This window comes from Prunus persica, chromosome G8 (assembly GCF_000346465.2).
Source record: "Prunus persica cultivar Lovell chromosome G8, Prunus_persica_NCBIv2, whole genome shotgun sequence".
Taxonomy (NCBI): domain Eukaryota; kingdom Viridiplantae; phylum Streptophyta; class Magnoliopsida; order Rosales; family Rosaceae; genus Prunus; species Prunus persica.
Genome location: NC_034016.1, coordinates 1,163,758 through 1,286,468, shown reverse-complemented (window position 1 = coordinate 1,286,468; position 122,711 = coordinate 1,163,758). Strand labels below are relative to the sequence as shown.

The 122,711-nt window shown below is 39.7% G+C and overlaps 6 protein-coding genes and 3 long non-coding RNA genes across 19 annotated transcripts; 5 read left to right on the top strand and 4 right to left on the bottom strand.

Annotated features, from left to right (window-relative positions):
* Positions 21,680–24,192, top strand: LOC109950556. The gene is made up of 4 exons (XR_002272790.1): positions 21,680–21,793; positions 21,955–23,727; positions 23,843–23,900; positions 23,978–24,192. It is a non-coding gene; the product is annotated as an uncharacterized LOC109950556 (long non-coding RNA).
* On the bottom strand, positions 30,879–33,553 carry LOC109946309. Of its 2 annotated transcripts, none has more exons than XR_002269510.1 (2): positions 33,209–33,553; positions 30,879–31,959 (listed from the first exon to the last, which is right to left on the bottom strand). It is a non-coding gene; the product is annotated as an uncharacterized LOC109946309 (long non-coding RNA). The 2 variants fall into 2 exon arrangements; XR_002269511.1 differs by lacking the exon at positions 33,209–33,553 and adding an exon at positions 32,067–32,448.
* Positions 36,792–39,293, bottom strand: LOC18767157 (protein FAR-RED IMPAIRED RESPONSE 1). The gene is made up of 3 exons (XM_007199022.2): positions 37,110–39,293; positions 36,932–37,018; positions 36,792–36,839 (listed from the first exon to the last, which is right to left on the bottom strand). Exons 1-3 carry the CDS (start codon positions 39,291–39,293, stop codon positions 36,792–36,794), a joined length of 2,319 nt encoding a protein of 772 aa, XP_007199084.2.
* On the top strand, positions 46,945–52,401 carry LOC109950666. 10 transcript variants are annotated; one of them, XR_002272941.1, is made up of 7 exons: positions 46,945–47,198; positions 47,575–47,646; positions 47,730–47,742; positions 47,868–47,898; positions 48,353–48,404; positions 51,021–51,085; positions 52,071–52,401. XR_002272941.1 is itself a non-coding variant. In XM_020570464.1 (5 exons), the coding sequence occupies exons 2-5, from the start codon at positions 47,592–47,594 to the stop codon at positions 52,134–52,136; spliced, it is 243 nt and encodes an 80-aa protein (XP_020426053.1). In that variant the 5' UTR covers positions 46,945–47,198; positions 47,575–47,591; the 3' UTR covers positions 52,137–52,401. The 10 variants fall into 10 exon arrangements, 2 of the variants coding, with proteins under 2 accessions (XP_020426053.1, XP_020426052.1); XR_002272940.1 differs by having other exon boundaries at positions 48,343–48,404; positions 51,026–51,085; XR_002272936.1 differs by having other exon boundaries at positions 48,343–48,404.
* On the bottom strand, positions 53,069–56,157 carry LOC18768650. The gene is made up of 4 exons (XM_007199796.2): positions 55,552–56,157; positions 53,877–54,929; positions 53,562–53,755; positions 53,069–53,438 (listed from the first exon to the last, which is right to left on the bottom strand). Exons 1-3 carry the CDS (start codon positions 55,836–55,838, stop codon positions 53,686–53,688), a joined length of 1,410 nt encoding a protein of 469 aa, XP_007199858.2. The 5' UTR covers positions 55,839–56,157; the 3' UTR covers positions 53,069–53,438; positions 53,562–53,685.
* LOC109950766 lies at positions 56,829–58,403 on the top strand. Its single transcript, XM_020570853.1, has 3 exons — positions 56,829–57,230; positions 57,309–57,635; positions 57,748–58,403. The coding sequence occupies exons 2-3, from the start codon at positions 57,388–57,390 to the stop codon at positions 58,139–58,141; spliced, it is 642 nt and encodes a 213-aa protein (XP_020426442.1). The 5' UTR covers positions 56,829–57,230; positions 57,309–57,387; the 3' UTR covers positions 58,142–58,403.
* On the bottom strand, positions 61,860–63,357 carry LOC109950709. The gene is made up of 2 exons (XR_002273009.1): positions 63,175–63,357; positions 61,860–62,781 (listed from the first exon to the last, which is right to left on the bottom strand). It is a non-coding gene; the product is annotated as an uncharacterized LOC109950709 (long non-coding RNA).
* Positions 83,381–87,174, top strand: LOC109950617. Its single transcript, XM_020570175.1, has 2 exons — positions 83,381–83,410; positions 84,094–87,174. Exons 1-2 carry the CDS (start codon positions 83,381–83,383, stop codon positions 87,031–87,033), a joined length of 2,970 nt encoding a protein of 989 aa, XP_020425764.1. The 3' UTR covers positions 87,034–87,174.
* LOC18768183 (casparian strip membrane protein 1) lies at positions 106,863–108,016 on the top strand. Its single transcript, XM_007201557.2, has 3 exons — positions 106,863–107,152; positions 107,382–107,505; positions 107,643–108,016. Exons 1-3 carry the CDS (start codon positions 106,863–106,865, stop codon positions 107,856–107,858), a joined length of 630 nt encoding a protein of 209 aa, XP_007201619.1. The 3' UTR covers positions 107,859–108,016.

Here is a 122,711-nt window from a genome sequence, read left to right as displayed (position 1 = left end):
CCCTCTCTGTCTAAAATTCCAAATGAGAATGCAATGTGAACGTATTGACAAATAAACAAAAAAATAATCACATTGAAACTAATTCCTGGATTTAGATTGACTATGACTGTCATATGTAGGATGATGATCACACACTACGACTGGATTACAAAAATTATTTGGTTGGTGTCATATGTTTGGTTGGTGTCCTTCCTTTATTAATTATTATTTTAAAAAAAATCACAAATAATTTGAAATGTTTGATAATGAATGTACAAAAATTATAGCTCTGGGATGGGAGCTTCTAATTTTTACACTCCATAGCAAAAAATAAAAAAACAGAAAAAGAACCCGGTTAATTTAAGTGGAAATCAATGAAGTGCTTTATTTCACTAAGCCAAGCTTGATGGTGAAGAACTGATCAACACTAACATTTCTTTTGCAGGCTCTGAAAGAAAAAGTAAAGAGGAAAAATAAAACACTGCTTTTCTGCTTTTATTATTATTCGAACCAGTTAAAGTGGGGCTGCTCATAAGCGCTTTTATTATAAAAATGTTAAAATCTTTGTAAGAAATCCAAGTGCTTCCTGGTAAAATGGCAGAACAAATGGAAGGCGATTTTATATTTGAACAGACCTTGGGCAACTATATCTGTCGTTGCAGCTGTTGTTCTTCTCATACTCACTATCAAGCAGAAGAACCTCCACTTCCCTCACATTAAAGAATTATTTTTGTCCTTGTCTGGCCATGAGTAAGGAAGGGCTTGCTTGCAGTTGCAGTGCTTTGTGGAGCATACTTCAAAGTAATTTTCATAGGCACAAGCAACATCACTCTTTTTTTCTTTTTCTTTTTTTGACGAACAGGGGGGGAAAAACCCCAGAAAAACAAACCAACAGACTACCAGTCAATCACTCTTATTTAACTTTAGATAAACACGTACACGAGCAACAAGATCTGCAACCAGTAAACATGAAATTGAGGAAATAAAGAACCTACAGCTCCATTACGGAGCACACTGTTTGAATAAATGTGAGCACAGCTAGTATAGCGGCTACAATAATAGACAGGCTAGCCCATGGGGATTTGAAATAGTCTTGTTCCAAACTTGCCTTCCACTCGTGCCAGGGCTCTCCGTAGTGTTCATTCAGCTTGTCACAAAGATCGGTGAAATAGAATTTTCTGCTGAACAAAATAGGCCCCAAGTCAAGATTATTAATAAAATCCGCTGTTGCCTTGCTGTCCGGTAGCTTAGATTCAAGAACTCTACTCTTCGCAAGCAATTCCACATCCTTGGCACTATCGACCAGGCGGTCTATGAAGAAGACATAGTTGTTGATGTAATTATCACAGTGCTCACACTGCTCATAGGCAATAAGATTACGAAAGAAAATTTCTGTTGAACCCCGTATTCGCAGGCGTGGAATTTTAAGGATTCCATTCTCAAATTGTATGTCAAATAATTTTGTATTTTTTTTAGCCTTCTCAAACTTGACTCCCGCCTGGTGTAATTCTGTTGCATTTGGTACGTTTAAAGTTTTGAGTTTTTTTTTTTGGTTGGAAGATCAGAAGGTAAAGGTCGATGACATTGTAGCAGAAAGTCAACAAAATGGTGTATTTTAGTCGAAGGGCGAGAGAATTTCTGACAAATTTCATGAAATGGCCTTTTGTAAACCCTATTGCGGAATAACTTATGGGTTAGGCTAATGATGGAAAGCCCACTTTCGAGATCAATTATACTCGAGGATAAAGAATGGCACCTGATTTTCAAGCAACAACATACACTACTACATTTTACTCTTTGCGCGACGAATAACAAAACGTCGCGCAAAGTCTCATTTAGTCGCACTAATTTCAGCGCGACAAAAAATTCGTCGCGCATATTCCGTCGCGCGAAGATCGTGAAGAAAGCCTTTGCGCGACGAGGTACAACCCTTCGTCGCGCAAAACTGTGCGACGGGTAAACCATCGTTGCACCAACGGTATGAAGACGAAACAACTGTTCGTCGCATAAATATTTGCGCGACGATAAACTATTCGGTGCACATATATTTCCGCGACGACAGGAATAGCGCGACGAAACATAATTCGTCGCGCAAAACTTGTTCGGGAGACGTATATGTTTGTCGCAAAACCATTCGCGCGATGAGAAAGTTTTCGTCGCTCATATATTTGCGCGACGAAAATCTCTGTCGTCGCGCAGAAGAAGATGCGCGAAGAAACATTTCGTCGCGCCAAACGTGTTTGCGAGACGTATGTATTCGTCGCGCAAGAATTAAAAGTAATAAAAAAGTTGATTTTTTATTTTTTATTTGTTACATGTGGGTTTGCGCGACGAAATATTTTCCGTCGCGCAAAAATAATATTACAATTTTTTATTATTTTTTTATTTTTTTATTTTTTATTTTAAATAAAATTGGTTTTTTTTTATTGATTAAACAATGAAATTGCAATAAAAATAAATTAGAATAAAATTTTGTTATAAAATAAAATAAATGTATTACAAATAAAATAAATGTTTATGATGAAAATAAATACACTAATCAAATAATGAAGCAAAATCAACCGGGTCGTCGCCAGTATGCGGCTCGGAGGTCTGGGCGTCCACCGGGGCAGTGGTCTAGTGGGCATGCTCGGGGTGGACGGGCTGGGAGGTCGACGCACGAAACTGCGGGATCGGAAAGCCGCCCTGTGCGAGGGACTGTAGAATCACCAACATCTGACCCTGAAGCTCGGCCACCTGTGCTGTCAAAGCAGTCACCTGACTGTTTGACTGCGCCGATGAACGAGGTCTAGGTTCCCTCCGCCGGGCATTCCCCATCCCTCGACAATATGTCCCCGGCCTCCTCCCGAGAGTCTGATCCAACGTCTCCGTCAAGATCTGAAATCCAGCATCCTGTGGAGGAGCCACAGACTCGATCGGAGTCTCGGGAGGAAGCTGGGAGGTGGACTCCTGAAGAACCAACTGGCTCCTCTCCACCATCGTCGTCTGTTGAACATAACATAAAATATAAATTAAAACATGCATATAAATTGAATGCGTAACATAAGAATTAAAATTAAATAATACTTACATGAAGGGACTCGGCCAACTCATTCCCGGGTCGAACATAAACGTCACCAAAGACGTCGATCTCTGGGAACTTGGACCCCTCCTAAATTGAACAAGAGAAGAAAAATATTAGTATGAAAAAAATAAATTAATAAAAATGACATTAAAAATGAAATATAAATTATGTGATTATTACCCGTCGCCGTGCATCCATCCTATACGAAAAGGGCCTGGAGCCGGAATGGTGGAGAAGGGTCTTCTTCTTCCTATTACCCTTATTCACTTGGGCTTTATTCTGTTATACAAAAAATGAAACGTATTAGTTAAAATATAACAAATTAAATAATAATGAAATAAACATTAATAAGAAATAAGTAATAATTAAACAAATATTATTAAAAAAATACCATATATTCGGGCGCTTGAAAATGAGCGCAGAGCCACTCCCAACTATCCTCCCGCCCCTCAAGCTCCTTCGGGCAACCCTCCTGAAGAGCGACTTGCGGATCATCAAAGGCCTGAAAATGATGGTGCAAGTCGCTCTTCCACTGCTTGTACCTCTCAGCGAAGAGTCTGTTGACGTACGCCAACGACTCTTCGTCGAGATCCTCCAAGTTATAGTTCGTCTACAATCAATTAATTAGATACGTTAAGTAATAGAAATATACACAATTTTAAAGAAATATAATGAAAATGTAAGGTACATACCGACAACTGGCCGCGAACCTCTACTTTTATCTCGTCAGGAATGACCCTCCAAGACTTCCATTACATCGGGCAATGGGTCCGCACGACGTGGCCAATGTCGTGGGCCAAGGAGCTATGCAACTCCGCCGTGGGTGCAGCCCGATGGCGCTCGCCGTATCCGATGCTGATACGACTGTTGGTCACCCGGGTGACTTTCGCCATCTTCAGCTGACGACACGGCCCTCGGGTGTTCTTCTTCGCTGCAAAGAAATAAGATATTAATGTTAAATAAACAACATTGTCAAATTTCAATATAAAATTAACAATACAAAATGGTAGTTATACCTGGCTGTGATCCCGAGGCACCAGTACCGTCGGTCGATGTCGTCTCGGTGGTGTCGGCGGGCCGGTGCCGCCGCCTAGCACTAGCTGGCTGCGCGACGGATGACGCAGATGACGCTGGCGCCTGGGATGCCCCGGGACCAACCAGCACGTGCTCCATGAAAGCTGGAGCAGTGGCAGCAGATGCCGACTGAGCCGGGGGATCCGAACTCGGTGCAGTCGTCATCGACCTACCACGTCTAATCAAGTCTGACATCTGCACATATAATTTCATTAAGAATTTAAACTAATTATTTAAAAGCATAGCATGACCTAGGGTTTGGAATTTCGGAGTATCCGGGACTCCGATCAACAATCGGTCGAATCCTAAACGATCCTAGAAACACAAAGGTACAACTACGTGAGTTTGAGTTCGATCCAACGGTCCGAACATATCAAACCTGGAAATCGCACAATAGGCGAAATCCGATCAAGACTCAAACGGTATCCAAATTCAAATCCGAGCAAACCTACGCGCTCGTGACAAACAGGGGATTGCTCTGGGACACAATGCCCCACTGCCACAGCATCCCACGCGCCACCACACGCGCCGGCAGCGCGTGGGTGTCCAAAGCGATAACATTCGCCTGAAAATTCTAAAAACTAAGGGCCAAGGTTCCTACCCTAGGTTGAAAACATTAATTGGAGCCACTTTTGTTCTCGGACCTACCCCGAAAAATGGCCGGAAGTGGCGGGATTTGAAATTCCCAAACCGGCCAAAACCTAGGGTTTTAATTCCTATTTCCTATAGCGAAATTTCAAGAAATCCTAACCAACCATCAGCTAGAGCACAAAAAATAGTCGAGAAATCATACCTCAGGCGTCGGAAATGGTGGCCGGAGGAGAGAGAAATCGGCCGGCGAAGAATCGGGAAAAACCAACTATGTGCGACGGCAGGCTTGACGGCGACAGCAGGGGAGGCTACGGAACGAGCGGAGGTGGCTGAGGTGACGGCGGAGAGAGAGGGCTGAGGTGACGGCGGAGAGAGAGGGAGAACGGAGGAAAAACCAGAATCTGGGGAAGAAGGAGGCATCGGGTCGTTTCTGCAAATTTATTCGACTTTGCGCGACGAAGAACAGACTGCGTTGCGCAAAATGGTATTAATGAATTTTGCGCGACGAAAATTCCGTCGCGCAAGGTCTCCCACAACGCCAAATTTTGAATGGGGATTAGGGTCTGTGTCTTTTGCGCGACGAATTATCATCATTCGTCGCTCAAAACGCTGTCGTTCCGCCAAAATTTTGGGATTTAGGGTTTAGCGGGAGGCTGAAACTGAAGGGTTTGTGATTTTGCGCGACGAAGAGAGTGAACGTCGCGCAAGGAGAACTTTGCGCGACGGAAAATCTTATATTCGTCGCGCAAAACGATGTCGTTCCGCCAAAATTTTGGGACTTAGGGTTTAGCGGGAGGCTGAAACTGAAGGGTTTGTGCTTTTGCGCGACGAAGACAGTAAACGTCGCGCAAGGAGAACCTTGCGCGACGGAAAGTAATATGTTCGTCGCGCAAAACGCTGTCGTTCCGCCAAAATATTGGGAAAATTTTGGGTTTAGCGGGACACTGAAACTGAAGGGTCTGTGCCTTTTGCGCGACGAAGGGCTCCTTATCGTAGCGCAAAAATACCATATGCGACGCATATATATGCGTCGCGGAAACTATGCGCGACGAGGTGTATTCGTCGCGCAAACTTTACGCGCGATGATAAGGAGCCCTTCGTCGCGCAAGGATTTGGCGCCATAAATCCTCATTTAATTCAAATTGTGTATGCTTTGTATTTTTTGGAAAGGTTTTGTATTCATCATTTTTTATGCTTTGTATTTTTTGGAAAGGCTTTGTATTTCTTCATCAAAACCAAACTAAATTGATAATTAAGATTTGAATCGACCGATTTTATCGGTTTGACTAGATTGATGCCACTAATCATGAACCAAAGTGAAGAAAAATAAGTGGCACACAGATAATATTGGAGAAATAACTTCTATTTTTTTGTTTAAACATGAAGAAATAACTATATCTCAAAAGAAAAAAAATAATAATTGAAGAGTTAAAGACATGAATAAATAGATAAATAAAAACCAATCAACAAGCATGGGGTCGTAATAAGTACTGACTAAAGTATTGACTAAAGTATTGACATTCCAATGAAGTTTGTGATGAAATATGGAGAATGAATACACAACTACATATGGACAACTACATATATTCAAAGATTTGTATTACACAAAATGAATACACTAACATAATAAATTTACAAATAAATTCATCGTTCATCATCTGAACTATAATAACTTTCGTTATCGTAGCTATCATCACTCTCGGTCTCCCAATCTTCTTCCTCCTCCTCCTCTATAACTGCATCATCGGCGTTGCTAGGGCCCACTGCAACATCATATCAGGGAAGATCACCGAGGTCAATTGTAATTGACTGAATCGGTATTTCGACTGAAGACACTCCTTCTATTTGAAACGGTTCTTGTATAACATTTGTATCTCGAAGTGTTTCCGCATCATTTTCCATTGAAGATTCTAAACGTTGGTCAGCCACATTGTCGACGTCGTTGTCACTTGGGTCTAGTTCTGGTATATCATACACGTTCCTATGATCCATCTTCTGCACAACTTTCCACCTGTTCCCGGCTTTAGGGTCATCTAGATACACAATTTGAGACGCCATGTTTGCCAAATGTACGGGTCGTCATCATACCAAGTTCTGTTAATGTTCACAGACAGTACTCCATGGTCGATTTTAACACTTCCCGCCCTACTTGGGTTGGTATCGAACCATCGACACTTAAACATGATGACTTGGTATCGATCTTTGTAAAGCAATTGCACGACAGTTGTCAGTTTGCCATAGAAATCAATGTCCGTACTTTCGCCTCCACCTGGGACATGGACACCGCTGTTTTGCGTACACAACTTGTCATCTCGTGCGGCCCCCAAAAATTTGACGCCGTTAACATTACAACCCGAGAACAATTCAGCGCGAATTGGGCTGAACGCCAAGTTATATAACTCATCACTGTAAGTGGGGGAATTCGATGATTTCAATTTATTCACCTAATAGTATACAAAACCATTTACATGTTGGTCTGACAAAATTAAATACTACAATTTATATTTGTCAATTACAAAACACTTATAACTTACAGAATCCAAAAACCATTGTGGAAATAATTCACGGTGTTTCCGGGCAACCAAATGTGATGGATGTCTCGCTTCATCATCTGTTCATGCTCATCTAAGTAGGCCATTATCTCATCACAATTGTTCAGTACGAACCAATACGCTACCTCCATGTCATTTCTAGAAAACGACTCTCCTCGTCCAGGATCTCCAAATGGTCGTGCGCTTTGGGCAAAAACAGAAAGTTTTTCATTTCTCATACCTCCGTCATTATTGCGTTGAGGACGATTGAAAACCGTCTCCACATCTTTTAAATACATTCCACAGAAAGTAAGCGACTCATATTGAACCCAAGCCTCTATAATTGATCCTTCGGGCTTTGCCCTGTTGCGTACACTTTTTTTCAGCTCTCCGAGAAGCCTGCCAAAATAAAACGATATGATACAAATTAGCAAACTGTCGATAATGATGCATACACAAATGATAAAGATTATATACCTTTCTATTGGATACATCCAGCGATAGTTGACAGGACCAGCAAGCAATGCCTCTTCTGGCAAGTGAACCATCACGTGCATCATACTTGTAAAGAAAGCTGGAAGAAATATCATCTCAAACTTGCATAGGACTTGGACAATGTCATGGCGCAACTGAAACATGTCTGTCCTTCGCAATGTTTTTGCCGTCAGTTGGGAAAAAAATCTGGATAACAACATGATTGGCTTCACCACATCTTCCGGTAGTAGGTGTCGAATACCCACAGGAAGTAGGCGTTGCATAAACATATGGCAGTCATGGCTCTTAAGTCCAGTAAATTTACCCCCATCGACATTCACGCAACGTGCGATATTAGAAGCATACCCATCGGGAAATTTGACAGACGATACAAACTTTAGAAACTCTTTTTTGTCATTCGGTTTCATAGAAAGAATGCAAGATCCCTTCTAGCTTTATCACTGTCCCTATTCATCCATAAACCCCTTCGTATGCCCATTCTTTCCAAATCAAGACGAGCTTTGATCGTGTCCTTCGTCTTCCCCTCGATATCTAGAATCGTGCCCACCAATGTGTCGAATACATTTTTCTCAACATGCATTACATCTAGATTGTGCCTCAATTTCAGTTTCGACCAATATGGGAGCTCAAAAAACATAGGCTTGTGCGTCCAGTTCAAATGTGTAGAAGGTCTGGTCCGACTAACTGTTTTCCCGAACGGAGCAAAATCCAAACGGTTCAGCTGTTCCAAGATCTCATCACCGGACCATTCTCTAGGTCTGAGGCGACGCTCTGTGTTCCCGTCGAACTCTTTATCTTTTTCTCGCCACTCGTGGTCCCATGGCAACCATCTCCGATGACCAAGGTAACAAACTTTTCCCGCGTGCCAACCAGAAGTTACATCTTCCTTGCATACAGGACATGCCATATAACCCTTTGTGCTCCACCCAGAAATCATTGCATATGCTGGAAAATCATTCACAGTCCACATAACTGCTGCTCGCAAAGTGAACATCCTCCCAGTTGATTTATCGTACGTGCGAACACCGTTTGTCCATAAATCCTTCAGCTCATCAACCAGAGGCCTTAAGTACACATCAATTGACCTGCCAGGATCCTTAGTTATCAAAACAGTCATCATCATGTATTCTTTTTTCATGCATTTCCAAGGCGGCAAATTATATGGGAATGCGAAAATCGGCCAAGTGCTGTGGTGTTGGTTTAGAACCCCATACGGATTGAATTCGTCAGTGGCAAGTCCCAATCTAACATTTCGGGGATCAGCAGCAAACTCGGGGAACGTTCGATCGAACTTTTTCCATGCCTCCCCATCTGCAGGATGCCGCATCACATCATCGTCTACGCGTTTTTCCTTATGCCATCTCATGTCTGTGGCAGTATGCGTCAACATATACAATCGCTGCAACCTATGTTTAAGGGGCAGATAACGCATGACTTTTTATGGTATCTTAGTCGTTCTATTCTGGGATGTCATTTTGAACCTCGACTCATTGCATATAGGGCATGTATCCAACGTTTCATGCTCTTTGTAGAATAACATGCAATTGTTTTTGCAAGCGTGGATTTTTTCATAACCCAATCCAAGACCATGCAACACCTTCTGTGCATGTTTATGGTCTTTCGGCAAACAATTGTCCGTCGGAAGCATTCTCTTGAAAACCCCCAAAAAGTAATCGAAACACAAGTTCGACATACGATACTTTATTTTTCCGTGCATTAGCTCCACAATGGCAGTGAGAACGGAAAAGCTCTCGCACCCCGGGTATAACTCTTGGTTGGCATTTTTTAATAGTTTTTCATACTGTTCAAACTCCGCACTGTCTATTGGTGTAGGCACGTCATCTTCCCCTTCCTGATTGATGTTGGTCGATGCGAATGGAAAAGCATCCTGTATAATACCCATGACTTGATCATTAGGATCCACAATAGGTTCAACATTGTCCATTCTTGGGGCATTTGAAGACGAAGCATGGTCTACTTGTTCGCCGTGAAGGTTCCAAATGCTATATGTTTCAATCATTCCATTCCTTACTAAATGAAATCCAACATTTTCAATTGTCTCCCACAATGTGTTGTTACACCTCCTACAAGGACAACGGATTCTAGTTGCACCCGGGTTGTGTCTACGTGCAAACTCAATAAAATCCTCGATTCCATCCAAGTATTCGTTTGCGCATCTATTCGGGTTCTGTATCCACCTTCTGCTCATAATTCCTAAAACCACAATCACGACACAACAATCACAACAACTTCATACGAAGTTATAATGTCACCTTATGCCTCTGGTAAGGGCCCTATCCCATTCGGGAATGCATAGTCCTGTCACGTAACCTACGGCTACATGAGATTAGATTTCGACGTGGATTAATTTTGGCAGCATCTCGACACAGTTCTTGAAGTGGGCATAGGTATAAATACCTACGTACCACCCAAAGAACGTATCGAGATGACACCGAAATCTCCACAATCGAAACCTAATCCTGTAGCCGAAGATTATGTGACAACACTATGCATTACCAAACTGTCCAAATAATGGGACAATTCAAGAATTAATTGGACCGCAGTCATGCCTTACGCATCCATGCACGAAATCCAACTAATCTCGAATGGGAAACTACGTGTTACTAAACATAAAAATAAAAGTACGAAGTGAATTTCAATTAACTTCGTACATCACAACACATTGTGCTACGTCACGCACAATTTCACAACATTATACACATATAACTTCACACAAAAATTACAAACATAACAAACAAACTTTTACAATAACATACCTTCTCAATCGTTCTCCACCAATCACTAATCACAAATATCCCTAACGAGAACAAAATTAATAGCGTTAGTACGAATTTACATCAATACATTTAAACTAACGACAAAAAATACATACCCAATGAACGTACTGAATTCACAGCAGAGCAGCGGCAGGGGGAGTGAGAGAGAGGCAGAATGCAATTTTTGCATTCTGCCTATGCAATGGCAGATACTAATATGAAGAAGAAGGACTTTGCGCGACGAATAACTGAATTCGTCGCGCAAAATGCCGTCACGAAAACCCACTTTTCCGTCGCACAAAACAACATTTCCGTCGCGCAATTACGTGTCGACATCTGCTTTTTTGCGCGACGAATAATATCATTCGTCGCACAAACTTTCGTCGCGCAAATAATATTTTTCGTCGCGCAAGGTTTAAATTCCGTCGCGCAAGAATGCACGGGCATTAAACTTTACGCGACGAAGATATATCCGTCGCGCAAAACCAAAATTGATCCACCCTCCATTTTGGCGCCAAAAATAAGTATTCCTCGTTTTCTTACGCGACGGTACATTTTTTTGTTGCGCTAAGTTGTCTTTTGAGACGAAAACTCTCGTCGCGCAAACATTTTTACCTCCAAAAAAAGGAGCAAATTTTCTATCCATCTTTGCGCGACGAAAGCTTAGAATTGTCGCGCAATATTGTCATGCGCGACGATTTTTGTCGTCGCGCAAGATTTTGGCGGCAAAAAAAAAACCGGGTTTTTATCCACTACCTTTGCGCGACGAAATTAATTTAGGTCGCGCATAGATTGTTTGCGCGACGAATCTTTTTGTCGCGCTTGTTTTCTATTGTTGGCGCGACGGAATTTTTTTCCCGTCGCAATAGTGCTTTTTGCGCGACGAAAAAATGTTCGTCGCGCAAATAGTAAATCGTAGTAGTGATATCATATATAATGTCCCTTAGCATCCTTGGTTTTCCAAATATTCGGTCGTTTTCCCTTTGTAGTGATGGCAAAGAAACTCTGAGCATGACCTCAAAGGTAAAGGTGGCGTCGACCATAATTATTTTTACGAGCTCATGTTCATCAAATTTGACGGTTACTGCGTAAGAAGCACGAATTTGTGCTTGCCGTTCCATCATGTCTTTGAAAAGAACCTCCAGCTCTACCCCTGTTCGTTCAAGAAAGTCCTTCATGTACCGCATTTTATGCTCTTCCATGGCTTTTAGGCTTTCTCGACCATGGTGAAGGGGGCCAATTGAGACCACCTGAGGTGTATATATAGGCCTCGTTATTTACACCACGTAGTCGCTTTGGAACCTTGTAGATACAGCACTCAGAGGATAAGGGAGGCAGGTCGTTCAAATTATTTGTAAGTTCTTCCATATCTGTATCCCCACAGCCTGCAATCAAACATTGCATGGTCATGGTCAGATATACATATGTCGGATTATATGTTCTTTGCAATAAATAATAATATTTGGTGCAAAGGATTTAAATTAGATTATGTACAAGAAAGACTTACTAGAATCTCTGTTGCTTATTTACATGCAGCCAAATAAGAACAGGTTTCTTTATTCTTAGAACCCAAAGAAGAGTGATTACTTATTTCTGGAGCCGACCAAACCAGACATTATCTATTCCAGTTGAGTTTTATTCAGCCAATAAGAGTTAGTTGTAACTCTTATTTCAATAAAACTCAAATTCTTGTTTCTTCCTTTTACCCCTTTTAATCAGATTTTTCCAGTTTTATCCCTCTCTCTCTCTTTCTCCCGATTCTCTCTCTCCCGCGTCGTCCCTCCTCCTCCTTCGACTGCAAAACACACGGCCACCGTCACAGGCCACGGCCAGCTGCGAGACCGGACCCGAAACCTCCGACCAGACGTCGCCGACGTTACCCGACCCACCTCCAGCCGTCAGCCGCCGCCACGTCGTCGGGAAACACGAATTTCAGGCCGATTTTCGTCTGAAATTCCAGTCACTCGTTCTCTCTCCTCCGACCACTATTTCAGACAGGTGAGGTATGGTTTCTCATCCATTTTTCGAGTTCTAGCTGATGGTTCTATAGGTTTGGATTGATTTGCTGGGTAGGAATTGATTTTGAAAACCTAGGTTTTGGCCGGATTTCAAAATGAAATTCCGGCCAGTTGCCTCCCGAATTGGGCCTTCCCGTAGTTAAATGAAGTGATCCTGACCTTGAGTAGAAGCTAGGGTAGGAAGGGTGAGCTCGGGTGTGGAGTTTTTCCATTTCCGGAATTACTCTACACACCCACTCGCTGCCGGCGCGTGGGCGAGCCTGGTGAGGCGGCTATTTAACCCGATGAGATCCTTAGGTTGTCACGAGCGCATAGGAATTCGCGGATCTCAATTCGGATGTCGTTTGACTATCGAACGGATTTTCGCATATTGTGCGTTATCCGGGTTCGATAAGTTCCGACCGTTAGATCTTTCTCGAATTAAAATATGTTGTTCTAGGTATTCCTAGGACCGTATGGGACTTCACGAATTATGAATCGGAGCCCCGGATGTTCCAATTCAATAGTGCAAAGTTTGCGGGTTAGCGATAACCGTAAAATCGTGAACGATTCCTAAACCTGTAATCGGACCTTAGGATACCTTCTTCAACGTGCACGTATGGGGAATTTGGGGAATTAATCATTTAATTTGTGATTTCCACTTCGACGTAATTTTATATTAATTAACGGTTCGTATCTCGAAATAGTTGTTTCGACTGCGCGTACTCAGCAGGCAGGACCCTCACGTGGTCAAGCAGCGTGGGAATATCTGTGAGTGGACTTTGTTTTCAATCATATGCATGGTTTTTAATTGATGAAAGATTTTGCATAATGTTTTAATGGCTTTTTGAGTATATATTATATTCATGAGTTGATTATGGTGGTTGCATAGCGCTTGGCAATATATTGTGAGTTTGGCATTGTGGGTACTGAGAGTGCATTTTATATGGGTTGTGGGGAAGTATATTTATATATATTCTCTATAGACGAGATACTTGGATTGTTGAGAGAAGTTGTAGGATTACACTATGTAAGTACCTTCCCCAATTATCAGTCTCACTCGCGGCGTTGGATGTTCCGGCGTGTGAGACACTTTCCATATGCGGTGTTGGATGTTCCGGCATATGGAAAGACTTGTATAGAGTTTAGGATCATCACCATGGCGTTGGATGTTCCGGTGTGTGATGATCCAGTCTGCGAGCGTAGGACATAGTTTGGGAGCCACACATGGCGTTGGATGTTCCGGTGTGGGAGCTTTGGAGTTTCGTCCCCCGGTTGGACCGCTCATCCCTAGACGCAGGATAGCACCTGGAAATCCCGCGGACTAGTCAAACGATCCCCCAGTTGGATTGTTTCCCCGGTACCTAGGTGGTGTGATGAGTATAGCGTATAGCTATTTATAGTCATATTTATATATATGTATATTTATATGTATACGTATAGTTGAGGGAGTGAAGAATTAGAGTCTTGTGGTGGTTTGACAGGAGTTGTAAAATTGAGAGAATGGGATTCTTTTTGAAGGAGATAACTGGTGTTTTTTGAAAAGTTTTAATGAATCAAGTTTTGAGTAATTTAATTATTGAATTGTGAACCTGCATGACTTGAGCATTATTTTTACATGGTGGGGTTACTATATTGTTTTTAACTGCAAATCTGGTTTTTGTCCACTGACATATTTTCTGTTTTGCGCCCCCCAGACAGTAGTCGCTCCAGGAAGCGTGCAAGGGGTGTACGAGGCCCGAACTGTGAACCTTTCTAGTTAGGAACTGAGTAATTTCTTCTACTCAACTGTTCTTGTAATCTAAATTCAGTAGATGCTCTGTATCGCCCATGGTAGATTTTACTTGTGAGGCCGTAGGCCATTCTAGTATGACTTGTAGAATTGTGAAAGCATGCTGCTGGTTGGGATTTTCATTTTATGTTTGTTGCAGGTTGATTATTTTTGTTGGGATTGCCTAAATTACAGGGGAGACTCTGCCAAAATTTTGGCAGAAAGTCTCGAGTTTTTGGTAAGTGGGCCCGGCATCGGGAAGATGTCGGAACAAAGACGGGGTCCGCTTCGGTTTTCGAGAAATTCCGGGGCGGGTCCTGTCAGCTTGGTATCAGAGCATTAGGTTCATTTTCCTTCGACTATTGCACTTTTGTTGCATTGTTGATCTAATGATTTTGCGATTTCTTTGTGTAGAATCATGTCTGCTCGCAGAGCTAGAACAAGAGGTCGCGGTCAGAGATGGGGGCCGAATCCTCCACCTCCATCTCCGTCACCCCCTCCTTCACCACCAGTACCTTCGCCTCCACCATCCCCACCCGCTGGAGATAATGCTGTGGATATGAGGCATGTGCTCAGCCAGTTTACTCGCACAATGGCTACAGCCTTACGGGGAAGGCGCGGTACAGAAAGTTCTGAAATTAAGAGAGTTAAAGAACTTGGAGCAAAAGAATTCGTGGGTAGTACAGACCCAGCAGAAGCAGAATCATGGATTACTGATGTGGAAAGAATTTTTGAGGTTTTGGAATGCCCAGCTGAGGATAGAGTCCGCTTGGCTACCTTTCTACTCAAGGGCAATGCTTATCATTGGTGGAAGGCAGTAAAAAGAGGGTATGAAAATCCGGCTGCTATAAACTGGGAAGAATTTCAGCGAGTCTTTTCAGAACAGTTTTACCCACCTTCTTATAGACATGCAAAGAAGTCAGAGTTTCTTTACCTGAAACAGGGGTCTATGTCAGTAATGGAGTATGAACACAAGTTTAATGAGTTGTCCAGATTTGCTCCAGAGCTGGTTGCCACAGAGGAGGACAGATGTAGACGATTTGAGGAAGGTTTGTGGTGGGAAATTCAGGCAGTGATTACTGCTAACACTTATCCAAATATGAGGGCGTTGGCTCATGCAGTTGAAAGGGTGTCGAGGAAACTTGGTGGAAATGTGGGTAGGCGCCGTAGGGATACACCAGGAATTGGTGGGCCCAGTCAGGGTCCATCAAAGAGGGGAGGATCTAGTTCCAGTTCTGCTAGTGGTGGATGGTCAGAAGGACGGGGATCTAGTTCTAGTAGTGGGAGATCTGGTTCTCGTCCGGCTTGGACTCAGTATTCAGGCCACAGTCTACAGCTAGCACTGCCAGGGCTCCTTCCAGGCACACTGGGTTGACATGTTTTAATTGTGGACAGGTTGGGCACATTGCAAAGGATTGTCCCAGCTATACTCAGGGAGGTGGACCGAGTCAGAGTAATAGCCTGACATGCTACTTTTGTGGGCAAGTGGGGCATACTAAGAGAAGCTGCCCAATTATACTTCAGAATGACGCAGCAATTCAGGGAACTGGGGCCCAGCAGGGGCAAGGTATTATGGGTCAGAATCAGAATCAAGGTAGTGTCTCTTCCTCTGCAGCAGGGTCATCCAGTAGCAAGGCACCGTCATCTTCTAGAGGCAGAAGTGGTAGGCAATCAAGAGGTCAACCTGGGCGTTCCACTACTCAGGCCCGAGTGTTCTCTATGACTCAGCAAGAAGCATATGCTACCCCAGACGTGATTACTGGTATGATTCCGATTTTTGGTTATCTTGCACGTGTTCTAATTGACCCGGGGGCCACACACTCCTTTGTAGCACACAATTTCATACCGTATATCAGTATTAGACCCACACCTATAACAGGAAGTTTTAGTATTTCTCTACCTACGGGAGAAGTCTTGTATGCAGATCGGGTATTCAGAAATTGTTTTGTCCAAGTAGATGATGCATGGTTGGAAGCGAATTTAATTCCTTTAGATTTGGTGGATTTGGATATTATATTGGGGATGGATTGGCTAGAGAAACATCATGCATCAGTGGATTGTTTTCGGAAGGAAGTAACGCTTCGGAGTCCAGGACAACCTAAAGTTACTTTCCGTGGGGAGCGTAGAGTTCTCCCTACTTGTCTTATCTCTGCTATCACAGCCAAGAAGTTACTTAAAAAGGGTTATGAAGGGTACTTGGCGCATATTATCGATACTCGAGAGATCACCTTAAATTTGGAAGATATTCCTGTTGTTTGTGAATTCCCCAATATCTTTCCAGATGATCTCCCTGGTTTACCCCCTAAAAGGGAAATCGAGTTCACTATCGATTTTCTTCCGGGCACCAACCCTATTTATCAAACCCCCTATAGGATGGCGCCAGCTGAACTCCGGGAGTTGAAGATTCAATTACAGGAGTTAGTGGATCTTAGGTTTATCAGACCCAGTGTTTCACCGTGGGGTGCACCTGTGTTGTTCGTAAGGAAGCAAGATGGGACCATGAGGTTATGTATTGATTACCGGCAGTTGAATAAGGTGACGATACGTAACCGGTATCCGTTGCCTCGGATTGATGATTTGTTTGATCAGTTGAAGGGTGCTAAGTATTTTTCTAAGATCGATCTGAGATCAGGATACCACCAGTTGAGGATCAGGGAAGAGGATATTCCTAACACCGCGCTCAGAACACGGTATGGACATTATGAATTTCTGGTGATGCCGTTTGGACTGACGAATGCTCCAGCAGCATTTATGGATCTCATGAACAGAGTGTTCCGACCATACTTGGATCACTTTGTGATTGTGTTCATAGACGATATCTTGGTTTACTCCCAGACTTTGGAAGGGCATAAGAAGCATCTGAGGGTGGTATTGAGAACTTTGAGAAGGAAGCAACTTTATGCTAAATTTAGTAAGTGTCAGTTCTGGCTGGACATAGTGGTATTTCTAGGACATGTAATTTCAGCTGAAGGGATTTATGTGGATCCACAGAAAGTTGAAGCTATTGTGAATTGGGTACAATCCACCAGTGTGACAGAAATACGGAGTTTTCTGGGATTGGCAGGCTACTATCGTCGATTTGTGGAAGGGTTCTCTTCGATAGCAGCACCTCTCACACGGTTGACAAGGAAAGATATTGCATTTGAGTGGACAGAAGAATGTGAACAGAGTTTTCAGGAATTAAAGAAGCGATTAACCACCGCACCTGTTTTGGCTCTTCCGGATAATGCAGGAAACTTTGTGATCTACAGTGATGCATCTTTGCAAGGTTTGGGATGTGTTCTGATGCAACATGATCGGGTGATTGCTTATGCCTCGAGGCAACTCAAGAAGCATGAGCAGAATTATCCGGTTCATGATCTAGAACTTGCCGCAGTAGTGTTCGCTCTCAAGATTTGGCGGCATTATTTGTATGGTGAGACGTGTCAGATTTTCACTGATCATAAAAGCCTCAAGTATTTTTTCACTCAAAGGGAGCTTAATATGAGACAACGGCGTTGGTTGGAATTGATAAAGGATTATGACTGCACGATTGAGTATTATCCAGGCCGAGCTAATGTGGTTGCAGATGCATTGAGTAGAAAGACTACTGGAAGTTTGACTCATCTCAGGACAACATATCTTCCGTTATTAGTGGAACTGCGGAAGGATGGTGTGGAGCTGGAAATGACGCAACAGGGTGGAATACTTGCTAGTTTACATGTGAGACCCATTTTGGTGGAGCGGATAATTGTAGCCCAGTTGGGAGACCCGACACTTTGTAGAATAAGGGGAGAAGTAGAAAGTGGTTCACGGAAAGATTATGCAATAAGGGGAGATGGGGCGTTGGTAACGGGAACTCGCCTCCATGTACCAAAGAATGATTATCTGAAAAGAGAAATCCTGGAGGAAGCTCACTGTTCCACTTACACTATGCATCCAGGAAGTACCAAGATGTATCGAACCCTACGGGAATATTACTCATGGCCGCATATGAAGGGAGACATTGCCAAGTATGTAAGTAGATGCTTGATTTGTCAACAAGTGAAAGCTGAGCGACAGAAACCTTCAGGGCTTATGCAACCACTTCCAATTCCTGAATGGAAGTGGGAACGCATTACCATGGATTTTGTTTTCAAGCTTCCACGTACTTCCAAGGGACATGATGGAATTTGGGTGATAGTGGATAGACTCACCAAGTCAACCCATTTCCTACCCATTAAGGAAACTTATTCTCTGACGAAGTTGGCAAAACTTTTTGTGGATGAGATTGTGAGATTACATGGAGCACCTGTGTCCATTGTATCAGACAGGGATGCCCGATTCACTTCTCGATTCTGGAAGTGTTTGCAGGAAGCCATGGGTACTAGGTTGCAGTTCAGCACAGCTTTTCACCCACAGACTGATGGACAATCAGAAAGAACTATCCAGACTTTGGAGGATATGTTGAGGTCGTGTGTGCTGCAGATGAAAGATTCATGGGATACTCATCTTGCCTTGGTGGAATTTGCGTACAATAACAGTTATCATGCGAGTATAAAGATGGCTCCTTATGAGGCGTTATATGGGAGACAATGTAGGACTCCTATTTGTTGGAATGAAGTGGGAGATAAGAAGTTGGAAAAAGTGGATAGTATCCAAGCAACAACCGAGAAGGTGAAGATGATTAAAGAGAAGCTGAAGATCGCACAAGACCGACAGAAGAGTTATGCAGATAATAGGTCCAAGGATCTTGAATTTGCAGTTGGGGATTGGGTGTTTCTGAAGTTATCTCCTTGGAAGGGTGTGATGAGATTCGGGAAACGTGGGAAGTTAAGCCCTCGTTATATTGGACCCTATGAGATTACTGAACGCATCGGACCTGTTGCTTATAGACTTGCATTACCTGCAGAACTATCTCAAGTCCATGATGTATTTCATGTATCTATGCTTCGGAAATATATGTCAGACCCTTCTCATATTTTAGAATATCAACCGGTGGAGGTAGAAGAAGATTTGTCATATGAAGAGCAGCCTGTGCAAATCCTGGATAGGAAAGAGCAAATGTTGCGCTCCAGATTTATTCCAGTAGTGAAGGTTCTGTGGAGAAGCCAAACCGTGGAAGAAGCTACATGGGAGCCTGAAGCGCAAATGAGGGTCAAGTACCCTTATCTCTTCCATTCATAGGTACGTGAATTTCGGGGACGAAATTTTTATAAGGGGGGTAGATTGTAACACCCCGACTCCAAATTAAGTGTTTATTTTAATCGATTTAATTAAAATTACCAATTTACCCTTGGGGTAGGGGTAAATTGGTCACTTTCTTATCCGAAAGGATTTTGGGACCACGAATGATATTTCTGGGTAGGTGGTACTGAGACGAATTCGTAGACACGTGGTAGGCTTGTTTCGGAGTTGTAACGAAAAAGTTACGGGCAAAACAGTATCAGTGGCAAACTTGTAAATATTTCAAAAAGGGTTAGAGTAAAAAATCAGATTTTTCCAGTTTTATCCCTCTCTCTCTCTTTCTCCCGATTCTCTCTCTCCCGCGTCGTCCCTCCTCCTCCTTCGACTGCAAAAGGCACGGCCACCGTCACAGGCCACGGCCAGCCGCGAGACTGGACCCGAAACCTCCGGCCAGACGTCGCCGACGTTCCCCGACCCACCTCCCGCCGTCAGCCGCCGCCACGTCGTCGGGAAACACGAATTTCAGGCCGATTTTCGTCTGAAATTCCAGTCACTCGTTCTCTCTCCTCCGACCACTATTTCAGACGGGTGAGGTATGGTTTCTCATCCATTTTTCGAGTTCTAGCTGATGGTTCTATAGGTTTGGATTGATTTGCTGGGTAGGAATTGATTTTGAAAACCTAGGTTTTGGCCGGATTTCAAAATGAAATTCCGGCCAGTTGCCGCCCGAATTGGGCCTTCCTGTAGTTAAATGAAGTGATCCTGACCTTGAGTAGAAGCTAGGGTAGGAAGGGTGAGCTTGGGTGTGGAGTTTTCCCATTTCCGGAATTACTCTACACACCCACGCGCTGGCGGCGCGTGTGGCGACGCGTGGGCGAGCCTGGTGAGGCGTCTATTTAACCCGATGAGATCCTTAGGTTGTCACGAGTGCATAGGAATTCGCGGATCTCAATTCGGATGTCGTTTGACTATCGAACGGATTTTCGCATATTGTGCGTTATCCGGGTTCGATAGGTTCCGACCGTTAGATCTTTCTCGAATTAAAATATGTTGTTCTAGGTATTCCTAGGACCGTATGGGACTTCACGAATTATGAATCGGAGCCCCGGATGTTCCAATTCAATAGTGCAAAGTTTGCGGGTTAGCGATAACCGTAAAATCGTGAACGATTCCTAAACCTGGAATCGGAGCTTAGGATACCTTCTTCAACGTGCACGTATGGGGAATTTGGGGAATTAATCATTTAATTTGTGATTTCCACTTCGACGTAATTTTATATTAATTAATGGTTCGTATCTCGAAATAGGTGTTTCGACTGCGCGTACTCAGCAGGCAGGACCCTCACGTGGTCAGGCAGCGTGGGAATATCTGTGAGTGGACTTTGTTTTCAATCATATGCATGGTTTTTAATTGATGAAAGATTTTGCATAATGTTTTAATGGCTTTTTGAGTATATATTATATTCATGAGTTGATAATGGTGGTTGCATAGCGCTTGGCAATATATTGTGAGTTTGGCATTGTGGGTATTGAGAGTGCATTTTACATGGATTGTGGGGAAGTATATTTATATATATTCTCTATAGACGAGATACTTGGATTGTTTAGAGAAGTTGTAGGATTACACTATGTAAGTACCTTCCCCAATTATCAGTCTCACTCGCGGCGTTGGATGTTCCGGCGTGTGAGACACTTTCCATATGCGGCGTTGGATGTTCCGGCATATGGAAAGACTTGTATAGAGTTTAGGGTCATCACCATGGCGTTGGATGTTCCAGTGTGTGATGATCCAGTCTGCGCGCGTAGGACATAGTTTGGGAGCCACACATGGCGTTGGATGTTCCGGTGTGGGAGCTTTGGAGTTTCGTCCCCCGGTTGGACCGCTCATCCCTAGACGCAGGATAGCACCTGGAAATCCCGCGGACTAGTCAAACGATCCCCCAGTTGGATTGTTTCCCCGGTACCTAGGTGGTGTGATGAGTATAGCGTATAGCTATTTATAGTCATATTTATATATATGTATATTTATATGTATACGTATAGTTGAGGGAGTGAAGAATTAGAGTCTTGTGGTGGTTTGACAGGAGTTGTAAAATTGAGAGAATGGGATTCTTTTTGAAGGAGATAACTGGTGTTTTTTGAAAAGTTTTAATGAATCAAGTTTTGAGTAATTTAATTATTGAATTGTGAACCTGCATGACTTGAGCATTATTTTTACATGGTGGGGTTACTATATTGTTTTTAACTGCAAATCTGGTTTTTGTCCACTGACATATTTTCTGTTTTGCGCCCCCCAGCCAGTAGTCGCTCCAGGAAGCGTGCAAGGGGTGTACGAGGCCCGAACTGTGAACCTTTCTAGTTAGGAACTGAGTAATTTCTTCTACTCAACTGTTCTTGCAATCTAAATTCAGTAGATGCTCTGTATCGCCCATGGTAGATTTTACTTGTGAGGCCGTAGGCCATTCTAGTATGACTTGTAGAATTGCGAAAGCATGCTGCTGGTTGGGATTTTCATTTTATGTTTGTTGCAGGTTGATTATTTTTGTTGGGATTGCCTAAATTACAAGGGAGACTGTCAAAATTTTGGCAGAAAGTCTCGAGTTTTTGGTAAGTGGGCCCGGCATCGGGAAGATGTCGGAATAAAGACGGGGTCCGCTTCGGTTTCCTGTCAACATCAGCTGTACCGGTGCAGCCAGTAATCCAAAGGCCAGTATTGCATTTTAAAAATGAAGGGCTAAGATTGAATGACCGGAAGACTTGTTGTGCCTTTTGTTACTAAATATCACGTGACATACACGTGACTGAGAAAACAAGTAAAAAGCTTCAACAAAAGTGCGGAAGTCCTCACGTGCACTGGAGCTGCTTATCTCTGCGATCGATCTCTCTCTTGGAAATCCAATCCTCATCTGTGTCCCCAAATCAGAATCTGGGAGTCTCACCTCTGCCGACGCCGAGATGCAACAGTCATCGGACATCGCCGATTCCGGAATCACCATCCACGCAAGGTTTGCCTGCTTAGTTGTCTTCTTTTTCCATCGGTTCAATTCAGAAGATTACTCGGTTTTTGTCTTTGAAGAATCTTTATCAAGAAGCTTGGAAGCAATTGGGTTTTGGGGTTGATACATCTGGCAGATCACCACATGCTCTCCATTTGTTTGCTGAAATGTCACACTCATGTTGGGTATGCAATGGCGGTACTGCACTTCTTGATTTTGATCTTGGCTACCATATGGGCATTCGAGACGATGGTGGTGGTGAGTTTCTCACGAGTTGCTTCATTGGAGGGTTGATGGCAGAGAGCTTCGCCAGGACTTGTACTTGCTTCGTTTTGTTCCTGTTCAAGAAGCCTCTACGCCAAATCTAAAATTGCTCAAGGTTATACAGGGCTTTATCAAGAATTGTTCAGTTGTCATTTTCCTTGATTCTGGTAGTTCACGAAATTTCATTGGTTTGGCACTATTCAAATGGTTAGGGTCCAGGATTATGATTGTGTCCACACTGTTTTTACTCTTCCGTTGGGTAATTGCATTCTTGATTTTGATGTTGGCTACCTTCTGGGCATACGTGGCCAAGGTGGTGGATTTGAAGTTGATAATGGGCATACTGGAAAAGAAGAAAATTTCTGCAAGGTTTATGGCTATGAGCTTGAGTCATTGAGAGCTTTACTTCTTTCTCCCAGGGCTCATTCCAAAGGACTTGGAGCCATTGATGTGTTAGTGAGCTTTCCAATAATTGGGGAGTTTTATGTGGGTGGGCTGCCAATCCAGCAGCAGTGAGACCATGAGCATTGTTTGGTTCAGCATCTCTGTAATTGCATGCTCTGATGGTGGCCTTGTTCAAGCCAACCAATTAATATATTGCTACAACAATATGAGTTCAATGGCACACATCCATCACTGAAATGGCAGCAACTTGTTGGTTCGAATTCCAGAATTTCATCCTTGAGGACAAGGATTGTTTTTGTGGGGAGGGTAGATAGGAATCTCTATATAAGCTGGAACTAGCTTAGTTGTTAACCATTAGTTAGGCTATGCTTAGTTGACAGTTGGTTAGGTTAACTCTATATTAACTAAGTGAGTCTGTATTTGAGGGAGTTAGTTGAGAAATTGTATCTTTTTCTTTGTGAAAGAAATAATATCATTGCTCTTGAGATATTGAGTTAAAGTAGAAGGCAGGTACTATCAATTTATACAAGAACCGCTAAAACTCTAAACCTAAGATCGAAGTGGAGGATAACGCAGAGGCCAATGCACAATGATGGCTTCCTGCACACACTAGGCTTCACTTTCTCACCTGCTTCCCGTGTAATCTCTCTCTCTCTCTCTCTCTCTGAAATAATTGGGCAAAAATAAAACTAAATGCATACGAAACTCCAATTCTCAATTTGTGCTTTGATCCTTCTTATCTGTTTGGCTGCAGAGGGTGCAACTTGAGAGTGGAAAATTCAATGTTTTCCAACTCCTCCTTTAGGCCACAGGTTACAAATTGTTGTCATTTGTCAGTGTGTTTTTTTAGCTTCTTCCCAATTTGGTTTTAATTATAAACATTTTGCAGGTAACTTCCGGAATGCAAAAAATGGCAGCAGTTGGCGAATGTAGTGCCGAAGGAAATTGGTACGAAGGGGAAAACTCCAATTGACTGCTTGCGTAATCTTTCTTGTTAATAGTGTGAATTATATGACAAAACAAAGAAATTTAATTTGGGAACCCAATTTTAGAGTTTTCACATGTCTAAATTGAAATGTTTTTGTAAGTGAAAGCTCATCATGAAAAAGGTATGGAGTTATGTAAGTTATCGTAAACTCATGTTTTCATACTCTCTCTCTCCCTAAACCCAGGTTTTGGATGCACAGTTCTGTTTCTAATTTCTTTTTTGAGATCTTATTTCTTATTTATGTGACATGTAGTCTTGGTTAGAGAAAATAGATTATATGACATTTAATTTTCTATAGCTTTTAGGTAGTAGTAGATTATCCGTATTGTCATGCAAATGAACACACACAAAAAAGAGGCCCTCTAGCCAAAAAGAGGAAATTTGGTGATCTTTGCATACATTATAAGAGTGTGATCCAATGAGCCTTCTGGTAAAAACAACAAAGTTAAAAACCAAAAGAAGGGCGGAATGTGAAAATACCTGTAGGATATCTATATATGCCTGGAGAATGTTAAACAAGCTAATTCGAATTTTTGCAATAAATAATGATCAACCTTTGAAGCAGGATTGATATTAGTTATCAATCCTGAGATGTGCAAAGCTTAAAATAAAAGAACACGCAGAGAATTATTTTACGTGGTAAAACCCCACCTCTGGGGAAAATCCACGGGACTCCTCAGTCCAACTCAAATCCACTATAGAACGATGATTACAAGAAGTACTCACACACTTATCCTAGACTCATTCTAGATAATGTTTACCGACTTCTTCGTAACTCAACTTCTGTCACGGGATGATCTTCGACACTCCTTATGTTGAACGCAATACTGGCCACGATTGCTTCAAGCTCGCCGGAGGAAAACCGCCACCACGGTTTTGGTGCACTCAACCGTATGAGTCACCGACATGCATATGAATGCAATATGAATGATTAAAGTGTTTGATAAATCACCAAGTAAACATGGAACACTTGATGATTTATCTCAAATATGTGCACAACAGCTTTTGCTTAAGAATTCTATATGCTTAACCCAATATCAAAAACTATGAAAAACCAAAGAGATGCAAGCTGCTTTTATTCAAAGCTTCCTATACCTAGTCAGATGGCCGCACACGAGTACCAAACCCACTTCAATTATAACTGAGAACTTTTAGCTTAATTTGGACTCTTAAGAAGACCACAATTGGTTTTCCAACATGAATATTAGTTCAATATGGATTCTTATTGAAAAACGCCAACCAATCAATTTTTAATAGAAAAACAATATCTATTAAAACAAAAAAACTCAAACTAGGAATCCTATAATGAATGCATGATTATGTCATGATTTACCTGAAATCAAGTTTCTCATATCGGTCAAGTCAAGCCTCGGATGTATGGGGTTGAATGAGTTGTGCCAAAACGTCCAGTAACAATTCTTCACACACTAATTTTCAACCTATGCTAGAGTCTAGGAAATGACAATACAATTTGCATACTAACAGAATGCAATTGCATATTGTAAACTAAGAATTGCAAACAGACATTACGAAATTGCATACATATGTATGCAATTGCATATTGTAAAATGAGAATTGCACATAGATGCTACAAAATTGCATACAGGTTTATGCATATGCATATTATAAACTGAGAATTGCACACATGTGCTATCAAATATGCGATATATGCCCAAAAACCATTAAACATGGCTAAATTGTTGATCTAGTCCTTGAACTTGTACCCAATTTTCAATTTATCTCATGACATTTTTTTTTATAAAATTAAGGATATGAATTTGTCTTTATCGCCAATATCTTCCCTGCCGTTTAATTACCTAACATTTCATCCAATCTGTCATTAAATATGAGGGAAAATTGGTCATTTCATACGTTAAAAATAATTGAATTATGTAAAATAAGATAATATGAAAGGATGTTAAATATATGCCATAAAGCCAAACACGTGATGTTGCTTTCTTTTCTGGATATTTCACCATCATTTATGGGTAAAATCGTTGTTTTCAACTATGATATTTAGTCTAAAATCATAATAGCACAATAATACTTGGAATATGGTTCGTATCAGGGCTATGCAATGAGACTCGATATAAGAAGACTTCTCATACTTTCACTTCATGTCATAAACATTCATGATCATATATTATCAATTGGGCATTGATCATAATCGAAAGAGTCCAATTTTCTTTTTCATCAATTCAATGTGGCTTAATCTGTAATAACCCAAACCAAAATATCTAGAAAGAAAGAAAATATCTAAAAAGTAAGGTAGAATTATGTAGAAAAGTCCTTGAAACCTTGTGAACGTTAGAAATGCTCTGATATCTAGTTTTAGTGGAAAACTGGAATTGATGAATACTTGGGTATTCTGTCCTGGCAGTTGGTGTAGCTTTACTTGATTGTTTAACAGGTGGAAATTTTTTTGGGATTGGTCAAAATACAGGGGAGACTCTGCCGAAATTTCGGCAGAAGTCTAAGGAAAATCTGAAAAGGAATTTAAGACGAGAAGGGTAAAAAGGTCTTTTGTGCCCGACATTCGCCAGATGTCGGACACGCACAGGATTCGACTCGAATTCCAAAGCGGAAATTGGGTCGGGTCCTGTCATAATCAATCGATCATTAAGTAATAATTTTTGTTGAAAGTTTTTAAATTTATATTTGTATCAACAATCATATGTTTGATATTATATATTTTTTTCAATTAACAATGTTGTAATAATTGGAGACAATCAACAAAGTTCAATTTTATTCCCAATAGTTCATTGGGTTAAATTAGTAGTAAATCACGAAAGTTATATTGAGTAATTTATGCCAACAAACCTACCTAACGAAAGCTAAGTGACTCGTTCGTCGGGTAAATGATGTTGCCCGTTGACCACATTACCCAACGAACTCCATGATTTACTCAACAAACAAGGTATTTTACTTCGAGGAAGTAAGGGGTGCATTCGTTGATTAAAATTGGCCATTCCTCGTGAAATTGGACCCAACTAACTTACTTTTTCAAACAAATACTACTTGTTCACGCGAACGCAAGGGCTGCGTTCGTTGAGTGAAGTTGCCCGTTCTCCGTAAAAATGAGTCTAACTAACTTACTTTTTAAACAAACGGGCTATTTGTTCTTGCTTTTGTTGACTAAAGTTGCCTGTTCTTCGGAAAAATGGGCCTCACTAACTTCTTTTTCAAACAAACGGGCTATTTTGTTCACACGAACGCAATGGGTTTCATTTTTTGAGTAAAGTTGCCTATTCTTCGGAAAAATAGGCCCAACTAACTTATTTTTTCAAACAAACGGGCTATTTATTCATTCAAATGCATGGGTTGCGTTTGTTGAGTAAAGTTGCCCATTCTCTGGAAAAAAGGGCCCAACTAATTTACTTTTTCAAACAAACGGACTATTTATTCACACCAACGCAGAGGTTATGTTCGTTGAGTAAAGTTGTCCGTTCCCCGGAAAAATGGTCCAAACTAACTTACTTTTTCAAACAAACGAAGGCCAACAAAGTTACTTTTTTAAACCAACAGGGTATTTTTTCAAATGAACGCAATACGTGCGTTCTTGGAGACAAGTTACCCGTTCGCCGAAAACATGCCCCAACCACCTTACTTTTTTAAACAAACGAGATATTTTTTCACACCAACGCAATAGCTGCGTTCGTTGAGGAGAGTTTTCTGTTCGCCGAAAAAATATATCCAACCAACTCACTTTTTCAAACAAACGGGCTATTTGTTCACGTAAACGCAGGGGTTGCGTTCATGGAGTAAAGTTGCTCGTTCTTCTAAAAAATGGGCCAAACTAATTTACTTTTTCAAACAAACGGGCTATTTGTTCACGTAAACGCAGGACTTGTGTTCATTGAGTAAAGTTGCCCGTTCCCCCAAACAAAGGGGCAAAACTAACTTACTTTTTCAAACAAACGGGCTATTTGTTCATGTAAACGCAGGGGTTGCGTTCGTTGAGTAAAGTTGCTCCTTCTTCGGAAAAATTGGCCCAACTATCTTACTTTTTCAAACAAACTGGCTTTTTGTTCATGCGAACGCAATGGGTTGCGTTCGTTGAGTAAACTTGTCTGTTTCCTAAAAAATGGGCCCAACTAACTTACTTTTTCAAACAAATAGGCTATTTGTTCACGCGAACGTAGGAGTTGCATTTGTTAAGAAAAGTTGCCCGTTCCTCGGAAAAATGGGCCAAACTAACTTAATTTTTCAAATAAACGGGCTATTTGTTCACGTAAACGTAGATGTTGCGTTTATTGGGTAAAGTTGCCCATTTCCCTGAAAAATGGGCCCAACTAAATTACTTTTTCAAACAAACGGACTATTTGTTCACGTAAACGTAGAGGTTGCGTTTGTTGGGTAAAGTTGCCCATTCCCCTGAAAAATGGGCCCAACTAACTTACTGTTTCAAACAAACGGGTTATTTGTTCACGCGAACGCTGAGGTTGCGTTCGTTGAGTAAAGTTGCCCGTTCTCCGGAAAAATGGGCCAAATGAACTTACTTTTTCATACAAACGGGATATTTATTCATGCGAACGCAAGGAGTGTGTTCGTAGAGTAAAGTTATCCGTTCCTCGGGAAAATGGACCCCACTAACTTTCTTTTTCAAACAAACGCACTATTTTTTCACGCGAACGCAAGGGTTGTGTTCGTTGAGTATGTTGCGTTCATTTGATAAAGTTAAATGTTGGTATGTTCGGTAAGAAAAAATAAGAGTTCATGAGAAAGAAGAAGACATGATTTTTAATTTTTTATGTTGTTTTGTTTTGTTTTGAGTCGAAGAAATTATTATTATTATTTTTTAAAGAAAAAGCATATGGGTGTGATATATACTATTGTTAATTTAATTGGATTGTCCCCTTATATTTTTTCACGTGCTTCTTTTTAAAACTATTTAAAATTTTGTTCTTATAATAAAAAGAGAATAAAATTACAAATATATTCACATAACTAAGACTCAAACCTAGACCAACTCAAACCTAGACCTTGTACCAAAGGATATGCACTAGAAACCAAATCCACAAAATAAAATTTTGTGTCAATGTGCGGCACGTTGGAGTATATATACAGTTGTTATAATATTAATATATATTACATAAAGTAAAAGAAATTCGGAGGTCCTAAAAAATTAGGAGCCCTATGCAGTGGCACCACTTGCATCATGCCAAGGCCTCCCCTGCCTACTAGTTCGGTTAATCCTAATTTTTAATACAATCATTGATAATGTACATAACATTTATGAACATTTTACACCAAAATTACGTATTTCAATGCTTATATTTGTCATTTTTGTTGATTTTTTCCCGATACCTAAAACGATAACGATATATTCCTCGAAATTTCCATAAATTGGAGGCCCTATATTATCTGCACGGCCGATATTTCAATCCTTGACCTTACCTTTGTGAGGTGCAGAAATTAGACCCAGCAATATTGCACACGACCCGTTAACATGACACGAATTCGCATCAAATTATCAATATTTGGGTTGAACTTAATGGGTCGGGTTGAAAACGAGTGAACCCATTAAGCTAACGAGTCGTGTCGGGTCAATTTGCGAATATTGCATCCACCCGTTAAGGAGAGTAATTCTGTATTTTTTTTAAATATATATTTTTTAAATATCTCATATCCCCAACATCATGCCTTTTTAAAAAAAATAAAATAAAATTCTTTCTTATTTTCCTTCTCTCTCTCTCTCTCTCTCTCTCTCTCTAATATTATTTTTCCTTCATTCCACTTCCTCTCTTCGTCGACTTTCTCATCTCCCCCTCTCTTTTTTTCTCTTCTCTACATTCCTCAATCTCTCACTTTTTTCCTGTTCTTCTCCCCTTTCGGAAATTGTCCATCTCTCCCCTCCATTTTTTTTTCTTCTCTTCTTCTCTCCCTTTTTTTCTTCTTCTTCTTCTTATTCTCTCCATCTCTTTCTTTTCTCTCCATTTTTTTCTTCTCTTCTTCTCTCCCTCCCTTTATTTTTTTTTAATTATATATAAATAATCTAATCAACCAACATTTTGCTTCTCTTGTTTTATCATTATGCAAGACTAATCCTGAACTTGTAGATTTTTGGATGGTGTTTATGAAAGATGAAAATTGGGAGAAAAAGGGCAGAGATAGGGGGTTGCTAGCTTGTTTTGGGATATATATATATATATATATATATATTTCCTAGTTTATTCTTAATGGGTTGTGTTTGAGTATGGTATTTCTCACCTGTTAGCTTAACTGGTCGTGTCGTGTCAACCCATTAAATTAACGGGTTAACACGAACATGACCCCAAATCCATTTGCCAGGTCTAGCAGAAATTGGATTCATCACTATCCACGTTAAGGGTAATGATTAAAATATCGATCTCGAGTATAAGAACCTGAAAACCATTTGAGTTCCAAAAACCTGAAAAAGTTTCACTTGCTTATTAAATCTACACTAGTTTGTCTACTTACGAGAGTGAAATTTGTTTGTACAAATGATAATAATTGCATATATAGGGTCAACTATTGCATAAATGGTATGCAATTGCATATCCTGGTTTACAAAAGTCATTAAAAATGAATTTTATTCAAGTTTAGGCTTTAAAGAGACTGCGCAATTGCACGTCCCATGATACAAAAACTAGACAGCGGTGTACAATTACCCTTTCCTCCATCTGTTTTGTTTGTAATCAATCAACAACCAACATAACCAATGGGGCATTGGTTAATTTATGTTAATTCACTTCTGCAAAGCTTCATAACTCATTCAGTAGCAAAACCAAGCTAAACCTAATAATAAAATAAATATTAAAAAATAAATTGAAAATTGAAATTGCAAACTAATTAAAATAAATATAATTACATACAACCTGCAAATCTATCCATTGTAACATGATATTTAAATCACAATAAAAATTACATTTAAAACTAAAAATACTCAAAATGAACTAAGTTATCTAGCACTTAGAAGATCACGAGCAATTAGAAGATCACGAGCAATTAGAAGATCACGAGCAACACAGTATAAGAAAACCTTTATGGGAAATCCATCCTTACTATATGGCACTTTATGGGAACAACATATGGCGCATAACCATTTTCTCAAGTCCTCACTATATGGCACTTTATGGGAACAATGGTTGTTGTTCATTAAAAGCAGAAGACATCAGAGTAAGAAATAAATAAAACTTCACAATTGAAAATCACCCTCATGATGTTACTCTGACATTACTTAATTACAAGATGTAGATGAAGCGTTTGTGAATTGTTACATGAAAGAGTATCACTTGCGTACTTAAACCCTTTCCAAACATCCTATACATATCATGCATTTATCTGATACATCTCACATGGGAAAGCATGAACTCATTATAACACAATAGATTTCTACATGCCTATTCATGGAAACTATCCAACACCAATCCAGATTACCTGTTTATATACCACCTGTGATACAGTTTTTTGAAATCAAGAGCACACCAACATTACTTAATTGTCAACTCCAAATAAAAGAAAATCATAGAGCATTTCGGTACACGGTACACTATCCACTAGAAGATCTGTAGATTGATAAATTAACCGTCCACAAATGCCAAAACATCATGTAAGACCTAATATATTTTTAAAAAATAATTGAACCTGACATAAATAATTAAAAAGGTTTTACCAGTCACTTGTAGGTGCCAACATGGAAATTAAATTGAGAGCATGGAACTTAAGGCACTCAACAACTTGGGTTGTGTTTTAACTAGGCAACAACAGATGTTTGATACCACATTTGAAGAAAACTATGAGCTTTAAGAAGTGAGCAAGAGAAAAAATAGAAGTAGCCTTACACTGTCTTGAACCATATCCTGCCTTGCCCACCACAGAAAAGCACCCACACCAACAATTGCTACAAGCACTGCAAGGAGCTGGATGTGGAAAGGCATCAATTTCATTAGAGATATAATCCTACATGCTGATGTCAGAGTCAAAAATAAAAATGATTATATTAGAAACAAAAATAGTATAAAACTACCTGTTTTTTTTTTCAGAAATGTAAAGGAACTAAGATTTGTGAGAAGAACCCCAAATCAGTTGCTAAATGAAAGAGAGTACGCAAATGGAAACAATTGCATCCAAAATCCAACCAAGCTGCCTCTAGCAGTAGCTCCGTCATCTTTCCCACCACCACCTCCACCACCATTAAACCCAAACCCCTGATTGAACCTCACCACAACCTCTCTTTTCATCTTCTTCTTCTTCTTCTCTTTCTTCTTCTCTAACTGGTATCTCAATGCTCTATTTTCTTTGATGACTAAGATGAATGAATTTTTTTTACAATAAAATGAAATCTTACGCTACGATTAAAAAAATCTAATTTAATAGATTAGAGAACCTCATATTAATTTTTATTTTAAAAAAAGGACAAGGGAAAATTTGAAGGAAGAAAAATTTACAAAACCCAAACTTGTTGCTCTAAATAAATTAAAAAATAAGAGAGAAAAAACAAAGAAACAACAACGAAGAGAAGCCAGATGCGTGGGAACTAAAATCTCCCAGCCAGATGCATGTGAATTGAAATTGAATTTGAATGGTGATGGGGTATTGTCTTTGTCCCCAACGTTGATGGTCAAGCTTTGGCCTGAAATTTTGTTGTACCACGTGAAAGTGATGAGGAGCTGCTTCTGGGTGAGAGTTTGGCTCTGTCTACCCACTTTCCCTTTCTCTGTCTCTACAATTCTCACCAAGCAAGAGACCCTCAAAGAAGAATCCACAAAACAGCACACAATCTCTCATTTCAACATTACTTAAATTCACACACAGGCATGCACAGAGTTCTTTTTCTAAACATTTCTACTCAACTTGCGAACTATTTCAATAACAGAAAGCTGAAGATTTAGTAGATGAAACGCAGCAATTTATTTCCCAGAATTAGAAAACAATGCAATAAATCCATGAAAATGAAAAGTAATCTATAAATTAGTATAAAGGTCCCATTTGAGATGATGGATTCATATTTTCCTCAACATGAACACTCTAAATATTTCTCATAATTATCAAATTGACCAACTCACAATTCTCAAATTCCATTTGATTGCTTTATGAATTTCCAATCCCAATACCTTAAATTTATCACAAAAGCCAAAATGAACAAGCAATAGAGAGATAATAACATACGGGCAGTAGGAATTGGAGAAGACGGCAATCTTGTTGAGTAGATGACGTTTTGTACGAACGCCGAAGGCGAAGTTGAAGCCTCCACGACGATGACGTTTCCCAACAATATCAGCGCCGCTGCCGCTGCTGCCGTGAACGCAGCACCACCCAACAACTCTAACGCATCTTCACACGACGACACAACGATCGCAGGTCCGAAAGGCCGACGCAGCTCTGAGACGATTCAAGCGAGTCCGACCCGTCCTCTGCCACCGGTTTGCGCCGTCGAGACTATCCAGCTCCACAATACAGAGGAGTAGGACGAGCGACAGTTCAGAGCAAGCTGAAGAACGAGCGCGTGGTTTTGTTTTCCTTCTTTTAACCTGTTACCCAAAACAGCCGGTTCCTCTTGTTTTTAAAAAACATCACGTGCCTATCATGTGAGCGGCTGTACCTATACAGCTGATGCACCACAGAAGCAAGGACTTGGGTTGACCTGAATAAGACAAATCCATCACAGACCTTCCATTCTTACTTCTTTTTTTTTAATTTATTTATTTGTTCTCTTTTTGTTCTTCATCCAGTTGCATATTCCAAAGAAAGAAAACCACAGGCATGCAATGCAAGCTCTTTTCCCATGTTTTCCTCTGTTTTTATCCTATTTTTCTACTTTAAAAAAAAAAAAAGATATGTGGAAGTGATTAAAACATATATCTAAGCTTATTTTGCATTTGGTAGCCGACTGTAAAAGATCAATGCAGGCCCCAATCATTTAAAACGTGCGATGGTCTTTAATTTGGTGAAAGCTTCTATCTACCTACCCTGCTACATGAGCTATGCAATGGGGATAGTGTTACATGACGTCACAATGTCGTAGAGGTTCTTATTATAATGTTAATACATGCATAGCAAAGAGCTTATAGCTTCAGTAGTTAAGAGCAATTACTCATTCAATTCAGATTATGTGTTCAATCGAATCCCCTCTCCTCCAATATTACTTGTATAAATATATATATATATATATATAATAAAGACATTAATATTGTATTCTATAAAGTGTTGGACATGTTTTATATTGTTAGACAACCTACTTATACTTGCCTAGCATAGTCTAAAATATCAATAATATCGACGAAATACCGAGGATATTATCGTTTTTTCGAATCACAGATATCTCGAAAAGTATTCATGCACATATCGTATAAATATCGATAATATCGAAAAATATCGATGTCAATAATTTCGCTCATACTTCAGCAATATTTTGTTAAAATATCGCTAAAATATCAAAAATATCGATGTAATGGGAAAAAAAAAGAGAGGGGGGGGATGGAAAAAAATACAAAGGGGATTCAAACCCCTCCCATTTCACTCCTCCAACACCTTAACCACCATATCACTTATGTTTTTGTGATAATATGTTAAAGAGTAATGCTATTTAGACACACAATATTGACCACCTTAGCTGACCACCTTATGTGGCAGCTGAGGTGTCTTGTCATGTCAATTAATGAATATTGCCATGTGTATTCTATTTTTTCTTTTTCTTTTTTCAATAATCCTTAAAAAACAAAAACATTACAAATTAAAAATCAAATTAAAAAACCCTAACGTCCCTGGCAAGTGGCCTCACGCCGTTCTCAATTCTTCCTCGCGTCTCCACAGCACTCCCTTTCTCCATTGTTGCTGCACTTTGATAAGAGAATCACTAGAACGTGGCTGAGAGTTGGAGTCCCCCCGTATTCTCTACTTTGCTTCTCTCATTGCCTCCCTTCCTCCACTAAATTTACCCATCCCCATCCTCCACTGTTGTTGGTGAGAGTTAAGAGTTTTCTCAAAAAGAATGAAATTTGCAGTCCTGGGCGATTGGGTGGTTGAAGAATGGAGAGGTTCACTTGTCTATTCTTCTCCAAAAGCCTATCTGACAGAGAGGGTGAAGATTGAGGTACATACCCAATTTTTAGAGTAATTTTGTTGTAAAAATTGTTGTACATGTTCTTAGTTTTTGTTTCTTGAATCTGCAATTTGTTGTAAAAATTGATTAGTGTAATTAGTTGGGTCTTGCTAGCATGTAGTTCGTGGGTACTGGGTGGCTATAATGTCACTGAATGTGATAATATTTGAATTATAAAGATCATAACACTTGTGATTGAATGCAAATTGTGATAGTTTATATGTGGTCTTTTCTTTTTATTGGTGCTGGATTGTTGCAGGAACTTTTTGAGGGACATTATTTCTGTCAGGCACAAAGGGAGGACTTCTTTCAGCGAGCAAAGCCTTACAAAGATCATCCAACAATTCTTAGGTGAAAGCATTGGGCAATAGCTTTTCAATTTTGGTTTGATTTTCCTAGCTGTCCTCATCTTGGTTTCTGCATCGTGCTACTAACATACCAGGAGAACCTTTAGAAATAAAAATGGAGGAAAAAAAAATTAGGTTCTTAATTGACTTGGGAACACTTTTTTGGCAGTAATACTTATGTATTTTATTGCTTGCTCTGTAGGATGCAAAAACTTATGTATTTTTTTGGCAGTAATACTTATGTACTTTTTTGGGTGTGGTAATACCAGTTAGTTTCTTTGAAGAGGCAAATAATGCCCATTACAACTCAGTTAGTTTCTTTCAAGTTGCATAATGTTCCTCTTATTTGATCTCATCTTTTGATTATGATAAAAGCCACTATTTTTCTGCTGCAGGCTACCAGGAAAAGTTCTACTTCAATCCAGGTGACACTGGATTCTGTAGCAGTATATTTACACACAAGGGGTCGCTCAGGTGACACTGGATTCTGAAGCAGTATATTTACATTCTGTAATCTGAACGTTGCATAGCTTGGTCTACAATGACAAGGAAATTGAGTGATTTTACAAGTCCAAATTCTGCAACCCCAAGTTTTGTTTTTTTGTTTTTTTTCCTACAATTGCAGATAGGTTTCTCTGTCTTGATTGTAAATGCTCACTGATGAAGAAGTGGCTATACTCATATATTTTTGTAAGGAAATTCATTGAATTATATGTTTTGGTTCTTTGGATCAGTATTGGCGTTTCTTTGAATGTGGTTCTTTCTGACTGGATGATAACCATCCTACTCTTAGGCAACAATGCAGGGAGGCCCAAGTAACTCTTAATAGAAATGCTGGAAGTAATTAGACAACATTGATATTGGAAGAATAACTATAGAAATTAATAATGATATTTCCAATCCACGAATGGACATGATTAACAGTATCATGTAGATTAAATTGCTACAATAGTGATATATATGAATGAAAAGGAAAAAGAAAAAAAAAACTAATTTTGTGGTTGAGTACAAGATCAACTCCATTACTTCTGGACACCAAAATGGGACTTGAGCACTTCCTTATTTCATGTGTTCGTGAGGTTGTAGATAAACAACAGGAGGGTGTCGTGTGCTTTCTATCATATACTCTCCATTCAAGTGATGTGGACAATCTGTTTGAGCAAACCCCATAAACAAATCCAGTAACCAAATAATTTCAAATACATCACTAATTTAAAAATCAAACAATTAAATAAAAAAGTAATAGAACAACATCAGATGAATCTTTTCACAACTCACATTTTGAATGGGAAATGTAGGGGTATTAATCATCATCCATACCACCATGACTATCCTGTGCATTTTGAGAATCCTGAAGTACAAAAAAACCAAGTATCTCATTTTAAAAATACATATGTATCAAGGCCAAGATAAAGAATGGGAATCACAACTAAATATTCTTACAGTAAAAAGAATACTCTCTTGTGTTCCAACTATATCACAACTAATTTTGTCAGTGGGTGGAACATCACTTTCTACCATCTGGAACTCCTGAAAAATATACAAATACAACACATGTACAGCATGAATATTTTACTCACTTAACATAACAAAATAAGTAATAGCTATTTTATTTGCATACCTTCATTCCTTTTCTTTTATTAGTATTTTTTTCTTGAGATGTGCTCTTCTTTTCTCCTTCTTTTCTCTTTCTAACAATTTGTTCCATTTTAGATTGCTTCCTTTTAAATGGTGGTCGACCTTTGCTTCTGACTGCTAACGGGGTAAGTATCTTCTTCGAATTTGAAATTTCATTAACACAATTGTCAAAGCTCCTACCAGTTGGTGACTTGGGAATTGGTTGAGTACTCCCACAAACGTTGTCATGGTTAGACAATTGCTCCTTTAGTTTCTGCATCCAAGCCATCACAATCACACACTTTTCTTCAGAATCAGCTGCCAACTCCTTAATCTCATCAAAGGTCTTCTGCATCTTATCACACTGATGTGCTTCAAGTGTGGCATTTGACTCATTATAGCTAATTTTAATCTTTGTGTGACGTCTTGTCACATCTTTCCTCCATCTTCGCAAGATGTATTTATCTGGAATTAAATCCATCTTATGCTTAATCAAGAAATAAATGGCATGTCTCCATAGTATTCCCCTAAACTCAAACTTGGAACAATTGCACTTAACTTCGCTGTCAAATTCATGGAATATAACTGTAAAGTTTACACTCTTTTTTTTCCCCGCAATTATCATATCTTCAGATATCTGATACTTTAAAAACGCACCATCTTCCTTGGTATCAACTACCTCACAATACATTTTACTTGTTAATTCATTTTGGAACTCCTTGAATTTTGCAATAGTGTAAACACCTTGAGCTTGTTTCTCCATAAAGTAATGGGTGCTACATTGGATATCTGCAGAGGAAGACTTATAATCTGCTTGGTTCTCTTTTTCTACCTTAGTCATCAATGCATTTTCATATTGTTCCACAAATTGCTTCAAGGTAGTCTTAGAATTTACATGGTCATCAAAAAATGCATTCATACTCTCACTTCGTTGTGTGGTAGACATGCCCGCCCAAAAACTTCCTTTCACAAAGCTTGGCACCCAACGACGTCTTTCATCATATAGGCCTCGTAACCAATCATTACTCTGTAACTCATACTTCTCAATCATCTCTTTCCAACGATCTTCAAACTCAATATTGGTCAATGAATCATACACAATGTTCTCCAAGGCAAATTTAATAGATTCATAGTGTTTATAACTCTTAAGCTTTTCATGAAGCTTCTTCATTATATGCCATAAGCACCAACGATGCCTAGTGTTAGGAAAGACAATCTCAATAGCATTTTTCATGGCCCTGTCTTGATCAGTAATTATCCCACATGGAGCAAGCCCAGACATGCATGCCAGCCACACTTTAAATAGCCAAACAAATGTATCAGTATCTTCACTTGAAATCAGTCCACATCCAAGCAAAATTGAATGCCCGTGATGATTAACACCTACAAATGGAGCAAATGGCATGTCATACTTATTTGTCAAGTATGTCGTGTCAAATGTAATGGCATCACCAAATTCCTCATATGCTGCCCTACTCCTAGAATCTGCCCAAAACACATTTCGTAACCGACCACTTTCATCTAGATCAATTGCATAAAAGAAATTTGCATTTTGAGCTTGCATCTTCAAGAAATACTTTTGAATTGCAGTTGCATCTCCTTCCCCAAGTTGTAATCTTCTAACTTTGTTAATGTAATTTCTACAGTCCTTTTCCATGAATGACATATTCTCATGCCCTCCGGCTTCAACTACCATTGAATTATAATTCTTATTTACTCTTATTCCAGCTCTATCATTCACTTCAATCTTCCTTTTCATATACGAACTTATTGCACGATTCATTCTAAAATATCGAGCATTGTTTGGATTTAATCCGTGATTATGATCAAGTTTGACCGAGTTCACTTTCCACCTTCCATCCAAGCATATACCTGCCCTTAGTTGAGCCTTGCAATTGCATTTTATGCTTGGATATGGCTTCAAGACATTGCTTGCAGTACTTTGCGGGATCCCTGATCGAGAACATGATAAAGTCACATATTTCAACTCCCCAAAATCTCCTTTCTTCGATGATCTCTTCTTCATTGGGAAACCTACTCGATTTGCATATTTTTTATAAAAATCAAGCACCTCATCAACTGTGTTAAAAATCATATTTACCTTAGGTTCTTGTGTTGTTTCTTCCGGGCTCATTGTTTTTTCCAGTCCAGTCTCACCAATCTCAACCTCATCATTTTCTTCACTCATCTCCAAATTTGAACGGTTTCTTGAAGATTCCAAATATTAATATAAACTTCCTGTAATACATATGCAATAATACACATTCAGTTGACATTATAGTAACCAGTACCCGTGAACTACACGCTAGCTATACCCCAACAAATTGCAATAATACACATTCAGCAAACATACCTAGTAAGTGATTGTTCAGCAACAGTAATTTGCTATAGTACCTAAACTCAGTGACTCAAAATTTCATCAGATCATAGTGTCTTCTTTATGGTATCTAAATAATAACCAGAAAATAAAATACAGACTAAGAATAGCAAAACCTCATTCATTCACAAAGTATAAATACTTGTTCATTCCATGCATGTTTCTTCAACAGGAAAAAGGAAAATAAAGAAGACAAGCAAACATGAATTTTACTGTAGATGACAATTTTTAAGACAAAAAACTTGAGGTAGCTAAAATTCCTTGTTCGTAAGGTACCTGTAAATTCCTTGTCTTTTTGGCGTCTATAAGGCTGATTGTTCAAAGCATTATAGGCATCTGTTATTAATAACAGCAGGGCGCACAAAGTTAAGAACCTATACAACAATTTTTACAACAAAATTACACTAAACATTGGGTATGTACCTCAATCTTCAACCTCTCTGTCAGACAGGCTTTTGGAGAAGAATAGACCAGTGAACCTCTCCATTCCTCAACCCACCCCATTGCCTAGGACTGCAAATTTCATTCTTATTGAGAAAAGCAGAGTAGAGAATGAGAAGTAGAATGAGAGAAGCAGAGTAGAGAATATGGTAATTAAGGGGACTCCAACTCTCAGCCACGTTCTAGTGATTCTCTTATCAGAGTACAGCAACAATGGAGGAAGGGAGTGCTGTGGAAACGCGAGGAAGAATTGAGAACGGCGTGAGGCCACTTGCCAGGGACGTTAGGGTTTTTTAATTTGATTTTTAATTTGTAATGTTTTTGTTTTTTAAGGATTATTGAAAAAAGAAAAAGAAAAAATAGAATACACATGGCAATATTCATTAATTGACATGGCAAGACACCTCAGCTGCCACATAAGGTGGTCAGCTAAGGTGGTCAATATTGTGTGTCTAAATAGCATTACTCATATGTTAAAATATTTATATTTATATTGTTTTGTTTTGAATCTTTTTTTTCAAGAATAAAATTTTCATATGAGAATGAATCTTTGACCTTCCCTTTTCAAGTTTCAACTTTGGAACTATTCACCACGTGTTGAAGGAAAATGTGATCCTTCCCAACATAATTTTACCACCATTAATTAAATAATGGGGTTTTATTATTTTAGGTTCCACCCATTTGAAATTGGTACTTAGGTGACGAGTGGTAAATTTAAAAGATATTCAATCAAGAACGCAACAACCTTCACACACTCTAAACCTTGACCAAATACTCTTATGACTAGTCAACTGTTAGATATGAATTATACCAAACAAAAACATACACAGAGCATACCAAGATGTATCTGCAGGCCTAGAGAATTACTAGTGACAACCTATGCACTCAGAAGGACCCATCAATTTAGGCATCCCCTGTGCTAGCAACAATTATGGTGAAAGTGTGTGAAGACAACGTAATCAAGCAAACACCAAACAACATAAAAAGATGACTAGTCAACCGCACAAATTCAGATGACTAGTCAACTATTAAAAACACAAACCCAGAAAATTTACAGAGATGGAAACCAGAAATTGTTCACCCAGAAACCCACTATTGGGAAAAACTAGGGGTCATCAACCGACCAGGCAATCCACTAAGCAAAAAAGATTCTTACAAAGAACACTAGCAAGCTCAAGAAATTCCTAGGTCTATTTAGGAAGATGAGCTATACCTCCTTTGTGCAATCTTCTTCTCCAACTTAGCGAAGCTTGAAACTCAGTTCTTCATGGCAATGGCAGCTCATTCTCCAGCTCTTCCATCCCATGGCACTAGCTTGCAAGCTCTAACTCAGACAGAAATGAAATTTGGATTTATGGAGAAAATGACCAATTTCTTCAAGAAACCATACTCTTGAAGAAATCAAACTTGAATCTGACCTAGATGTATATGATAGAGTGTTTGATCTAGCAAGATGAAGTTTTCATATTTCAAATGCAGTTTTCAAAAAGAAACAATTTGGAAAGAAGAAGAAGGGAGAGTTTGCTATGAAACTTTCCAAAAATTGTCCCCAAAAGTGACGGCTGCCAAATGAGGAATTGCAAGGACTATACAGACCAAAAAATTCCCTTAGGTCAGAATCCCATGTAGCAGCAGAGAGAGAAAAAGGAATAGGACAAAAAAGTTGGTTATCAAGCTGGAGAGCAAGGATGACTAGTCATCCAAGGAACAGATGACTAGTCATCATTTTATGAAACCAGTATAATGCAATGTTATGCAATGCACAATTTACCTTTGCCAATTTGCATGAACCTCCATATGATAGTTGTTAGTTAAGAACACCTAGAGAAGCTATTCTTAATCTAAACTTGAGCTTGATAAATAACAATAGAAATCCTATTACAAAGTTGTCAAGGGAAGCCAAAAGGAAAACCCAAAATGCATACATTAACAATCTCCCCCTTTTTGGCTTTCCTTGACAACACTCTCTAACAACACTCAACCCAAAACCAAACCTATGGAGATGATGAAATGAAGTACCTGCAAAACAACAATCAAACTCCTAGGCACAAGACAAGCATATTATATCACAGAAATTTGAAGCAATATGCAATATATGCAATATGGGGTTGAGAGTGTTCTCCCCCTTGTTGATAAGGAAAGAGCAAAAAGGCAAATATAGAGAAACAGTAATCAAGTGAATTAAACACAAGTCACATAATCAGATTTGAACAATATGCACTTGACACGGTTTGATTACAAAGCAAAACAACATTTGCTCAAAACAATACAAGAAAACTCCCCCTATCAAGTTGCACAATGAGTTTACAAAAATATACCACCCAACCTGTCCAAAAATACTCCCCCTGAGTATCATATAACATAAAGGAATTAACCTTTGATGTACTAATCCAGCAAACTGTCCATAAATAGCCAACAAACACAAAAATGCATCAGACTAAAAAGAATAAGAAATGGAGCACAAGTTGCAAGGAATCATACCTAAAGCAATTAAAATCAAGTGGCTAGATTTAAATGCAATGTGTACACATTACACATAAAGAAATTCCCCTAAAAAGATAGAGTTTAAGAAATATATTTATCAAAACAAGGGACAACCAATGAATTTTTCTTCGAGACAAATTGAGAGTTCAAGAACGCTCAACTTGAGGGTGTATTAGCTATAAATATCTTACAATTACTTTTGCATCAGTTGTAGAATCTCCATGATCTCAACTGCTCCATATCCTAATTTATTTTGTAACCAATCACAACCCCTCTTGATATGTAATAGCTCAATTTTTGAGTATTTGTAACTGTACAATCGTGTATATAAATAGAGAAGAAAACCTCAACACAGTTGTGTGAGGAAACCTGAATCTTATATCCACACGTTCCAACTGTAAATGGATAACGACTACCTTTGTTCTCTAGGGTTTTTTTGTCTAGTCTATGGTTTTACCCAGTATATAAACTATTGTATTAATTCTTTGTAAAGCAAGGCAGAAGGCAGCCGTTTACATATTTTTATAAAAGATTTTTTTTTCTTTCTCCAACACTTTCTCTTTTCCTCTTACGTCTCTGAAATATTCCATTTTGAGTAATCTTTTCAGGTGACACTGCGAAATGAGCTTCCATTTTTGGTCTTAGGAAAATCTGCGGTCAAGAGCAAAATATACCTTGCCTTGTAATTGTTGGAAATCACAGTCATCACAGTCAACGCCAATCAAAGCTTGATTTGTGGATCGAATCTCAGTGAATAAATCAAATTGTAATTGCTGTAATTAGGTCCTAAAGTTTAGATGTTTGTCTGACAGTTTACCTCTTTTAGACTAGACGTACTCCTTTATAACCATGTATATGAGTTGTACAGAAATACAAGAAAATACAGAGAAACCTTTCTCATTCTTTTCTCCATTATCAGTTTCTTTATGGTATCTGAGCACCATCCTGGTGCCTGATATTGCTCACTTTGCTTCCGCCAATATCATTGACCACCATGACTAAAACTTTATCAGAGAAGAAGTTGACAGAGGTTTGATACAGTTTGACACAATTTTCATGTGTGGTATCTATCATGACATTTTGACACAGTTTTTTAAGGGCCTTAATATCACAACAGGGCATAAAAAATTCTTCACAACAAGCATTTCAAACATATTATGGTGCAGCAGCAGAACTACTTCAATCAGAGCATCCTGTAAGAGTTATGTGGCCTAGCTTAAGAAAGTTTTACTTTTCTATCTTTCTTTCTAGGTCTAGAGGGTTAGATGTGGATTTTACACCTTATATGTATGCTTTATCTATGTTGGACAGAGCTTCTAATTTATTTTCTTGCTAATGATGTTTGTTTCTTTATTTCAATAGTGGAATACTGGTTTTGATTGTAATTAATGCATTTTCGTGATACTTTTAGCCACTTTGCCAAATGGAGCATGAAAATGCCAAGCGAGCCACTTTGCCAAATTCCTTAATGCTAAAATGTCTCTTCATATGACAAAAAAGCCGAAATCTTATGAACAATTGCACTTTAATGTCTCATTGTAAGTTGCTTTACATTTTTGCTGCCATTTCTTTTCATTTTTTAATTCATGAGTTGGCGGTGCAGGTCAGATGGATCACATAGTTTGGTAAACAGTTGGTAAAAGAGTTGAAGTTGCAACCATAAGGATGATATGCTTGCTTTTGAAGGTTCCATCAGAAGAGCAGAAGCTTGCAATCAGTCAACTGTGGTGAATCTTATTTTTATGTTGTTGGATCAATTGACCTATCTAGGTTGGATTGTAGAGTCATCTAGGTTTGTTTTTTTAGAGAGAGTTGGATTTAAATTTGTTCAAATTTGGAATGTAATGATATTATTTTATACTATTTTTATATTTTTTCAAATGTGTTCAAATGTAGAGTCATCTAAGAATGTTGATATTTTTTTAATGCAATGAATTATTTTATACTATTTTTATGTTATCCAAATTGTTTCCACAGCACTACGTATGAAAAAGAATTAGATGTTATTTCATATATTGTTACACAACAACAAACAGGGAAAATAAGCCAATTAGTTATGAGTTTTCAAATACATTAGTGACCAAGTAGGTCAGTAATTTAGTCACATGACCCCCTTTTAGTGTCCAAAATATGTGTTTTAGTGATGAAATTGTAAGCCCTTTAGTGATTGAAGTTGCAGTCACTAATAGTTTTTTCGTTAGTGACCAAACAGAGGAAGACACTAATTCTGACCAATACTTGGACACTAACTGTATCTAGTGACCAAAAGCGATACTTTTTGTGACCAATTTTTGGCCACTAATAAACGTTTTTCTTGTAGTGATAATGGGGTTACTAAGTTTTTATTTCAATTGCACTGTCTCACCATCAAAACTGAGTTTACATTAAAAATTGAAGTGGCCACTGCATTAGTTAAGCTTATTCAGATCTTCGAGGAGATATTGCCGACTGTTTCAGGCTCTTCTTGGAGACAAGTTGTCATCGGCTCTTCAATTCAAATATACGTAGCCTGCCAATGTTCATAAGCCCAATCCTCAGCTCTTCTATTAAGAAAACAATGTTGCACAAGTTGATGCCATATTGTGTTCGAGTGCTGCAGCAGTTGCAAAAACAAATGGTGCCTTTTGCCAATTTCAAATCACATGTAACTGTGTAGATTGCAAGTTTATCCATATATAGCTAAAATGCTTTGCTTTTCTAGATTATCTCCTGACATTATTTAGGTAAGAGAACATGCCTTAAAACGTGTACTTAATTTGTTTTTCTTGACATTATTTACCCATTTCAGGTGGCTGCTAGCGTTGCTTTTCTAGATTATCTCCTGACATTATTTAGGTAAGAGAACATGCCTTAAAACGTGTACTTAATTTGTTTTTCTTGACATTATTTACCCATTTCAGGTGGCTGCTAGCGTTGCTTTTCTCATTGCTAGATATTTGTTCGTGACCGCATTCGTAAAGTGGTTGAGGGAAACAAAAAATTTCTTGCAATGGATAAGGCTATTGGAGAAAACGGATTTAGAGATGTCATTCTCCTTCGCTGGAGCCCCTTGCTTCCTTTTCTTTGGGGAACTATTTCATACGTGTTGGGGAGGTTTGCTGCCCTGCTTCTTGTTCTCTTAGTTAAAGTTCTTACTTCACAAGCTGGTTGTTCTTGAGATTGAGAGCTAGGGCTATCAGATACCTATTTGAGCTCAGGTCAATTTGTCAGGCTCTTGGGCTTTTTAATGAGACAAGTATTTTAACCCAAGCTTTAACCCTGTTGTTAAGTATGTGATTAGAGCCAATATATGAGCTAGTTCAAGGTCTTCATTTTTGCTACTGCTTTTTATCCTTTTTAGATTGAATAATCCCAACGTATGACAAAACAATATTGTCAGTTGAAGTAATAGAACTGAAAGTTATAGGGAAATTAATTGTTTTCTTACTATTTTCAGTTGCAGTTTCCACTAATTCTCATGATGTAAATACTTTTGCTTCATTTCAATTATGTAAAGAATATTAAGTGTGCCCTTTGGTGTCTCATATAAAAGATGTAGGGCTAAAATATCAAGTAGAAGTTAGTTGATAAGTTGAGCATGATTGCACTGGTCCATGGGAAAACAAATTAAAACATAGGGCTGATGGTATGATGGTCATGACTCATGTCTGCTAGTTTATTTTCAGAAGTAATTGATTTTAATATCATGAACTAATTTAAACATGCGTAATATTTTTGTAACATGTTTCACTCTCTGGTTCTAAGTCAATCTATAATTTCCTTGCAGTTGGTTGGGGATGCTTCCTGGAACATGGGCTTACGTGAGTGCTGGTGCATTTGGGCGAGCCATAATTGTAAGTTTCTCTCTGTTTTTCCTGTTCTGTTGTGGTGGTTCTATTTATATATATTATTATATACAGTTTAGATACTTAACGTCTTCGTTCCTTGTGAGATATGTTTCCTGTCTGTGAGGTCTATGACTTGGGGGCTTTGTTTGTCAGCTTAACATGTAGCACAGTGAGGAATATATTGTGTAATTATGTTCTCAATAAAATAACTGGTAAAACTTAATGACAGTCAATCAGTAGGAGCAATGCATGTGACTTGGACCATCAGTAATTCTATATTTATTTATATTATATACTAAAACCCAATGCAACTAATCACTGTAGCTAAGCACAGTAAATTTACGAAAATGCCTTTATTTTAAGGGAGACTTTGGAAAAGCCCAAAGGAGAGAGAAAATTTTTAAAAGAAGCAAAAATGGACAAAATTGCCCTTATTTATTTTTTGATTTCCTAAGAAATCCTTTACATTTGCATGTCTTTGGTTTGAAAGTTGAGAGGTTATTCCGTCTTTTTTGAAAAAGCTTTGGCTTTTTCCAAAAGTGAAAGTTTTTTTTATGGGTAAAACCTAAATTTACTTTATTATTATTTTAAACTGTTCAGCCAGCTTTCTCTCTCCCTTTGCACAGTAAAATTTCGATTTGCCCTTGGATGATTGTTTTGTGTTTTTCCCGTTTTGCCCTCTTTTTCCTTGGGATGTAACTAGCGGCTGTTTAGGGTTGAGAGGCGTCTGGTTGGATTTCAACTAGCTGGTTGGAGAGCTTCAGGGGTAAAATGGGAGAGCTGTTGGTTCTTCGATGTCTACATCTGGAGGCTTTTACTGTTTTACACAGCCATAGTTCACCGACTTCAGTTTTGGCTTCCATTCTTCACCGACTTCCTTGCCTTCTTCTCTTTCGATTCGAAGATCAATTTCCATCTAAACTCATCTCCGTTTGCTGCTCGCCTGGCCTTGGCCTCTGATCAGGTTAGCCTCTTAATGGGTCATGAAACTGTAGTGAAGTATCTGAAATTCAATTTGGTTTAACGATATACCAATTTAAATTTCTCTATCTGATTAATATCATAGTTTGAGATATGCAACAGATTTCTTAGGTTCCGACTTCTGATCTCTTTGCACGATGTGATTGTTAGTTAACCCAAAACATCCTTTTAGTTATTGAGTTTTGCTGATGTGATAAGGCCCCTTAAAACCAATATCTCCCTCTTTATTGAGTTTTCACTGGATAAATTTTGCTCATAGTTTTCTTCAATTGCGTTTAATTGAATCTTAATTAATAAGCATGTGTTTTTATTTAGGTATATATCTGTGTGTTTTAATGTGCAAAGGGTCGTGTTTTCAGGTGATTTTATCATTAAGATGCCAATGTTGACTGCTCCAAGTACAATTGTTAGCTCGCCTCTATTGCCAACAGGTATTTTATGAGTACCCATTGCTAAGTTTCTGGGATTTTTTTAAGATAATAATACTAATGATTGATTTGATTGGAAGCTACAGATTTTGAAATGAGGTATTTCTTCCATCAGTTTGTGTTTTCATTGTTTACCGACTTCCTTGCCTTCGTCTTTTTCATCGCTATGATCTTCCTCTTATCTTCCAAGGTGCTCACTTTCTGACTCACTTGGGTTCTATCAGGAAGGGGATTGAATCTCACAGATTAGCTCAGGTATTTCCATTGTTCTTATTATTAATTTTTTTAATCAACTGTCGATTCAATGACTTTGCTCTCTTGGAGAAATCTTAGAAACGGAAATCATTCCCAATTTCTGTTTTGGTTGCCGATAAAACAGTGGAAAGCAAAGACCAAGGGTGCTTGAAGAAAAAAAAATTCCTTTTTTTATCTGCTTTTGGTTGCTGTATCCTAAATATGGAGAAAAAAAATTAATGATAAAACACAAGGAAAAAAGAAGTGAAGATTAATCATGTTTTGACAAAATAGAAATTGGGTGCTTTATTCTTTTTGGGCTTAACTTTTCTCATAGATTGCTTGCACTTGAGGGCATTCCCCCGCATGTTATTGTTTTAATGCTTTTGTCCTCTGTTGGGTCATTTGGGTTGGTGTCATTTTACATTGCTAACCTTATGTTTGTATATTTTGCTTGAATTTCAGCTGCACCCAGAAAACTATCTGAGAAGATAATCTGCAGAGCAGGGGACTTGCAATCTACTGAGGTTAAGTATCTTTGAAACCACTCCAAGGACCTCCTCTCCTTTGAGTTGTAGTTTCATTTAAGTTGCCAAAAACTCCTGCAGTAACTTTGATACCTCGCCAGCTACATGTTCCAATGGATCTTTTTTTTGCTTCACAGTTTCTTAGGTTCCATTTAATTTGGTATTTATTTTGGTGTAATATATTTCTCTTAGGGTGTGTCAAATGGTAAAGCTGCAAGTAAACCATCTATTGATAATAATAAAAATGAGCTTTCTAACCCTAAACCCTCTAATATCTGAGTATGTTGTTGAATCTATTGGGTGTTTTGTTGAGGTTAATTTTAGGGTACAGCAATGGATTGAAACATCTGAGCATGTTGTTGAATGTTTTGAGTGTTTTGAGACTGATGGAGAGAGAAAAACAGAGGAAAATAGTATCTGAATAGAGTTTTTTTCTTTCAATTACTTATAAGATTTCTTCATATAAAGCCCTTTGTTTAATATCAGTTTCTATTGAGCTCCCTTAGTTTTTGGTGGATGTTGGTGTGTAATTGTGTGTTCTTCCTGTTATTCACACTAAACCCATTTTTCTGGAAGGCCATAACGGTATAAAGTAGGTATAAATTAGGTATAAATTAGGTCAAAATGCTTCTGTAGAGGACTGTTCTGTATGTATGGAATTTTGATCTTTGTGGAAATATGAATGGTATGTTAGAAAGTGAATTCATATAGACCGCATAGGTGGAATTTTGAGTTCTTAGGTTTATTTTTGTGCAAAGTCTTCTGTTAGAAGATTCATTGAAGAGCCATTTCTTTCCTTTTTCAGTCCCTCTTCTATCACTTGAAAGGCTAAAGTACCTGCAAAGGCATGAATTCTTGCAGGAATTATAGCTCATGAGAGCAATACTTTTTTTATATAAATCTATTTAAAGGATGAGACATAGAAGGATCTTTGAAAATTATGGTCTGGAATGGATATTTTGCAGACCAAAGTTTGAGAGGTCTGTCATTGGGAATGCATAATTGTATCCGAAAGCTTCCCGTGATGAACTTTAGGTCAAACTCATAAAAAGAGAACATTTAAATTCGTAAAGAAGGGGTAGTGTTCAAGCTATTTCCCAATTTATTATTTCAAATCTTTTCCCTTCCAAGTTTTAAAGGTTTAAATTGTTTGTTAGGGTTTCTCAATTTGGGTGTTTGATTTACGAATTTTAATTCTTCTCTCTTTCTAAGTTTGAAAACTACCTTCATTATCTGGTTGGAGTTGTTGATACAACCAGAACCAGATTTTAAATTCAGTTGGGATTGTTGGGAGATAAGAATGGGAGATTTTTTTTGGCTGGCTCTTTGTCAGTTGGGATTTGTTTTTCTTTTCTTTTCTTAATGCTTCTTAATTCCTGTTTTGCTTTAGCAAAGTGTTCAGCTCGCATGAATTTGATCTTTCGGTTAGTAGAGCATAGAACTTAGCTTACGGCACCATATGAAAATGGGTTTAATTTTCTTTAGGTTTATAGTGAAGAAGTCGATCGTTTAGAAGGGTTTTTCTTCAAGAACAAACATATAGTGTAATTTAAGATAAACAAAAAGAAACTAAACTATTTTTATATCACCAAAATTTTCAGTGTCTCTGATACCAAATCAGACCAAAGTGAGTCAAATTAAAGTTAGTAACCAACTGAACTTACTACAAGTGAAATGTGTCTGAACAATGAGTTGAGGCAAACACCAGAGGAGCCACAATAAGTTATTAATTGTTCTTCAAAACAAGAAAACAAACTCAAGAAATTAAACACATAATTTCAAAAGTTCAGAGTGAATTGTGTCCTGTCTGCGTTTTTTTTTTTAAACCACAATCAGTTTTGCCCTTGCATGGCCCTCTGAAATTTGGAACTGTTCAGTTAAACCAAGATGTGCCATAAGAAGCCAGACATGGGTGAGCAGCTCTCCTCCTCGCCTGAGCTGCTGAGCCTGACCACTCCATCGACATTGATTGGCGGCATAAGGGAGCATCTCCACCCACACATGACTTACAAACTGCCACTTTCTCCCATTAGTCCACCCTCTATCTGACTCCAGGGACTGCAAGGCTTTAGCAAGCCTGCATGCATCAAATAGAACTGACTTGCTTCTATCTCCTTTCACTTTAGATGGAAGGATGTCTGTGCACACATCCAGTAGCTTTGTGCATGCTTTCCTTTCACCCAATTTCATTATTTTCTTTTCCTTGAACAATTCTTCAGCCTCAGCACATGTGTCTCTAAACCTTATCTGTCCAATCCCATTCAGTAGCATGAAGGGGCACATGACTAATAGTTCGATAACAGCTTACTGTCTTCACAATTTTCACTAGGAACCGAGTTCGAGTTTCGATTCACATCAGAATAATAACATAGATCGGTTTGTGCATTTGGTATTTGTTTTTGTGTGATATTTTTCTCTTAGGGCGTGTCAAATGGTAAAGCTGTTGATTTGTTGGAATTTAGGGTTTATGATTTGTTGATTAAATTTTGTGATGGACCTCTTTTCCTCTCTCTGTTTGTGCATTTGTCTTAATTAAATTTGTTTCTTTAAAAAAAAAAATGGTCTGTTGATTAATTGATATGACAGTTTGGTTTGATTAATTCATGTGTATGACAGAAAAGGTTGGGAGCTGCTTTTGGAGCCTCATTTATTTGGCCTGCGAGCTTGATTTACTTCTCCAGGTTTTCATTCTCTTCCATCTCCATCCCCGATTTTAATCTATTGGTTTGGAAAAGCTCATATTCAAGTGATTTTTAAACTCTAAATCCCTAATTGATGATAATGCCTAATATTTTTAGTTAGTTGAAATTTTTATAATGAGTTATTAGATGATATTGATGATTTTCTTTGTGGATAATGATTTATTAGATTGAATGAATATTGATGATTTTGTGTGTGGATAATGATTTGTTGGATTATAGATGACTATATATGATTATTTGATTTGTTGGAATTTAGGGTTTATGATTTGTTGATTAAATTTTGTAATAGACTTTTTTTTTATAACTTAATAATCTGTTTATCGATGATGTGTAAATAACATAGTAGCATATTTAAATTTTTTAACGGGTGTTTTGAATCAAGTGCTTCCTTCTATTCTTCAAAAAGACATCTATTCTGGTAAACTTAATTGAGTTTGAGCTTATGGGGTTAAACTTTTTGCCATATTTTTATTGCACTGTTTCTTTTCTTATTCTTATATGCCGGGATGATTTGTTTCTTTTTTTCCTTCTTCTCAATTTTAAACAGATTTACAGTACTTCCTGTTGCTGAAATTTTGTGAAATATATGTATATAGGGGAGCTCAAATTAAGAAATAGTGGTTACGCATTATTCCTTTTTCATAAAATTCAATTTTTCTTCAATACATCCAACTATGATTCTTTTACCTCTCTTCAACTTTTCCTTTAGATAAACACAGAATTTAAAATATGTTTACTTTGTGTTACATCAATTGGAAAACCATCTAGAACTTGCTCATTAGTTCTCTTAATTTCGTTACTTTGTGTTTCCTCGATTGGAAAACCATTTATAACTTTCTTATTAAATTGTTAAATTATATTATTCATGTTTATACATAATTAGATGTTTATGATTATTGTCCTAACTCGATTTTCCCCATTCATCAACACTAACACTTACTATTTTCCCACTTTTTTATAACAGGTCAAGATCTCCATCAAAGAGAAGAAAAGTCATGAAGAAATTGCAAAACAAAACCTGCCCAATTAAACAGCATGCTACTCAAAACTATCCAAATTTTGCTATTTTGATAACTGCTTCCCACTATTAACATCTCAATGTATATCAAACATGCCTACTATTTTAACATAACAACACAAGCAGCCTGTAAAATATGTTATTACTTTCTTTTTTAGCAACTTATACTTCCTTAGTTAAGCATAATGCTACAAATTAAATCTCATTGTATATATAAACAATCTTATTTTGTCTACGTAATTTCAAAACCCGCAGCATCGTGCGGGCTTTTTTTCTAGTAAGTTCTGTAAGGGAAGGGGACCAGTCTAATACAAATTTAGACAAATCTAGTCCTACACATGCGGAGACAGATTGTATTATAAGACATGGCTGGTTAATTTTTATTGGATGACTAACGAACCTTCATTCTTTATGCCGTAGTTTTGTGTAAATTAGGTGAAAATCTGTGACATAAAAGAGCGATAAAGTGAAAATCTAGTGAAAATCTGTGACGCCTTAGGAGGTTCTTACTTTATATGATAGAGTAGATGGTTCTCAGCTGAAGGGCCTTTGCAGCTTGAATGAATGTAATAAGCTCTACCGTTCAATGCACTTGAAATTGTATTGCATATTTAACACTTCCGTATGAATTATGTAGTAAATTGGCTGGGCAACGGATCAAATTTTTGTCTCCGATAGATAGTATTTTTCCAATGAAATGAAAGAGACTGAGTTTTCAACATTGTTGTAGCCCTTCCTTATAAGGGTATTTGATTTTTCTTTTCGACTATTTATTCAGGTACAGTGAATGGTTATAATTATAAAAACAACACCCACAAGGTCAATTAATAGGACTAGTTTCAAACAACAATTTATGTAGTTAAGCAACTGGAATTTTTTTATTTCCTAAGATCATACGGTATACTCAATTAATTTTAGGGTTCATTTTACACAACCCATCAAAGTTTTATGTCAATTAAGGCAGAATTGATTTCTTACTTAAAAATATTGGATAATTTTCACGTACAGTAGATATGTAACAAGGGTTCATTTCATAGGAATCCATTCATAGTTCTGCTTTCTTTGTGTCAAGGAGGCACTCCACAATCTCCAAAAGCTCTCTACTAAACCCCAAAAAACACAACCTTCAAAAATTTAGCTTGATTCTTAAAAACCGTCCTTCCGCCATGTTTTCGGTTTGTGGTCCTTCTTGGGTTTCTTCTGTTTGCCTTTTCCATGCTGCATGGGGGATATTTCTTGTATAAAGGAAGCCAATCCCTTCTTCCTGGCAGTTCTTTCCTGCTTCGTGGGGGGTTTTCTCTGCTTGGCTTCTTTCTGCAAAACCCAATTCGATTATGATCAACTAAACTCAAGGGCTACTAAAAACACTTTGAGAATGCAAACAATATTCTTGTTCATTAAATAAATAAAAAGATTTCATGTAAATACATGTTTCACCTTTGCCAACTGGCGAGTATGAAGCTCACTATGCGTTAACTCCCACATCAACAAATTCTCATCTAGAGTTGGTTTGGTTTCCTGTTCATGCAGAGTGTCATCTTCTTGTTTTGGTGGGTTCAAGCTAGCTAGCTGCACTATGCCTTTCTACACGTTCATAATCCCTTTCTGTGGGTTCATAATCCCCACACTCCCTGAAGGTCATAATCATCATAAAATCATATTTCTAAGCGTTTTGACACATACAAAATGTAACAGAATCCAACGCACAAATTAATATTGCTGATGAAAACACTAAATGCGAAGAAAGCTTACGGAGTGAAGCCGAAATTAATGAAGAACCAATCACGGCCCTCGATATCCGCACGAAGAACACTTGAATGTAAGGTCTTGATCATATGCCATCCTACTTCTCTAACAACAATTTGAAACGTGGTGATACAAAGATGTTGAACATCGCGATGTTCTTCGATACTGCCAGTCTTAACATGTAATAAGTCCTGGTTCCCCAAATGAATCAAATAGTCTGACTTGTACTCATAAAACGGCAATGGCGGATTTGCAATCTCCAGGCCGCGCAATGTCAACACGTTGCTTAGTGAATATGCAACACCACCATCCTCATCTTTGTCCATCCTCAAGGAGAATCCTATAATCTCGTCCTTCTCAAACACATGTAAGGCATAGATATATTCACCTACAACTACGGCCCTCCCTCGGAAAGGAGCATAAGCAGAAGAGTCAACTTTCACTCGATTCCAATCCCCTCTACCCATGTGAAAAGCAGCAAGGCCGAAGTCTTTTTTTAGGTCCCAAAATGAATACAAAATAACTCCATAACATACAGCATAACCCATTACGTTCGTAGGAAGGTCATTAGAAAATGGAAATGGAGGCAGTTGCTGCCAAGCCTTCTTAACAGGATCGTACTTCTCAAAGGATGGATCTGGATCTGTAATTAAAGACGATGTAGCTTCAAGATAATAGAGTCCATCATATGCGGACACAACTGTTCCAGACCGCTTACGCTCTAAGGTAGGAGGTATTGATGAATCTAATTTCCTATCCTGCGTATCAAATACATACCCTCCAAATGACATATCGCGAGGTGTATCACCGTCATGTGTAAGTAAATATATTTGAGACAGATTGAAAATTCTTGCACTCCGAACCATATGACTAATCTTAGCTGTAGGTTTAAGTAGTGCGGATATCTCTCCTCCGCTCATATCAACTTCTCCCCCATGTTTGAATTTTACTTCATATATGGCATGACGGCATTTTCCCTTAGTGAAACACACAATTAGAAACACAGATCTAAGCTCTTGATTTACAGTCATTGATGCATGGTCCCGATCCATGAGCAAGCTGGACAGAGAAAAGAGATAAACAGAACACGTCAAATTAATCTTTTCAAACATTGAGAAAGTTTAAAGCTACATCATCTACCTAGAGAGAATTAACGAATGAAGCAAGTTTAAAGCTACATCATCTACTTTAGTGAGCACATATATACATATATGTATAAATACAAACAAAACAGTAAAAATGCCAGTATCTATAAATAAACTTCACTAATTTCGTACAAACTGTGAACGGGAGTGTAGAGTAATTGATACAGGATAATTACATACAAAGTTCAATTCACAGAATAAATAAATCATTAATGGAAATCATGGAAATCTAAGGGAAAATCACCAACAACGTTATCTGATATTAAAGGGGGTACATAAGCTCCCTCACGTGTGAAATCTATATACCAATTGAAATTTATTAAGAATATGTAACACAGGTGAACTGAATGGTTGGTTGCAAAATCTTTGAAGAATTAAAGATGCAGCAATCATTGTCGTTTGAGAAACTAAACAAATAGAAAATTGATCGAAAATTTTGGAAAAATAAAACAAATAAAACAACAAGGCTACTGAAGAACATCAACAATTTTGCTGAGAAACAAAAATTAATGAAATCCACTAAGCCGTGCACTGACCATGGGTGGTTGGGACTGCCGTCAATCACCGTCGTTTCGGATGGAGTGGGGCTAGTACTACTGGAGCGTATTAGGCGAAACTCCTCCATTGTTGATTTCTTCCAATCGACCAGAGATTTCTGGATCTCCGATAACTTCGACGGGAGAAAGGCATGGTCCTGAACATCTCGGCAAGGGGTGAGCTCAGCAGCGGCGGAAGGGGTGCTGCGAAGCTCCTCCAATTTTGAAATTAGCAAATCGAATTGATCCCAGGAAAACGTGGCTACCGTCTCTTGGCGTGAAGCCATCGGCAAAGCGTGGTCATGGTACTGAACATCTCGACTAGGGTTGAGCACAAGGGGAATGATTAGATATGTCCCAATCAGCCATGATATCAAATGACAAGGCCTTTGCCATTGAAACTGAAGGGAAAGCGGAATTTAGGGTTTCAGGAGGCAGCGTGTGGTTGGTTTGTTTTTGGACAGAGTTTGTGGTTTATTTACTCGTGGAAAATTCTAGGGTTTCAGGAGGCAGCGTGTGATAATTGTTGGATATAGTGGTATGTTTGAGTTAAAATTTTGTCCCGCATTAGAAGATTATAAAATATTCCGAATCCCTTTTGACCATAGGTATGGCTTGGCTTCAGAATACAAGAACGGTGCTTTCCTTCTTTTTGCACATGCATTCGCTCCCTTTCCTACTAAACTATTGCATTGTAAGACCGAAAAAAGAAAGTTAACAATGATATTATTATTATTATTACTTGCCAAATAAGTTTGTGATTCATACGCTACAAATAATTACTAATATTAGATTCCTTGAATATTTCAATTTAGTTGATGAAATTGCTTAAATGATGGACTCGAACTCTACGGTCAATTTGGCTTTAATGTAACAATTTATGGTGGTAACGATGAGTTCCCAGTTTGGGGATTTTAAAAAAAAGAAGCTGAAATCAAAATATAATTTATTTGTTAAGATAAATTCATGACATGCCCCTAAACCCTAATTTATTTGTTAGCTTATTTGGTTCTCTAGTTTTCGAAAATCTAGTTGGATTTCTTTTCCAAAATTCTTAGTTTATGTGTTTTCCTAATTTCATGTAGTTTATGTGTTTTCATATAAATATGATTGATTGGATGCCCAATCTCATGCTATTAGTCTTTTATGTTTCTTCATATATTGTTTATAACTTTGTTGTAGATGGAAATCCAACAGAGTTTTTTTGAGTACATCAGAGGTGAACACGAGAATAATGATTCTGTTATTGAGGTTGTTGGCGCTCGAGTATGCTATTATAAGTTTAACTTCGTAGTTGGGAATAATAGTAAAGACAAGGCATACAAGGGGGTTTTGTATTATGAGAAAGATGGTGAAATCACACATGTTAAATTTGTTAAAGTGGATAAGGAGGAGACTGCTAGAAGTGCTTTTAAATATTCTTCAAGGATATCTGATGAGGGGATTTTGCGCCCGTAGTTCTATGTGTTTTGTAAGCAGAAGTGTTTTAGGAGTTTACCTTATAATGAAGAGTTGGTGAAGGGTGTTTGGACCGTTTGTTATGACCACTATGACGAGTCTTTATATAATTGGGTTAAAAGAGTAGTGCGTGATACGGGTTCTTCATATACTGAGAGTAGCAAACTCCCCATTAAGAATGCAAGAAACTGTCTTCATCCTTATTGGATAGAGACGATAAGGTAATTTTTTTAAACTTTGTCAAGAGTTTTTATTTTGTTATGTTTATGTTATCTAATTTATGTTTTTTTTTTTTGTAGTCAATTGATTAATGTTGTGGCTCGTGTTCATGGCAAAGGATTCTTTCACGGTAGCTTGAAGAAGAAGAAAAATTATGTAATGGGTGAAAAGTGTTTGAAGATTATTAATTTTGGTGGTTCATTGGAGGGGAAAAATCAAACATATCAAGATGAGTTGAAAAAGGATGATTTTGTTGACATCAAAATCATGTTGGGATATTTGTTCGAGTCATTGCTAGCACCCAAAACTCCATCGTCGAAGAAAAAAGCAACGAATTTTGACCTTAGCAAAGAATGGATCGAGGCTAATAGGTTTTTGAAGTTTTTTGACTATATTCATATTTGGAAGTAAGTTCGCTTTTTTATTTTGATAAATGCATAAATTTTTTGTTATGACTTATTGTTAATTATGCTATATGATGGATTTTGATGGATGGATGAATTGTTTTCATGTTTTTAGCTATGAAAAATTTGTCTCCAAATTGCTTGGCCATCCGTTTTTGAAGAGTCCCCAAGAAAGGTTGGAGTGGATTGACACGGTCAACAATGATAGGAAAGATCCTAGCACTCAATGGGATGTGCTGACTGTCTTGGGAAAAGTTGATTTTGTTGTATTTGCTTCTTGGAAAGGTGGTGGATTTAAAGAAGCTTTTATGAAGGAAGTTTTTGACTATAATCCTTCATCTTACAAGGATGATGTTGTTAGTCTGCTGCGATACCTGAGGAACTTGAATCATCACTTCAGGGATGTCAAAAAATGCAAACGTCCTACAGTTGAAGAGGCTGATCATGCAGTCCGAAGACATTTTGATAATTTCCTCGAAGTACTTTATGTGTGTTGGAGTTGTCGTTGATCAGCAATTCTAAAGAATGTTTTGTACGCATGCACTTTAAAATTGCCGTATGTAGTTTAATAAATTGTAAGAATGGTTTTGGATTTTAGGCACTTGACAAAAGGAAAGAGGGGGTTGAAATTGATGGTTTACTTGTGTTGTTGTACCAGTGCTGGCTGTAATTTTCAGGTTCCAATTAAGGACCTTGAATTTTCTAAAAAAACCCGGCCCGACCCGGCCTAATATTTTCTCTCTCCTCTTTAAAGTCCGGCCCATTGACGAGCCCCAGCTGCCGCGCTACACAAATTGAGGACGAAAGGACGAAATTATCACATATGCAATTACGTTTCTACCCTTTTCTATAAATTTCAACTAATATAAACAACAAATGTTAAAAAGGTCCTTTCAACAGCAAACGGTAGTTTGTCTATCATTCTTTATTGGCAAAGAAAACTGAAAAATGTTTTTCTCTCCTTTCTTTTTCTTTGCCAAAAATTCAAACAACTGAGTGGATATATAAGCATGTATCAGAAATAAAAAAAAATGTATTTTCTTATTATAAATATGGGGGCGGATCCTTGGCACTACGTTTTTGATACAAGTTTTGATACAATTTTTGGGCCATTAGATTACTCTACTTTCAATGGTTGAGATTAAATATTATATGGCAAGTAGTTTTAATTTTTTTAAATAGACAATCATTAATTTTATTTTCTCTCTCATAAAATAAAAGGAAATTTTTCTCTCTCCGTCCTTTTTGCCTCTTTAATCTCAAATATTTATTAGGGTCTAATAAATAAAGAATCTCACCAAAAACTAAATACCCAAACCACAACCACATTCACAGGTCTCTCTCTCTCTCTCTCTCTCTCTCTCTCTCTCTCTCTCTCTCTCTCTCTCTCTCCCCCCTCTTTAATCTCAAATATTTATTAAGGTCTAATAAGGACTCTTTTCAGTTTATCCTTCTTCAAGCACAGCATATACGCAACCATGAATTCATCTTCAGTATAGTTCTTTTATGTCAAAGCAATTTCTCATATCTGAATACAATATTGCCTCATCAAAATGTTGGAGCGCACGTAAGATATTTCCTCCAACTCTCAGTGCATATCTTTGGTATGTTACCTTCATCTGAGATTTTTTTATCTTTGTTGTAGCTCTTCCTGTAGACAATTAAGATTGCTGATTTTTTTATTTTTTTTTATAAATGCGATGTTATGTGAAAGTTTATACGATGTTAGGATTGCTGAATTATTGGGCCATTACGAATTCTTATGTTAAAAAATAATTCGTAGTGCCATTAACGATGTCTTTTAACATAAGAATTTTTTTAAAAAAAATTAGTATGAAAGTTTATTCCATTATATTTCATCTTGCATTAATATTTTGATGCAGAGATAATCATATTCTTCATTTTTATATATATCTTATTAACATATGTATAATATTTTTCTAAGTTGCATCGTTAAGAATGATTAATATGTTCAATAGGTAGATGAGATAATTTAAGTGGAGAATGGTGAAACAAGTACTCCAAAAAAGAAAGTGACACAATTAAAAGCACCATATGCAGGGATGGTATTTGACACAATGGAAGAAGCGAGAAACTATTATGAAGAGTATAGCCGGCAAGAGAGATTCTGGATTAGAACTCGATCTTCCTCCAAGACAAGAAGGCGTTTAGATGAGGTAATGAGTAGACAATTGTTTGTGCACATGAAGGAAAATACGTGCCCAAAAATACATCACAGAAGGCTTTAGAAGAGAATGATGGGAGAGACATAAGTGAGATTGAGAATATGAAGAGAACGGGTAAAAATTGTTCTACGGTGAAATGTGGATGCAAAGCAAGTATGAGAATTAAGCTTGATAGATGGTCAAACAAATGGAAAGTTTCAAGTTTCCAAGACTCTCACAATCACAAGCAGTTATACCGGAAAGAAGAATGAAAATGAAGTCAAATAGGGTTATGCCGAAAGCAGCTAAAATTTTGACTGAAACATTTCATGAAGAAAATTTGCCAATTGCAAAAGTTCCTTCCATCCTTGGTGGCCCGCATATTGGTTTTAACAATAGAGATTGTTATAACCATTTGAGAAATGTCTGGCATAGACAACTGGATGGAGGTGATGCACAGTCAGTCCTTACTTACTTTAGGAAGAAGCAAGCTGAGAATCCTCAATTTTTTTTATGCCATTCAATGTGATGAAAACAGAAGGATAGTTAATTTCTTTTGGGTGGATGCTCAATCACGCATAGCGTACCACTATTTTGGAGATGTAGTCACATTTGACACAACCTATATGATAAAAAAGTATAATATGCCATTTGCACCATTCACAGGAGTAAACCACCACTTGCAATCAATACAATTTGGATGTGCACTTTTACAAGATGAGACGGAGGTGACATTTTTGTGGTTGTTTGAGACATGGCTTGAAGAAATGGGAGAACGTCATCCAGTTTCCATTATTACTGATCAAGACTTGGCAATGAAAGGAGCAATTGCCAAGATTTTTCCTAAGAAGAAGTTTGCAGAAAAATTGTCACATGTGTACTTCTAGAAGTCCAAATTCAAAATTCAGATAAAGAAATGTATTCGGTCAACATATAAGATAGAGGAATTTGAAGAAAAGTGGAAGGAATTGATGAAAGAATGTGAATTGGCTAATTATGATTGGTTGAATAGTTTACACGATATACGTTCTTCTTGGGTTCCTGTTTATAATCGTGACATATTTTTTGCAAGAATGAACACTACTGGACATAGTGAGGGTATTAATTCTTTTTTTGATGGATTCATTACACCAACAACAAATCTTAGAGAGTTTGTTGTCAAATATGAGCAAGCACGAAAGAGGATCATGGATAGAGAAAGTGATGAAGATTTTGAATCAGAACACAAGTATCGCATTGTAAATGAAGGAGAATTCCTTTTGAAACATGTAGCGAAGTTTTACACTAGAAATGTTTTCAACAAGTTTAAGAATGAATGGGGTAAAGTTATTCCCTACAAAGTTGAAGAAATTTCATGTGATGATGAATATCATGCATACCTAGTTAAAACAAAACTTGGAGAGCATGAAGAGTTTGTGGTGAAGTTAAACTTGCAAACATACAAAGGCATGTGTGAATGCCAAAATTTTGAGTTTGTTGGAATACTTTGTTGACATTTGTTGAAAGTATTTGTTCGCCTTGATATAGATACACTACCTGACCATTTCATTCTTCCAAGATGGAGACAAGAAGCAAACAAATTTAGGATAATGGACTTTAAAAGTTTGGTGACAAATGATGGTAAAGAAGAATCAGAGGCTTTACGACTTAGCCATATGTGTCATCAAGCAACAAAGTTGGCTTGCATTGCAGCATCTTCAAATAAGGCATACACAACTTTTATGGAAGCTATAAATGAATTGTCCAAGAAACTGTCAGACAATTCTACTCAGCATGCAACAATCCCTTCCTCAACAACAGGTGATCCATGTAGTACTAATATTGATTCCTCTCAATTGTTGCTTTTGGACCCTAATATCTCACAAACTAAAGGTAGAAAGAAGGACAATATTAGTGGTTCAAAAAGGATAAAAAGTGGTATTGAGTTGGCTCAAAACAAGAAGAAAAGAAAGTGTGCATTATACAAAAAGATAGCACAACATGACAAAAGAAATTGTCCATCAAATCTGAAAAGAAGAAAGAATGAATCAACGAATCTATGTAAGTTGGTTCACTTTGTTTTTTGTTTTTTAGTTTTTTTTATATTTCTAATAGTAAGGTCAAAATCTTATGTTTAATTTGATTATTATGAATCTAAATTTAGGTAATGAAGAGTTAGAAGACTTGTGCCAAGATATGGAGAGTGATGACCAAGATATTGTTAATGGGGAGTTTTTTTTATTTTTATTTTATAATTTTATAAAGTTGTGATCAATTTTCTTTTCTTTTACTTTAATTTATGCTCATTAGACAAATAAAATGTTTTGTGTGTGTGTGTGTGTGTGTGTGTATCTTTGATGTTGTCTTGCATCAGGAATGGTCTATTATGTTCATCAGGGGGAAGCTCTTGTTGCAATGATGATCATTGGTCTTATTATCTCCGTATATGTGGCATTACATAGACAAATTACATGAATCTATGCTTTTTGGATTATGATATCTTGTATCAGGAATGTTTACTTACTATTTGATACATAATGTGTTTCAAAATTGTTCTTAATTCATTGTTTATGGGTGTTTCATGATAGTAAAATATTGTAGATGCCCACTTAAATGATTTCAGATGGCATTCTCTGTGTTCAGGAAAAAAAAGGCAAAAAATCAATGGATGGACTTTGCAATGAACTTGTGAATAAACAATTTTTGTTTTTCATACACAAATAGCACGTAGACCAATGAAATCTTCCTCATCAAATAATCTTCTACAGCAGATCACCTTCCATAGGTGAAATCACAGTAATAAAAAAGGTTGGGCTGCTCTTTCTTCCCGATGGCAACCACAGCAAAATCAGAAAAATGAACTTTCATAAAAGCCACCCGTGGGCAAAAAACCCAAAACTAACAACCAAACATAATACATGGGACCACAGGGGAGCAGAGTACAACCAAGGTGTTGAGGCCATTTGAAGAAACACTCATTTTGGACAACTCAGCAAAGACATCAGCTAGAAGAAAGAAAAAAACAATTCAAAAATTGTAATTCCATATGTCAATCAAAAGGTAATCCATCAATTTTTAGAACCAACCCCAAAAAGGGAGGAAGTTGAAGCAAGTTGGTGTGGCATCAAATTTTCTCCTTGTATGTAATATTCCAAATTTTCATATATGAGAAGATTAAAATCCCTAAATCAAACCCTCAAAATAAGAAATCCTATCAACAATTTGAAACAAATTGAGATGAATAGCCTAATCATAGATACCTAAGAAATAAACTTAATCCCTTGAAAACTATTAATTCTTTAAATTCCTAATCTAGAGATCCTAGTTTAATTCCAACAAAAAATAAAGATAAAAATAAACCAAATCTGATGAAGAAAATCGAAAATTGAATTATGCACCTGGAGCAAAGCTTTTCTCCCAACGAAGAAGGCAAAAATTGAGAGAGAGAAAGAGAGAGAGAGAGAGAGAGAGAGAGAGAGAGAGAGAGAGAGAGAGAGGCGTGCGAATGTGGTTGTGGTTTGGGTATTTAGTTTTTGGTGAGATTCTTTATTTATTAGACCCTAATAAATATTTGAGATTAAAGAGGCAAAAAGGTTGGAGAGAGAAAATAAAATTAATGATTGTCTATTTAAAAAAATTAAAACTACTTGTCATATAGTATTTAATCTTAACCATTGAAAGTGGAGTAATCTAATGGCCCAAAAATTGTGTCAAAACTTGTGTCAAAAATGTAATGCCACATATCCGCCCCTACAAATATACATATGAAATCTCTCTTTGTACCCTTGGTTCTTTCACTGATACAAGCATAGAAACAGGCTTATTTTACACACTTTTCTAGACAAGTGCAACATTGCAATTTTGCACACAAATGCATTGCAGTTTCTATTTGCTTTAAATAGCTAAATTGTTTTATCATTGGATAATGGTATGATTTTTAAAATTAATGGAAATTATACAATTGTATCATCAATGAATATGTCTTTTTGACTTTTTGACTTTGTTTTAGTTGCTTGTTTCAATGATGGCTTTGCTTGTATAATCTCACTTAATAAATTGGAAATATATGTTAGCGCAAGCCTTGGGACATGATTTTCTTTCAAGCCTTTTTGACTTTGTTTAGTTAGTTAATACATGCTGTGATCACAATTGGGTTTAACGAAATGTCATTTTCTCTCAAACAAGGCCAGACTCACCTATGCAGGCATGCCTAACCCTTATTAAAGGCTTGATTAAAAAAAAAAACCAACCCTTATTAGAGTGTGTTTTGGTCCGGAATTTTTTTCATGCATGCCCACACCAAAGTAGAAATTATGTCGTAATTAACAACTATATGTAATAATTAATGCTACATCAGTTAGTATTCAAAAATTGGGCTAAATGGTTTGTGACTGTAATATTGTATATATATTTTGATTCTCTTACAAAAGATAAGTGACTAGGCTATTTTTTACCATCACACATTAGTTGGCGCTTACTTTGAATACTTGCCATGCGTGAGGACCCTGTACTTGGGTTCCAAGAATTCTATGCTCATGTTCGCTGTGAAACTGACAGAAGGAAAGTCATGAAAAACGAGGTTGCCCAGTTTGAAGCCGCAACCATGGTGGCTTGTCGTCCCTCTCAGACCCGAACCAACCACGACAACTGGACCGGCCAAGAACGAGATCCTTAGACCGATGGTGGAAGGGCTGACCGTTCCAGCTGCAATGTTGACCACGCCTCTCACCCACTAACTTATCGAAAATGCCATCATTGTGGTCAAAATGAGCATTTTAAGAATTGCTATTACGAAATTATTGGCTATCCTGAATGGTGAAACAAGACCCGTGATCCTAGATACAACATGTCCCATGCATCTTGTTTACACTATAGTGAACCGAGCAGACCCAGCATCAAAGCGACTAGCACCAAGGCAGCCACGCCTTCTTTCCTGCCAAAGGAAGACACACTTCCGAGGTGCCAGACACCTGCCGAAGCTCCCAACTGCCAAACCTAATCTCCAGGACACGTGTCGCCACCACAACGACTTGCACAAAGTCCCACATTGAAACTTTGTGCAAATCTCCTACTTTCACCTCCCTATAAATAGGGAACAGTATCCAAGTAAAAAGGGTAACTACTTTCTCACTTTTACTGTTACTCTGCCAAAGTTACCACTCATAGCCGACTTAGGCATCGGAGAGCCTTCGGCCGGCACCACACCGGTGTCCGAAGCTTAACTATTGCTTCTACCATTTTGTCTTCTGCAGGTCTCCCACCAGCCTATTTCACCAAGGGCCTCAGCCCTCTTCCCTACTGAAGACTCCACATATCTCATCACTAAGTTGGACTCAATATTGGCCGGGCCATTTTGACCATCAACACATCTGTTGCTGAAACATAGGATTATTATGAACATGTAGCTGAACAAATGTCTGTTTTGGTCACTGCTAATAGAGGTGTCAAATGGACCCGATTAGCTTGACACAGCATGAGCACAGCCCGCTTAAGTAAGGTCCGGCATGACACGGCCTGTATCTTTGGGTCGTGTCGGGACAAGGTAATTAGGCCCTTTTAAAGCCCATTTATTAAATTATATTTGTTTTAGACAAAAATAATACATAATATTATTACATTTATATCTTAAAGTTCAAGTCTATTTCTGTTCTCTAATCATATTTATTAAAATTTAATATTTTCTTTATATATAAAATGTTATATAACTAAGGGAAAATTGTAGAGAGAATTGGAAAGTAAGGAAAGACAATAGAATTTGTGTCAGTCAACTTGTATATCTCATCTTGGTAAGACCTCTTATTTATAGGCTTACAATGATATAAAGACTTTAACAACTCATAAATTACAAGCCCATAACTATGGTATTTAATATATAGGTTACATAGAATTAGAAAGAGTGAATGCTAAGTGTCACGCCCGGACCCGAGGGTAGGTGAAAACCCTGTGCCCAGCGCGTGAGAAAATAAAACTAAAAAATAATAATAAAAAATAAAAGCCAAAGCATGGGTTTAAAATAAACTTCTCTTATAAAAATAGATATAAAATCTTACAACTTTACAATTGAAAAATAAAGCTCTATCACTCTTATCTAATTCAGACTCAATCGATTTAGTCCTGGTCTTGCCCACTAATTGATCTGAAAAATTAAACAGGGTGAGGGATGAGCAACCACCGCTTAGTGAGTAGATTATGTAATATGCCAGTCAAGCAATGCCGTTTTACACACTCCAGAAAATATCATGAAAAGATACACCAATCCATATCATATCACATCATCCCTTCATATCTCGGTTAACCTTCATAGCATGTAACCAACCACGTGATGACAGGACCCGATCCAAATTCCGCTTTGAAATTCGAGCCGGACCATGTGCGTGTCCGACACTTGGCGAATGTCGGGCACAAAAGACCTATTTACCCTTCTAGTTACAAACTTAATTTCAATTTAGCCTTGACTTCTACCGAAAATTCGGCAGAGTCTCCCCTGTACTTTGTTCAATCCCAAAATTATGCCTGTCAAAACGAGCATGTATATTTATACAACCAACTGCCATTATACGTAAACATACATTCCAACAGTTCAGTTCTCAATCTATGGCAAAATATCAGAGCAGCTACTAAGAATTTACAAAGGAGATAATTTTTTTTACAAAACAAAAATCCTACATCAAGAAAAGGCGCGGAAGATGGGAAACGGCCCAGTGGTGGATTCCTGTGCACGTCTACTGTCTGGGGGAGCAAAACATTCAAAAATGTGAGTGGATAAAATAAAGGTCTAGAAAATAGCATATGAACATACTAACCTCACTGTAAAAACAGTTATTTAAAAACTGAATTTTTACTCTTCATTTGAATCATACTAAAATCAATGCATTCACATATTTATATACATATATGCCAATCATAACCAAGGTCCATAAAACTCTCTTAAAAGCATTGTAATCAATTTAAAACTATCACCTAGGTTTACCCCTTTAATTCTGTCAATTCCTGATAATCCGTCAATTCCCCTGGCAGGTTTCGGTGACACAAAGTCAACCCGAGCCGCAAACTGGCAGGATTCAGGGGACCGTAGTCAGCCTGATCCGCATTCCTGGCTCTCACTGTCCGGGCATCCCTGAAACTCGTGAGGCAGATGTCAAGTGCACTGACAAACTGAAGGCAACCTGGATGTCCGTGGACATCGTCATATCCGAAGGCAACATAAACCGAAGGCAACCTGTTTCTATAACTGGGTACCTAAGGTGGCTTAAAAAAATATAAATTTCTGAAAGATCTGATGAATAACTGAATTTTTGTTAAATCTAGAACTCTGCTACCATTTTATCTGATAAATATCTCAATCTTTACTTTCCATATCTTTTTAGCATTTTCAACTAAACAGCAAATAAATAAAGATATTTAACTTCAACAAATCATGCTAGGAAAATCATAATCAATAAAACTTATTCAAGATCAAATAATGAAATTCATTTGCATAAAATCATTTATAAAAGAAAAGTCCACTCACTTCTGGTCCGAGCTAACTGGACCTCTTGAAGGTCCCTCCTGTGGGTCTGCCTGGCCCCGGGTGCCTCACTCGTCCGATTTGGTGGCCGGATGAAGGAGAATGAAAGCTTGGAAGTTCTGTCAACTGCGGCATGATTCCAAGCTTTTTTTTGGCGAAAAACAGCTATTCCAAGGGTAGGGACCAGTCGGGAAAGGAAGAGGAAGCGGCGGTGGTTCGATTGGGTCTGGTCCCGTCGGTTGGAGTGGAGGGTGGCGGTGGTTATGGAGGTTTGAAGGTGACGGTTTTGAGAAAAAAAAAAACAAGGGAGGGCGGGCTGTTTACTGAGGAAGAAGAGTGATGGAAGAGAGAGAGAGTCAGATTTTTTTTTAAAAATCCTGATTTCAAAAATTACCGCTTTGCCCTTCTAAGTATTTTGACCGTATTTTCTTCGTTAAAACTCCGATTCGAGCCCACTTCGTGTCTATAAACTCATTTCGTCGTGATCTACGCAACGGTGTCTGTAGAATTGTCAAATTCCTTTTTGGTCAAAAAGTCAACTTTTCATTAATAAATTATTCCAAGGGCAAAATTGTCTTTCCCCATAAAAAAATTACTAATTAAGTATGAATTTTAGGTTTGGGTCATTATACATAACCCCTACTGGCCTTACTGTTCTATGTCCCCGTGTGGTACATCTATCCCTCGGATACCCCAACATTGAAGTTCTCATGTTCCATGAATAATGTATACTTCACAAATATTCCAATCAATATATATATAGTGTGAAAGGTTGCACCAAATAAGACATGCTTGACTTTGAAATAGAGAGGTATTTTTAAATAGAACAAATCCACGATAATTCATGGTTTTCATATTTTATCACAACATAAGAACTTTTAGAACACATTATATAAACCACTCACTTCGACAATGAGAGCCCTTAAAATAAATTGACAAGACAACCCATTTACCTCTCTCTCTCTCTCTCTCTCTCTCCCTCTCTCTCTCTCTCTCTCTCTCTCTCTCTCTCTCTCTCTCTCTCTCTCTCTCTCTCTCTCTCTCTCTCTCTCTCTCTCTCTCTCTCTCTCTCTCTCTCTCTCTCTCTCTCTCTCTCTCTCTCTCTCTCTCTCTCTCTCTCTGCATGAACTTTCATGGAAGGTTAAATGCTTTCAAAAACAAAGGAAACATCCTATTTCTAGTAATACTCAGGAGAATTCAATTTGTTCTAACTGGTGGGGAGATGATGACCACGTGGGAACTTGGTCTCCAAGATTAGGATCAAATTGCCAACACCTCATGCTAAAAAAAGCTTAGTCACCCCAGTAGAATGACACTTTCGAGTTTAAAGTGTGTTTGTAAAATAAATATCTAGGCCATTGAACTTGGTCAGTAAGAAATGAAGAGATAAAGTTGTTAAAAGCAATACATATAAATATTACTATTTTTAATAACTAATAAGATAAATTTATGAAATTATAACACGTACAAGATAATTATATATATATAAGTTATAATCTAAATATGTAACAAAATGTTTAATTTTCTGAAACCTAATACATATATATATATATATTAAAAATACAGGGTTTCACACTAAGGGTCCCATTTGAGATTGTTTTTTTTTCTCAAAAAACCAGCTTTATTTTAAAGTTATAGGTCATTCTTGCAAAAAATTAGACAAATCGTAAACCATTTCGATATCCAATTGTGTCCTGCAAAATCAATAAATAAGGTGTTTTAAGACAGTACTAAAATTTCGATAATTCAATTGAGTGGTCAAATGATATCGGATTTAAGTGATTTTTTGTAGAGATGATCTTGGAATAAGTATTTACAAAATAGACTGTATGGATTAGTGAAATACAATACGAAGTGAGCCCTACAAGGGTGTCCCTCAACTGAAGCTCCCTATTGTTGAGGCCCGAAAAATCTAGGCTACACTTTGATAAGGCATCTACCTTGCATGTCGTCAAATAAATATATATGCTTTATATATAATACCCAGAAGGGTAATGGTAAGGGACCAATTAAAACACTAATTAACCTTTTATGTATCTTAATAAATTCCTCTAAAATAATACTACAGACACCAATGAGAAGTTTCCTACTTCTTGCGTCCCAATAGTATTTCTCTCTTGTTTTCTTTCTTTTTGTTTTATTATGTGTATGCAGATCAAAATTAACGTAGGGTTTTTAGTGAAGTTTTGGTTTGATACATAAGATAATTTTAATTATGATCATAAAACACTCATTTGAAGAATATTGTAGTTCAATTAGGTTAATGTGAATTGCTAAGAACGCAATACTGCTAACCTAAAAAGCAAAGTAACATAATAATTTTTTAACTACATATATGTATGTATGTACACATTACTGGATAATTAAGTATATATACGAAACGACCCGTGTATATATATATGATTACTATTTACATGGCCCTTTTTGGTATCAACACTACTACAAAAATTGAAATAGACGACCGGGAAAAACCGTAGTCTTTCTGTTTCGAAAACCGTTGTTAAATCGACCTTCATATTTTTGAATGTCAAACTACAATGGTAATTCACTGTTGTCTATTAAGAGTAAAGACGACGGTTTTATTCTCAACCGTCATCTATTTATATAAATACGATGGTTTGATTTAAAGAACAGTCGTCTATTGATTGTAAAGACAACAATTTTTCTGGAAAAAAACGTTGTCTATTAACTGTAAAAACAACTGTTTTTTGAAGAACCGTCTTCTATTAACTCTAAAAACGACAGTTTGTTAAAAAATCATCGTCTATTAATCATAAAGAAGACGGTATTGTTTAAAAAACCATCGTTTATCAACTGTAAAACTGGACGTAGTGATTTGACATTTTAGCTTCCTTTTTTTTTTTTCGTTTCCAATGGTTCTCAACAACGATTTTAACCAAAACAAACAACCATAATGCTTTGTGAATAATAAAATCAGGTCCAAATCTGCTATTACCCACACCATACATATATATACTCAAAATTTGTTTATTTCATAAAACTTGAAGATTAAATAGTAATTACATAGTTTGCCAATCTTGATTCTTACTATATCCATACAAAATACCATATCCATAGCATTACTATAATTAGAAATAGATTAGCTACATATGGTTGCTCATAAACGCTGCCCATTCGATCCGAATTTCATCAATTTGTTCTTGTGTATGAGTTAGCTCTGCCTTCTTGTACTGCAAAACCAAGATTTAAAAAAAAAAAGTTTTAGTAAGAGATTATAGAACAGTAGACCAATTCTCTGCCCCTATACATTAAAGAACAGTAGACCAAGTTAAGAACCTGAGTTTCCATGTTGCTAGCACAAAACTTGCTTCAGAATTGATACCCTTTTAAATATTCTCCTTCATTTTAATCTCCTTTTCACGTCCTAAGAGTAAAAGGAGAAAGTAATCAATAAGCAACATATTTGTGAATTATATTTGATTGATATAGACAGGAAAGACAACCTGGACAAGAATGAAGTAACTGTGGGATATATAGTCATCTGACTATGAAATGCAGGTTACATGTTGTCAATTTTAAGATGAAACTAACTCAAAACTAGCATCTCAATTAGCAGTATGCTTATAATAGGATTGTAATTGAAAGATATAGGGAGGAAATATTAGCTTGCAACCAAAGCAAGCATGGTTGGCATCAGCCTTGGAGCAGGGCGTAGGTCGCCACATCCACATCGAATTCTTAGACCAGCCCAGCACACAAGCCCCACTCATCTGCACCATTGATCACAGCCCTACATGGATGGACCCCATCCTCCAGTTTTTGCAGAACGAAACACTACCGGCTCATCCGACTGAGGCACGACGCGTTCGCCATCGGTCTGTCCGATACCTGATCATTAACGGCTCCTTATATAAGCGGGGTTTCAGCCTTCCTTACCTCCGATGCCTGACTCCAGAGGAGGGTATCTATGTCCTCTGAGAAATCCATGAAGGCATCTGCGGTAACCACTCGGGTGCACGCTCACTGGCCCATAAGGCAATCCGCCAAGGATACTTCTGGCCTTCATTCCACACTGACGCCCAGGCCTTCACCCAGAAATGCGACAAGTGTCAGAGATTTGACAACATTCCACAACTCCCGGCAGAACCGTTGACTGCCATGGTCAGTCCTTGGCCATTTGGCCAATGGGGACTGGATCTCATTGGACCGATGCCAGAGGGCAAGGGCCAAGTCAAATATGCAGTTGTGGCCGTAGACTACTTCACCAAGTGGGCTGAGGCCGAGGCCTTGGCCACCATCACTGCGGCCCGCATCGAAACCTTTGTATGGTAAAGTATTGTATGTCGCTTCGGCATCCCCAACTCCATCGTCACAGACAATGGCCGGCAATTTGACAATGCCAAATTCAAACAATTTTGTTCTAACCTCAAGATTCGTCTGTGTTTCGCCTCCCCAGCCCATCCTCAGTCCAATGGCCAGGTCGAAGCCGTGAACAAAATTATCAAGAAGACCCTCAAGACAAAACTTGACAAAGCCAAGGGCTGCTGGCCAGAACTACTCCCGGAAGTACTCTGGTCCTACCGAACCACCTTTCGCACATCCACCGATGAAACGCCGTTCTCCCTATCATTTGGAATCGAGGCCGTGGCATCGGTAGAGATTGGCCAGCCCACATATCGAACCTCCACTTACGATGCCAAGGCCAATGACGAGCAGTTGGCCCTCAACCTCGACTTCATTGACGAGCTCCATGACCAATCAAGCATGCGCAATGTCGCGTACAAACAACGCATCGCCAAATACTACGACTCCCGAGTCAAGCCCCGCGCTTTCAAAATGGGGGACTGGGTCATGCGCAAGGTTTCCTTGGCTACCAAAAATCCTACCGAAGGTACCCTCGGCCCTACATGGGAGGGTCCTTATCAGATTATCAAAATCTGCCGCCCCGGCACTTTTCAGCTTCGCGATCCCACAGGCAAGACGCTGCCTCATCCCTGGAACGCTGACCACCTCAAGTACTACTACAAGTAAACATATCTAGACCCTAGGACAATACTTTAGTCTTGAGCATTTACTATAAGGTAGGAGTAAACGTATCTAGACCCTAGAACTCTTGTACCTTCTGCCTTTCGGCACCTATTTCAATGAAATGCCTGACTCCGGCTCATTCTCATGCACTCACATGGTTATTATTTTTACTAGCACAATTGATATCACATACCAAGTCTCATATCATAAATCAAAATAACCTTGCTCCACGCAAGGCAAATTGTTCATACACAACAAAAATAAACAACCTTGCTCCGCGTAAGGCAAAGTGTTCCAACAAAATAGCTAGAATACAAAATAGCTAGAGTACATCAGTTAGAATACATAAAGAAGGCAACGCCTTCACGACTCGGTCGAAGGGGCATCCTCAGTGGCCGGCTCCGCCTCTGGTGTCGGGATGCTAGCATCAGCAGGAGAACTCTGTGCAAGAGGCTCGCCACTCGTGTCAAAGTTAATCTCAACCGAGGGGTTGAACCTAACCAACCTATCTTCCCATCAAAGCTGCTCATCCACTAGTCGGTCCATGATGTAGCTCTTCAGCTCCTCTAAGGTTCGGAAGGACTCGATCGCCTCGACTCGGGCAGCAGCCACCTCCTCAGCCTTCGACCTCTTCAGCTCCTCCACCTCCTTGGCCAGGGCCGCCTTTTGCACCAGCAGGGCGTTCTTCTCTCGGATGGCCTCCTGCGCCTTCGCCATCTTGCTCTTGGCCAGCTTATCACGCCTCTTCAGCCTCTGGATCTCTTTATCCGCCTTGGCCATGCTGACATACATCTCGCCAAATGCCTGCAAAACAAAACAACATCAGTCAACCCAAACAAGAATAATCCAACAAAAAATGCATAAAAGAAGGCCAACACTTACATAGGCAGAGGTGAGGATCGTCTTTTGGGCCCGGTCTATGAAAGAAGAGGCTGGGGTCCTCGCCAGAGCCTCAGGATCACTCTTCACGCCTTTCAGGAAGACGTTCACCAAGGGCACCTCCTGTCGGTGCATAGCTAGGTTCACCTCCTTCTTCTGCTGGCGTAGCCTACCGAAGTCCACCTTCTCCACCCCTTCAGCAAACACGTCCTCCATGCCGAAAGGGAGCTTTGGCAGCGCCTGCAGATCAAAAGGCGGAAGTCTCGGCCCCGACCCCATCACATGCTGATGAGCCTCTTCCAAGGCTTTTTCCTCTTCCCCAGCACGTCAACAACCCGACCCTCATCATCATCTCTGGGGTGTTTTCCAGCACCCTTCTCTGCCTTCTTAGCCCGAGACTCCCTAAGCCGCTTCTGCATCTTAGCCTCATCAATATCCACTGCCACTTTTGTGCTCCCTCTTATAATGCCAGCCACTGTCAAAACAAATAAAACAATTACATTAGTCACAACCACAAAAGGCTCAGCACACAACTAATAAAGATGACCCAGGTACTTACTACCTTGAAGGAGTCCGGACTCCAACAAATTCTTCTGCGTGACTAGGTTCCCGCACTCACGCTCGGTCTCCGACAGCTGCGCCCTTACCCACTCAACCTCGTCTTCCTGCTCCTTGGAGATAGGGCCCCACTTCACTGAACCTGCATCAAAGGTTAGATACTACTTAGCCATTTACACTAGCACAGACAAAATACAGAACCAAGAATAAGAGCCAAAGCAAAACACAATCAAGCATTAGACAGTCTTAAGGGATGGGGCCAAAGACCTATAGACTGGAAGTGGGTAGGAATGTGTTGGACAACGCTCTTCCCTGGTGGACTCTCCCAGTCCCCATAAGCCATGCACCACCTGTTCCTCCAGGACTTTTGCGTAGTTGGCTTGTGCTTAATAAAATAGCCCCTCTCCTTCGCCTTTCGGCAATTAGCCAGTACCCAGCCAAAATTCCGCTGCTGCTTCGAAATAGAGTACAAGTACATGAACTGCTCAAACGTTGGCTCCCCCAACCCAGCCAACCACCAAGCGATGTATACCCTATGAAGAAGAATCCAAAAGTTGGGATTATACTGCCGCGGCGCATACCCCAACTTAGCCAACATCATCTGCACCCACGGATGAAAGGGTAGTCTAAAGCCGTGCCGATACATATCCGTAAAAATCATCACGGAGCCATCCGAAGGATATCTGACTACATCAGCCGCAGTGGGTAGCCTCAAGCCCACATAGGTTGGAACACAAAAGTCTGTCCGCAGCTGGGCCAATTTGGCTTCTGTAAGCGTATTCCGCCTCGGCAACGGGACACCAACCCGAATGTCTAATCCCTCTGACATTGAACCCACCTCTTGCATATGAGGCAAGGCTAGAACCCGGTTTGCTATAGCCTCTAACTCTATGTAATTCCTCTGCATCTCCCTATATGCAGCCGACCCAGAGTCTACCGATGGCTCACCCCTCTCACCCCCATGCCCTATCATCCTACTTTCTATAATGCCTTCTACCATACCCTCTGTCTCTGAACTCTCCTCTTCAGAACAAATATATTGGCTGGGCTCTTCACTCTCAGTGTCATCCCCACCAAAGGCAGGGGGTCGGGACTTTCTCTATCAGAACTTTCAGACATCTACAATATGCAAAAATAAGAAAAATGAACTAATGCACATGCAAGGAGGATCAAACCACAACAACAGAAAAATTTGGCAAATCTTCATGCTTGTTCATACCAAGCAAGAATTCAACATGTTCATACAAATGTTCAACGTGTTCATCAAATTCATGCTCATATTCAAAGTGTTCTTCCTAGCCTTCAACATGTTCATGCAAAGCAAGACATTTCAATTCAAAAGTTCAAGCGAAATGAGGTCTAACCTTGTTCGTACCACCACGTAAGGGTCGCCGGAAATCACCTCAGCCACAAGCACCACCACAACACTCTCGCCGGAAATCTCTTCCCCTCCTATTCAATTTCTCACAATTTCTCTCCTCAACTCAAGTGTGGTGCCTTCACCACTCCAAGTTCCTATTTATAGCCAACCAAGGGTACCCACGCCTCGATTCACGCCTCGGCCCAAAACACACTCTCCACACCCTTGCCGATCGGCAAGGGTTGAGCAGCAGCTCCTAAACGGTCTTCACTCCCTCGGACAGCACCTCAGACAGCACCTGCCGATCAGCATGCACACTCCAGCTGCGCCGCCTTGCCGAAGACTTGAACCAGCCGTGTAGCCCTACCGCAGTTGTCTCGCCAGCGACTTGAAGGAGATCCAGCAACTCGAACGAAGACCTGCCGAAGGACCAACTCAACTCGATCGAAGCCTACCTGCCGAAGGACCAACTCCAGCTTCGATCTTTCTCCACCCTTGCTCGAAACTACCTGCCGAAGGACTTGCCGAATCTGCGCAGCAGCCCCAAACGCTGAACCCGATTCCAAGCGCACGACTGAACCCGATTCCAAGCACAAGGCTGAACCCGATTCCAAGCACACGGCTCCACCCGATTCCAAGCGCACGGCTCCAATTCCCCACGACACTTTGCCGAACGATAGCCACTATTCCAAGGGCACAGCTCCTATTTCCCCAAGACAATTTACCGAACGGTGAACACCTATTCCAAACGCACCGCTCCAATTTCCCCAAGCTACTTTGCCGAACGACACCCTTCAACAACACCTCAACTTTACCAAGCGGCAAGCCTTTGAGTGCCCTAGAATAACCCTAGCACTTTCCAATTGCCGAAGCCCACATAAAAATACCCAACCATCTTGCTGCAAGCCCACCTAAGACTCAACTCATTCTTATGGCCAAATCCATGAGGCCCTAAAATAACCCAAGTCACATTTTCAACCCCTTGCCGAACGGCAGGGGTCATGAAGTTTTCTTGGAGAGGCTTACACAAGCCTTAACCTGCCGAAGGCCCGGCCATTCAAAAAAAAAAAAAAAAAAAAAAAAAAGGGGCTCGACCCTTGCCGAACAGCAAGGGCCATGGAAGAAATGGCGAGTCTCCAAAATTTTCAACGGACCCGGCCCCTCGAAGGTCTAGCTCCCAAGCTCAAAAAAAAAAATGGCTAGACCCTTGCCAAAAGGCAAGGGCCATGGAAGAAATGGTGTGTCTCCAAAATTTTCAACAGACCCAGCCTGCCGAAGGCCTAGCTCCAAAAAAAAAAAAAAAAAAAAAACTCCTACGGACCCAGCTCCCATCCTATCTGCAACATGCCTAAGTACCCAGGTACCCAGCTACCAACAGTTCTAGAGGCTTACACAGCTTATATCACACATTCCATGTGTTGACGCAACTCCTAGCTTGCCAACTTGGGGGTGCCCTACAGCTCCCAATGAAGCTGGAATGCTCGGTTACAATTACAAAAACTCACAAGTTCCCAACCCAGAAGTTACTTCTCGACCGCGAACTTGGGGGACTACTATTTACACCATAATGAACCGAGCAGACCCAGCATCAAAGCGACTAGCACCAAGGCAGGCACGCCTTCTCCCCTGCCGAAGGAAGACACACTTCCGAGGTGCCAGACACCTGCCGAAGCTCCCAGCTGCCAAATCTCCAGGACACGTGTCGCCACCACGACGACTTGCACAAAGTCCCACATTGGAACTTTGTGCAAAGCTCCTGCTTTCACCTCCCTATAAATAGGGAACAGTACCCAAGTAAAAAGGGTAACTATTCTCCCACTTTTACTGTCACTCTGCCAAATTTACCACTTGCAACTGACTTAGGCATCGGAGAGCCTTCGGCCGGCACCACACCGGTGTCCGAAGCTTAACGATTGCTTCTCCCACTCTGTCTTCTGCAGGTCTCCCATCAACCTATTTCACCAAGGGCTTCATCCCTCTTCCCTACTGAAGACCCCGCATACCTCATCACTAAGTTGGACTCAATATTGGCCGGGCCATTTTGAGCATCAACAACGTTATCTGATATTAGAGGAGGGTACGTAAGCTCCCTCACGGGTGAAATCTATAAACCCATTGAAATTTATTAAGAATATGTAACACAGGTGAACTGAAAACAACAATGCTATTGAAGAACATCAACAATTTTACTGAGAAACAAAAATTAATGAAATCCACTAAGCCATGCACAGACCTTGGGTGGTTGGGACTGCCGTCAATCACCATCGTTTCGGATGGAGTGGGGTTAGTACTACTGGAGTGTATTAGGCGAAACTCCTCCATTGTTGATTTCTTCCAATCAATTCGACGGGAGAAAGGCATGGTCCAGAACATCTCGGCAAGAGGTGAGCTCAACGGCGGCGGAAGGGGTGCTGCAAAGCTCCTCCAATTTTGATATTAGCAAATCGAATTGATCCCAAGAAAATGTGGCTACCGTCTCTTGGCGTGAAGCCGTCTGCAAGGCGTGGTCATGGTACTGAACATCTCGACTAGGGTTGAGCACAACGGCTGAGGAATGATTAGATATATTCCAATCAGCCATGATATCAGATGATAGGAACTTTGCTATTGAAATTGAGGGAAAAGGGAATTTAGGGTTTCGGGATGCAGCGGCAGAAGGGAGTTTGTGGTTGGTTTTGTTTTTGGTGTGAAAGTTTTGAACTCGTGGAAAATTCTAGAGGCTACACAAAATAACTTCGATTTCTTACCTTTATTTAGGTCACATATACCCTTCGTAGTTTAGCAAAGCCCCTCGCTTTCAGCTCCCTCAAGACGTAGTCTCGGAGAAAGACAACACACCGCAGAGCTTCAAACACTGTGCCGATTAATTGCCGCCAGGAAAATATTCAGATCAACGTCTCCGATGATCTAGGATTCCGTTGAGGACAATGAGGTCGCCTCATTGCGCCTCTACCGCATCATCAAGGCTTTTCTGATCGTCGTGCTTGTTTACACCATAGTGAACCGAGCAGACCCAGCATCAAAGCGACTAGCACCAAGGCAGCCACGCTTCTTTCCCTGTCGAAGGAAGACACACTTTCGAGGTGCCAAACACCTGCCGAAGCTCTCAACTGCCAAACCTAATCCCCAGGACACGTGTCGCCACCACCACGACTTGCACAAAGTCCCACATTGAAACTTTGTGCAAACCTCCTACTTTCACCTCCCTATAAATAGGGAACAGTACCCAAGTAAAAAGGGGTAACTACTTTCTCACTTTTACTGTTACTCTGCCAAAGTTACCACTTATAGCTGACTTAGGCATCGGAGAGCCTTCGGCCGGCACCACACCGGTGTCCGAAGCTTAACAATTGCTTCTACCATTTTGTCTTTTGCAGGTCTCCCACCAGCCTATTTCACAAAGGGCCTCAGCCCTCTTCCCTGCTGAAAACTCCACATACCTCATCACCAAGTTGGACTCAATATTGGCCGGGCCATTTTGAGCATCAACAGTTTGGCGCAGTCTGTGGGAATTGACACAAAAGGCTTATGTCTTTCTCCTTTTCTCCAATGCCCTTCGGCAACCATACAATCAACGTCACCTAAGTTGCCGCTTGGCAATGCCTTACTGGAGCCACCATGAATGCTAAGGCAACAAATTGCAGAGGATGATATTTTAAGGAAAACCCAATTAGAATGTGGCTATCGCCTTGCATGGCTTGCATGGCCAAACCACCATCTCAATTCAAAGTGTCATTCGGCACTTCTTTGAAGAGAAAAAATATGGGGACTTGAGCGTGTTCTACAAGCTTCATTATTTGGCCCGTGCGCTGCCTTCAGTACCCCACTATCATTTGACACGAGCGATGCCTTCGGCACCCTGTCGTCATTCAGTGCGAGTGATGCCTTCGGCCCCCCTCCATCATCCAGCACGAGCGATACCTTTGGCACCTCGTCATCATGTTGCGCGTGCGATGCCTTCGGCAGGTCTCTCTGACATGAGCGATGCCTTCGACACCTCACCTGGCATGGCTTGCATGGCCAAAAGAGGAAGCCACCATTTTAGCCCAAGGAACCACCTTTCAGTCACGTTAAAAGAGTCTCAATTTTTGAGTGACCAAGTATTCCGAATGCACCAAAGATATCACCATGCATGGTTTGCGCATGGCCAAGGAAAAATTGCTCTGCTCACTCTGAAGGATGCTCGCGTACATCCTCACCACAAGCACTTTGCATTGCTTGCATGTACAAGGAGGCAGGCTAATATTCCAATCCAAGGGAAGCCCACGAAGCTTCCAAGAGATAAGTGAAGCATACCATATCTCTTTTGTTTATATTTTATTTGGAATGTTGCATTTCAAATTTCATTAAAATATTAGTATTGAATAAAGTAAAACCCATGTGTGGTAGATGACGTTGGGCAACATTGCCCAGCCTTGGAGGGCTTTACATGCACCACCATGCACTACAGCACACAGCAAGGAAAATGCCAAGGACCCACAGCTGCTGTTCGGCAGCTCTTTCCTCTCAAACTCAGGGGACTTGTTCCACTATCTTTCGAAGCCACAAATACTGATATGGCACCAAGTGCATCACCCTTGTGCCAAAGCTTCTCAAACAAACTTGACAAACCAAAAACAACATTACTTTGCATGGCTTGCATGGCCAAGGAAGCCCACGTGGTAGCCATGCCACCAGCTGATGGTGTTTTCACTGCTAGCTTTCACCAAGTCGGCAGCAACTCATTTTGCTTTGCCATTTGGTTCACCGAGCCTTCATCATCTGACGACTACCAAAACCGCACAATGGTTTGGATGGTCAACTGAGACCAACCGGCGAATGGAACACAATTCTTGTCTCCATGAGAAGCCAGAGCAACTTCTCTTCTGGTTTCTATAAGCTTTTCTTCGACAATGACAACCTCCTCCGTCTAGTCTAGGATGGCCTTCAGCCTTCAAGTGTCTATTAGTTTGAGCCATGGCTTGCAGACCAGGATGCTGGAAGGTCCACATACAATAGCAGTAGAATTGCAGTTCAGCGGTTTGTGCTTAGAAGACACCCAACTTCGGCCATTACACTAGTTCAAAAACGGACAACAAGAGTTTGAACCAGCCTTGCCGAACGGCAAGGTCTGGGCATAAGTTAAAGAGGGCTTCAAAAATCCTGCACTGACTTTCTCGTACAGAAGATCCCGCACCGACTGCTTCGTCCTTGACTATTACCAAAGCTGTCAGCCCAAGCCTTCTGGCAGAATGACAAGGACCGTACCGCCTACCCCAGGTACTCCCCAAATTCTCCCTTACTGAAGACATGGGAAGCCCAGCTCGAAGCCAACGCCAAGAGGCCTCACATAAACCTTACGAAAGGCCCTTGCTGAAGAACCAAGATGCCTGACTCACTCTCCTTAGGCACTGCAGACCCAGAAGGCCTAAAAAATATTCTACAATACACCCTTGCCGAACGCCAAGGGCTATGCAGAACCTAGGAGGGCGCTCGAAAATTGTATGGCCTCAATGATCTTGCCTAAAGCCTCCTTCGAAACCAGTCTTGCCGAAGCTCCTTGGCTCTATATTAAGCGGAACGGTAGGCAGCATGCCGAAGCCTAGCTCTTAGGGCCGATTCCAGCCAACCCTGCCGAACGGCAACCTTATGCTGAATCAGGCAACGTACCCAGACCTCCGAGAGATCGACAATTTAGTTTTGGTAGCTTCCGATCAGTGCCTATGGAGAAGAGAGCCCTTATTCACAGCTAGCAAATCAAACTACCATTCGACACCACAAATTACATACAACATCAAGCTTTCACTCTCTCAAACTCAAGCCACCAATCAACTGCGCCATCACCCATAGAACGGCAAGGTCGATGAAGCATCAATGGGCATTCTGCAAAATAGAATAACCACAAAAACTCATGGGAAATGTGACGTCATTCCTTCCGTTCGGTAGGCCATCGTCCGAAGCTATGAGACCCACGCAAGGAACCATACCATCTCCAGACATTTGCACCACACCATCTCCAGACATTTGCAGAAACCCCAAGTCTACGACGGCATCAGCAAGAGCGTCAAACCCACTGTTGAAGGAAAATGGTGATCTTCCTAATATAATTTCACCACCACTAATTAAATAATGGGGTTTTATTATTTTAGGTTCGACCCATTCGAGACGCAAGTCTCTTAATTACAATCCCTTGCTTCAAGGGAAAACCCTTTGATTCCATCATAAAGAAACAGAACGTGTGTGTTTTGATTTTGCAGCTACTCCCAAGTCCAACCTCAGGATGCCTACGTATCCTTTGCAGGAATCAAGCCACTCGTAGTTCAAAGATTCATGATGAATAAATGACTCATCACAAAACGAAGAATTTGAATGGGTTTAATTGAGGAGTTTGAGTGAATTTAGCTGAATAAACCAGGGATTCGATATGGAAATATGTTTGGGATGGTTGCATCAAGATTGAATCTCTAGATTGCCTACGTACCCTTTTAAAGGGATCAAACCAACGTAGTTCGAATTTGATTTGTGTAAAGGTAGATATTTGATTTTGGGGGAATTTGGTTGATGTAACCAGTGATTCAAATTGGTTGCGGTTGCGCCTATTGAGATGTTAGACTGCCTACGTACCCTTAACGGGGATCAAACCGACGTAGTTCCAAAATTTAGAAATTAATGGGTAAGTGTGGCCCAATAATTTAGAGTTGGTGTCTTTGAGACGATTTGAAGATTTTCATAAGTAGATGACCTATGAGAAAAATTGAAAATTAATGGGTAAGTGTGGCCCGCTAATTGAGAATTTGTATTTGAGAGATTTGGATTTAATCTCATTGAAATTTGCATGGGTAGATGACCCATGAGAAAAATTAGATGGTTTTGTACCATTTTTCTTATTGTCAATGTCCAAGAAAAATAATGAGCCATTTTAATGAACCCACTAATTTTCTACAATTGACAATTGCATTTGGGCCCAAATATGGCTATGAGGATTGTTGAATTAATCCATTAACCATATGATAGGAAATAAGAAATCTAGACCTCTATAAATTTAATGGGTAATTATTTGGCCACCCACTAAATATATTGGGCCTTTAAGAATTACAGGGTATATAACTTAGTAATTTGACTATGAGCCCTTTAACACATATATATTTTTTTATCTGTTGGTTTGTGCTCATTTGGTTTATCGAAAACCAATCACAATTGAACTAGGACTTCAGAGATAGAGACTGTAAAGGACTCGTAATTTCTGACTTGGAGAAGAGTTACGCTACTGCCAAGACACTTCTGCTCTATTTAGAGTGCCAGACTGACCCTGGCTCAAACTTCATGCCATTAACTATTTACTGCCTCACTGTCAGACTTTTTCACAAGAAAACCTCCACAAGGTACGGCTCTTCTTTGTTGGTCACAGTTTACCCCTTCACCTAAACTGACATCTTTTCCTTCCTGTTAGCCTGACCTCAAGGCTTCATCCATGTGCAAAATAACCAAAGTGGCGTACAGCCACTCCCCTTTTCTTTTCTTTTGTTACTTGTTGACTTTTCTTCTTCTCTTTCTCTGCAACACCAAGTCTTTTGTCCCATTTATTTTACTTTTCTTCCAATTTCAATAAGTGGCGTCAGCCACTTCCCTTTTCCTTTTTTTTTTGCTTGTTGGCTTTTCTCCTTCTTTTTCTATGGCTGTAGCAAAACTTGTTTTTTAATTGTCATATATCATGCTCTGCACTTTGGCTGTTTGCTAGGAAACCAATGAATGGGGGATTCAATGCATGGGCAACGTGGCCCTTCCCAAGTTGTGCTCCTTTTAACCCAGCGAAGTGGCGTACAGCCACCTTCTTTCCTTTTCTTTTCAAAGCTGCCATATGGAACTGCCAACCAAAACGTGGCCACTCTTTTTTTTTTTTAAAATTTCTTTCACACACCCAGAGCCCAACTAGTTTTAAGTTTTGTTTGTTGTGGCCAACCGTACCCCCGAAACTTTCTCCCCTTTTCTCTTTCGACAGGAGTCTTCCTTCTTCTTTGTTATTTGCTGCTGCTATCTGCAGCATCAGGCCGAGCCACAGCCAACATGGTTGTCTTCCTTTTCAAGCACAGTTTATTTTTTATTTGCTGTGAGATTAAACCCTCAGTGATTTTGTTTGTGGGTTTTGTACCCAACCTGGATTTGTGCTCTTGAGAGAGGCTGTGACAGAAAAATATGGCCTCTATTTTCTTTCCCCTTTGTTTTACAGATCTCCATTTTTTCTCTGCCTATTCTTTTCTTCATGACTAACATCCTTTACATTTTTTTGATGTAGTTTGCTCAGAGAGAAAAATATAGGCCTTCTTAAACAGAGATGGAGAGGAGTGGTGAGAAAGCCCAAGAGGTAATTCACGCTCTCTTGTTTTTTTTTGTACATTTTTGGAATTAACCCTCCAAACACCATCTCCATTTCAAAGGATTTCCTCTTGCTCGGCAGAGCTTTGTTAAACAGGAATCCTTTCATGGATTTGTTGTTCATGATTTAAGGGTTGCCACCCATTATGGATTTATCATCCAAGAGTTTTATTTGAGGGTTGCCACCCAATATGGATTCATCATCCAAGAAAAAATGATTTGAGGGTTGCCACCCAACAAGAATTAATTGACAGGATCCAAATACCTGTGAAAATCTCCTCTTGTATTTGTGCTCCTGCAATTTTCCTTCTGCAATAGTTTTCTTCTTCTGTCGTGTTCTCCTCTTTTTTTTCTCCTCCCTCCTCCTTTAATGCAAAATATTTATACTAAAAACTGGATAACCAGCTCCCCCAAAAATAGGAGCCACTAAACTCTTTAGACCCCCACCTTTTTCCAAACTTCCCCCCACCTTTTTTAAACTTCCCCCCACGTTCCAATATTTTGTGATTTTTGTGATTTTTTTATTCCAACAGATGCCCCCTCAAGCTTTGTGCGTGTGGCATTTTTTTTTATTTTTACGCGTGCAAAGCTTGAGATGCCTTTGACTATCATTATAAGCTAACATATGTATATGTTTTTTTTTTTTTTTTTTTTTTCTACCTTTGATTTCAGGTGATGGATGCTTATGGAAATCTTCACAAGGAACATGCTTCCGATGAATATGGTAGGGCCATGGCCTTTGGCCCCCAGTACATGAGATCTTGTCCTCTGAATTCGATCAGGCTTATGGTACCACCTGAGAGTCGGACAACATGGTTCACCACAGATCACGTGAGTAGTGGACATCTCAAATTCAACCCCCATGAAGAAGACCGAGTTATTCAAATTTCTCAAGCCAAGGGCCCATGTTTTCTGGCCCATTCTTTGATGAAAGTAAACAATGAGATTGATGGAGATAAGCAGTGTCTTCCTAGAGATGAATTTTATCCGATTATGCACAGGATGCTTCGTAACCAAATTTCGTGGGGAAGCAATTTCAAATTTTTCGGTCGGGCTAACTTTCGATCCTTTGTACTGGAGTGGACGGAGTCTATTTTGAGTGACTTTGGTGATGTCCTTCGTCAAGCTGATATATATGGGGCTGTGGCCATTTCTCGGTACTCCTATGATTTTTGCCCTAATGTTTGGAGAGCATTCTGCGAGTTATGGGGGCCTTTATCCAACACATTTCATCACGGGAACGGTGAAATGGGCATTTCCTTATACGACCTAAAAGTTATTGGCGGGTTACCAATTTTGGGTCTCCCCTATGATGAATTTATCCCTTTAAACAGAGAATTATGCCGTGAAGACTTGTATCCTTCAACCATTGGTGAACTTTTAAAAATCCATGCTCAACTATGTGTTTTCCATAAGAAAGGGCAAGTTTTCCACGATCAATGGATTGAGCATTTCTTTCGAGGGGAAGCCATATATGGTGCTGCGGGGAGTAAAAATAACATAGTTCCCAAACATAAGGCCAAAGACCTCAAATTTCCCTTGAACATTTCACGTGAAGGACAATTGGCTGCTTTTTTAGCCTTTTGGCTTAGCCATTTTGTTTTGCCCCTTGATAATGCTATAAGGCCAGAATGTTTCTATATGGCAAGTTTGATGGCGAGAGGGTTTAGAGTTTCACTTGCTCCAGCAGTGTTGGGACTTATTTATCATGCCCTCGGTACAGTTGCTACTCATCGTAGGGGTCCTGGTTTAGCAAATGCATATCTTCCCATTCATTATGTGATTGGATGGTTAGGGGAGCACTTTCCTGATCTGATCGACCGTCGGAGTGACAATGATTTTCCAGCACATTACCCTCTTCTAGCGAGATATAGTCAGATTGAAGCCAAATATGTCAGCTCTAATCAAGCTAGAATCATCTTCAGGAGTGAGCTTATGGTTTATCGCCCCAGTGTCTTCCTTGCACAAGAAGATTGCATTCTTTTAGACACAGAGAGCCTTGCGGACGATGCCTTTGAATTCTTGGTTTGTATGCGCTCTGCACTGCTTCCTGTAAGGTTAGGTGGCGATCTTTGGTTGGAGCCTTACTACCCAAATAGATTTGCTCGCCAGTTTGGCTTTGATCAAGGAGTTCCGGAGAACAAACTTTTATTTAGTGTATGTGAGAGGCAGCGATGCGGGATTGAGAAGTTGGCGAGAGCCCAAGCAGTCCTTCTGCGCAAAGATACCACAGCGCGTTTCTATATTCCGCGCTCCACCCGCATTGGGGAATGCTCTTGGTGGTATTGTAGATGGTGGATGACTGCATGTGCACCTTATATGGGCTTTTCTGTGTCAAAAATTTTCTCAGTGGTAGACAAGCATGTCCCGAGGAGGGACCACGTCTTTGTGATTGATAATTTGAAAAGTATTTCGACCGGCATGAGCAAAAGCGGCTTTAATTCATCTTCACTTCCTCGTGGTGCTTCTTCGAACAGAGGACACAAGAAGAGAATTCACAATGCTAAAGGGGAACATTTCTCAGGGGTTAATCACGTGATGCACCAATCCCAAAGGATTAATCGAGACTCACACCACAAACGGGCGCGACATGCAGATCACAAAAAGGTTGAGGATGGAAGCTCTAGCCATGTTCTTGACGAAGAGAGTTCTAATCCGGTGCAGGGGGAAACGAGATTTGACGACATCCTTTTTCCTCGCGAAATGGAGCCTATTAACGTGGATAAACCAGTCTTTGAAGTCATTTCTTCAAGTGAAGAGGAAAATATTCATCATGAGAGTGCTAACTCCAGCATGGGTGGTAGTGGGTCAAACTTCCTGGCTGAAGTGTCTGAATTTCAACAAGTTCAGAATAGCCCAGCTGATGATCAGTTTCCTGAAAGTGTTGGGCCTATAGCAGTTGTGCGACCCCTCCAAAATTTGGTATCAGTCGAGAACTTTGTTCGTCAGATTTTTGGGAATGGGGTAAACCAGAATAGGCGGGAGTTTATCAGTAAAGAAATTGAAGGTATCTTTAGCAGACTTTACTCCTCAGAGACACCTGCTCAACTTCATATGCACCATTCTGAGATCATCAAGGCCCTTCGACTTTTGGGGTCAACCGTTGACATTCTTGAGTGTGGTGAAACTGCATTTAAGCAGTTTACCCAGCTTGTGGATTGGATTTTTGAGCTTGCCAGGCGACATTCCAAGAGCAGTGCCTATATTGAAGCCTTAGGAGATGTGAATATTGATGTGATTCATGATTTGATCCGCCAACACGAGGAATGTTTAAACACCAAGCTGGCTCTTGAGGCAGAACTTACAGAAGTTGCTAAAGAGATTGAAGGCTTGGATGTCAGGGAAGTTACCATCAGGGAAGCAGAAGAGAGAGTTCGCCAGATGCGGGAAGAGCATGAAGCTAAGAAAACTTCCCTTAATATGCAAAAGATGAACTTGGAGATTTCTTTGGAGCATCAGAATGAACAAGCAATACAGCTTCAACAATCCAGAATTGATGCTAAAGAAGATCTACTTCCCCAGATCAGGAGCACTCGACTGTCAATGAAGGCTCAAGAGAGAGAGATCCACCGCCTAATCAATGCCTTGTTTTCTTCTTGTAGCGAGCTCTAAGTGATGAGCCTACTATCATTATTTTTTTTTTTTTTATTTAGCATGATTTTTCCCTTCAATAAATGTTCTTGTGGTATGGTTTCCACCAAGAATTTGTAGGTAGGCCTTTACTTCAGTATTCTTTTGCTCTTGTAATGTAGTTTTTCCACCAAGAACAATTTTCAGAATAAAGATTTTGTTGGATTTGCTTTTCTATTTCACAGTTTATACTCGTGCGAAGTTGGAGTTTTTTTTTTTTTTTTTTGGCGTAGTATACAACAGTTTAACCACGTGCTAACACCATCGGTGGACAAGAATGAATTCATGATAGTTTACGGCTGCGTCTAGCTTTTGGGCTAGCTTGCCTATGTACCCTGTGAAGGGATCAAGCCGAATGTAGTTCACCCTCCTTGAATTGAGGTAATGAAGGGGGATTTGGGGTCTTGTGACTGAATCTAGCTTTTTAGAGACTAGACTGCCTACGTACCCCTTTTTTAGGGATCAAGTCAACCGTAGTTCTTTACTTGGGCCGCCCTTTCGGGTTTTCAATCCAAATTTTTTATTTTATTTTTTCTTTGTGCTCTAATTTTGCTTGGGCCGCCCTTTCGGGTTTTCAGCCCAACGAGCATTTTTTAATTTACCCTAACTTTTGCTTGAACAGCCCTTTTGGGTTTTCAGTCCAACGGGTCTCTTTTTTTTTTTTTTTTTTTTTTTTAACATCAGGCGTAAAATTTCTTGACGAATTTCCCGTTCACACAAGGATATATGCACTTGCCTTCAGAGTTTGACAACTCGTAGGCACCCTTGGAGAAAACCTTAGTAATGACGTAGGGCCCCTCCCACTTAGGTTCAAACTTACCATGCATTTTCCTAGTAATGACGAAGGGTCTTCGGACAGTTAAAACCAAATCTCCAATTGAGAAAGATCTGAACTTAACTTTTCTGTTGAATGCCCCTGCCACCTGAGCCTGATATATTTCGAGCCTTTGTTGAGCCGCCAATCTTTTCTCATCGAGAGCTTCCAATTCTGCCAGCCTCACATTTGCGTTCTCGTCGGGGTTTGTTAGCTGTAATGCTACCCTTAACGATGGCAATTGGACTTCTAACGGTAGAACCGCCTCAGAACCAAACACCAAATTGTACGGTGTACATCCTGTTGAGTTGCGTATGGTCGTCCTGTAAGCCCATAATGCTTCAGGGAGGCGTTCATGCCAATCTCTTTTGTTTCCTGAGACCATCTTCTTTAGGATATTGCACAATACTTTATTGAAAGCTTCAGCTTGACCATTTGACGACGGATTGTAACTCGCGGAGAACGAGTGTTGAAACTTATACTTCTCGCACAACTTGGTCATGGACTTGCATTTGAAATACAATGCATTGTCAGATATAATCTTCGATGGAACCCCATAACGGTAGATGATGTGGTTCCTTATGAAGTTTGTAACATCGTCTGCTCGTACCTCCTTTAAAGGAATTGCTTCAGCCCATTTAGAGAAGTAATCAGTCGCGGCCAAGATGTATTGATGTTGACGTGATGACTTAGGCTTTATCATGCCAATAACATCTAAACCCCAAGCTTCAAATGGCCAAGACAAAGTTGTCGGATGCAATTGTTGGGGAGGTTGGTGAATAAAATCTCCATGTAATTGGCAATCTTTACATGTGGTTGCAAATTTTATTGAGTCTCGGACCATTGTTGGCCAGTAATAACCCAATCTCTTCAGTTGGTTCGAAAGTTTTGGACCAGCTTGATGAGCACCACAAGTGCCAGCATGAGTATCATGAAGGGCCTTAGTTGCATCTTGTTTCGACAGACACCTTAACAACATACCATCAAATGATCTTTTGTACAAGGTATCATTTAAGTACAGAAATCGAGTGGCTCTGCGTCGGACTTCAGCCTTTTTCCTTGAGTCATTTGGTAACTTGCCAAGTAGTAGATACTCGATTATGGGATGGCGCCAATCAAGATCATCCGGTTCCTCCTCACATTCGGAGGACGTGATAACGTTTGAATCCACAACTTCTTCAATTCTCTCTATAGCTGGGGGTAGCAAATAACGTTCCCCAACGGTGACTTGGATATCCCTTTCGCTAGGTAGTGTTAACGATGCAGCCAAATTAGCTAGTGCATCAGCTTTATCATTTTCCGACCTCGGGATGTGACTAACATGAATGTCTTGAAACTGTGACATGAGATACTTCGCCCTTTCATGGTATGGGACGAGAGTAGCATTTCTGACTGCATATTGACCATTCAACTGTCTGACGGCCAACTGTGAATCACCATATGCTTGCAAACAATCAATATGCATCTCGAGGGCAATTTCAAGGCCAATGATGAGTGCCTCGTATTCTGCCACATTATTCGAACATAAAGTTAGTAAGGAGAATGAGTATGGGATTAAGCCCCCAGACGGCGTGATGAATACTAATCCTGCCCCAGCTCCGTTTCTTCTTGCTGCCCCATCAAAATATAGTTGCCATGTAAGTGCTTCTATTGTGAACACCTCCTCATCAGGCAAATCTGCAGGTAACTCCATGTTGTCGGGAGTAGGATGAGCAGCCAAGAAATCGGCAAGAGCTTGCCCTTTGATCGCCTTTTGTGGCACAAATTTTATCTCAAACTCAGAGAGGAGGAGTGACCACTTGGCTATTCGCCCAGAGAGCACAGGCTTGGACATTAAATATCGGAGCGGATCTGCCTTGGAAATCAAGATGACTCTATGAGAGAGGATGTAGTGTCGTAGTTTCTGGACAGCAAACACTAATGCAAGGCAGACCTTTTCGATAGGGGTGTAATTTTGTTCTGCCCCTACGAGTGTTCTACTCAAGTAGTAGAGTGCATTTTCCTTTCCATCATCATTGTGTTGAGCGAGCAATGCCCCCAACGAGCGTTCTAACGCTGCAATATACAAGATTAAGGGCTTCCCTTTAATTGGCGCCATAAGAACTGGCGGATTTAATAGGTATTGTTTAATGCTTTCTAAGGCATTTTGACATGCTTGATCCTATACAAATGGAACATCCTTCTTCATGAGCCTCGAGAATGGTTGGCACCTTCCAGAAAGATTTGAGATGAACCGTCGTATATAGGCTAGTCTCCCTTGCAACCCTCGCAACTCCCTTAAATTTTGAGGGGGAGGCATTTCACGGATTGCCTTGATTTTTGAGGGATCAATTTCAATTCCTCGATGTCGGACAACGAAGCCAAGGAATTTGCCTGAAGTTACCCCAAATGCACACTTCAAGGGGTTCATTTTCAACTGGTGCTTTCGGAGTCTATCAAAAACTCGTTTTAAGTCACTCAAATGATGTTCCCTTTTCCTGGTTTTAACCACCAAATCATCAACGTAACACTCAATAGTATTGTGAAGCATGTCATTGAAAATTGTTGTCATAGCTCTTTGGTAAGTTGCCCCAGCATTTTTCAACCCAAAAGGCATCACAGTGTAGCAATATATTCCTTTTGGAGTGCGGAAGGCAGTTTTTTCTTGATCCTCTGGAGCCATTTTTATTTGGTTGTAACCTGAGAATCCATCCATGAACGATAGAGCACCAAAACCGGTTGTTGCATCTACCAATAATTCTGTGATTGGGAGCGGAAACTCATCTTTTGGGCATGCGTCATTGACATCTCTATAGTCCACGCATATACGCAGTGCCCCAGTTTTTTTTTTAAGTACTGGAACAATATTGGACAACCAAGTGGGATAGTGGACTTCTCGAATAAAACCGGCAGCAATAAGCTTGTCAATCTCAATTTCTATTTGGATTGTTAGCTCTGGCCGAAAACGGCGTGGCGCTGGCTTCACCCATCGAACCTCGTTAGGTATCCCAAGTTTGTGAACTGCAACGTTTGGGTCTAACCCTAGCATGTCTAGATAACTCCATGCAAATATGTCTCGGTACTCTTGCAACAGTTATGTGTATTCTTCTAACTCTTGCGGCGTTAACGAAGCACTGACAAAGATAGGTTTTGGGTCGTCAACTGTACCAAGATTAATTTCTTGCAGATCATCAATTGTGGCTTGACCACCCTCCTCCATTTGGGGTGGAGCTGGTTGGACTATGTCAATGAATCCCTCGATATCTTGAGGATCATCATCTTGGCCCACTGCTTCTTTGAAAGAGGTGCAATTGACTTGGACAAGGTCATCCTTTATTTTCACCCTTTTGACCTTCTCGATCACGGCTTTCTCTTGACTCCTAACCTTCCATTTCCTTTTATTATGGACTTTCCCTTGTTGAGAATTGGGAGGGTTTTCCAAGCGGTGAAAGACTGAGATGCGGGATGGCTGTCTGCTCCCTAAGCGTTTGAACACAGAGACGCGTAGCGGCCTTATATTCACCTCATCTTCTCTAAACATAGCTTGTTCCATATTAGTGAGTATCTCAGACTCGGAAACTTCCAGCTGTGGCCTTCGAAGAAACACTTTGAGCACACCACTCTCATTTTGAACTGTGAGGCTAGCATTGCTTTTCTTTGTTTTACGGCCTGTAAGTTTTATCTTTAATGGAGTAAATGTTGTTTCTGGCAATGATTCTTTTTTGTGAAGAACTATACGTTTACTCAGGCCCTTGTTTTTGCCAAAAGTAGTCGAAATGACCAAATCGTCCCCTGGGATAGACTGATTGATCTTACGAAGAGGACGAATGTAGCTTGCCGTCATCAGTGACTCCATTGTTTGTTTCGAGGAACTTGTTTCCTTTTCACTAGGCTCCTTTTTTGAAGTCTTGATAATTATCTTTGGCTTGGGAGCCTTTGCAGTCGGGATTTCTTCCACTTTTGAGAATGGCGTACCACGAGGTTTTAGCTTCACTCGAATTACGTTTGAAGGTTTGGGTACTTCTACCTTTTGTGCCTTTCCCGTTTCAACAGTCACTCTTTCCTCTTTATCAACCTTTGATGGCTGTGTGAATGAGATACCTAGTGGACTGTAAAATTTTGCATCCGAGTAATTTACCTCTTCGCCTCTGAATGGGTCCATGTCAGCTGAAACGCTCTTGACTTCCCCATCCATCGAGTATTTGAAGCACTGGTGAAGTGTGGAAGGGACTACGCCATATGTATGGAGCCATGGGCGTCCTAGGAGAACATTGTATGAAGTGTCAGCATCGATCACATGGAATATGGCATCTGAATATAGTTCCCCTATTTCCACTTGCAGTGCGATAGAACCCATGGCTTTTTGCCCAAGTTGATTGAACCCTTGAATAGTCAGCATAGATGGAGATAATTGTCGGGCACTCATCCCTATAGCATGAAGTGTCTTTAAAGGGATAAGATTCACAGCCGAACCACAATCTAACAAGATTCGATTGATGATCGTGCCTCCAACTTCGCAAGAGGTCGATTATGGAATTTGGATCCAAGTAAGAAGTCATCTTCACCGAAGGTAATTGCTGCCAGACACGATGCACAAAACTTCGAGGTTTCAGTTGTGTGGACCTCTACTGATTTGAAACATGATTTGTACAAATCCGGGCTCTTTAAAGCCATTACAAGTGCTTCTCTAAGCTCTCTCGACATTTGTAAAGCGTCATAAACACTTAAAGGAGCGGGGATGCGCTTAAGATGAGCCCAGATATCATACTTAAGTGCATGTGATTGTGAAGGCTCTTTTGTTTTACTAGTGTCGGGCTCAAGGTCTTTTGCTTTTGAAGAGGACGGTGGAACTTCCCTTGCAACAGCTTTTTCCGACAAGGAGACCTTAATCTCTTTCGCCTTTGACTTCTTCTCGATTTTAAAGGGATCAGCTTCCTCATTTTCTTGTTGTTTATTGGCAGATGGGATGCTCCGACCGGAGCGGAGGTTAATCTCATCAATCTCTGTGTCAACCTCATATTCTCCCACAGAAACCATATTGCATTGGATAATTTCTTCCTCAACCTCGGATTCACTCGAGAAGAACTCAACTGGCAAGAATTCAGTGAGTGTGACAGGGACCCTTGCGGGTTGCTCATATTCATCCTCTTGAGGGATATGAACCTTCTTTTGCACCTTCTTCTTCTTCCTTTTATTTTTTAAGGCTGGCATGCCTCGAATCTTGACACCAGGACGAGAAACAGATTTGTGATTGGGTGGGAAATGTTTGGCCATGTGCTTGGCTCTTTTAACAAATGTCTTCCACCCCTCAGCAGATTCGTCGGCCGAAGAATCTTCCCATACCTCTAGACTGGGTGCAGTCATAAGCTCATGAAGAGCGGGAATTTGAAGATCACTAAACCACGGTGCATTTGGATAGGCATGCACAATTGTACCCTCATTGTCAGTATTAATACCTGCAAGTTTCACTCCGTCTAGTGGTGTAGTGGTAGGTGTGAGCTTTTCCACTATCATATTTGCCGCAGCTGAATGATGTTGGGGAGAAGAGTCTATCACCAAGCCACCATTGTTGAGGAGCTCTTGAATTTTGTCTTTCAGGATATAACAATCCTTGAGCGTATGACTGATGAGGTGATGATACCGACAATACCTAGGGTCATTTGTCTTGTTAGCCTCAGCAGGACGCTTTGATTCTGGCAAAGCAATACCATTGGAGGCCAAAAGTTGGTCAAAGATTTCTTCTACATCCTCATCGTTGAAAGAATATTTAACCTCTTTGCGCTCTTTGAGAGTGAGCCTTTTGGGTGGGTCTTTGCTTTGGCCTTTGTCATTTCTCGTTTCTGTTTTGACAAAAGTGGCCAATGACTCTCCCTTTGCAGACTTCTTGTCATTTTTCTTCTCCCCAAATTGAATTTTTTGGGTCGCGGACTTTTGACGAGCAATTTGTCTTTCAACATTGCTCGCCTTTGACACCAAGGCATCAAATGATTGGGGTTCAGCAGTGGCAACAAAAGTCGCAATATCTGGTATGAGGTTGTTATAGCACATTTGCACGGCTGATTGCTCAGTAATTTTCTCCGGGCATTGAAGATTGAGGCTCCTCCATCTCATTATGAAGTCATTAGCACTTTCCCCTGGCTTTTGGGTAGTTTGGGCTAGGTCCATGATCGAGACCTTCTTCTTTGAACTCACAAACTGTGCCAAAAATGCTTTTTGCATGTCGTCCCATGTCAGGATAGAACCTGGTGGCAGTTGTGTATACCAAGTGAAAGCTGACCCTTTTAGGGATTGGACAAATTGACGCACCAGAAAAGCGTCTGACTGAGATGTCTCGCCACATGCTGAGTAAAAATGTGCCAAATGTTCATGGGGTGAGCTACTTATGCCATCAAATTTATCAAATATAGGCCGTTGATAACCCTTCGGGAATGGTATGGCGTCATAGTGAGAAGGGAAAGGTTTTCGATACCCTTGAACAGGAGGTGCTATAGACAATTGGAACTCACGAATTCCTTCAGCAATTAACACCTTTATGTCATTTGGGGAAATTGTGCTCGTAGAGCTTTCTGCTTTTTCCTCTTTTGTTTGTTGTTCTTGGGCGGTCGATTCATTTGTTTTGCTCATGTCTTGCTCACCTATGATGTTTTTTCCTTTCAGCCGAGCGGATAGTAACGCTATTTCCGCGTCTTTTTCTGCCAACTTCTGCTGCATTTCCCTTCGCAGGTCTTGCATCATTTCTTGGATTAAAGGTAACTGGTCCTCAGTATTAGAAGTACCAGTCATCATGACTTGCATGCTTTCCACTCCCTCATGAAGTTTGGCCCCTTGGGATGATATACAATCATTCTCTTGAGTTTGAGATACAGGATCATCATAGAGAGGATTCCATTGCAAATAATCAACCAAGGTTGAGCTTAGACTGGATAACTCGGGAATAATCGTCCCAACCATGTTTCGGGATTTAGAACGAGTCAATGGACCCACGTAGGTCCTCGACTGATCTTGAGGTTTTGGGACTCCCCCTTGTGATACGGGAATCTGATCCCTTGAAACATCAGTTATCTTCACCTTTTTCACGCGTTTCCTTTGTGGATGAGGTATGTTCACCACCTTTTTTTTCATGACGGTGGCTCTGCTTTTACCCTTAGAAGAACATGGGTAAACCTCTTGTAATGTGGATTCCACAACATGGGCTCTAAGGCTTGATGGAGGTTCGGCCTCTTGGACCTCGACGTTCTTCACGAAGTCGTCCTTTTGACCTTCATCTCTAGCTTCGTTGGTGGAAGTCATCAGAACAGAATCTGTAGGATATAGGTTGACTGGAATTGATCCAATCATGATTTGGACAAATTGGGAAGTATTTGTTCTCTTGGGAGTCGGCACAGCCAGGGTGGTTAAGGTGTTCTTGCCCTCAGTCATTATTGGGCTTGTCCCAGAAAGCTGGGATAAGATTGCCTCAATAGACTCCTTTTTTGCTTCTTTCTTTCTTAAAGCACGCGCAGCCCTCTTTCTTCCATTTCGGAGAGCGTTCTTGGACGCAGTTTTCTTCAATTGGGTCTTGACGACCTTAGGAGTGACCTGAGGTCTGGCCCTCTGAATGGGCTTTGGCACAGTGCACTTGATGAGGCTCTCACCAACAATGAAAGTCTTTTTGAACCCTACTCGTTTGGTGCACGCATTCTTGGTAGTTTCAATTTTGTGAAAGAAAATCGTTACTTGTGGTGCCATCGTATCTGGTTTTGTTAACCTGATGAAAAACACAAATAAATAAAACAAACATTAGTCACTTTATGATTGGAGATGAAAAGGTAAATGGGTCCCACCGGGCGTGCCAAAAATTATGTTGAAGGAAAATGGTGATCTTCCTAATATAATTTCACCACCACTAATTAAATAATGGGGTTTTATTATTTTAGGTTCGACCCATTCGAGACGCAAGTCTCTTAATTACAATCCCTTGCTTCAAGGGAAAACCCTTTGATTCCATCATAAAGAAACAGAACGTGTGTGTTTTGATTTTGCAGCTACTCCCAAGTCCAACCTCAGGATGCCTACGTATCCTTTGCAGGAATCAAGCCACTCGTAGTTCAAAGATTCATGATGAATAAATGACTCATCACAAAACGAAGAATTTGAATGGGTTTAATTGAGGAGTTTGAGTGAATTTAGCTGAATAAACCAGGGATTCGATATGGAAATATGTTTGGGATGGTTGCATCAAGATTGAATCTCTAGATTGCCTACGTACCCTTTTAAAGGGATCAAACCAACGTAGTTCGAATTTGATTTGTGTAAAGGTAGATATTTGATTTTGGGGGAATTTGGTTGATGTAACCAGTGATTCAAATTGGTTGCGGTTGCGCCTATTGAGATGTTAGACTGCCTACGTACCCTTAACGGGGATCAAACCGACGTAGTTCCAAAATTTAGAAATTAATGGGTAAGTGTGGCCCAATAATTTAGAGTTGGTGTCTTTGAGACGATTTGAAGATTTTCATAAGTAGATGACCTATGAGAAAAATTGAAAATTAATGGGTAAGTGTGGCCCGCTAATTGAGAATTTGTATTTGAGAGATTTGGATTTAATCTCATTGAAATTTGCATGGGTAGATGACCCATGAGAAAAATTAGATGGTTTTGTACCATTTTTCTTATTGTCAATGTCCAAGAAAAATAATGAGCCATTTTAATGAACCCACTAATTTTCTACAATTGACAATTGCATTTGGGCCCAAATATGGCTATGAGGATTGTTGAATTAATCCATTAACCATATGATAGGAAATAAGAAATCTAGACCTCTATAAATTTAATGGGTAATTATTTGGCCACCCACTAAATATATTGGGCCTTTAAGAATTACAGGGTATATAACTTAGTAATTTGACTATGAGCCCTTTAACACATATATATTTTTTTATCTGTTGGTTTGTGCTCATTTGGTTTATCGAAAACCAATCACAATTGAACTAGGACTTCAGAGATAGAGACTGTAAAGGACTCGTAATTTCTGACTTGGAGAAGAGTTACGCTACTGCCAAGACACTTCTGCTCTATTTAGAGTGCCAGACTGACCCTGGCTCAAACTTCATGCCATTAACTATTTACTGCCTCACTGTCAGACTTTTTCACAAGAAAACCTCCACAAGGTACGGCTCTTCTTTGTTGGTCACAGTTTACCCCTTCACCTAAACTGACATCTTTTCCTTCCTGTTAGCCTGACCTCAAGGCTTCATCCATGTGCAAAATAACCAAAGTGGCGTACAGCCACTCCCCTTTTCTTTTCTTTTGTTACTTGTTGACTTTTCTTCTTCTCTTTCTCTGCAACACCAAGTCTTTTGTCCCATTTATTTTACTTTTCTTCCAATTTCAATAAGTGGCGTCAGCCACTTCCCTTTTCCTTTTTTTTTTGCTTGTTGGCTTTTCTCCTTCTTTTTCTATGGCTGTAGCAAAACTTGTTTTTTAATTGTCATATATCATGCTCTGCACTTTGGCTGTTTGCTAGGAAACCAATGAATGGGGGATTCAATGCATGGGCAACGTGGCCCTTCCCAAGTTGTGCTCCTTTTAACCCAGCGAAGTGGCGTACAGCCACCTTCTTTCCTTTTCTTTTCAAAGCTGCCATATGGAACTGCCAACCAAAACGTGGCCACTCTTTTTTTTTTTTAAAATTTCTTTCACACACCCAGAGCCCAACTAGTTTTAAGTTTTGTTTGTTGTGGCCAACCGTACCCCCGAAACTTTCTCCCCTTTTCTCTTTCGACAGGAGTCTTCCTTCTTCTTTGTTATTTGCTGCTGCTATCTGCAGCATCAGGCCGAGCCACAGCCAACATGGTTGTCTTCCTTTTCAAGCACAGTTTATTTTTTATTTGCTGTGAGATTAAACCCTCAGTGATTTTGTTTGTGGGTTTTGTACCCAACCTGGATTTGTGCTCTTGAGAGAGGCTGTGACAGAAAAATATGGCCTCTATTTTCTTTCCCCTTTGTTTTACAGATCTCCATTTTTTCTCTGCCTATTCTTTTCTTCATGACTAACATCCTTTACATTTTTTTGATGTAGTTTGCTCAGAGAGAAAAATATAGGCCTTCTTAAACAGAGATGGAGAGGAGTGGTGAGAAAGCCCAAGAGGTAATTCACGCTCTCTTGTTTTTTTTTGTACATTTTTGGAATTAACCCTCCAAACACCATCTCCATTTCAAAGGATTTCCTCTTGCTCGGCAGAGCTTTGTTAAACAGGAATCCTTTCATGGATTTATTGTTCATGATTTAAGGGTTGCCACCCATTATGGATTTATCATCCAAGAGTTTTATTTGAGGGTTGCCACCCAATATGGATTCATCATCCAAGAAAAAATGATTTGAGGGTTGCCACCCAACAAGAATTAATTGACAGGATCCAAATACCTGTGAAAATCTCCTCTTGTATTTGTGCTCCTGCAATTTTCCTTCTGCAACAGTTTTCTTCTTCTGTCGTGTTCTCCTCTTTTTTTTCTCCTCCCTCCTCCTTTAATGCAAAATATTTATACTAAAAACTGGATAACCAGCTCCCCCAAAAATAGGAGCCACTAAACTCTTTAGACCCCCACCTTTTTCCAAACTTCCCCCCACTTTTTTTAAACTTCCCCCCACGTTCCAATATTTTGTGATTTTTGTGATTTTTTTATTCCAACACCCACATCCCTAATTGATGAGAGAGACCCCCCCAATTTACTTCGACACGGACCCTGCCGAACGGCAGGGACGTCACACCTTCTAATCGGTAGGCCGTTGTCCGAAGCTATGGGACAACCCAAATCCAACTCTAACGACAGCAAAATTCCCTTGGCAACGTGACGTCACACCTACCGTTCGGCAGGCGTTGTGCTGAAGGTAGGAGATGACCCCTTCCAAACTCATCAAATTGGTATGGTCTGCCACTATTTCAAAAATAAAAAAATAAAAAATTATTATTGTTTTTCCTAAATAATAATAATTCCAAAAAAAGGGGACACATATCCATTTCTTCACTTCAGCACCCTCGTGCCTTCGGCATCTCCTTTGCCTTACCCCCGTGCCTAAGCACATTGTGCCACCTTTGACATTTTATCTCATGAAATGCAAGTCAAATGCCTTCGGCAATTTCCTTGCGACATGCAAATGTCTTCGGCACCCCTTGCCCTTTGGCACCTTCTTTTGCAACACGCAAGCTTTACACCTTCGGCACCCTCGGGCCTAGGCACATCGCCTTGTGACATGCAAGCTTTGTGTATCCTTCGGTAACTTCGTGCCTAGCCACATCGTCTTGCGACATGCAAGCTTTGTGTATCCTTCGGTACCCTTGTGCCTAGCCTCATCGCCTTGCAACATGCAAGCTTTATGCCACCTTCGGCACCCTCGTGCCTAGCCACATCACCTTGCGACATGCAAGCTTTGTGTCTCCTTCAGCACCCCCGTGCCTAGCCACATCGCCTTACGACATGCAAGCTTTGGGTCGCTTTCGGCACCCCCGTGCCTAGCCACATTGCCTTGCGACGTGCAAGATTTGTGTCGCATTCGGCACCCTCGTGCCAAGTCACATCGCCTTACGACATGGAAGCTTTGTGTCGCCTTCGGCACCTCTGTGCCTAGCCACATCTTGTGTCACCTTCGGCACCCTCATGGCCTTACGACATGCAATCTTTGTGTCGCCTTCGGCATCCCCTTTGCCTTCGGCATTCTCTTGCTTAGCCACATCGACCTGTGACGTGCAAGATTTGTTGCAACTTCTCTTCCTCCAATGTCCTTTCTTTGCTTGTCGAGAACTAAGGCCACACCCGCCAAACCCTGCAACAACAAAAACTCATGGACTCAGCCTATTTGCTGAAACAACACACTTCCCAGCCCACCCTTGTCGAACAGCAAGGGTTGATCAGAGAAAAACGGCTTCGCAAAACTCTCGTCTCAACAAGACCTGGCTACAAGCCAACCTAGCTATGCTTGCCAAGGCAAAAAAAAAAAAAAAAAGAAAGAGAAACAACACAGCCCCAAGCTCTCACCTTGAACAAATCTCGGTTCTACAGAAAATTTTGAGCCACCCTTGCCATTCGGCAGGGGTTGAAATGAACCAAGTGAAGGGCTTGAGTAATAGCCGAAGACAGATTTTCGCCAACTCCCTTTTTGCCAAACAACAATGTCGTTCACATGAGGGGTCTCCAACTGCCGAAACTTTCTTCCAAAGACTTCCTGCACGGCCGGTTCTAAAAAAAAAAAAAAAGAGAGAAGTACACTTCCAAAACCCTAGCTATTCACAACACACCAAGGGCCCAGCCCCAATGGTCCAACCCCAATCGCCCAGCCCCTTGCCTTGCAGCAAATTGTTTTTCCCAACATCATCCTTGCTGAACGGCAAGGGCTATGTAATGACTAACATATGCTCACTCCTTTTGTAAGCCATTTCTCCCAATAGGCCCGACTCCAAGCACATACCAAAATTTCTCACTCTTTGACCAAAGGCCTAGTCCTATGCGCACACCTTCTTGTCTCCAAAAACACCAGCTCCAAGCCTTGCTGAACCAAAGGCCTCCTACTAACGGCCCAGCTCTGAACACGCCACTCGAGACCCTACCGAAGCTACAGGCAAAAGGGGTGGACCCTTCTCAATCTCAAACCCTAGGCTACTGTGCGGTCCGTGTCATGGCCCAGCCCACTCTGAAAGGGCCCAGCAGAAAAGGGTCTAGCTCCCGAGCTCCCCACAAAAGAAAAAAAAAAGGGCTAGGACCTTGCCGAACGGCAGGAATCGTGGACGGAGACGAGAGCCCCCAAATTTTCCAAAGCCTCAGCCTGCCGAAGGTCTAGCTGCCGTGTTTCCCACCAAAAAAAAAAAAAGGACTAGGACCTTGCCAAACGGCAAGGGCCATGGAAGGAGAAGACTTACTCACCCAATCCTTCCCTTGCCAAGGCTTAGCCCCTAACACCCATGGACCCAGCTCCTAGCAGCCTACCTGCAGAATGCCCAGGTACCCAGCTACCAATAGTTCTAGAGGCTCACACAGCTTGTATCACACATTCCATGTGTTGACACAACTCCTAGCTTGCCAACTTGGGGGACTAGGGAGTGCCCTACGGCTCCCAATGAAGCTGGAATGCTCGGTCACGATTGCACAAAAACTCACAAGTTCCCAACCCAGAAGTTACTTCTCGACCGCGAACTTGGGGGACTACTGTTTACACCATAGTGAACCGAGCAGACCCAGCATCAAAGCTACTAGCACCAAGGCAGCCACGCCTTCTTCTCTGCCGAAGGAAGACACACTTTCGATGTGCCAAACACCTGCCGAAGCTCTCAACTGCCAAACCTAATCTCCAGGACATGTGTCACCACCACCACGACTTGCACAAAGTCCTACATTGAAACTTTGTGCAAACCTCCTACTTTCACCTCCCTATAAATAGGGAACAGTACCCAAGTAAAAAGGGGTAACTACTTTCTCACTTACTGTTACTCTGCCAAAGTTACCACTTATAGCTGACTTAGGCATCGGAGAGCCTTCGGCCGGCACCACACCGGTGTCCGAAGCTTAACGATTGCTTCTACCATTTTGTCTTCTACAGGTCTCCCACCAGCCTATTTCACAAAGGGCCTCAGCCCTCTTCCCTGCTGAAAACTCCACATACCTCATCACCAAGTTGGACTCAATATTGGCCAGGCCATTTTGAGCATCAACAGTGCTCCTTCTCTACGGAGGTCTTCGACAATGAGGTCTTCCCCTCAGCCCTCGCATCCATCGCTCCTATTCTCCTCATCGCGAACGAGATCAACACAGAGCGTCCTCGCGTCTACGTCTCTGTCATCTACAAATCAATCAATAGCATTCAATTACTAATATCTTAATTAATTATTTTTCTCAAAATTTTGAGTTGATTAGTTAATTAATTCTTAATGACTGTCCGTTTGAATGAATGCAATGTGTTTGTGAAAATGTTGTTTTTATAGAAAGAGAAACCATAGAATAAAAAACGCATACAGAATGACATGATACACCAATTGGATCTCAGCTCCAGCGACCGTGGTACAGGCAATTCAAGACCTTGCTGCTCCAACGACTGGAGGGGGTAACCTGGTTTCTCATGTGCCCCTACACCTAATTTGTCTTCTTTTTTCTGTTTTTTTTTTCATATAATAAAAATAGTACAAATCTCATTTTCATTTTGGGATTATTGGATCATACATTAATTTTTAATTATTGATTTATCACCTGGGGGGTTGGTTTTATCGGACACTAAGATGATTCGATGAACGAGCAGAGAAATATACATATATGTATATATTTGAAATTGATGCCATGGATAAAACTCTAATGCTTGATATCTACGTCTGTGTTTGCGACGAGAGTGTCGGCTTGGTTGGATATACATGTGTTATGGTCTTGGAGTCGGTCTTTATCACATTTGTATTGCATTGTCAATTTCAATAGGTGTTACTTTTCTTTTCTCTTCTTTTGAATGAAGGAATTGAAAATTGCATAGAATTCTAAAATAACGGAATAGATTCCATCATTTCAATTTTTGGCAATTGAAGATTTTAATATTTGGATTTATGTATTCCTCATTTAATAAATTATGTGCTTAAGTTGCTAAACAAGGGAATTGTCAATTTCTCTTCTTATTAAATTCTCGACTTTTAGTGGAATTATTTTTCCTTTTTATTTATTTATTTATTTATTTATTTTTTTGAGGACCTTTCCTATTGAGAGGGGCGATAGCATATTAAACTCACACACACTACACGAATGCTAGGACTCAAACCCAAAACCTTGCCTGAGAAAGTAAATACTCCATACCACTGCACTAGCGGATCCTTGGCAGTTCCTTTTATGTTGCCATGGTTGGCACATTATTTTTCATCCCATAACTATCTTTCTTATTTCCCTTCGTACATTGACTCTGACCACATGCATAGATATGCTAATCCTTTGAGGAGAGTTTCTTTTCTAGACGGGTAGTTAATATACAAATAAGGATGAAGAAAATCATTTGGGAACGTCTAGATTTGTTCTAATGAATTAACATAAAACACGCGTTCAAGGGGTTGGTAGAAACCAAAACCGGATAAGATCTGTGCAAACCTAGTCACGCCCGCAGATTAAAAGCCCATGATTTTTTCAAAACCACCCTTCTAGACCCTTCCTCTTCATCGATCAAAAAATGACCCAAAACCTAGTTCACTCACTCTTGCACTCTTTTTAAGAAACTTTTTTGAACCATTGGATTAATATTCAACAGTGAATTACCACAATCTCTTAAACTCCTGTGTCTAAGAGATCGTAATTGTTTTACACATTACCAAAATGACATATATCGATCTGTAATTGCTTTACATTTTGATTTCTATGGAGATGATGTTGAAGGTTTTTGGGTGTCTCAAGATAAAGACAAAGATGAAGCAGAAAATAGTGCTTCCTCGTTAGGTATAACATGGAGTTCTCAAAAATGGAATTGATGATTTACCAGAAATATATGTTACGATCACTCTTATTAATTTTTCTGGTCTTTTTTTTACTACTTATTTTTAACAATGCAAATAACAGTTCTTAGGACTCTAGTATTACACTTGACTTTCATTTTAATTAATTACAATTTTTATATTTTTGGAATTTTGTTGCAAAGTAGAGTTATAAATAATTTCATATGTGCACATCCATATATTTTTTAGAGAAAATTTTCACACATTTTTTATGTCCTTCAAGAATCACCCATACAAAAAATTAAGGTTAATTTTGATTTAGTATCATGAACTCTTACCCTTAAGGCATGTTTATCTTTTCACTGTCAATTTTAACGATTAAATATCCTAAGCTTTTTAATTTTGCAATCTGGTTTTGGGGTTAACTTTGACATCAAAATTTTGGTTAATTGCCTTTCATGGCATCCATGGGTCTCACCTATTCGCTTATTTCGATGTCAGTTGAAGAGTATTTTAGGATAATTGGTGTCTTCCAGCTCATGAAGAACACATTACACGCATTAATACCAAACCATTTTTTAACAAAATACCCTTCAATTGACATTAAAAGAAGTGAATAAGTGGGACCCAAGCTTGTCACATAAGCAATTAACGGAATTTTTAAAGATAAAGTTAACACCGAAACCAAATTGCACAAAATTGAAAAGATTAGGGTATGTAATCCTTAAAATTTAGAGAGCAGGGCAAAATGTGCTTTAAAGATAAAAGTTCAAGGTACTAAATTGAAATTAACCCCAAAAAATTAACAAAACCGAAAATCGTTTCATTTTTAGCGGATGAACTTTGTTGTCTGGACAATTTCAAGTGATCCAACAGTGTGATGATGTGGACGGTAAAAAAACTGTCATTATGTATTGAGCAATAACCTTGTATTCCTACGATTTGTTAGAGGCTGTTACAATTATAAGATTGATATGAGGTGGTTTTGTTTAGGTTTGGGATGTGGTGGACTAGAGTCCGTGCCCTTTTTTGAGAGGTGAACCACTGACGATTTTTGGTGTTTCGTTGTCTCTTCTTGTGTACATTCAATGTTGGGTGAGTGAGTAGTATAAGTAAATTTGAATTTCTCTTTCTACAAAAGCGAGAGGAGAAAATCCAGTGTGTGAAATCTCTCTTGATTAATTACAAAGAATGCCAAAAACACAAAGCCAACTATCGATTTGCACACGTAATCTGTTCTTTTCGATACATAAAATTGCACAATTTATTTTGAAGAACAAAAAAATCTAGAATTAAATCTACCGTACAACCAAGAAAATCCACAAATACATTTCTCTAGGAAAGAGATCCAAGAAAAGAGCAGAGTTTGCCTAAACAAAATGGCTTCATCAAGATCTTTCATGTTAGATTCTCTTTACTAGTTATTTTGCCATAAATTAAGTTCCATAATGTTTCTATTTCTCTTAGGGTGGATTAATTACTCACCGAAGCGTATTAATGTTATTTGTAGTTCCAATGTTTTCAATGCATATTACTACTTGCAAGTGACGTAAATAATTTTTGTTCTCCAACATCTTTGTTCTCGCATATAAATAATGAAAGCTTTCGTGTAAGGTGGCATGCAATTTCTCATAAATATTATATAGACTGAATTGTTTTTCACCATGCAATGCAGCAGAATAATATATTTTTTCTGCAGAAAAGGATCGAGCTACTAACTAGGCTGCGGTGGGAGAGCAACGATGAAGGCAAATGAAGTCTCCCTTGCCTCCACATCATCAAATGATGTCGTGCATCAATGGAGCTTGGTGTGGTGGAAATCTCCGGAAATGGAAAGGTTCTTTCTTTCTAAAGGTTTGTAGAGTCGTTGCAAATTTCGGGACGCAACATTTTTCCCATGGATGGCGCTCACATCTGGTGGTATTGGACATTCTGACACACACAAAAACAACATACCTTACTTTATGTAAAATTAGATCATAGGTTTTATGTTGGAACCCTATAGTATTTCAGTCATTTTTGACATTGATTGGGCTTGAATTCATCATGGGCCAAATTGTAGTTTCATGAGTTTTTTAATTGATTGGACCTGACGTGGTTTAAATTTCTTTAAGGTTGGCTGAATACCTTTCATGAGTTTTGACCCAATGAGTTGAAACATAATAGGAATGAAACTTTATTCCAAGTATCAAAATAGTCAATGTCAGTCAGCGTGGTTTGCTTGGATTTGACCCAGATTCTTGGTTTTTCTGAACAGGAAATAAGCCAGGTTTTGTAAATTTGCATTCCACGATATCCAAGCTGCCAAGGTGTGTTCACTCCTATCAAGTTAGGTCAAGACCCTTTGTGTAAAGAAAGCTCAAAGTTAGGATCATGGGCTGATTCCTTCAAAAAAAATTTCAATATATATATTATTTCATTCAAGTCAAATAAAAGAATTTATATGGAGTAACTACCACACTGGAATTCATCGTGCCTTGGCTTGATTAGAATTCAAGTTTCTTGAGTAATTGAAAAATCTATCCTTTTTCATATTTATTTCCTGTGCTTACTTCCTCCCTTCATTTGTAAATATATGATATCAAAGGATTAACAGAGAAAAATTTTTCATTTTATGTTTCATTACGGTATTGTTTCATTTTTCTACATTCTGGTAATTTTATTTATATAACTTTTTTTTTTCTTTTCAAAATACGATATTCTAAAGGGAGTTAATTTTTCCACTCATCTTTTGTTCACTTACACTCCCTTTATTAGAAATTGTATGTTCCCGCTCCTCTTTTATCCACTTACACTCCATTTTTTGTTATAGTAAAAAGTATTTTTTAAAAAACAAAAGGGAGTGTAAGTAAACAAAAGAGGAGGGAGAAAATCACCACTCTATTCTAAACTAATGTAATGTACGTGAGGAGGATCGAACTCAAATTCATAAGGACAAAAACATTGTTTTAACCAGCTAACCTAATGCACGTAAGCATTTCTTTCATATATATTCTAAAGGATCCATCCTAACATGAATTTGGGGCCATCATTGCATGAATGTATTAAATCATTGACCGCAAATATAAAAATCAACTACCCACTAATCTCTTAGATACCTCTTTCAGTGTTAGAAAATGTCCCAAATTCGAATCTTTTCACGTGTTATGTGTATATGTAACATTTTTCGTATTATTGCATACCTAAATCATAGAGAGGGAAAAGAAACGGTAGAATGGTGTGGTTGAGTCAACTGAATCACAAATTAAAAACATATTAATGCATGCATTAATTAATTGTTAATTTTATGCAGTTTTGACATGATTCTATAATGCAACCACTTCATGCTAACATCTACCTGTCGCACTTTTCCACTTTGTGATTAATTATAGGACTGGTGGAAAAAGATATCAACGACTTCTCTTCCCTTTTTATTAAAAGGAAAAGCAAGACGGAAAGAAATATCTTACTTGAGAATTCTAAATTCGACTTCCTAAACTAAACCACATTTTGCCACTCCATATATAAAACCCCAACCCATCAACAGTTCAATCACAAAAGCTTCTCCATATCTCTTCCATTAAGTCCAATTTTAACAGTCCTTTTTCTGAGCCAAAATGAAGAGCACTAGCGGTGATTCAACCACAATTAACATTTCAGAGTCAAGAAATAAGACGGTTGCTAAAGGAGAAACGCCATATGTGAGGATACAAGCAGCTCATCCCATGCATGATCAAAAGGGAGGATGGAAGAAGGGCATTTCCATTTTCGACTTCATTCTCAGGCTTGGCGCTACCGCGGCTGCTCTAGGCGCTGCCATTGCCATGGGGTCTAGCGAGCAAACTCTTCCTTTCTTCACACAGTTCTTCCAATTCCAGGCTAGTTATGACGACTTGCCTACTTTCATGTACGTCCCTCACTCTTAAATATCTTTCTATTACAAACTATATTTACGTATCACATTGTGAACAACACTTCTGTTAGTAATATGGTCTAAAATAACGTGTGGTTTCATAAAATCCAAATTTGATCAATTTAACTCATATTTATGTATCCCCAGCTTTCTTACACCATTTGTGCATGTACTATAATATAGAACACATTAAACACTCTGAAATTTGGATATGTAAATGCAGGTTTTTCGTCATAGGAATGGGGATAGTGGGCGCCTACCTAGTCCTGTCCCTACCCTTCTCCATTGTAACCATTGTTCGTCCCCATGCAGTTGCTCCAAGGCTTCTCTTGCTTATTTTTGACACTGTAAGCTACCTCATTTTCTTACACATTAGTCCCTAACCCTAAGTGTACGTACTTTTGTTTGGACATTCCTTCAGATATATATATATATATATATATATATATATGTTGACATGGAAATTCGTTGATTTATGTGATAGCTGGCGCTTACGTTGAACACTTCTTGTGCTGCTTCTGCGGCTGCCATAGTTTACTTGGCTCACAATGGCAATTCAGATGCAAATTGGCTTGCTATCTGCCAACAATTTGGTGATTTCTGCCAGCAATCCAGCGGCGCTGTGGTTTCAGCCTTCGTCGCGGTTGTTATCTTTGTAATCTTGATTCTGCTGTCTGCTTCTGCACTCCGAAAAGTTTAACTTCAATGGGGTCGCTTGTTTAAATCTGTAATATTGATGTTGTTTTTGGCTATGATCTTGTTGCCTTTCTTCAAATTGTGGAGTTATTTTGCGGAAGAGGATCAATCGATTATACGATGGTCCATTACTTTAATGAAAAGCCCTTTTCAGGTGTAATGGGATTGTAGTAATTTAAAAATGTAATAGAAATTGTATAAATATACATACAACTTAATAAACTCCAATATCCTAACAGTCATTAGCCTAAATCCTTAAGAATTAGGGTAAATAATTGAGTTTAATCAACTTTTGGGAGTTTTCTTAAGATGGGAGGTTCCCGGTTGTCAATGTTAACTAAATCGTGTTTTTTTTTTTCTGTGCAGTTGAAAACAGTTTTAAAATTTCACTTTCGAAACTAATTAAGATCTAACATTGCTTTGCTAAGATATATCACTTAATCAGACGCCATTAGGGTTAGACATATCTTACAGTCAAGTTCGTATATTGACCTAGCAATCCAATAGATCTAGACAAACACATAAACCTGACCTTGTGATTGTTTCTAAGATCGTTGTAGCTTCTTGGGATTGAACGTCTACGAATCTTCTTATGTAGAATAAAATAAGTTGAAACCATTAAATGATGATGTGGCACTTGTAGAACTCATTTTTTTAAGCGAATTCGAAAAAAATTATATATATATATATAACATTCAAATTTCAATATTGAAATATAAAACATGAAAACCCACAACCACTTCCTTCCTCTCTCTTTATGTCTCTGCAGCCCTCCACCCTCATCCCCAACAATGCCAAGCACCTCAACCTAACCAGCCACAACCACCAAGAGCAAGCCCACCCTTGAGCCCGACACCATTATAATGTGCAATGAAAATCCTATGTCGATAAGGGGTCGTTTGGTACGGCGAACTGTTATAGATGGGACTAAATCCTGGGACTGTCGTGAATTAGCTTGGCTTGGTTTAAACTGAATTAAGTACCTACGTTTGGTGCTACTTCGGACTGAAAAGCTGGATAACGAAAATAATACTATCCCGTGTTTGGTTTATGCTCGGACTGGGACAAAATTTTTAAATTTTTCTTTGAAATGATAATATTTTAATTATCAACTATTTTTATTATAATTCCAAGGCCAAAAATTGGTATTAATTTTTCCAAAACTTGCCTATATTTTAAGAACACTTCCTTATGCAAATTGCCAAATCGTCACTAAGTAATTGAAAACACAACATGCAATTGCAATCACAATTTGCAAAAATAAAATGTATGTTTGTCAATTGCCGAACCATTAGCCACAAGACCTCTACCCTTTTATTCTTCCTTTCTTTGTTCATGGTGAGACAAGATTCTGCTAAAATATGAAAACTATGAGAGAATATTTGTTTGTGGGAATTTTCTGTGTATTCTTCTCCTTGTAGGAGGTCATATTTATAATACAACGAAACCTGAATGGGCAAGTAAATAATAAATTCCTAAATCTATTTGCAGTAGGAAATCAGGAATTAAAGTAAATCAATTACAATTATAATAGGAATTCTTGGTGTGTAAGGAAAGTAAGTCAATATCCACAAGTCACGCCAACACTCCCCCTCACGTTGGTGCATAGATGTCGTCAATGCCCAACTGATCTAGTGAATTGTGGAATGCTTTACTGGAAATCGCCTTTGTTAAAATATCCGCCAATTGATCCTCGGATTTCACAAAAGGAAACTGAAATACTTTAGCCTCAAGCTTTTGTTTGATGAAGTGTCGATCCACCTCAACATGTTTAGTACGATCATGCTGAACCGGATTCTGTGCACTGGCTATAGCAGCCTTGTTGTCACAAAAGATATTCATTGTGGATGTAGGTTTATACCCAAGTTCAGTAAGCAACTTTCTTAACCAAAGAAGTTCACAAATCCCTTTAGTCATGCCTCTGAACTCGGCTTATGCACTGGATAAAGCTACTACATTCTGTTTCTTGCTTCTCCATGTCACCAAATTACCTCCCACGAATGTGAAGTAACCCGATGTGGATTTTCTATCTGTTACATTACCTGCCCAATCTGCATCTGAATAACCATCAATATTTAGATGACCATGCTTTGAGAACATAAGTCCTTTTCCAGGTGCAGACTTCAAATATTTAAGTATAAGAAGAACTGCATTCATATGGTCTTCACTTGGAGAGTGCAAAAATTGACTGACAACGCTCACCGCATAAGCAATGTCTGGTCGAGTATGTGACAAATAGATCAATCTTCCCACTAACCTTTGGTATCTTTCTTTGTTAGTTGGAACTTGATCCGGATATTCTCCAAGATGATGATTCTGAACAATAGGAGTGTCCGCAGGTTTACAATCTAGCATTCCTGTGTCTGTCAACAAGTCTAAGACATATTTCCTTTGAGAGAGAAATATGCCTTGCTGCGATCGAGCCACCTCAATTCCCAAGAAATACTTGATTCCACCTAGATCCTTCATCTCAAACTCTGTAGCCAGATAGTCTTGTAGCTGTGATATTTCATGTTTATCATTCCCAGTAATAATCATATCATCAACATAAATTATTAATGTTGTTACCTTCCCTTTTCGATGTTTCAAGAACAGAGTATGATCTGAGTTGTACTGTTTGAAACCATTGTTCTTCATTGCCATGGTGAACCGTCCAAACCATGCACGTGGTGACTGTTTCAATCCATAAAATGCTTTTCGTAACCTGCAAACTGTTCCAGTCTGAGTAGTATTATATCCAGGAGGAATGTCCATGTACACCTCCTCCGTGAGTTCGCCATGTAGAAAAGCATTCTTTACATCAAACTGGTAAAATGGCCAATCCAAATTAGCTGCAAGGGACAATAAGACTCTGACGGTGTTTAACTTTGCAACGGGAGCAAAGGTTTCTTCATAGTCTATACCATAGGTCTGTGTGTACCCTTTTGCCACAAGTCTTGCCTTGTATCGCTCGATAGATCCATCTGTATTGTGTTTTATAGTAAACACCCATCTACATCCGATAGTCTTTTTTCCTCAGGGTATAGTCTCCAATGTCCAAGTCTGATTTTTCTCAAGGGCTTTCATCTCCTCTTTTATAGCTTGGACCCACTTAGGATCTTTCAATGCTTCAGAGACCTTGGTTGGAATATGGATAGCAGACAACTGATGCACAAAAGCCTTGAGTGGTTCAGACAGCTTCTCAGTGGATACATGATTTGCAATTGGATACTTGGATGTCTTGCCAATATCAGGTGAATAACGGTTTGGTGGCTTCCCATGATTTTGCCTGAAAGGTAATTGATATCCAATAGTTTCATCATCTAAATGCACAAGTCTAGTAGGAGTAGTTACCTCAAGGATATTCTCAGGAGATTGGTCTGTTGGTACTATTGAGTTAGAGGGGGGGTCTTCATCTCGTTGTTCTGTATTGTCTGTAGGTGTGAGACTCAGATCACAAATATCTTCGCATGGATCAGGTGGGTCAGGCAATTGATCGCTATGAATGGGCGATTGGTCGCTTTTCGACAGAGAGTAATCTCGTGCTCCAGACTCAGAATGATCAATCATTTCTGTACAAAGGAGAATTTCTTGATTTTCCAAGTTGCTCCAATTCTGCTCTTCACTTCGTATCTCCCCCTGAAGTGTAGAATTGGATGATGAGTCATGGAAGAACAGCTCAGATTCCAGAAAGGTCACATCCAAAGTGACATAGGTTCGTTGGGTAGGAGGGTGATAACAGCGGTAGCCTTTCTGATGAGTGGCATAACCCACAAAAACACAACGAAGCGCACATGGATCAAGTTTGCTACGTTGATTTTTGTGGAGATGAACGAAAGCCACACATCCAAAGATTCGGGGTGTGAGTACCAAAACAGAAAGCAGAGGTCTGTGTTCTGCAAGCACCTGTAAGGGAGTTTTAAAGGTCAGTACACTAGAAGGCATGCGGTTGATCAGATGAACTGCGGTGACAATAGCATCACCCCAGTGATGGCGAGGAACATGAACGTCAATCAGAAGTGCTCGGGCGGTTTCAAGAAGATGTCGATTCTTTCGTTCAGCAACATCATTTTGTTGTGGTGTCTGAGGACAAGTCGTCTCATGGATAATTCCATGTTGTTGGAAGTAAGTCTGAAAGTCATGATTGACAAATTCTCCACCATTGTCTGAGCGAAGAATCTGGATTTGAGCATTAAACTGAGTTTTCATCTGTTTGTGGAAGGACTGAAAACAGGAAAACACTTCGTTTTTATTCTTCAGCAAATAAAGCCATGTCATCCGTGTACAAGCATCGATGAATGTGACAAACCATCGAACACCAGAAGGAGCAGTGATAGGAGAAGGTCCCCAGACATCAGAGTGAATTAACGTAAATGGAGTAGTACACTTGTTCGTACTCAACGGGTAGGGCACACGGTGACTCTTGGCCAAAATACAAGTATCACATGTGAAGTCAGAGTCCTTGAAACTTGAGAATAAATCTGGTATAAGATGCTTCATATAACTAAAAGAAGGATGTCCCAATCGACGGTGCCACAACCAGATTTGCTTTTGTTTGCTATCAAAGGGATGTGTCACGCTGTTAGCCATGCCGGGACTGAAGTCATCGACATAATATAGCCCCCTCTCTTAGTACCACGACCAAGAATCTCCTTAGTGTGAATATCCAGAAGCAAACAAAAACTCGGGTAAATGAGTACACAACAATTCAATTGTTCAGTAAGCTGACTAACTGACAACAATTTAGTGGATAAAGATGGAACAAGTAAAGTATTAGACAGTGTGAGAGAGGATGAGAGTGCAACAGTGCCAGCCCCTGTCACAGGATAAGTAACACCATTGGCATTTGCAATACAAGTTCGTCGAGGTTGTGTAGTATTCAGAAAATCATCAGGATCAAAGGTCGTATGATCAGTTGCACCGGAATCAATTATCCAGCTCCTGGAATCAATCTTATCGGAAGTATGGAATCCATAACCAGTACCATTACTGGTCATATTGCATTGTCCTCGATCAATAAGAGTAGCCCACCAATTGGGGTAGCCATGCGATTTAAAACAAGTCTCACAAGTGTGTCGTGGATCCCCACAATATGCGCAATCTAGTCCACGTGTCGGGGTCGTTAGTCTAGAAGTCATAATTTGTGCAGCGGAAGATGCATAGGATACAGGTTGAGTAGGAATTGGGATCGGAATCTGAGCCTAAGTCTGGGCCGGAGTCGGAGTCGAAATTGGGATCAGGGTCTGAATCAGAAACAAATTCGGGTTTGGGGTCATCATCGGAGTGGGGGTCGGGGTCGTCTTCGGAGTCGGGGTCGGGATCGTCGTCTTCGGAGTCGGGGTCGGGATCGTCGTCGTCATAGTCGGGGTTGGGGTCGGGGTCGTCAAAAAAAGATCCTGATTCTAGATCGGGTTCGGGGTCAAAGTCTGCATCTGTAGGAGCGGAGCCATCTGGGCACTCAACTCAATGATGGTTGGTGGAGAATGAGAGAAGGAGTCGGTGGTGCTACCTCCATGAGGGTTGAAAAAATCATCAACCCCCATAGCAGCGGTGGGGGTTTGAAACTAGAGTCAGCAATTCCAAGATCGCCGCTCTGATACCATGCTAAAATATGAAAACTATGAGAGAATATTTGTTTGTGGGAATTTTCTGTGTATTCTTCTCCTTGTAGGAGGTCACATTTATAATACAACAAAACCTGAATGGGCAAGTAAATAATAAATTCCTAAATCTATTTGCAGTAGGAAATCAGGAATTAAAGTAAATCAATTACAATTATAATAGGAATTCTTGGTGTGTAAGGAAAGTAAGTCAATATCCATAAGTCACGCCAACAGATTCAAACCATCCCAACATCATATCAAGCAAAAGTCATATAATATTTATAGATGCAAACGTTAGATATTTTATATATATATATATATATGCAAAAGTCATCCACATGGCTTGAAACTACAAATTCAAGTTCACATATCACTTTCCACAAGCTCACAGACTAACAATAATAACAATAATCTACCAAAACCCCACATATAAAAATAAACGTCCATAATTCCAAACTGAGACTAATAAAGCAGAAAAAACAAAAGCAATAATAGCAGCTACTTGTGGTGTTTCCAAATTATCGGATGTTGCCTTCTTCAAGCATTTTCATTGAGCAATTGCTCAACAAAGGCTTTTTTGATATCAACATCAAGTGACTTGAACAAAGATATTGTTGAGCTTAAATGGTGAAGAGTTTTCAACCATATCAATATGGCTGAGAATAGTTGCAAACAATGCCATTATAAACCCTGCAAGCAATACAAACAATCCAAACAAGATTGCCAAAATCCTAAGTTCTCTGACTGCAAATTGAATTAATTGATGGCAAGAAGCAAAATCTTGTACAGTTACACTTTCCAAAAGAAAACAGAGTTATGGTTTGGATAACAAAAGGATTAAGCTTCTTAGCAAAACAAAAAAGGCAGAGGTGAATTGGAAACAACATTTTTAGTTTAATGCAGAATAATTGTTAACTACTCTACAAAGATGATCGATGGTGGCAATTGATGCTCTAGCATTCTGATGAAAGGTACCTCTCTTGTTAAGATATTCAATCATCATCATATGCATAATTGTCGTAATTGATTCTTGTAATTGATATTTACTTAGTCTGGAAGATATGATTGCAATAGTTTAGGAACCATGTTTGGTAAATAGCTAATTCTTAGGATCTGTATTGTTGTATCAGGCTTATATAAGGACATCTATGTATCTTCGTTAATTACATCAATGAAATCTAATTCCCATATACAATTTCTCATGGTAGCAGAGCTTATCTAAGTTCTGCGTCTCTACCCAACCCCCGTACGCCTATCATGGCCAGAGATGACACCAGCGAATCAAAGTATGCTTCATCTACTGACATCTATTCAAACCCAGACCACCCATATTACCTATACCAATCAGACCACCTAGGAGTGGTCCATGTGAAGACACCCCTTTCCACCGAAAACTATGGCAACTGGAGCCGGCTGATAAAAAAGGCTCTAAGCAAGAAAAACAAAACTGGTTTCATCGATCGTTCTCTTGAGCCACCATCGGAGTTGATCAACCCATCGAATTCAACCGCTAGAAAAGATGCAACGATATGGTTCTATCATGGATCATCAATTCATTAGAACTTGAGATAGCGAACAGTGTCGTCTACACCGACTCAGCGCATGAACTCTAGGTCAATCTAGCAAAGAGATTTTCGGCCATCAACGCCGCCCCCCCCCCCGCGGGCAAATTTTTTCAAATAGAGAGAGAGAGAGAGAGATTGCAACCTTAATGCAAAGACAAACGTTCATCACCTCCTATTACACAAAACTCAAAAGCTGTTGGGATGAATTGTCATCTAACAACCAAATTGATACATGTCCATCTGGGAAGTCATGTGGTGCTACAAAATCAATTATGGATCGTGCAGAACAACAACATTTAATGCAACTCTTGATGGGACTCGATGAGTCATATGCAAGCACTCGAAGCAACATATTGACCATGACGCCGCTGCCCACAGCCTCCTCCTCCAAAATGAAAAACAGCTCCAAGTCGCTACTGTTTCCACCGGTACCAGCGAGAGCATGGCTATGCTTAGCATTTCTAATAACAACAGCAGGAAGAATAACACAGCAAAGGAAATTTCTTCAAATCGATCACCTTACTCTAACAATAATGGCAGCGCGTCACGCAACAATCAACAAGAGCCCAAACACTGTGTTTACTGTAATGGCGACACGCACAATATGGAAAAATATTTTGTCCTCAAAGGTTTTACTCCTGGACACAAGTGGCATGGTAGGGAGCCACCTACACCTCCACCCCGATTCAATGGCAGCGATCGTGCACATCAAGGAAGGACCAATCAGTTCAACCAAACTGGAAATCGACAACAATTCACTGCCAACTACATCCAGGGCTCAAAACCACCAACTCACCACCTTTAGTCCATGGCGCATCACCTCTCCCTTGACCAATGTAAGCAAATAATGGATGCCGTTGGTAAGGAGAATGTTAATCCAACACAAGCAAGTTTTGCATATCTGAATTCTTCTTTTTACTTTAGTTTTCATGCCAAAACATGTTTACCGGATGTCTGGATCATAGATAGTGGCGCTACAAATCATATTACACACTCTCCTAATCTTTTTACCACTTTGTCATACACTTCTCTTCCACCAGTTAGGTTGCCCACAAGGGACAAAGCACAAATAACTTCAATAGGCACTATACAATGTGATGATCTTTTTTGCATTATTGATGTTCTATGTGTTCCTTCCTTTAATTTCAATTTTCTGTTTGTACCACGTCTTACTCGGTCGCTTCACTGTTTTGTTCGTTTTTTTCCTACCTTTTGTTATATATAGGACTTGCGCACGCAAAAGATGATTGGATTGGGTAAGAGGCATGGGAACTTGTATTACTTTGATCTGCACCACCTCGCTTCGCATCTTCACTCTTCTTCCACCTACCATGCAACTGTTCAAAATAATGTGTAGCACCTCCGATTGAGACATCCTTCCAATGCCAAACTTCATTTATTATCCAAGCAATTTCTAATATTTCCCTTCCTAAGCATATTCTCAGGCCCGCACTTGGACCGGTTCAATACTGGGCTGGGATTGCGACATCTCCCAGCCCATTGTGTGAAGTCAAACAACGATTAATTGGCCGGTTTACTATATATGAGTATTTGTTGTATCCCGACCCGTTATGTGATTTCTAATGAGGGGCTGCTAGAATGAGGACCAGAGTTAAAATTAACTATCATAGAAACTACCAAGAACTCCTATCTCATCTCTCCCCTTTTCTTTGCCGCACGAAAAGAAAAAACTATGACACTCATTATGGAGGACGCTGAAGGAGGAGGAACAAGGATTTAAGTCCATATCTCAATTTTTTCACTGGTATGTGATTTTTTCAGCCCCATTGCAAACTTATTTCACAAATATTCTATTTTTCAGTTTCTGAGTACGATTTTGTTTTTCCAATTTGTGAAATCCCTGTTTGAGTGAAATTTCTTTTTTTTCTTTCAATTTTAGTTCTTGTTAAAAGGTTTATATTGCACGGTAGCTTTCTTCATCATTCAAATAATAGATTAGTTTAAGGTTGAGTTTGACATGCCCTCATATTCTCTGTTTTAATGGTTGGTCAAATGTGTCCACCACCTGCTCACAAAATTCCCTAGTGGTGCTATGTCTTTTTTTATGTTAAGTTTGTAGTTTGGGGCACTATTTATACACGCATGTCTGTAATCGCGAGCAGCACTCAATTGAATGCTTGAAATATTTGTTCTCTTTTGTTATTGATTTTGTGTTTCTTATTGTTGTTATATATATATATATATATTCAGTTTTTATCAAAAAGTTGTATTTCCTACAAAGAAATCTAATATGAGTTAAAAACTTTATTGAATTGCAGTCTGATTTAGTTCTTTTCACAGGCAGGTCCATTCTACCTGATAATTCATCTACCTAATGTTTTTCAGTGCTTCTCTCACTTTCAATTTCTAGCGCCTTCACTTTCTTGTGTTTCCCTATTGGTGACTAAGTTACTTTGGCATATATGAAAGATATCTCTGTTCATGATTGACATAGCATTGGCACACACCACATTTTTCATTTGCATGTTTGATAAATTCATGACATGCCCCTAAGTGTTGTAAAGGTTAAGATAAATAAGTTATCAGAAAAATGATAAAATCAAAATCTAATTTATTTGTTAAGATAAATCCATGACATGCCCCTAAACTCTAATTTATTTGTTAGTTCACTTGGTTCTCTAGTTTTCGAAAATCTAGTTGGATTTCATTTCCGAATTTCTTAGTTCATGTAGTTTATGTGTTTTCATATAAAAATGATTGATTGGATGCCTAATCCTATGCTATCTTTATATATTTTTTGTAACTTTGCTGTAGATGGAAATCCAACAGATTTTTTTTAAGTACATCAGAGATGAACACGAGAATAATAATTCTGTTATTAAGGTTGTTGGCACTCGAGTATGCTTTTACAAGTTTAATTTCGTAGTAGGGAATAATAGTAAAGACAATGCATATAAGGGTGGTTTATATTATGAGAAAGATGGTGAAATCACTAATGTTAAATTTGTTAAAGTAGATAAGGAGAAGACTGCTAGAAGTGCTTTTAAATATTCTTTAAATATATCTGATGAGGGGATTTTGCGACTGTGATTTTATGTGTTTTGTAAGCAGAAGTGTTTTAGGAGTTTACCTTGTAATGAAGAGTTGGTGAAGGATGTTTGGACCGTTCGTTATGACCACTATGATGAGTCTTTATATGATTGGGTTAGAAAAGTGGCGTGTGATACGAGTTCTTCCTATACTGAGAGTAGCACACTCCCCATTAAGAATGCAAGAGACTGTCTTCATCCGTATTGGATAGAAACAATAAGGTAATTTTTTTACAAACCTTATCAATCGTCACCCCACACCTGTTTTAACCAACAAAACACCCTACGAAATTCTCTTTGGACAAACACCTTCGTGTGTTCGGTTGCTTATGTTATGCCACTAACCTCCAACCCACTAATAAATTCGACCCGAGCTCGTAAATGTGTCTTTGCGGGCTACCCTTTCTGGCAAAAGGCATATCGTTTCTATGATTTTGACAACCACAAGTTTTTGGTCAGCCGTGATGTTGTTTTTCACGAAACAATATTCCCATTTTTCACACCTAACACCAGCACCACATTTCAACCCACTCACTTTACAATTCCACCAACAGATCCTCCATACACCTTCAATTCGACCAGGCCCACAACAACTGCTAGCCCACTTTATATACCACTTACTAGGCCATTACCCAACCAAACCATTGCAATGCCAACCTCACCATCCCTTATCTCCCTTATACCTACTTTCCTCAACACACCCAATGCCACCTCTCCTCCCTCCCATCCCGAATGCCCAAACACCACCTCCTCCTCTTCGGCACTCTGCTCGCATCCCCCAACCCTCTGTTCTCCTCAGAGATTTGAATGCAACACTACCATGTCCACCGCTGATTCCGAATTATCTTCTGCCATCACAGGAAGTAAGAGTTCTCACTACCCACTTCTAATTTTATTTCTTATCACAATTTGTCTTCTACTCACCATTCCTTTGTCTCAACAATCTCCAAAATTATTTAGCCCATTACCTATGCCCAAGCTTCCGCTGATCCTCTTTGGTGTGAAGTTATGGCAAAGGAAATACAAGCATTTGAGCAAAATCAAATTTGGATTATCACATCTTTACCTACAGGCAAACGACACATTAGTTGTAAATGGGTGTTAAAAGTCGAATACAACTCTAATGGTACTGTTGAACTATATAAAGCCCGACTTATTGCTAAATGTTACACGTAAAAGGAAGGGCTCGACTACACTGAGACATTTTCTCCCACTATCAAACTCGTAACCTTCCGCTGCCTCCTTGCCATTGCAGCCGCTCGTGATTGGCCTATCCACCAACTCGATGTGCAAAATGCATTTCTCTATGGCGACTTAGATGAGGAAGTTTACGTGGTCCTTCCTCCCGAATTTAGTTAATGAGTGGGGAACTTAGTATGTCGGCTACAAAAGTCGCTCTATGGTTTAAAACAAGCAAGCTGTAATGGGTTTACAAAGCTCACACTGCCCTCCGAGAAGCTAGATTTGTACAATCTATGGCTGATTATTCTTTATTTACAAGGTCCAAAAAGAACTCTTTTACTACCATTTTGGTTTACGTTGATGATATTATGATTGCAGGAAACAATCCCCAAGCCATTCAATCCATCAAGGACTTTCTCAATCACCATCTTCGCATCAAGGATTTAGGACTCCTGAAATACTTTTTGGGCATAGAAGTGGCACAATCCAAAAGATGGATATTTATTTCATGACGCAAATATGCGCTTGAATTACTTCATGACAGGTTTGCTGGGAGCACGTCCTTCATCCTTCCCCATGGAACAAACACTAAGACTCAAGCCAAACGAGGGAAAATTACTCTATGATCCCACTAGGTACCGCTGCTTGGTCGGACGTCTCATATACCTTACAGTGACTAGGCCAGACATAAGCTTCGCTGTCCACATGCTCAACCGCTACAGACATGAGCCGCACCAGCCACACCTTGACGCTGCCTTACGGGTGTTGTGGTACATTAAAAATTCACTTGGACAAGGTATCTTTTTTCCATCACAAAATGATCTTAAACTCAAAGCCTTTTGTGACTCAGATTGGGCTACTTGTTCTACCACAAGACGTTCTGTGACGAGTTATTGTACCTTCATTGGCAATTCCTTGATTTCATGGAAAACAAAGAAACAAAACACTGGCTCACGATCATCAGCCGAAACAGAGTATCGGGCTATGGTAGACGCCTGTTGCGAACTCAAATAGCTTAGATACATACTCAAGGACTTGAATGTTCCACATCCTGAACCTACAGCACTTCATTGTGACAATCAATCAGCTCTATATATTGTCAACAATCCTGTCTTCCATGAAAGAACAAAACATATTGAGCTCGACTGCCACCTAGTGCGACTACATCTTGTTTCTGGGCTAATTTCAAGTGTACACACCCACAAAGATGCAATTGGCTGACCTATTTACGAAACCACTAGGCAAGACACCATTCTCTTTTCTACTTGGCAAGTTAGGAGTGTATGATATCCACTCACCAACTTGAGGAGGCGTGTTAAGATATTTACTTAGTCTGGAAGATATGATTGCAATAGTTTAGGAACCATGTTTAGTAAATAGCTAATTCATAAGATCTGTATTGTTGTATCAGGCCTATATAAGGACATCTATATATCTTCGTTAATTACATCAATGAAATCTAATTCCCATATACAATTTCCCATCTCTCTTTCTTTCTCTCTCTCTCACTCTCTCTCAGATACCATCAAGAGGAGAATGTTGTTTCTCTTGATCACTTCGATGAAGTTTTTATTTTTGTTTTATATTTCATAACTAAATGAGAGAGGGAGAAGAGAGACCTAAAGGAGAGTTTTGAGAAGATTTCAATTATATTTATAAAAAAACAGATGCAAGAGAAGATGAAAAGTAAAATAGAACTAAAATGAAATATTTTTTATTTTAAAAATCATTTCCCTCGGAAAAAGTCTTCAATGGAGGCGGGTACAATGGGACCACCTCTTGCATTGTTTTTGTAAGTGTGAAACTCATTGCAAGGCTGCCACCTCTGCCGCAAGTTGGGTGAACGTGAAACCCACAAACACCAAAAAAATGTTAAAATAGCAGTCCATAAGTGAAACACAGCGTTTCACTAACCCTATCTTCACCTGTTTTTTGGATGAACCCTACCCTCAATAATCTCTCATCTCTTCGCCTGCATCACTTCCCCGTCTCTTAGCCTTCATTTCTCTGCCTCCATCTCCTCTTGCGCACCCTTGAAATAAGGTGAGCCCAACAACGGCTATGAATAAAAGAAGAAAAATTCAAAGATACCTCTGATGAGTAGAGAAGAAGCCATCGTAGCCACTAGTTAGGTCGAAAAGAGTAAAGAAGCAGCCGCCCGACCCACCTAAGCGGCCTAGGCGAGCGCCCAAGCTCTGCCTAACTCCCTTACGCCTACCCCTAACGTTAAGGGTGAACTCACAGCGGTGTTCTCCCGCCTACCACCGCCTAGGAGCCGCCTAGGTCAATTTTTCAAAGCTTTTCTTCTTCTTATTCTTCTTCTTGTTGTTGCAAGATCATCATGTGTGAACCTACAAAACGTGCAAAACGTAGGCCAGCGTCCCTGCAGGATCATCATGTGTGAACCATCAAGTGTACAAAATTTGAAGGTGTAGGGGTCTTTTCGTTCTAGCAACCTGACGAATGGGCTTGGACTGCTATGAGAAGAAAACGAACAAAATTCCCCCAGAGCCTGAGTTCAAGAACTAAGCTCCCAAAAGAGTTTTTGAAGAGTTTGATGAAAGTCTAGAAAAACTCTCTTAGGTTCTTTTCACCAATAACCCAAATAAACATAACAAATTAATAAGTGACTTGGCTTGAGGAGCTTGTGGCATGAGAGCTAAGCTTTCACAGGTTTAGCAATTTGAGAGAGAGAAAGGCATGAGTTTCTTACATAGCACAAAAGGTTTGCAATAAGGCAGAGAAAAATTAGAAAGATTTCTATCTCAAGGAGAGAAGAAAACAACAGAAGAAGAAGAAGATTGGGTGGCTTGAGTAAATTCCCAGTTGCTTGACAAAGCTTGGTCAAGCTCTGGATAATGATCTTGCTGGGTAGAGGAAGCTCTTTTTTATAGGCATAAAAAACTCTAATTCCATCGATCATCCATTCCAACTTTTCCTTTGCTTCCTTTCATTTACCCTTTTTGGTGAAATTTCCTTAACCAGGGATCCTGGGTTGCAGGCTCTTTTGGGGTTCCAAGGGTTTTGTGTGGCTGGACCTTCCCATGGGGGTGAGGCGCCACTTGCTTTCCTTCTTGATTTTTAAAATGGAGCTTTTGCAGAGGAAAAGAGAATGGGTAAAGTCTTCTATCCAAATGGTATTCCTCCTACATACATGGATTTCCTTTAGTTCCTGCCATGGCTCGCCGTTGACCATCTTGGGGTTCTGACAAGGGTGGAACACGATGCTAGATTTTTACAAAATGTTGGGCTAGGCTTTATGTACGGTATTGGGCTATTGACATGCTATTTCCAGCATTCAATGGGTTTTCGTCAAGCTGCTGGAAATAGTCTGTTTGTTTTATTTTTGGGTAGCAGACTAGATAATCTCCTAAGGCATTGGATTAATTTTCTCCCTCTCTCATACTAACCTATGTGTTTGGGCACGAAGAACAAGCTTGAGTTTTAATGCTCCTAAGTGGCATTAAAACTTTCGTTC

What these genes read in the sequence shown, in the direction of transcription:
- LOC18767157 (XM_007199022.2), bottom strand. Translation starts at nt 39,293, where the DNA reads ATGAGTGAAGAAAATGATGAGGTTGAGATTGGTGAGACTGGACTGGAA. An exon ending in ATAAAAGAAAAGGAATGAAG is followed by an intron (nt 37,019 to 37,109) that starts GTATGCAAATAA and finishes TATATTTTTCAG; the next exon opens with GAGTTCCAGATGGTAGAAAG. An exon ending in AAGAGAGTATTCTTTTTACT is followed by an intron (nt 36,840 to 36,931) that starts GTAAGAATATTT and finishes TTTGTACTTCAG; the next exon opens with GATTCTCAAAATGCACAGGA.
- LOC109950666 (XM_020570463.1), top strand. Translation starts at nt 47,592, where the DNA reads ATGCCAATGTTGACTGCTCCAAGTACAATTGTTAGCTCGCCTCTATTG. An exon ending in GGGACTTGCAATCTACTGAG is followed by an intron (nt 48,405 to 51,020) that starts GTTAAGTATCTT and finishes TGTGTATGACAG; the next exon opens with AAAAGGTTGGGAGCTGCTTT. An exon ending in AGCTTGATTTACTTCTCCAG is followed by an intron (nt 51,086 to 52,070) that starts GTTTTCATTCTC and finishes TTTTTATAACAG; the next exon opens with GTCAAGATCTCCATCAAAGA.
- LOC18768650 (XM_007199796.2), bottom strand. Translation starts at nt 55,838, where the DNA reads ATGGCTTCACGCCAAGAGACGGTAGCCACGTTTTCCTGGGATCAATTC. An exon ending in GGCAGTCCCAACCACCCATG is followed by an intron (nt 54,930 to 55,551) that starts GTCAGTGCACGG and finishes TTCTCTGTCCAG; the next exon opens with CTTGCTCATGGATCGGGACC. An exon ending in ATTAATTTCGGCTTCACTCC is followed by an intron (nt 53,756 to 53,876) that starts GTAAGCTTTCTT and finishes TATGACCTTCAG; the next exon opens with GGAGTGTGGGGATTATGAAC.
- LOC109950766 (XM_020570853.1), top strand. Translation starts at nt 57,388, where the DNA reads ATGGGTGAAAAGTGTTTGAAGATTATTAATTTTGGTGGTTCATTGGAG. An exon ending in GACTATATTCATATTTGGAA is followed by an intron (nt 57,636 to 57,747) that starts GTAAGTTCGCTT and finishes TCATGTTTTTAG; the next exon opens with CTATGAAAAATTTGTCTCCA.
- LOC109950617 (XM_020570175.1), top strand. Translation starts at nt 83,381, where the DNA reads ATGGAGAGGAGTGGTGAGAAAGCCCAAGAG. An exon ending in GTGGTGAGAAAGCCCAAGAG is followed by an intron (nt 83,411 to 84,093) that starts GTAATTCACGCT and finishes CTTTGATTTCAG; the next exon opens with GTGATGGATGCTTATGGAAA.
- LOC18768183 (XM_007201557.2), top strand. Translation starts at nt 106,863, where the DNA reads ATGAAGAGCACTAGCGGTGATTCAACCACAATTAACATTTCAGAGTCA. An exon ending in GACGACTTGCCTACTTTCAT is followed by an intron (nt 107,153 to 107,381) that starts GTACGTCCCTCA and finishes ATGTAAATGCAG; the next exon opens with GTTTTTCGTCATAGGAATGG. An exon ending in TCTTGCTTATTTTTGACACT is followed by an intron (nt 107,506 to 107,642) that starts GTAAGCTACCTC and finishes TTTATGTGATAG; the next exon opens with CTGGCGCTTACGTTGAACAC.